The sequence below is a fragment of the Drosophila simulans genome, chromosome X (genome assembly GCF_016746395.2).
Source record: "Drosophila simulans strain w501 chromosome X, Prin_Dsim_3.1, whole genome shotgun sequence".
NCBI lineage: Eukaryota > Metazoa > Arthropoda > Insecta > Diptera > Drosophilidae > Drosophila > Drosophila simulans.
In genome coordinates this window covers 2,796,451-2,918,346 of record NC_052525.2, presented here as the reverse complement: position 1 = coordinate 2,918,346, position 121,896 = coordinate 2,796,451, and the positions used below count along the sequence as shown (strand labels likewise).

General features: G+C 43.0%; 7 protein-coding genes and 1 non-coding gene across 8 annotated transcripts; 4 read left to right on the top strand and 4 right to left on the bottom strand.

Moving 5' to 3' along the window:
• Positions 1 to 4,240: 4,240 nt before the first annotated feature.
• LOC6725003 (thioredoxin domain-containing protein 17) lies at positions 4,241 to 5,406 on the bottom strand. Its single transcript, XM_002106001.4, has 2 exons — positions 4,809 to 5,406; positions 4,241 to 4,531 (listed from the first exon to the last, which is right to left on the bottom strand). Exons 1-2 carry the CDS (start codon positions 4,951 to 4,953, stop codon positions 4,269 to 4,271), a joined length of 408 nt encoding a protein of 135 aa, XP_002106037.1. The 5' UTR covers positions 4,954 to 5,406; the 3' UTR covers positions 4,241 to 4,268.
• A 607-nt stretch (positions 5,407 to 6,013) lies between these two features.
• Positions 6,014 to 7,027, top strand: LOC6725002 (follicle cell protein 3C-1). The gene is given in 4 exon segments (XM_002106000.4): positions 6,014 to 6,062; positions 6,065 to 6,079; positions 6,138 to 6,730; positions 6,798 to 7,027. Coding segments are annotated over 4 exon segments (840 nt in total). The 5' UTR covers positions 6,014 to 6,016; the 3' UTR covers positions 6,984 to 7,027.
• Positions 7,028 to 7,155: 128 nt separating this feature from the next.
• LOC6725001 (UPF0729 protein GD16342) lies at positions 7,156 to 7,830 on the top strand. Its single transcript, XM_016173028.3, has 2 exons — positions 7,156 to 7,308; positions 7,379 to 7,830. Exon 2 carries the CDS (start codon positions 7,383 to 7,385, stop codon positions 7,674 to 7,676), a length of 294 nt encoding a protein of 97 aa, XP_016037953.1. The 5' UTR covers positions 7,156 to 7,308; positions 7,379 to 7,382; the 3' UTR covers positions 7,677 to 7,830.
• Positions 7,831 to 7,963: 133 nt separating this feature from the next.
• On the bottom strand, positions 7,964 to 43,548 carry LOC6725000 (neurogenic locus Notch protein). The gene is made up of 9 exons (XM_039298055.2): positions 43,345 to 43,548; positions 31,532 to 31,622; positions 23,599 to 23,861; positions 23,338 to 23,542; positions 20,717 to 20,847; positions 10,500 to 16,645; positions 10,124 to 10,433; positions 9,614 to 10,048; positions 7,964 to 9,534 (listed from the first exon to the last, which is right to left on the bottom strand). Exons 1-9 carry the CDS (start codon positions 43,502 to 43,504, stop codon positions 9,188 to 9,190), a joined length of 8,088 nt encoding a protein of 2,695 aa, XP_039153989.1. The 5' UTR covers positions 43,505 to 43,548; the 3' UTR covers positions 7,964 to 9,187.
• A 988-nt stretch (positions 43,549 to 44,536) lies between these two features.
• On the bottom strand, positions 44,537 to 79,153 carry LOC6724999 (irregular chiasm C-roughest protein). The gene is made up of 6 exons (XM_016173339.2): positions 78,375 to 79,153; positions 48,598 to 49,651; positions 48,431 to 48,533; positions 48,238 to 48,365; positions 47,077 to 48,169; positions 44,537 to 47,012 (listed from the first exon to the last, which is right to left on the bottom strand). Exons 2-6 carry the CDS (start codon positions 49,624 to 49,626, stop codon positions 46,522 to 46,524), a joined length of 2,844 nt encoding a protein of 947 aa, XP_016037951.1. The 5' UTR covers positions 49,627 to 49,651; positions 78,375 to 79,153; the 3' UTR covers positions 44,537 to 46,521.
• On the top strand, positions 73,042 to 73,554 carry LOC120285390. Its single transcript, XM_039298075.2, has 2 exons — positions 73,042 to 73,263; positions 73,328 to 73,554. The coding sequence occupies exons 1-2, from the start codon at positions 73,114 to 73,116 to the stop codon at positions 73,490 to 73,492; spliced, it is 315 nt and encodes a 104-aa protein (XP_039154009.1). The 5' UTR covers positions 73,042 to 73,113; the 3' UTR covers positions 73,493 to 73,554.
• Positions 79,154 to 98,285: 19,132 nt separating the features above from the next.
• Positions 98,286 to 98,350, bottom strand: LOC120285412. Its single transcript, XR_005544710.1, has one exon. It is a non-coding gene; the product is annotated as a U7 small nuclear RNA (small nuclear RNA).
• A 5,059-nt stretch (positions 98,351 to 103,409) lies between these two features.
• On the top strand, positions 103,410 to 104,545 carry LOC6724998 (cell wall protein IFF6). The gene has a single exon (XM_016173031.3). It carries the CDS (start codon positions 103,455 to 103,457, stop codon positions 104,253 to 104,255), a length of 801 nt encoding a protein of 266 aa, XP_016037949.1. The 5' UTR covers positions 103,410 to 103,454; the 3' UTR covers positions 104,256 to 104,545.
• Positions 104,546 to 121,896: the final 17,351 nt, after the last annotated feature.

Here is a 121,896-nt window from a genome sequence, read left to right as displayed (position 1 = left end):
TATTTCAGTGTTCGAAAATTAGATTTAGATTCGCAGAATCCATTGAATTGAAAATACCAATTGATCAACTAGTTGTCACATGCTGCACTTAAATCTGAAATTGCAGAAACAGGGCAAAAATTGCACGACGACGACGCTCAATCTTGATTGTTGTTGGATGTTCGCTAATGATCACAATCACAATCACAATCACAATCACAATCACGATCACGAGCTTCTTTCTTATTTGATTTTATTGCTCGGCTGCCGATCTTCGTTGTGACAAATCAATTTGTTTATTGCTGGCGCTGCTGTTGTGCTGTCGTTCGTTATTGTTATTTTTATTATTATTATGATGGTTATGGCCATTGCTGCTGGCACTGCGTACTGTAATTGCAATTAAACAAACACCAAATGGAACTGTATGTGCCTAGGTGCCTCCAGTGAGAGTCCAATTGGCATCGGAATCGAATCGGAAACCGAGTTCCGAGCAGCAGAACACAACCGCTCTGACAACGCAGCCCGACTGATTCTGAGTTTCGAGCGCCGTTGCCATCGAACCGCATCGAAAAAAAGGTCGGAAAGTGTTAAGCCAACGTCAACAAAAACGAGGAGGGGGTGGGCGGTGTAGGGTTAAGAGGGGGCTGCGATGAAAGCCAAAAGAAATTGAAATGAAGACCACCGGCTAACGGAAGCTTTCCAAAACAAATAGTACCCGAAATAATTTAGAATTATTAATAAAAGATATTCGATATCCCTTGTGCACATATACATACGGAAAATAAAAAAAAAAGGAATCCTTAAAATTGGCAAAATATGGGTTAATATATACAAACAGAAGTTGGAATAGCTAATCGTAATCAAAGAAATGCATTTATTGCTTCAAATATTCAGTAAAAATATATGTAATTTTAATTACCGAGTGCCCTTTTCATTGATATGAAATAAATAAATTATTCTTTATATCTTATCAATTTTCTAAACATATCATTCGAAGCACCTGCTATCAGACTGCTATTAAGTGGAATTAACTGAAATGCTATAAAGTGATAAACAAATAAATTAAAGTAATTATTTTCGCACTTGTTTGTTTAGCTTGCACATAACTTTGGAAAATCGGAAAAATAAAATAATAAAACATTACGATTTTTATAGAATACAACTAATGAGCGCATAAGAATACTATCTTATTTTTCCCCAAGTGCAGCTTCAGAAAATGTGCTGCACTTTTGTTGCCATTGACGTTGTTAACGATTTTCAAATAGCGCGCGGCAGTTGACACCCCTCGCCCACCTCGGCCCCGCCCCCTTCTCAACGCCCTTTTTTCAGTGTCGTCATTAGCAACGTTGCCGGCAAAAAATTGTTATTTCTGTTGTTTGTTTGACTTTCGCCTCGTTCGGTCTCGTTTTAGGTTTTGTTTGCCCCGAACGCTCTATCAGTTGGAACTTCTGCACATTCTGATAAGAATACCCTCCCCCCTCCCCTACCCCCTTCACATATTTAGGTAGTACACGTTAATTTATCGCATTCATTTGGGGAAATCGGTCAGTAAATGCCCAGGGGCTGACCACATGGCTCATTACCAAATTGGGGCAAATGCTGCCGAAAAAGTGAAGGCAGCGGGGGCACTATAGGGTTAAATGCGCGTTGATAAGGTTCATCGTTTTTTTTTTCTAGGCCACACGATCGGAATTCAAACACTGGAAGGGTCAGTTTTCGAAAAAGAAATCCATATACTAATTATGTAATGTCTTTATTTTTCAGTTCTAAACATCTTTCTTCGAATTTGTTCATACTATTGAATTGAATTATCTGAATCCTACCTCTAGTTGTTTGATATATATATATATAATATATGTATATATTTTGTTTTCCCTCACCTTTCAAAAAAAATTCACTCTTTGCTCTTCAAATCCAACCGAGTGTGACATTTGATTGGATTTTTGCGTATATTTCATTTTTTTCCTGTTATTTTTGATTTCGATCCGCTTATGAAAATTCAATATATATAGACCGATAAATATATATGTATATATATATATGTATGTATGTGCAGAGGTCTGCGCAGCAAATATAAAATATGTGCACACTGGCACATGTATCAGCTATATCATCATTATAGATATAACTTTTCCACATATCGTTCCTATATGCACCACACGTTTGCTTTTGCTGTTCCTATGGACTAAATGCGTCAATTAAATATAAAGAGCAATAATAAATGAAGTATACAACGATGCAGATCCTAAGAATCTCGTCTCGCATATAGAGATTATAAATAAAATATGATTTTCAATGACACTATAAATCGAAACACTTGCAGGTGCATGCGGTTGGCAAAACCAAAATAAATACAAGTATCCGTTGCGTTAAAAGATTTAGAACCCAAGAAAAGAATTTGTGGATCCTACCGATCCGCCAATCCGCATGGACGTTATGTATATAATATAATAATAATATGTATATGCATTCGGTTTCGTATTCTGCGTATGTTTAATTTATTTGCAATTTGGATTGCGGATTTTTACGAGCTTCTTTAATGACATTTCGCTGAATTTGGATCGTCAGGGGTGCGATCTTTGTAGAGGGGGTGGGGGTGCAAACGATCAGCTGTCTAGCTTGTTACGTGCCTCATTAAGAATTTTCTGGCCTTAATTGACAGAACAACGAAGTCCGCACAGAAATAAGACATCGAAATCAGAATTTGATTTCGTTTATTATAAATTTCCAATGTTTTCTGACTGCTCATTAAATTCAATTTTTCGCCACATTAAATATGCCAAGGTCAAGTCATGGCGAAAATGTACATACATTATTTTCTTCAACTTTCTATAGATGAAATTTCGGCACAGGAATTTGGAATATACATACATATATATCTAATATATCTAAATCAACTAAACCAGTAACTCACTTTATGTAAGCGGAAAAAAATGAACGCATATTTTTGGGCTGAGCCATTAAAACCATAAGCGCATGTTTCCATTAAAAAGAGAACAAATTTACATATAATATGTGATATTTTTTGAAAGTGCCAATAAATAATATAGAACGAATGGTGTGGCAAACGAAATTTGTAGCGCCTGCGAGGCGATAAAATCATATATTTTTGCAACCTTCAGCATTTTCCTCGCTGTCTCCCAGTTCGATCGCTGCCAATTTAATTTAATTTATTTGTTTTTTACTTTCCCATTTAACCATTCGCCGCGACTCGTTCGAACGATTTTGTTGTCATCTTCGCGTTTTTAATAATTTAGCACCATGCCGCCAAGTGGATCACGGTGCATGTTGCTGTCTCTGGCTACTGATTTATTTATTCATTGATTTGTCAATGATCTAACGTAAAAGTTACCAAGCAAATCATAGACGAGAAGCAACAGTCTTGCCACACAATTAATATGCAACGCGGCTGAAGCAACAGGGTTTTTGGCTAAGAAATTACGGTAAATGCGTTTGCCTGGTTTTTAAATTTGCTAAATATTGAACATATACTCATTTTATACCTTTACCTTTAGTTTATTTTTAATGTTACTTTACTTACGAAACTTTTAATATAAGTATAATTTAATATTTATTTTACTTTCAAACCGTTAGAGAAAAACGCAACAGCGTTTACCGTTGCCAGCCCATTCTTGATTTATATATAACCTTACAAGTTGATAGCATTCACTTTCCTGCAGGATCTATCACGTTTTTCTCCATTGTTTATGTTCAGCATGTTTACAGTTAATCCAGCTTGCCCAACTGTGCGGTCGTGTGCTGCAAACTCAACGGTACTTTGCGCTTCTCCGTTATGTTTAGCTATTTTCCATTGCATTTACCTATTTCTTGAGAACTGTTTCGGGTTTTGTGTTTTGTTAGGCTTTTTAGTTTGGAACACTTGCAAAAAATAAAACAAAACTTAAATCGCGGCATACGCGCGTGCGAGCGAGATGGCGCGTTGGCACGCGTGTTTACCGTTGGACGCGTGTGCCGCTATTACCGTTACAGCCCCGTTTGCGATTCCTTTTTCAGCCGCGCTCTGCCAAACGATTCGTCCTGGTCGACGACATGCGTGCAAATAAACGAGCAAGTGCCGAGCGGCGCGCTGTCAGCCAAAAGTGCTCGACTCATTCTGTTCTCCCCCGTTTCTCCATTCCCCCATTTTCGCACCACCCCTCCCACGACAATTCCACTCGTTCTCCACCGAGTTGAGCGCACAGCAAAGAGAGAGCCGCAGCGGAAGAGAGAGTGATTGAGAGAGAGAGAGAGAGAGTGGGAGTGAGTTTAAGCCAAAGCCAAATCGCGTTTTATTGGGCGACAAAATTGGACTTCTTCGGATCGGTCTCCTCGAAAAAGAGCTCCAGGAGACTGGACTTGAGCAGCTGATCCCCATCCAGGCGCTCCACGCCCTTCCAGCGTATAAGGGTCGGTATGCCCTCCACCGAGTATGGCGGCTTTCGGAACATGTTGTCCTTGCCAATCCAGAACTCCCGGCTGCCCACGTCCACCACCAGGATCAAGCAATCCGCCGGCGCGTGGTTGCGGAAGGCACTCATGATAGTTTCCTCGGCTGGAAAATATCAGCGATAATGGGGTTAACTGGGTTGGGGTTATAACTCTGCGATGAAATGAAGCGAAATGATGAAGACAATGTACAATGCAGATGGAACTCTCAATGGAGAGCGAAAATCAAACCAAAAGCAACTCAAGTAACATAGCTACGTGAAGCGTTCCTGGGTGGAAACTAACTAACCGAAAACCACAAGTGAGAAGCGTGATAAGCAGAAGTGGACTAGTAACGAGTTACTGTCGGTTGCCCCGGTGGGCGAGGAGAATTCGTCACCTACCCGCCACGCAGTCCGGACACCAGCTGCGCCCTTCCTTGTCCTTCTCGCCGTAGAAGTAGATGTAGATGGGGCTGCGCTGGTTCTCGTACAGCTTGATCAGGTTCTCCATCTCCTTGAAGCCCCGTGCCGGCACGTATTCGGGCATCTTGGCAGTGTATGGGTGTGTGTGCGGATTTCTGGATCAAAACTGGGACGTCTTGGACGGCGCGGTGGCTGGTGGGCAAGTGAATTCCGATAGCGGCGATTTCGATGCGGATGCCAAACCCAAATTTAACTCCAATCTTATCTGGATCTTATCGCTGGGTGTTACGGGTCACTTAGCCGCTGCTTATCGGCCATCGGTAAGTTTATCGGGCAATTAATGGCGTATAATTTTGCTGTTTGCTGTGTTTTTCGATCTGTTTTGTTTTCTTTTTTGCGGCAAGCTTCAGCAACTAGTATATTCACCGCACCGCCTGTCCAGCGAACCCACCACAGCCGGCTGCGTGTGCTGTTGGGCGCACCGTGGTGAGTACGGCACTGTTAGCCGTTTATCGAAACTCGAATTTTGTACTTAAATCATTTGAAGCAACGATAATTTTGACATTTTTATGGCATAAATCTATGGGATTGTTGAGCTTAACAAATAACATACATTTAAAACTTCGGTCAAGATGCATATCGATAATCTGTATATATTTTCAAATGTTGCCCGCCCAACATTGGTATTTCTGTTAAGTTTCGCAAACAGCACAAAAAATACTAACTTAACGAAAAACAAACCAAACAAGAAAATTAAATTAAATCTATATATAATGAGGTTAAAAACCAAAGCTTTGCTTATGTTGAAACGATTGTTACTATTATCATATTATAACTTGTATAATTTGGATAATAATTGCTGTTTGAGCGGTCGTTTATGTTATCCATCTGTTATTATAATCATAACAGTTTTATTTTAGTTTGGCGGGATGTTTAAAAAGATTTTGGAAAGTAGTTTCGAAAGCAATCCAATCAATTGAGAATCTTTGTGCAGCTGAAACACAACTTTTGGGTAATCAATAAGCATAATTTTCGGAAGTAATCTTCTACTTTCTTCTTACTTTCCTCTAAATGAATGAATTTCACCAGCGGTGTGAAAATTCTGCTTAATCAGACATAACCCTGACACAATTTGTCGGTTCTCACAACTTGAACTTCGTCTTGAAAAACTGCAAGCCACGTAAGAAATGGCTTATAAAATGGATGGCGCAAAGGCAGAAGTATTCAGTGTTTCAGAGATACCAAGATGGGTAAGCTTTGAAAGTAATATTAGCTAAAGATCACTTCTCATATCATATCATATATCAGGCGCCTTTAAGAATTCCCTGCTGCTGCTGACGCTTCTGCTGGCCATCCATCTGGAGGCCTCCAAGATAGTCTACAAGAAGCCGCTCTACGGCAATGGCAACCTCATCAAGGACAAGCGTGTGAAGACGAAGCCTGTCAAACTGGAAACCAGCACCATGAGCAGCACCACCAGCAGCAGCACAGCAGCCGCAGAGGATTGGCCCACGGCCGTTGAGTTTGTGATCATGACAACGCCCGCCAGCGAGTTGGAAGCCAGCTCGGAATCCATTGCTAACAATGCCACCACAGAATCGACCGTTGGCGAGGCCCCGCTCACCGGAACGTCGGAAGGATCCACACGATCGATAGAGCCAACCACGAGTCCGCTGAGCACAACCCCCAGTCTGGTTAGCACCATTCCCTTGCCACCGACACCGGGACTACCTGCAGCTCCCCAGGATAATCAGCCAGTGCCGTGCACCTGCGGCGTGTTCCTCTCCTCGCAAATCCCCAATGGCCTGCCGACGAAGCCACTAATCCACCAGGAGCTGGATCACATGTTCCCCTGCAACGCCATCGGTCGCAAGCAGTGTCAAACCAAATGCCTAGAGACGGTGAGTACATGAGAAGGAGGAGGAACATGAGGAGGAGCGCTCTATAAAACTCACCCGTTCATTTCAGATCGTGCAACACCTGCCGAATTCCGCAAATATAGTGTGCTCCGCACTGGGTCACGATTGCCACAAGGAGCGGGCCTATTTGTTCATCAAGAACTGTCACAACCAATGGGTTAATACGAACCTGCAGGCGGGCAGGGAGTACTGTTGTCGCTCTGGCGTTCCCTACCGCTGCCCTTTGATGGGTTAAGCACTCTGCAAGTGAAATAAATATTTGATATGACAAAATTTCAACTGTTTTGTAAAAAGCTAAGGTGTGCACATAAGGGTTAATATTTCAAAAGGTTTTTGCTAGCTGGTTCGAGTCCGGACTATATTAGTGCAACCGGTTGCGATCTTTGCTAGAGAGTACGTATATTTTCCAGATAACAGTAAATGCGTCACGTTTTCAGGCTTAATACCAAACGCCAGTGAACTGGCTACACTGGCATTTTTGACAATAAATAAATAGTTGAATTAAGGAAATCAAAGCGAGAAAAACGATTTTCCGGAGCCAGTAAGCTAACTTTAAGAAGGTACGCTCCGCAATAGTCGTAATCACTGCCACACCAATAACCAGCCCCTTTTTGACCCGCTTCTAAGCAGAACAATGGTTTGCGTGCCCTGTTTCATCATTCCACTGCTTCTGTACATTTGGCACAAATTTGTGCAGCCGATAATCCTGCGCTACTGGAATCCATGGGAGAAGAAGGACGCCCAGGGCAATGTGATCAAGAAGGGACCCGACTTCCCCTTCGAGTGCAAGGGCGGCGTTTGCCCCTTCGTTCCGGGGGCCAAGAAACCGGAGAAGGCCAGTGTTGGCCCTGCCGAGGAATCCCAAAATCCGCCATTGAATGCAATTGCAGCGGAAACGGAAGTGGACGAGTCCAAGAAGGAGATCTAGTCGAAATGTTCCAAATATTAATAGTCCATTTTTTTTTTGACATAAGAACACAGCGCACACAACACAAGAACACTAATCCAATCGTGGTGAGCGTGGTGAGAAGTTTTAAAGTATAGTTAACATTAAATACATGTACACATTGACACACGAAAAACGGTTCTTTTTCTGCGTGTGGGGGTCAAAGGTTAAATGTGGAAATGTTATACTTTGTTCCAGCTGAAGAATTGCAGCCTTTCTTCTGCGTTTTTAGCACAATCTACACACATAATATGAAATAAACACACGGCTTTTAAAATAATTATTTAATATTTATTATTTATCTCAAAAAGGTTGCAGTTTCGTTTTGCTGTCTGGCTGTTTAAGTTAGGAAAACAAGTAATTTTACAATTTACACATTAAAAACTTACACACAAAATATAGACGAAAGAAAGCAATACCGTTTCAAATTAAAATTAGTGCAAATCGAACGAGAAAATCGCACTTGCAGTTCTCTAAGTGTGTTCTTTCTGTTGTATATTTTTTGAAAATATCTGTTCATCAACTTAGATCGTAGAGGGGCCTTATATATATAGTAAACTTGGCTGGTTACTGTCATTTCGGGGTTTTTCCTTTTCTTTTTCATCTTTCAATTAGACTTATACGTTTCCATTGGTGATTTTTGTGTAATTTTTGCAAATCCTTTTGTATTTGTATGTGTCAACTTAAATCGAACAGTTATGAGAATCTTTTTACAGTTTAGCTTAGTCAGTATGTAATAATACATAATAGTCATAATAATAATAATAAAAAAAAACTCGGTGTAAAAAAAAAGGTTCGATGCGGTGTACGGTCTAACAATTTTGTTTATATAAGCACTTCAGTTTCAAAGCCTACAGAACTACGAAATTTATGTATTCATATAGCATGTGGGCCACAATTAAGTGTAGAATTCGATAAAAACTTAGCGTAGTCTTATGGCCTAGTGATATAATGGTCGCTTACAACTACAAATGTCCCACAAACGTATAATCGATCAATCAGAATTTGCGCTAAGTTTAGTTCCTCATCTCATTATGTTGATTCTTTTGTTTTTTTGTTCTTTTTTTTACTGGAAGCTACGATGACGTTACGACAATAAAATAAAATGCGCCACAAAACGAGCTCTTAACTGGTATATCTATGAGCAGATATACATATATCTATATCAATATCTATATATATATATATATGCGATCGGCGCGCACTGTACAACAAGCATTAAAATAATTTAAGTTACTACAATTTATGACGCTTCTTCCGCTAGAATTGCGTATTTCGAACTAACAACTAAAACTTATAGACACACAAAAAAAAAAAAGTCGCGTGAAAAAATACATAATCGTAGGGATTAGAGAATTACAATATATAGCATTTTAGATCGAACGTAGCCGCGGACTCTTTAAGAGTCCCTCTGCTGTTATCCTTGGCGAACCATCCAATTATCCTGGCGCGATGTCCATCATCCGATCATCCAGATCACCTCGCGCTCACGGTCAAATGTAGATGGCCTCGGATCCCTTGTTGGCCTGATGGCCACCGGAAATGTAGAGATTATTTGCCGCCGGCGACTGGACGCCCTCGCTCCAATCGGAATTCGATCGCGGCGAGGATGAGGACCAGTGGCCAGGTGACTCCGGCGAGGGCGTCGGGTAGCTGTCCAGCGTTTGGACCAAGTGCTGCGGCGTATGGCCGCCGGAATGCTGGCTCGGAGGCGTTAGGTACTGGTAGAAGGCCTGCTGGTTGTGCTGCGACGACGGCGACAGCATGTTGGTCGACGGCGACGAGCCGGACATCGAACTTTGTATCGAGGGCGGATTCATTTGACCCGAGTGAAATGAGTCTGCAAGTTGAGATGGTAGAACGATTAGTCAGCTAGTGATAGAGCACACAAACATCTAAGGTCATGAGTGACCACCTACCCGGAGATCCACAAAATCCATTCAGGTCCAAGCCCGCTGAACCGAACTCCAGGCCTCCGAGTTGCTGCTGTTGCTGCTGCTGCTGCTGCTGTTGCTGCTGCTGATGTTGCTGCTGTTGCTGCTGCTGCTGCTGTTGCTGGGGTGATATCGTCTGCATTATTGCACTGTTCTTCGAGGATTGGGGCGGGGCGAGCATGATGCCCATGTCGCTGCCCGTCGGCGAGATGATTCCCAAGCTCACGGGCGAGTTCTGTGGCCCCTGGCCACCTGCACCACCTCCTCCTCCGCCGACCACGCCCCCTCCATTGGCACCGCCCAGCAGGCTATTCAGATTGCTGCCACCGAACTGCTTCTGCTGTGTGGCATGCCTCATCGCCTGGATGTGGGTGGGCGAGGTGGGTAGACTGGGTCGCGACTTGGCCGGCGATGGCGAGCCTGCAACGTGTGAATGGAAAGATTAATACATAAACACTAGCACCCAATTGCAATGTGTGTTGACTTGAAACTCACCCAAGTACGCGTGCGGCGAAAGCGCCAGGCTGCTCTGCACCGAATGCGGCGGCGACTGGTTCGAGTACGGCGGACTGAGTCCCTGCTCGTGGCTATTTCCGTTGCCGGCTCCAGTCAGGCCGCCCATTCCGCAGAGGCCGCCGGGCAGGACGCCGGGCCCGACTCCGTTCCGCTGGCCGTTCCCATTCATCCCGAGTCCTTGGCCGTTGAGCAGCTCCTGCTGAAATGGCGAGCCCATCGAGTAGCCGTAGTTCTCCAGCTTGATCATGTCCAGACCGTTGCCCTGCAGCGATTGCATCGACTGCGCATTCTGCAATAGATATATGAGTGTGTTTCCACTTCCAGCGTCACTGATCTCACAGCCCACTCCACTTACCTTGATGCAATCCTCATAGCTCGGCGGCTGCTTGGCGCCTGTGTTCGGATTGCCGTTCGCCAGCGGTGCGGCCATCGCGTTCGAGTACATCGAGCTGGTGTCGTACGGACTGGGCAGATTCCCGCCCATGCCCACGCCCACCGGCGATCCCTCCAGTTCGTGGGACATGGCCGCCACGGCTGCCGCTGCCGCTGCAGCTGCTTGTGCCGCTGAATTCGAGGGCGGTACACCCGGCACGCCCGACACGCCCGTCAGCTGGCCCGGATTCAGGCCATTCAGGTTGGCGGCCTTTTTTGAGGCCGCACTTGTCTTTTTTGAACTGGCCTTGCGTCGCAAGCTGCCCGTGGCGTCCAGTCCGTTGTCGGGACTGCCCTCGATCAGCTTGGCCTTCTTGGCCGCCTTCTGCTTGGCCGTCTGGCTGCTCTGCTTTCCGCTGGCGTTGCCGTTGCCATTGTTGCCGCCGTTTCCGGCGGAAATGACCGTCGGCTGTGTGATCAGCTGCGGCTGCTGCTGACCCGGCGGCGGGGATCCGATCATGGCCTGCGGCGTCATGCTCAGCATTTGCGGAGATCGCGGCACATGCTCGTCCAGCAGCCTGACGATATCGTGATGCAGTCGCTCGCTGGCCACGTCGCGCGGCAGTCGGTCCATGTGATCGGTAATCTCGCGATTGGCAAAGTTGTCCAGCAGCGCCTTGCACGCCTCGTAGCTGCCCTCGCGCGCGGCCAGGAACAGCGGTGTCTCGTCCTTGTCGTCCTGGGCGTCGCGATTGGCGTGGTGCATTAGCAGAATGTTCACCGCCTCGGTGTTGTTAACCGCCGCTGCCCAGTGGAGAGCGGTCTTGCCGGAGTTGTCCGCCGCATTGATATCCGCATCGGCGGTGATCAGATCCTCCACCATGCCCTCGATGGCCAGACGAGCTGCCAGTATCAGTGGCGTTGTGCCGTCGTGCATTCGGGCGTTGAGATTGGTAGCCCTGTTCCTAAGCAGTATCTGGAATACACCCATGGCGTCGGCGGCCACAGCAGCGTGCAGTGGTGTCCTGCCCGTGTTATCCTGGCAATTGGCATCCGCTCCGGCGTCCAGTAATCTCTTGGCGGCATCTGCTCGAGCGAAACGAGCTGCCAAATGCAGTGATGTCTCGCCCGTTTTGTCCATTGTGGCATTCAGCTCGGCTCCCTGTGCCAGTAAATCCGAAATCACCTGGGCCGTACTGTCCTCGTTGTTCTCGATGTCCTCGCCCGTGTCCAGGCCTCCGCCTCGCACGGCTGCAATCATTAGGGGTGTCAGTCCGCAAGGTCCGCGTGCATCCACGTCGTGCTTTCCGCCATCCTGGTGCGCCGGCGGCGTCATTATGGCCCGCACATCGACCACATCCAGGTGGGCCTGCGACCAGACCCTCTGATCCGCCTCCTCGTACTCGCTGACCATGGTGTGATCACTGGCGTAGCCACCATTGTTGCCCAGACCCACACCGGAAACGGGATCGCTGCGCTGGCGCTTGGGCAACGGCATATCCGATTCATCGTCGGACCAATGAGCACCCGGCTGGCCAACACCCTGCGACTGCAGGGCCACCTGCTTGTTGAGGTTCCGCATCTCTTGGCCGTGGGGATCACGTCGACGCCGCGACATAACCGCCGCCGGTGCTCGGAATCCCTCCGGGAACCAGGTGACGCCATGCGCCCGCTTCCTTTGCGTGCTCAAGACCATGCCAAAGAAGGCCAATGCAATGATGACCAGTATGATGCCGGTAATCACGTACTTCACATTCGCCGGCGGCTCGCCATTGTCCTCATCGCCGGGATTCTTAATGCCCCGCACACTGTGTATCTGGAAGTCGTTCCTCAGCTGATGTTTGGCCGCCGTGGCAGCCAGGAACTCGGCCGCCTCCACGGCGTGGGTGAAGCACTCGGTGCACTTGCGATTGTCAATCTCCAAATAGATTTGAATGCCCGTCTGGTGGACTTGTTGCGTGTACAGGATCTTGTTTTTCCTCGCAAAGTCCGTGTCCTCGATCTCCGGCACGCGCACATTGTCCTTCCAGTTGATGATGATGTCGTGGCCCAGGGCGTCCTTCTTCAGCCGCACCGTTGTGCGCAGCATGTGGCTCATATTCCTGAGGAACTGGGCCTGAATCTCGCGGAACGCCTCCACATTCATCAGCATCACCACGGACATGGCGCCCTCGGCCAGCACCGGTGACTGGGTCTTGTTCTCGCAGTCGAGGCCGTCCCAGCTGCACTCCGCATTGTTGCATCCGTAGTCGCAGAAGCCGTCGCCGTAGTGCTTCTGGCAGTAGGCGTCGAACAGGCTGTCGCAGCTCTTCAGTTTCCGCTCGCAGTCGTGACCATCGTAGTGGCAGGCGGCATTGTTGCACTCCTCGTTGCACTTGCCGTTCTTGAACTTGTTCCAGCACTCGTTGGCCGTGCAATTGGCCCACGGGTTGATGCCCAGGGAGCAATCGTTCCCATCGAAGTTGCAGGCGTACGTATTGCAATCGGAATCGCAGATGCCGTTGCCCTGCTTTTCGGTGCAGCCCCGCTTGTCGCACATGGCCCGTTGCTGCTCCAGATCAGCGGCGTAGCGATCATTTCCGGATCCCGAACCGCCATTCCATCCCGGGTAGTTGGCATCGTAGATATCGCAGCGTTTGCCCTTCCATTTGCTCGGGCAGAGGCACTCGAAGTCGCCCAGGAGGTCCTCGCAAGCAGCTCCCTGGGCACAGGGATTCGGCGAACATTCGTCCAGGGTATCGATCTCGCAGTGCTCACCCAGTGTGCCCCTCGGACAATCGCATCTGTAGCCGAATCCCTCGTCCGCGACGACACAGTTGCCCACCCGGCAGGGATTCGAATCACAGTCCTGGCCACTCAGCTCACAGTTCTTCCCGTAGAATCCATTATTGCAGATGCAGTGGTGGCCACTCTGTCGGATGTTGCAGTTGCCGCCATTCTGGCACGGGCTCTGGGCACAGAAGTCCACCTTGTGCTCGCAGTGCCGACCCATGTGTCCAGGTCGGCAGTTGCAGTGGTAGTTATTGACCAGCTGGACGCAGTCCAGGGTGCCGGCATTCGAGCAGGGATTGCTCAGGCACTCGTTGATGTCGCCCTCGCAGCGGGCACCCACGAAACCGGGTTGGCAGACGCACTCGAAGCCTCCGACGCGATCGATGCAGCTGCCGTTGTTGTGGCAGGCTCCCGGTTTGCAGTCGTCCTTGTTGATCTCGCATATGATACCCATCGTTCCCGGTGGACAGCTGCAGCTGAAGTTCATCACCCGGTCGTGGCAGGTGCCGCCATTCTGGCAGGGATTCGGGGCACAGTCATCGATGTTCAGTTCGCAGTTCTGACCCTGGAAGCCCTGGCGACACTGGCACTCGTAGGCTCCAATGAGATCTCGGCAGGTTCCTCCATTCTGGCACGGTTGCGACTGGCACTCGTCGATCTCCTTCTGGCAATAGCTACCCGCGTAGCCCTGGGAGCAGTAGCACACGTGACTATTTCCGTAATCCTTGCACGTGCCATTGTTGCACAACTGCCGGAGGCTCAGACCCTTCCGATCCGCCGCATCCTGGCAGGATATGGTCTGAACATCGCACAGCTTACCCGTCCATCCCGCCGAGCACTTGCAGCTAAACTGATGCTTCATCTGGCTACAGGTCGCCCCATTCTCGCACGGCGATTGGCCACACCAGTCCACATACTCGGAGCACTGCTTGCCCGTGAAGCCACTGGGACAATGGCAGGTGTACTCGTTGTTCTGCTCGTGGCAGGTGGCTCCGTTCAGGCAGGGATTCGAATCGCACTTGTTCAGCTTGTACTGACAATTGGCACCGGAGTACCCAGCCAGGCAGCTGCAGTTGTAGCCATTGATGCCGTCGATGCAGCTGCCACCGTTTAAGCAGGAGCTCTCCGTGCAGTCCTCGTCGTTCGTCTGGCAATTGATGCCGGAGAATCCGAGTGGACAGGTGCAGGTGTAGCTGTTCACGTACTGACTGCACGTGGCTCCATTCTGGCACGGCTGACTCAGGCACTCATTGATGTCCGTCTCGCAGTGCTTGCCATCGAAGCCATCCACGCACAGGCAGCTGTAGTCACCGATCCCGTCCAGACAGGTTCCGCCGTTCTGGCACGGAAACGAGGCGCAGTCGTCCGTATTGATGGCGCAGTCCCTGCCCTCGTAGCCCTTGGTGCAGAGGCACCTGTACGACCCGGGAACATTCAGGCAGCTAGCTCCATTCCGGCAGGGTGAGCTCAGCGAGCACTCGTCTATGTCCTCATCGCAATACCGGCCCGTGTAGCCCAGCTTGCAGGTGCAGGAGAAGTCCAGGAAGTTCGAGCTCGGCGTGCACTTGGCCTCGTTCTTGCACCGATTGCTGGCGCAGGGATCCATCTTGCTCTCGCAGTCCCTGCCCGTGAAGGGCACTTTGCAGACGCACTTGTAACCGTTGACCTTGTCGATGCAGGTGCCTCCGTTTCCGCAGGGATTGGTCACACAGTCGTCAATATTCGTTTCGCACTTCTGGCCCGTATAGCCCGGCATGCACTGGCAGCTGAAGGCGTTGAGCTTGTCGTAGCAGGTGCCTCCATGCTGGCAGGGATTGCTGCTGCACTCGTCGATGTCCAGCTCGCACCGCTTGCCCGTGTATCCCGGCGGGCAGTGGCAGATGAACTCGTTGATTCCGTCCTCGCAGCGTCCCTCGTTCACGCACGGATTCGAGGCGCACTCGTCCACGTCGCTCAGGCAGTGGGCGTCGTAGAATCCACGGGGACACTCGCACTTGTAGCCGTTCACCTGGTCTATGCAGACCCCATTGTTGGCGCACGGACTGCTGATGCACTCGTCCACGTTCTTCTCGCAGTGCTGGCCCGTGAAGCCGGGCACGCACTGGCACTTGTACGAGTTGATGCCGTCGATGCAGGTGGCTCCATTGTTGCAGGGATTGCTGTGGCACTCGTTCACGTTGACCTCGCAGTTCTTGCCACTGGTTCCCGCCTGGCACTGGCAGTAGTAGCTGCCCACGCGGTCCTGGCAGTGGCCGTCGAACTGGCAGGGATTCGATTCGCACTCGTTGATCTGCTTCTGGCATATGTAGCCCGTGTAGCCGGGGTCACAGAGGCACTTGAAGCTGTTCACGTCGTCGATGCACTTGCCCCGATGGCAGGGATTCGAGTCGCAGTCGTTGATGTTGATCTCGCAACTGGTGCCCGTGTAGCCCGGCGGACACTCGCAGCTGTAGCCCGCTATGGAGTCGTGGCAGATGCCCCGATTCCTGCACGGCTGCGACTGGCAGTCGTCTATGTTGATCTGACATCGTGCGCCCGTGAAGCCCAGGGCACAACTGCATTTAAAGCCGTTGATCTTGTCGTGGCAGGTTCCGTCGTTCAGGCAGGGATTCGACTGGCATTCGTCGATGTCGATCTCGCACTGGGTGCCCGTGAATCCTGGCATGCAGACGCACCGGAAGGTTCCCGGATCGTCCAGGCAGGATCCCTCGTTCTGGCAGGGATGCGATTCGCACTCGTTGATGTTCGTCTCGCAGCGCGGACCCGTGAAGCCCTGGGAGCAGTTGCATCTGTAGCTGCCCGGCGTGTTCACGCATATGCCGTTGTGTTCGCACGGGGATCCCTGGTCGCACTCATCTATGTCCTCCGAGCAGTCCACGCCCTTGTAGCCGGTGGCACAGGAGCAGGCGTAGGAGCCGTTTATCGGGCTCGTGTCGCAAATGGCGTCCGCGTGGCAGGGATTCGAGGTGCAGGCGTCGTCCAGGTGGCACAGCAGCCCCGTCTTGCCCTTCGTGCACTGGCAGTAGAAGCTGCCAACGCCATCGATGCACGTGGCTCCGTAGAAACAGGCCGCCTGCTTGCAGTCGTCCGTGTTGTTGCTGCAGTCCAAGCCCGCCCAGCCATTCACGCAGATGCAGCTGTACGATCCGTGGGTGTTCGTGCAGGTGGCTCCGTTCTGGCACACCGGGTGATCCCGCTGGGCGCACTCGTCCACGTCGTCCTGGCAGAATCTGCCCGTGAAGTTCGGCGGACAGCGGCAGGTGTAGTCCGAGATGCCATCGATGCAGGTTCCTCCGTTCTGGCAAAGATGTCCCAGGCAGTCGTCGTAGTTCTGCTCGCAGTTCTTGCCCTCGAAACCTTGGGTGTAAATCACAAAGTCACCATTAGTACTGAAGATCTTTCGTTTTAAAGCTATGATATCCACTTCAATTAGTTTAGAACTATCAAATTTTTAAGGGGCGGCCGAACGTGTAGGAAAATCCACTTACAAGTTTCTATTTCATTTGGGTGATCAATATTTTCATATTTAAGGTAAGTTTTCCAATAAAATAGGTAATTCCGAAAATAATTAAAGTTTTGTTAGAACATAATAGTTTTCTGGGTAAAACGGTCACACTGACGTGCATCTGTTCTACTTCCACCCCACCCCCCTCGCTGACTAAGCCCTTCTCACTCGCACCCACAGTGCAATGAAGTGCATAAACAGATTTATGGCAACATCATAAAAATACTTCAATAATAAACGTTTAAAGCAACAAAAAGTGGTTGAGAGACCAGCAGCAATAATAACAACAATGCAAACAAGGGGAAGAGCGGGCAAGCGAAGGAATCGAACAAAAGGAACGGGCCGCTTAAAGCTGTAGTTGCTCTGCAGCTGTGCTGCACATGTTGGTTTCTCAGAGAGCATGGGCGCGAAGGAGATCAAGACAAATGCGCTCTCTCTCTCCTCCGTTGCGTCTGCGCTTCGCATTTAAACGGCTGCGCGCTGGCGCTGCCTCTTTGGCTTTTTTCCCGCCAACTCCAGCCGCAATTATGAGCCCTAGAGTCAGCTACATTTTTCTTTGCTCCGCTTCGGCTACTTTTCGAACCTTTCGCTGGCAGCACTGCTGCGCATGCGGAGCGAATGGGCAAACAAAGTGTAACGTGAAAACAGACAAGGCAAGGCAAACAGCGCGCAGACGCACACACACAGCCGTCAGCGTTCGAGCAAGCAAACACACTCGCACACCCGCGGGCAGCATAAAAGAAAGTTTGCTGTTTGCAAACAGTTGTAATATAAATTTAAGCGGCATTTTAGTTCAAATTCAGTTAACATTGTATTCTATTCGATATGTTTGCATTGTAAAATTTTAAGGTACACTACTTTTGTGCCCGCTGCTGTGGCAGCATATATGCGGCCACTCACAAATACACAGCAACGTCATGTCTTTCGTTGTTCTTTCCCACGGTCTCATATCTTGCCCCAAGCCTCTGCCGCAGTCGACGGCTGCGTCGCTGCCGCGGTCAAATGCGCGCCAAGCCATCTGCCCTCTCGCTCGCACTGCCGCCCTCCCTCTCGCACAACAATGGAAAAATGCCGTTTATGCTTCATTTTTTCGCTCTCTTCTTGCTCTCTCGATCGAGTTTTTGGACTTCGTTCATTGCGCCTTATTTTTCTTGGTGTATGTGTGTGTTGGAGGAATTAAATCGCATTTTATGTGCCTGCAGTGGTATTTTTTTTTTATATTTTTTAGAAAGATCGCTCTCTCGCTCTCGCCCACGAGATTTGTTTCTTTTAATGGATTTTCTTGCTTGGTCGGTTTTTTTTGTCCATGCCACAAAAGAAGGGCTTCAAATACATAAGCACACACACACAGGCTTATGCATGCGTGTGCGGCATTTATTATTATTTTTATTATTTGCAATTGCAACTTGTTGCTGCATCGTAGGGGGAAAGGAAAAGGAAAACAGGAAAAAACCAAAAAAAAAAAAAAGTGATGAAAGTGACATTTTAAGTGTACCCCACACCATTAACCATTTTTCCCTACATTTAAAAATATACCCAGCAGAGAGGGATGGAGCATAACATAACAACATTACAACAACACATGTTTCATATTTGCTGCGATTTTGTTCAAGTCACCCAGTCACTTAGTGACCGCACTTTGAACTCTGAAAACTGTTTGAAAACCAATAACCCAATCGAAGTAACCTTACTTCCGCTATCGCAAAATGTTCGGTTACTTGGAAATCTTGAAAAGTTTTCAGGATTTCTTGAAGGTTTTGATTTCTACGAGGTTTTCAAATGTGGCATGTACATATATCTTAGATCCTCAAGGGTCCGATGGTCTTATCCCTCCGTTTTCTACGTCAGCTCTTTAACCTTCTGTCGCAAATTGTCACCCATTCAGGGTTTTTCTTATTGTAATTTCGTATTCATCATGTAAATTGCTCGCATTGCATTTAAGCACACATGTGTGAGTGTGTGTGTGTTTGTGTGCAATTTTCAATTAATTCATTTCAATTGATGCGAATTGCACACGACAATTTACAGGCTGCACAAACTGCAGCGAGGGGAGCAAAAACAATTTGATAAGCTTCGCTCTGTATCTTCGTCTGGCCTTTTAATTGCGACCAATCAAAAATTCTAATGAGCCAGAAAGCGCATATGAATAGTGCAAAATAGATCGGATCAGCCGGAGATCGTGTGAAAAATAGGAATCCAAGCAGGAATTGACAATATTTGTGGCGGAAAATGGACTCGTATTAATTGGTTTCGGTGGGAATGGGTATGGGAGTATCCAGGGATGGACCTTTGGAGCTCCAACCAATTATAACGCGGACTGCCTAGAAGCTTGCTTTTGATTTGAGCCAACGATCGTGTGAAAGTGTGACCAAAGTAGGAATTTGCAATATTTATTGCTCTGGGAAATGTTATAACGCCTTTTTCGCACTCTGCCTTTGTTGTTGTTTTTTAAGCTTAGGCTGTTGGCCAATGTTGAGCAATTCCAACCGAATTACAACAGCCAGTGAACAACCAAACAACGAACAACGTACAACGAAACCGACACGACACGAATCGCCCTGTGGACATCACGTTGCAATAAGAGTGCAAAAAACATAATGGGAGGGGTAAGACAGGGGGGAGGGGCAGGTCGGAGTTGCACTCATTATGCAAAATAAAGAAAAAATAAAAGCACAGCAGCGGGCGGCAACTCACTAAAATTGTTCGCTGGGAAAACAAGTTGAGGGCACCGAAAAAGTAACAAGGAAAACGTTAAAAATAATTTAACACAAACACAAAGAGGAAAAAGATTGAAGCGGCCCTTTGAAGAAAAATTAAAACTTCATAAAATGTGAGTATAAACAATTAGACTAGCTAAAAAAAAAAGTATCATCTCAAAGCGATACTATTCCGTGGGTAACCTATCGTAACTTCGATTATATAGCGAATTCTTCTGCTATTTTTGGTACCCAGCATTCTTCTTTCATTCATTTTTGAACAGTTTCATGCCCAGGCGGTTAAACATCAGAAAAGCTTATTCAAGTGAGCAAATCTCGTCGAAAATTGCGCTAATTCCGGGGGCTATCATTTCCCCGTCTTCTTGGTCCATCCACTCGCATCTCCGACCAATTCTTCTACCAATGATCTGCGGGGCGGATTGGATGCTTAAGCACAGTTACGCCCTAAGGAGGTCATGCAACACAAGCGGCCAAGGAAGCCGAAGAAGCCAAAGAAGCCCGACCGCCAGAAGAGAGGAAGCTGCAGAAGAAACAGAAGAAAGACGCGGTGATGGGGCCACGATCTTTAAATTTGTAAAGCGCCCGGAACGGCGGAATGGAACGAAATGCACTGGGAATGGGCTGCGATGTAAAAGTTGCAGTCAAAAACTGATGAATGATGCTGGGCCGGTCGAAAAAAAGGAGTCGGCAAAGGGGTTTTTAGCTGACAAACGAGTTTGCCCCTTGTGGCAGCTACTTCAGATACTTCGGCGTGGGCGACTATTCCATTCTCCCCTCCCCACTTGGCTCGTGGCCAGTCATGAGTCATGACTCACCATCATCGATAACTGGTTATCGATAGGCGCTAAGAAACGTTCTCATCGGAAAGCGGCGAAACGTTCTCCTGATTGCTGAGAACCCAAAGCCTCGGGTGGACTTTGCTCAAAGGAATAATCAACGAATATCCAAATTGCAAGCCCATCGTAACTCAGCTGTGTTGCAGATCAGGAATATGAAATCTGGTATGTGAGTAGTCCGCGACAAGAGGTTATATTATAATATAATTTGGTGCCCAATATTTTTGGTTTAAGGTGGTTAAAGGGGAATCTGTATTACCTTTGATGCCCACTGTTTGATAATAATTTAAAATCTTCTTAACTCCAATAACCTGGCTCCTACTGAAGCAGTAGATATCGAATTTAGCTTAGCTTATTAACTAGCACTCACCTTTGGGGCACTTGCACTCGTAGGACAGACCGTTGGAGCGGCAAACTCCGCCATTCTGGCAGGGCGATGGCGAGCAGGGCTTGTACTTGGTGTCGCAATCCTTTCCCGTGTAGCCCGTGGGACACAGGCACCTAGAACAGAAGCGAGAAGAGCAATTAAACGCGGGTTAACACCAATTAAGCTGCCATGCCAGGGAAACCATAAAATCTGTCCCTGGCCTCAACTTCCGTTTTGCAGTTCGAATTCAGATTCGGATCTGGATTTGTATCTCAATCCGAGGGGTTTAATGCGAGCGGGTGTGTGTGTGTGTGCTTGTATATTGCTTAGAGGAGTTTCGACCGGTTTTTCGGTTACCACAAAACAAAAAACAACAAAAAAAAACAATGATATATTATAAAAAAAAACTCCAGTGGAGTATCTCTCTCTGGGACTCTCTTTTATGGCCGGGTTTCTGTTCACTTTGATTTCGTACTGCCGCTTCTTCTTTCATTCTTATGCTGTTCGTTTTTTTGTTTTTTGTATTTTTTTTTATAATGTGATTTAAACTTAATTTGCTTGTGCCTTGTAAGCCGAACCGAAACTCCAACTGCACTGGGATTCTTGAGAAATGTTTTTCAGCCATTAAAACGGGTTTGGTTTTGTGTTTTGGCCGCCTCGGGAGCACCTTAAAAGGCCAATGGACAAGACCACGCCCCTCCCAGCGCTAATTAAGACCATTAAAGAGCATTTAATTAAATTAAACAATTAAAAGGCACCAACGAGCAGCTCTGGAAATAGCCAGCATGGCCAAAACAGAACTCTTTGGGGATCTCAATTCTTCGGAGAAACCCCGCATCTTGCTAAGTTCGCCATCTCCCCAAAAGGTTTTCGAGTAAATTACATTGGATTGAAAATTGCCGGTGCCTAACAAAGAAAACAAAACAGAAAAGCATTCCGAAAAAATTGATTTTTGATTGACATGTGAAATTCAGCAGGCCAATAGCCCAAGGGCCTCTCTCAAATTTTTTATCTTTCAAATGAAGATTGGATTTCGGTATCTTTTCTTTTTTTTGACTTGTTGTTGGGCGTGGGGCCCTTAATGAGTGAAATCTGCGCAAATTTCAATTATTGGTGCTACAAGCTATGAATCACCACATTGTTGGACTTTATTTACCAAAAAGCTAATATTTTACCTAGCATTTACTGCACTCGAAAAAATGCAGTTCACCTTTGACCAACTCTCGTGAAAAATTATTCATGCATTAAACCGCTCAATATTCAATGGTTCCATTCCAATTGCCATGAATATCGAATCACGAATACCTTAGCTATTCACTTAATTATTCGCTTGTGTTCGACAGTTTGTTTCCATTAATAAATTCCCACCAACTGACAGTTGACAAATAAAATCGCTGTCTTGCCAAAATGGAAACGAAACAGAAAACCTAAAACCTCATAAACTAAAGCATGACTAAGCTTTGGCCGCAGCTTTTAGCATAGAAACATCATAAAGTCCCCAAATCGAATATGAAATTTATGCTAATTGCCCTGCCAGCCATTCAACAGTGGCAGAAGATCATTTAGGCCCCCCATTCGCATCGCAATCTTAACGATTTATCTTGGCTTTTGTAAATTTTGAAGACACAAAGGATCCAAAATGAAGCGTATCTCAATTGAAGTGCAACTTTGGAAAAGATTCAGAGATTCAAATTCAATTACATGACGTTTTCAAGAAATTGTTTCGAGTGTATGCTAATTGCTTCGAAAACATCCGCAGTCAAACTAAACTAAAACAAACAGCAAACACATGTTCACATCGCACTTTTCTGCTCAAATGGTTTTTAGTAAAGATATATATTTAAATGCCCCCCACACACACCCCCTCCCTCCACGCACCCTTTGGATAATTTGTGTGTTTCAAATTAAGAATGCAAATGATTTCGAGCTGACACAAAACCCAAAATAAAAGAAAAATGAAACGTAAACGAAGTAATTTAATTTACGTGCCTGAACCAGTTCCCAAAAAGAGTAAAACGCCGTGTGTTTCTAGACAAAAGATCGCCGGAAATTTGAGATCTTTTGTTCGACGACTCATTTTCTATAGGTCGATCGCGTTTTGTGTGTTTTAATTAGAGTGGAAATGTTGTTGGGCCGATTGGCAATTTGTTGTTGGCCTAAACGAAAATCAATAAGCTATGCAAATCGCGCCGAAATAAAATGAGATTTTTTAAATTATTACTCTTAAATTGCCATTAATTAAAGGAAGCCAGCCAGCGGCCAAGCTTTAGATAAATATGCTAATCGTTTCGCAACGATGATTTGTTATCGATTTCGGGGACTTGCGGTTTGTGGCGGGGGCACCAAAGAAAACGCTGCAGAATCAGACGTGTTTGATCTTTTGTCGAACAGAGAAAACAATTTGCACTTGTCACCGGGAAGTTGAGTTATCACATCCGCTGACAATTCGATTTATTGACAATCGGCAATTCGATTGATAATCAACAAGGCGGATTCGAATGCGATGTCCACCGATTTGTTTTGTTCGAAAAACGATGTTTTCGATGTGTAATCGATGGGTTAAACGACAATATATCAACACAAGTTGCTCGGTTGTCAAGTTTTTTTCGAGGAGCGGTACTCACTGGTAAGATCCGTGGGTGTTGACGCATGTGCCGCCGTACTTGCAGGGATTCGACTGGCACTCCTCGATGTCGTAGGAACAGGTGTCGCCCGTGAAGCCCGGCGGACAGGAGCAGGTGAAGCTGCTGCTTCCGGCCAGGGCGGTGCAGGTGGCTCCATTCCGGCAGGGAGAACTGGCGCACAGATTCTTCGTTTCGCATCGTTCACCTGTGGACAGAGAGGGTTAGTTTCCTGGTGCTACATTCTCCTGGCAGACAATTCACCTGTGTAGCCATTGGCACACGCACACGTGTACTCCTCCAGTGTCTTCAGCTGACAGGTGCCGCCATTGAGGCAGGTCACATGGTCGCAGGCGTTCGGCACCGCGATTTCGCACAGGGACTCGTCGAAGCCCAAAGGACACTTGCAGGAGATGCCCGGGCGGCCGTTGCGAAAGGTCACCTGACAGGTGCCGCCATTCTGGCAACGCATCGAGTTGCACGGATTGCGGTGTTCACAGTAGTCGCCGACATAGTGCGAATCGCATCTGGAAAAGATACAGATAGACGCGGATTAGCGGGTTTGCCATTAAAATGGGTTGCAGCTGGCGATTTGAATGGGAGCAATGAGCCAGGCAGCAGCAGACTCATATTATATGCACTTAGAGAAAAACTGGAGAGTGGCGCCGTTGCAGGAACATCACCGTGCACCACATTCCCACTGGATTATGCTTTTTGCCGCAGTGATTTCACACATATCCATATCGTTGGCTAGTTTATCGACTTGTCGACTTAGTGGACCAAAGTCAGGAGCCAGATCTGCGCCGCCTGATAAATCCCAGCCCCAAACGACTGCAAAGTGTTAAAGCTGACAAAGTAGCCTCATTTCCGCCCGAGCTCTGCTCCTCGGACCACTTTCACAGGCTTGGACTTGGACAAGTTGGCTACTAAACCCATTGAACTGGACGCATGTGTATATTTAATTACTTTTCTAATCAAATCCCTGTTCTTTTGATATAGAAAAGCAATAAGCAATATTTTCTGGCATAAACCGAAATAAAAAATACTACAAATTGGTTGAGTAATGACCATGATGGAACAATATCTGCTCTCCTCCCATTGGAAACTCTCTTTTTACGCGACGTTGTTGCTGCTGCTCGACGACAACATTATGCCCGCTTGTTGTTACTTTTCCCTTGAGAAAACAATTTTTATGTACGGTAATTTGTGCGCGATCTTGATTGCATATTAAATTTTTTTGCCGCCGCTGCTGCTTCTTCATCGGCTGCAATGAGAAAATTACACGCATTGCTGCTGTTGCAGTTGCAGTTGCAGTGGCAACACCAACAGCAACAGCAACATGCCGAACAAGCAGCGGCAACAAGCAATGAATAATCATTAAGGCGGCTGCTGACCAACCTGAAAAGCGATGGAGGCGAGGAGAAGCTGCTGGGATGATGCTGCTTGGTCCGGCCAGCAGGCGAGGAAAAACCGCTTTTCTTTTTCGAATCACTTCTTTTTTTGCCGATGCTACAGCGGCAGCTTCCCGTTACAAGTGTGTGAAAATGCTTTAGATTTAGCATTAATTTGTAGCAATCCCCTTTGGAGGCCCTGCCTAACCTCAAAGTCTGTCGATCGCAATCGAGGACAGCTTGCAAATTTTTAAGCGAGAATTTAGAGAGTGGCTGAAAAGCATACACAGATACACTTGGAAAAATTACCAAAAATAATACCAAAAGTGAGATAATCTGAGCTTAACTTGTTCTTTTGCAGTGAAATCTTCGTATAGGTATTTAGCCGATATTAGCCCACTGATAAGACCTGGCCAAAACTGAGAAATACAATCGACGCTGGTTAGTTGGCAGAAGGCGAAGGAAAGGTGTGGGGAAGGCCCATTCAAATGAGGTGTCAGCCTTTTTTGCTGCTGCCCGAGGAGGAGGAGGGGGTGGGGTGTAAATGTTGGATGGAAAAATTAATGTAATATAAATTATACACAGGCCAAGCCGAGTTTTCAGTTCGAGCTGAAGCAGCCAAGTGGCTGCTTGCTAACTTGTTTTGAGAGGGCGAAAGAGAAGGCTGGCAGAAAACGTGACTCGCATTGGCAAATAAACCAAGGCAGCCACTGGGTGTGTTGTTGTGTGTGTGTGTTGCTGGCTTTATCTCCTGTTCCCCAATTCCAAACCCCCCATACCCCTTGCTCTGTTTCAAGCCTCCTTTGTAAAGTTGGCCAAAAAGGGAATGAGTCACCCCTTCTGTCACGTGAAGGAAGCGAACTGGAATCAAATCGAATTTTAAACGAACCAGAAATGGATTGTGAAAATATACCTTATGCGAATCTAAAAGTATTCTACTTTGTGAGCAGAAATTACTGGAAATCTATCTCCGATCGGATCGCATCATTGTATCTGCATCTCTGCATCCGTATCTCCGCTGCCAACTCAATTTGCGGTCGGCGATCGGGACAGAAATTGTTCACAATCATAACTACGGCATGAAGTGAATATGAAATATGCATAGATATACATCTATATACATAGATATTTATATTCGCTTCTCACGATCGCTCGACTGAATGGGTAACCACAGCAGCTCGTATCGAATGGATTATGGATTTCTGGGCTAGATGAGGGGCGGCGGTGGTATTGGCCATAGACTCATGGCTTGTAAGCAAATGATTTAATGTCATCGCCCGATGATCATTCATCTTTTTTCTTGTCCACCACTGTATATCGACTGTATATGGCTTCCAGAGATCGAGCGACAACTCCTCTCGACTCTGCGTTTATCTTTTCGAGCGTTTAATTTCCCTGGTGCAATTCACACGCCTCGTGCACTGCTAAAAAAAAACCTAAAAAAAACTCTAAAATATAAGCCCAAATATGATTCCAAAATTCACTAGCATTACACGATTAGTGCTTCGTTTATATCTTTCCTCTGTGAATAAAAGGTAAAAAAGTTTGTGTGTACAGTACACATACGCCAAGAAAAGCCACATTCACATTATATATATGTAATATACCTTTTCATATGTGCACATGCAGCTTTCTGCTGATCTTAGCACATTATCACAGGATCGGTGGAGTAAGTGAAGTGCGGGAATTGCCGGACAGCAAAGAAACTGCTTATCACCGCACAAATAATCCCGAGACACTCTTCAAAGATTCCAAAGTCGTTTGCTGTGTGATGCCATTTGTTTAATTAGCTGATAAGACTACACCAATTAGTTCAACTTGATCAATTTGTACGAATGGATTTGCTGTCGATGAAAGGCTCACTTTGTAAGTGTTCTTATCAAACTGGGTTTTTACTGCCAAGCTTTGATCCCATTAAATCTATTTTTTTTTTGCTTTGGGATTCCCATGATTATGGATTCCCATATCTCGGAAAACTGTATCATTTTACTATATTCATTTCTAGAGTCTTTAAAGTGCGACTTGTGCTTTCCAATCTGATTTCATGGTAGCTTCTTTTTTTGCCGCGCTTCAAACGAAAACTCGACAAAAGTACGATATGATATGATGTGAATTAATATGGAGGGATCTCAGTAGCGAGAAGAGGGCAGAATATTTCGGTACCGAGAGCACACTTCTCACATTACATTTCGGCTTTTGCTGAGCCGTGTTTTTCACGTGAAAATGTGTTCGGTTTTCCATGCGCAGGTGCAACACGCCCGATTACCCGGCCATGTACTCCTCGATTCCCGATTCTCCCTATCCCGGGGCCTTTATCTATTGCTTCCTTTCACCCAGGCATGCTATTTGCTTAGCTGTTCAAGAACAATGGGAAAAGGGAGGACAGAGTGGAAAACGAACTGAAATGAAGTGAAATGCGTGACCCCGGCGGCTCACCAACTCAAATTTTACACCCAACAAATTTTCTTTCCGTTCTGTTTCCATCCATGCACGATACCATTCCATATATCTAACTATCTATCCATCCATCCATCCATCCATTGCCAGCTGTTGTTTGTGGAGAGATTCGAGGTATGCCTCGGATCGGGTTTTGTTTGATTTCCCATTGTCCGCCGAGCAGGTAAAAATGCATTTTCTGACACTGGTCCGTCAAATGATTTCCACAGGTTCCAGTTTCCAGGTAACGAAAGATACCTGACCAAATTCCATTGCACAACGTGGTGATATCTCTTTTGGAAACTTCGTATACAGAACTCTGATTTTATTAAGCTTTTATTGGTTTAATAAAGCGGAATAAACATCTTATCGATATGGACCATAAAAACGGTTTGTAAACTTGTTTGTTTTATGCAAATGAAGTTCTATCTAAACTATCGACCATAAAAAAACGATTTTCATGCACTCAATTTAGTGTTTTTAAATGTAACTATTTGATGATATCATAAGCCCATCAAGACTCACTGAAATTTGAGTTTTGTCTGTGATGCAGTTTCTGCTGTTCTACTGAACGAAGCTCTTAAAAAAGAAAGGCTTTCCCCCAAAAAAAAAAACTTTAAAAAGCATGCAATGTGTTGTAAAGTTACCGAAAACGTAAGCCTAACCAAATTTTGATATGTGGATTGGTCGACTTGTGGATGAATGAGGTGTGTTGAAATGATTTGTCGCCGGCAGTAGAAGAAAAGCCAAAGGTATTTCCATATGTGCATAATTAAGAGCTGCAAGCCTGGGAAAATCTTTCATTTGAGTTATGAGAAGACAAAGCTCAGATTTATGTAATGCATCATTCCACATTCGAATAATTAACATTATGCCTTCTACGCTTCTTCTCTTCGCCATCAACCGACCGACCAGCCAGCCATCCATCCATCCATCCATCCATCCAACCATCATCATCAACTTGGTCTACCATCTTCAGCGTTTCGTGAGAATGCGCAACTTAATTGAGTTTCAATAAAACGTTTTAATTTGACCAAAGAGAGAGGCAACAAGACCTGGCCAAAGGAATTTTGTACGCCAACGCCTCGACTGCTAAAACAAAAATTAAATAAAAATACGAGAAAAACAGAGCATATACGAATAAATAAAAAGGGAGCAAAAGGGTCTCCTCGCGAAGAATGTAAAATGCAAGCGGAATGCACAATAAATATTCGCTACGCTTTTCGGGCAGCCAAGATCTCATGGGATGGGCTCGAGCTGCTCCTCCGTCTCCTCGTCGCGGGACCCTTGTTTCTTTCGAGCTTGTGTAACACAGAAAAGCAATCAGAGCAGGTTGCAAACAAGTTTTTAGCCGAACATCCGAAGGATGTACACCCATACACATATAAAGAGAGATATATATATATACATAACACACGTATATAATAAAAATGGCTGCCCTGGCGCAAGTTAAATGTGTCATCCCAGCAGCACAGATGAAATGTTGGCTTTCCCATTGTCATTTCCAGCACACATAGAGCATAGAGCAGCGAGCATCGAGCCCCATGGCCAATGTGCTTAATGATCAGTTAATTAAAGTAATTGCAGCCTGGAAATGCTTTTTCCCCTTTTTCACTTTTCGAGAAGAAAAGAAAAGAAATGAAAAGACAAGGCGTAAAACGAAAAGGAAAGAAAAGAAAAGAAAGAGAACAAGAACAAGGTAGAAAGCAAAGAACATTTTCAAGTGCAAAGCGTGTGAGCCAAGAGTTCAAATAAAAACGTAAATTATTCCCCTGCGGCGAACGTTTTTGGTGTGTGTGTGTGTGTGTGTGTGTGTGTGTGTGTGTGGGCATTTAGAAACACGCACACACACACATGGCATGTCTGGAAAACAAAAGACTTAGGCAACGAACTTTTCTCACTCGACGGTTAATTCACTTTCTGAAGATTAAATACGTCTGGCCATAATGTTTAATTGCGATTCAATTCAAGTTGCCAGAAATTGTTAGATCCTTTGATTAGATACCCTTTTAAATTAAAGGAAGTTTTCCAATCCAGAGCTATGTATTTCTGCGAAAAGTTTGCATTTCGAGTGTTAATTTAGTCGCTCTTCCTCATTAAATTTACTTCCACAATCAATCGAAGCTGATCTTGTTTGAGTTCTAAAACAGCACAGCGGTTTCAATGGCTGATCAGCTTGCCTTTTTTGATCGGCAAGATCTCGGCGTTCGTTGTTAACAGAGTTTTTCTAGCTTTTCCCCGACAGCCACCTCACCTCTCCCCCCCCCCACAGAGGAGACTACACATGTCAACCGATCCTGGCTGGCTCTTTCTTTAACTATCTTTGGGCAATTACATAAAAGCGCTTGGCTCTTAGCCTAAAACTGCGAGATGCCAGTTTAGTTTTTTTCTTTTTTCTTGTTTCGTTTATATATATATATATATATATATTGTTGTTGTGCAGACTCTTGGATCTCGGGATCCGTGGGTATTTTACTTTGCTCATTCGCTTTTAGCTCTTTCTTTTGGTTGCCTTGCCTTGCCTTGGTTTTGCTTTTGGTTTTGGCTTTGCGATGATCATCAAAGGCACGATCAAGCCAATGGCCATGTGTATATGTGCTGGCCCCTCTTTCTGTAAGCCATTTTTTGGTTTGTTTTTTGATTTGGCGATAAGATCGCTTTGAACTTTTGTCTTGAGCTTGAGCTATTAGAGCTGATTTTTTCGGTCTCGTGGCCCAGGCCAACTGATCCTCGGATCGTTTACGGTTGATCCATGCTGATCCATTTACCACATTTTCTTGATTTGGAATTGCTCTGGTTGGCTTTCCTCTCTGCGTCCGAGAAACCTTAGCTTTTATGTGGCTCTTACGATCGCTTTTCCGCCTGCCAGCTTGTTTGTTTAATTGACTTGATTGCCAAACGGTTTGGTTTTCGTTTTGAGTGGACCGATCGACCACGAAACACAACTATCTATCTAGCCTTTTGCTCATGTCAAATGTCATGTAGTCGGGGTCTCAATTTTGTCTCTGCCATCTCAGAACAATGAGTTTGATTTATATGGCTAAGGAGCCGCAAATGCGGAGAAAAAATCGTTTCTCGCTTGCGGTTTATGACATGTTAATGAGCAGCATCTCTTTAGGTCGAGCCACGCCCCCTCAGCATCCCCCTTTACGGCGGACATTTCTTTTGATGTATGAAACTGTTTTTTTCTGTTTTTTGTGTGTTTTTTTTTTGATGAGTCAGTTGAGCCGAACATTAAATAAAAGGCAACAATAATGGCAAATAAAACTGAGTAGACGCGCAAAACACGAGAGGAGTTTTTGGAGAAATTCGCCGATATTAACTTTTTACATGCTAATGGCTAACAAAAAGAAAAACCCTTTAAAAAGGCATAAAAGCCAACTTTCTGTTGCCATAGCTGCATATATATGTTTCCGTTCTTCCCTCTGGTGACCTAACACAGATACCAGATAAAAATAAAAATAAAATAAAAAAAAATCCAGTTGATCGCTGGAAATAGTCGAAGCATGAGTCTTCGCCTCGAACTGCTTGGAATGCAATTCGATCTTAACTTTTTGTGTGTTCTTGCAATGGGTTTTTTTTTTTTTTTTTTTAATTATGCCATGTAGGTTTCGGCCCGCTTCACAGACTCGTAAAAATCGTTGACGACAGTCTGTCAAAATATATGGATATAGCGATCGTTTCACCGGCTCGACTCTCCGAACGGACTCTCTATTTATAATAACTCAAACGGAGTTATGCGTTGCGTACGTGCCGTTTGTTTTGGCCGCATTTGATTTATTGCAGAGACAACAGCGAAATAGACAAAAGACCAAAAAAAAAAAAAAATAAAAAAAAATGCTGAAATAAATAACAGACAGCACACGGAGGAAACAAAATACGAAAATCGAAATACGAGGCGAGTGAAAATCATGCGAACCGGGCTAAAGGCACGAACCAGAGACTCCCAGACTCTCGTTAAGGTTCAAACCGATTTGCCAGGAATGTCGCTCGACAACGAGCCCGATTTGATTCGATCCGCAGCAGAGAAGACTGCAGGCCGAAGACTGCAGACTGGAGACCGCAGACCGAAGGCTGCAAGACGGAAGATTGTGCGGGCGCTTTTGTCTGGCCGAACAACAACAGCAACAACGTACCTCCTTTTGTCTAGACGAATTTCGAGTTAAATTAAAAAAGAGTACGCAGCACACCAAAATCCCTTGTCCTTGAAAGTGATCTCTTGGTTGACATATGCAAATGCCACAGAGAAATACATAAATGATGTGATCTTTAAAGCCAATATCCGTTGAGCCATTAACTATTTTAACAACTTCTTCATGAGTGGTTCAAATAAAATCTATGCATTAAAATTAATATTAAACTTTACTCACGCGCAGTAGGTTTTGCCATTGAGCTGTGTGACGCAGGTGCCGCCATTCTGGCAACCCACACTTGTGCAGGAAGCGGCCACCAACGCGGTATCTGAAAGGATAAAAAGTGGAAAAGTTTATTGTTAGTTGTAGTCCATTTGTGTTATCCCCACAAATCCCACTACTAGCTAGCTTATTTATGATTCTATGCTTTATAGATGCCAAAAGCTAACCGCCATATCTGTAAGATCATGCTAACTTGTCGCCCATTTATGTCTACTTAACATGCCACATGGTTGCAAGCGAAGGAAGAGACAGACATGCTGCATACAACAGGGCTGGGGATTCTTGTTCTTTTCTGTTTGCAGAAGATCGAGAGAGATCGCACATATATGTATGTTTGCTGCCTTTTAAGGGCAAACGGGCGGCATGTCAAAGTCACTGTCTTCATCGTTATTATCATCATTGTTGCCAATCACAGACAAAAAGTTCACTGCACTTGAACTGCCCAGCGCTGCAGAAAAGTCGTTGGATAAGAAAACTGAAACGTTTGCAATCAAATCAAATTATTATTAAGCATAAATTACACACACACACACACACACAGAAGAAAAGAGCGAAGGAGCACACACGAAATTTATGCTTATTCCATTGAAAAATATCGGGCAACCAAAATTAAACAAACGAAGCCGCAAACAAGCGGCAATCCCCCCAATTTCACTTCACTTCTTCAGGTTCAGTAGTCGTACGAAAAATAATATATATTAGTTATGAACAGATTGGCTCGGAATGCTGGGTACTTTTGACTTTGCACATGATGCAAAAATAATATTTGCCTAATTTCATCTCAAACTAATCAAATTTTGCATGATGGATTTTTCTTTATTTTCATTATTGTTTAAAGCTGCACTCAACGCTCTTCACACCTTCGCTGCTAATATCTTGCGCCCAACTGTGCTATATATGTTTGCTAATTGGGCGTGTGGCGATTTCCTGCGCTGCAAAGAGGTCCGAATAAAAAAAAACTATAAAATCGGTAGAGGGGTTCCTAACTCAGCTGAACACAGTTCCTCCATGCGATTTGGTTCATTTCGAGGCGACGACAATAAGTTTTGATTGCCCCCGTCAGGCGGAGATAAATAAATCGCTTTGTCTGCCGCAAGGGGCGTGGCATAAGGGCGGCAGTGGGGGCGGCGGTATATGTGTGTGGGGGCTGTATTTATACACACACACACAATGAATGAGTGACCACTGTCTTGCAAACACGAGCGCAAATCAAATGCAAAAAAGGCTTAAGCTAAAGCGCCAATTGAGTGCACAAATTGAGCATTTCCAAGAATGAATGGCGGAGACCAAATCAAAGAAACTATATGGAACAAATATTTGGTGATCGACCAAATGAATAATGCATTTTGTAAGCATACACGGTCCCACTAATAACCCACATTTTCGCTCACTGTTCGCTTCTCCTTTAAACATTGATGATCGATGGCTTGTGGACAAGACGTGGCATAAATCGCAAAGATATATATATATATACACATATAAGTGTATATGCCTGATTAACTGGCTAATGACAATGCATAAATAAAGCGGCGAGGAAGCAAAAAAAAAAAAAGAGATAACTTCAAATTGAGTCACAACCAGTGTGTGCACAATGTTGCAGAAATTTATGCAAAAGGAAAAATATTGCAGCATGCTCAGATGTTGCTCTGCATTTGATTTGATTGTCTTCGTTGTCCGCGAGTGTGTGTGTGTGCGCGCGCTTGTTTGTAAACTAATTGACCTCAATTAGTGTAAAAAAAAAAAAAAAAAAAAAAAAAATAGTCAAATGCCACAAATCCAGCAGAGAAATCCAACAGATATAAATATAGTGCACAGAATCAGTGTGTTGTGGGTGTGCAGCCTGCAAATGTGCAAATTTTGCCCAAGCCGAAACATTCTATATCTTGCCAACTTTTGATTAAAAAATCGTATTAAAACTGAAATATATTAGCGCACTAGCTGATAGCCGACAAATGTGTGACAAAAGTGGCCAAGTGGAATGGGCAAATGGGTCTGAAATTGAATTTATACACATTCCAGGTAAAGATCACTCGTTGGGGACAGAGCTTAAGTGGGTTTTTTTTTTTTTTTTTTACCGAGAGGTGTGGCCTGGGCTTATGGCTCTGTTTAATTAATTTGCCGGCAGGGAAGGCGAGAAAGACAGAGAGGGCAAACACATATGTACGCTTCATCGACAGAGCGTGAAAAGATTTTCAGTTTTTCAGTTGGTTTATATTTTTTTTTTTTGTGTTTTGGCTTTTTGTAGATGGGTTTTTATTGCGTGTGATTTACCGCACATGTAAAATCAACGTGGAATCGCTTTTGGCCGGCATTTATGCGCCGCTTAGGCAGATGCTTTTCCGCTTTTCCATCGCCGCCGACAAATGAGCTGTTAATTGCTTGAGTTGGCTCAAACCGAGTTAAGACCTAATTAAACTTGCTCAACGATATGTGTAATAGAGATTGTCGGTTTTTAGTTGGCTTAGTTTGGCGGCCAAGTGCGGGGCTATCTCAAAGTCACGACATTTCACAATCACCGATGAAAGCAGGCGTGACTGTGACTTGCAAATATCCGTGATATTGATCGATGGAAATGACACGGAAACGACAGAAAGAAAATGTTGCACGTTACAAGAGCGAGTTATTTTTCGTTTTTAATATTTAACTAAGATGTTACAAAATGGTCCCTTGCCAACTGAAAAATATTGTCAAGCGATCAATGAACCACTTGTAATTACCCCAAAAAAAAACATTTACATACATCAAACAAACATGAACGACAAAAAAGGAAGCCAAGACAATAATGAAATATCTCCGCTGTTTTTTTTTCTTTACAAATGCTGCTTATCGAATTTAAATTTTTCGCATTACCACATACGAAAAGAAAAAACAACAATGAAAAAGTAGCAAACGCTATCAGCATAATAAGCAACAACAGCTGCGACAACTAAAACAAAAAGCAACCACACCAAACTAAAACAAGAAAAGCACCAACAAACACAAAAAAGCCAAACCACGGCCAAAAATTTCTCACGCTTTTCTCTAAGCACAAAAAAAGAAAAAAAAAAATAATAATAAAAAAAAAATAAAAAACGAAAACATATCAACAAGAATGTCAGCAAGTTGGGATATCTAATAAGACGGCAAAATAAAATTAAAGCTTAAATTAATCATAGATTTTCTCTCTCCACTTCGGAAAAGCTCAAACGTGCCACGTGCAACCAGAAGGATAAGCAATGTATCTATCTACTTGCAACTGAAGTAGGAAACTATAGGACCAGAAGCTTTTTCGGCCTTATCGCGCCCATACAACACCATTCCGCTGGGCCCACTTCCTTATCGAAACTCAGTTTGTTCTCAGGCTGCCTTCGTGTTTATTCACGATTTTTATTCGGCGACAATTTCGCCACGATTCGTAAATGGATTTGAAAAAGTCCGGATGCAACAAGTCATCAGACTCGTGAATTTATGTGTAGGTGATTAAAAAGTAGTTGTGATCTTAACTTATGTGCAATTAACTTGAAATGGAAATACATAATTATATTCATCGAATCGCATGCTACTGTTCTTAACCGTTTCTTGAAAGGAATCTTTTGTTATCTGCCGAAACAAATTTACTTTAATTGCTTATTGATCGTTTAACCCCCGCAACATGTATTTATTTGGCTTCCAATTTGGCACTCTCAAGTGTTTCCATTTGCGATTGATCTCAGGCTTACTCGTCCATTTATGCACATTTATTGTATTCGAAGCGTATGGCGCGAGATGATAAAAGAAATTTTCAAACACAATTTGCGTCGCAAAAACTGCAACTGTGATAAGCTGGCAAAGAAAACGAAGCGATCATCGAGCGATCATTATTTTTATGGGAACTGTCCGGCGAATGATCACAAATTGCTGCGGGGGCCAGCAATAAATAAGTACTTTGCCTACATAAATGTGTAATGGCAAATAGAAAATTGGTCAGAAGCAATACAGTGGCGGGAAAATCAAGAGCAGCTCGAGTAACTCGAATAAATTTCGATCGATGTTATTGAAAGGTGAAGGCAACTCGTCTTTAGTTGCAAGTTGCATCTTTTTTGCATTGGATTTAGTTGCAAGCTATCGAGAGGAGTTCATTGACCTATAATCCTAATTTTTCTTTGGTAAATTGAAAAGCATACATATTATTGTGGACTTGGCTGTAAGTATAGAGGCGAGATGCCGAGGGTCTTTGGAAAATGAACGGCCTGCAGAGGCGTTGTAACAACAGCAGCAGGCAACAAAATGCGGAAAGATTGTAAAGTGTTAATGAAAAAGTAGCCGAGATCGGTGGAGAATCGAGTAGCAAAAGGGGCTCGAGCGGCGGGAAAAAGGGGGAGTGGCACCCAGGGGCGGTGGGGCGTGGAGCGGGGCAAGTCGTAAAACGAATAAACGAGTGTGGGAACCGACGTCAACGAAACACACAACGTCTCGCTCTTTCTTTTCGTCTTTTTGGGTTATGTGGCATGGAATTTTGCCTTGGCTCGTTCCCCCCCTCTCTTTCCAACCGACTCTACCCGTCTCTGTCGCTCCATCTGCCTCCATCTCTTTCGGCCCTCTATCTCTATCTCTGCTAACCCCTTTTGTTTGGTCCGAAGCGTCTGAAGCTTCTGATAGATTAATAGGCCACTGTCGTCGGCGATAGCAAAAAAAAAAAAAAAAGAAAAAAAAAATATAGAAAAAAAAAACTAGGAAAAATCGGACAAACTATAGAAAATACAACTCCAATGCCCCTCCCCACACAACCGCCACTGCCTAAGCCATTCATACGTATAATTTTGGGGCAACATGGGGGAGGAAGTATGTGGTTTTTGCGGTCTACGATATTGCTATTGCAACATATGTTGAAATAGATTTCGGATTAGACGATCGTTGTAAAGGGCGAGTAACCGAAGGGGAAGTGCCTGTGAATGTGGTTTATGGGCACCCTGATTGATGTCTTCATGAGTGGGTTGAGCCCGACTTGTAAATAATATATAATTTGTTAATAGAAAGAAGCAGGAAACTTATTACTGCACTAGCTGTTCAATTGAATCGTCGGATTGTTCAGCGAGTAAGAACGTTGAGTTCATAAATATTATGAACTTCATGATCTTTAATAAAGAAACTAAGTATGGTAAGTAAAAAACCCATTTGCAAGACGCAAAACTTTTCACAGTTGAGCGCTGTTTCCACTTGATGATCATCACTCCGTTTTCCCCCCGTTTTCCACGCCGACTCGCACTTTATTTTCCCACACGAGAAGCTCGGATGATTAGCATAATGCTTAGCCAAATGAAAGATAATATTATGGGAATAATTGACCTACCCGACGATGTAATTGAGTGCATGATAAGAGGGGGTGGAAAACGCTTTGGCAGGGAGGATGAGTGATAAACAGCCCTCCGGAAAGGACACACAGCTGCAGTTGTAAGTAATCTATGTGCATGTACACAAGTATATGGTTTTTTCTTTTTCCTTTTTGGTAATTGAAGTGCACTTGAAAACATATGCGACACTTTGACAAAATCCGCCCTCGCCGGGGCAAAAACATATAAAATGCATGCATAGAACGAGAGAGAGAGAGAGAGCGCGCGAGAGTGAGAGAGCAAGAGCTGGGGTTCAAGAGGTCGAGGCTGAAGGAAATGCGCGCCAAACTGAAAAAAGGCCGCGCAGGCGCACAAACAAAAAGGGTTGTTGCTCGGAAATCCATAAAAATAATGGCATATGAGTGATATTGTATGGAGTCTCGTCTCCCTCCCTCTCTCTCTCTCTCTCTCTCTTACTCCTCTTGTCTATATGTACTTTAAATAAACTGAAGCATTTAACACTTCCGGCAGACAACAAAGCAGCGTGTGAATGTTTAGTTAAAGTTCGGAAAACGACAAAACTGAAATGGACGAAAGCAAGAAAAAAAAGCCAGAGTCTTCAATTCATATTTACTTTCCACCTCTGCTAATTTGTCACCGAAGAAACGCCCGTTCTTCTGGCGCCCTAGCAAATGGCCTTATGCAAATGTCGCGCAGGTTGCCAGCACTAAGGGAAAAGCCAAAGAGAAAGAGTCTGCAGACTCGGAAGATGCATCTGCGAGATATGGCTCCTAATCAATGCTAAGTGAGCGTTCAGATGAAGTGAAACCCAGTTGCTAACGATCATCTTTCTAAATATCTTTAAATTCCAGATATGTACATATACTAAAATATTCCAGTTTGATATCAAAACTTAGTTACTCTATTTATAGTTAAAACTTCAACTTCCAAGCGAAAACAGAGACGTCCTTTTTACATGTTTCCTTCAAGATTCTCATCTTAAGTACTTCAGAGCCAGCGAGTGTCAGACGCTTGAAATTCGAGATACATTTTCAAGTGGCAGCTTGAAGCATGTGTTTATCTCAGTGTTTGTGTATCCTGCAGTTTCAAAGGTGCCTTTTATTTCTTTTAAGGATCTATCAGGGTATCCAGTTACTTTACAATGTATCTACCTTTTAGGTATAAGTGAGCAATAGATTTCCAATTTTAGTTATATATAACCCATATCTGCCACATTTGCAGTTAATTCTTGTATCTTTGCCATTGAATGATGCACAATTCCTTGCTAATGTTTTGAGTGAGGGTATCTGTAATGGTTCTGAGACTCCCAAGACCACCATGAAAAGTATCATTCGGCCATATCATCCCGTATCTTTCTGCATGGCTTCTTCCTTCGACCACCGATCATTACTATTATTATTATGCAAGCCAAAGTATCTATGCATCTCTTCAAGTCAACCACTCACTTGAGCTTGGACCGATCTCTATTCTCCCTCTGCAGATGATTCTCAAACACGCATGTGAAGAGAAACACGGAGACGGAGACCGAAGAAGACAAGGAGAAGGCGGAGGAGAAGAAGGAAGAGACGACAAAGTCGGAGCAATTTCAGTTTCAACTTGAGAAGACGACGAGCACACGATCGGCGACTGTCGTCGATCCGCTCAAGTGTATATAATGATGATTGTCATTTTTCATTGCCTCCTCCAAAACAGGATAGAAGACGGGAAAGAGACGGCTATACAGCGAGCAATAGAGCGAGAAAGGGAGAGGCCACAGAGTCGGCCTGGCCAAGAACATGAAGTTTCTATGCCAACTGATTGCGTTTGCCCAGGAAATCGTAAATTTCTTTAATGACAAGACCAGGGCATCGAAACGAAATTTCTTGCGACTTAGCATACAACAGCAATTTTCAAATTATTTTTGAATTTCTTATTCTTATTCTTGTACTTGAGATAATTATAAAATATTTTCAAGTTTTATATTCTTACTACTAAGTTAATAATACACGAGAAAGAATTGAGGAAAATTAAGTTTTTTCTTTAAGAAACTATAAGTTACTACCATTAAGATCGATATTTTCCTACTGCTTTTCCACATTTCGAAGATGAGAGATCTGTTTGTATAAGAGTATCGGAGCAAATCGCATGGCAACATAGGGGGATTTCTAGGGGGCGTGGCAGGGGCGCAGTCTAAAAGCCCAAAAGCCTGGAAGACAAGAAGAGACCGGGCCAAAAACGAAGGAGAGAAACCAAAACCAAACCAAACCAAACCAAACAAGACACTTTGGGTAATATCTATAAAAATTGCTGTTGGTGTGTGTTTCTTAGAGGGGGGGAAGGGGCGGGGCTGGGTCGAAAGGAGGGGTTCTTCTGAGGTTGTCAGCCTTTTTTGTTTTGTTGTACCTCTCAGATACTTCAAGAACAAGCCACACAAAGGAGAGAAGACCAAAGAGACCAGCGAAGAAAACCCAAGAAGACAGAAGGAAAAAAACTAAAAACTTGTTCGGTCAGTGCGTTCGTCGTCTCTGTTTGTGTGTATCTTGTATCTTGGCTCGAATAGTATCTGTGTGTGAGTACCTGTATCTGCCGACTCGAAACGTACATGTGTTGGCCATAAAGAAAACTCATTAAACTGGCCATGGCAGAAAGAGTAAGTCAGGGCGCACTAATTCGCCTGGCCATCATTAAAAGTCAATAAAAGCCGAGAAGAGAAGAGCAGAGTAGACTGGAGAGCCAAGTCAAGTCAAGCCGAGCTGAGATTTAGAATCCATACAATCCGTGGATTTTTCTAAGCGGATTTAATTGCAGCCGACACATGTGAGGACTGTTTTCATAATTAGTTTGGCCAGCAAAACAGTACATACATATCTGCACATACTTATGTATCTACAGAGAAGAAAACCTCAATTCATTCGTTGGCCATTTGAGGCATTTTCCCAAGACAAAACTTGGAAAGTAGTTGTCAACATATACACTAGAGAGAGAGATGGGCTGGGAAAATGATTTTCATGTTTATGCAATGACTATGGGAACAAATAACAAATATCAGCAAAAACATTGTGGATTTCCGGAGAGCGAAGATACCGAGAAGAAGACTGCACATTGCCAAACGAAATTCTACCTGAAGAGCCTTGCCAATTCTGGTTTCAAAGGTGTGTCCCGAAAAACAGGATCGAGATCGAGCATCGGGATCGGGATCGGGATCGTCTGGAACGGAACGGAACTGCTCTGCCGCACATCCAATGCCATATCAAGTGACCACCAGGCAACAAGATTCCTCAACTCCGCTGCTTCACTTTGTTTTTTTTTTTTTTCTTATTTTTTGAAGTTTACTTTATCACTTACAGGTTTTTTTGATTTTGGCCAGGCGAAAGGCAAGGAGTAACAGCAGATTTAACACTTGAGAAATTAGCCGATTTCGTATACGAGTACCGTTTTTTAATTAAGTCTTCTTAAGTTACTGATGGGAAAGTTATATTTTCAAGTGATACTCCTGTTTTTTTTCGCCATCGTCGGCGGCGTCGATTAATTAATAAATGCGACAGTAAATGGTCGATAAGTGGTTGTCTCAAATTAATTGAGACGCCCAAATAAGAGAGACTTTCACAATAATCTGCGTTTTTAAGTGCCGCGTCCTTGGAAAAGGGTATGCATTCGTGAGAATTGGCCTGGTTTTTGGCTTTAGGTGTTATAAATGCATCTCAGACATACAGTTCGGAGTTATTTATATTGATTAAAGTTGATGTATTGGAATTCGAGTTTCATTTGAGCGGGTTTTTAATGACTGCATGGTTTTTACTCACTAACTGAAGTATCGGCATTCTTAGCAATTGGTTCTCACATCTTTTAATGATCACTTAATGCATTATTTATTCAAATGGTATTTATTAATGATGCCTAGTTATGACTCTATATTCTTAAGTGCGTAGATTTCGCAGCTATAAATCTAGTTAGTCCTACCCTCATCTCCAGTTGATCCTTCAATTTAAGTGCCCGCCCTTCCTTTGCCCCTTAAATTTTATTTCCATTAAATTTGGTTGCAACTTTATGTGGATGATCCATTCCGACCATAAAGTGCACACTTTACGACCCATAACCATGGGCACGTTGGTTATGCATCGCCATACATGCCATACAAACATGCATACATACATACGTGCATATATAGTACTTTATGTAGTATATATTTATATTGACTGAAGTCTAGGCGAGGGCTAATTAGGGATCCGCCGTGTGCGTGACTTACGAAAGTCAAGAAATGTGTTTTGGGTTTTTACTTCTTTGGTTTTGGGGTGCACACAGGATATACAGGAAATAGCTAGGAGAGAGCGCGCAGATACAAAAGTATCTGAAGCGATACTCTACTCTATGCCCGCTCGTTTGCCCTCTCGCTCACACATCATGCCGTGCCATGCCATCGCATATCGTAATTTGATCTTTGAGCAAACAGCAAAAAGGACGCGCATGTGCAATATGCCAGGACTCAGGGGTTGCTCCTGCTCCTGCTTCTCCTGCTGCTTCACTTTTGGCTCCAGGAGCCCAGCTGTCGTTTATTCCTACTACATATACGATGAAATCGAATGCGGTGGTTGGTTCTGGTTCTCGGGTCTCGGGTCTCTGGTCTCGAAACCGTTACGTGCCACATTAAACCTGCAAAAAATAATACCCTAAATTGTTGGCTAAATGCAGGCGTTCGATCGCATAAAGTTGAACAAACTTGGATTGGAGCTAATGGGGCGTAAATTTGTGAGAACTTAATCGGTACGAAAATGCACATGAAGATTCGAGAGATTTTTTTTTTTTGTCTTTTTTACAACTTCCAGTAGCAGAAGAATCGAGTGAACTGAATGAAAAGGTTGCCCAGTTTTTGCAACATTTCTGGCATCAATTTACACTTTTGTTATTACTACTTGCAGCTTTTTTTTTCACCGTGCACAACCCGCTCTACATATGCATAATTATTTGTATATTTTTTTCGCCTGTTTATTTACCTTTTACTACAACGTTGTGCAAAGATCACACGATCGCCCATGGCCAATAAAGCCAGCAAAAAAAAAAAGAGTTTAGGAGGCGGAAACCCGAGCTCAGGAAACGATGCCCAGGTAAAAGTTATAAAAATAATAGTTCAACGCTCCTCGGTTGCAGCTGTTTAAAAAAATAGCAGAGATCATAGAGTTATAATAAAGATACCCAGTGCTCAGGGATCAAACTTCTAGTAGTGATCATTTAACTGCTGTTAAACGATTGATGGATTTCGTTAGATTTTGGAATAGTAAAACAAGTTTGTTCAAATTACTATGATACATCTTCTTCGAGCTGCATTCCCCATACTTTCTCATCGCTGAGCCGAGAATTCCGCCGAAGAGATTTCGAGTTCCGTGGAAAGCTGACATTTTACTGGGGCAATCGAGCCTAAGTACACCTACAACCGATCCGATCCGATCCGATACGATTCGGTGTTTGCTCAGTGATTAGACAACGGCCGCTCCATATGCAAATACCAAGTGAGCCCCATGTGCATGCGGCACCACACGGCGTGTGGAGGAGTTCGCTTCCAAAGCTGGAAAGGAAGTTGGCCACTCACTGGCGAGCAAATAGCGCAGTGAGAAAACACAAAGGAAAGAGTGCTGGGCATGGAAAAACTCGCCTTTTGCCGACGGTAAAAACGGTCTTTCTTGTTTCGAAAAGGTGGGTTTCCAAATCTGAGAGAGCATGCGCAGTTGGCGGAGAGCGAGACAGCGACAGCGAACGAGCGAGAGCGAGAACGAGATCAGCGAGACAACAAGGAGAGAGAGGAAAAAAAAACGACCACCTGTCCGAAAAGCGACAACAAAGCGAGGCGAAGGAAGACAGCGCAAAAGGAAGCCACGAAAAGGAAGGCGAAGAGCAGTAGGAGCTGCCCAAAAGGGAGACGAACGAAGAGGCTCGAAAAGGGAGTGGAGAAACACTGAGAACGCATTTGGAGCTGTTTTCATCGGGATTCCGATGATTCCGTCAAGGTGGGATTTACAACAATCTATGGGCTTATTAAATAGATTAAGTAGCACCTTCTATTTGGATTGCAGTTGCATGGATTGCTTAGTCACTTATTTGTTGCGAATGCATCCGATTTTATAGACCAACATTTCCTAGCTATGCAATGCAGCGAACTATCCAACGGGTTTAAGCGGAACTAGTCCAATTCAAAAGTATATTTTGTAATTGCAATTTCAGCTGATTCGAATGTTCAGAAAATACGAGTATGCTTTATTTAAAAATGACAACTAAGACCAACTAGATATTAGATTTAGTGCTAATAGTTAGGATCCACATCTTTCAGCATCTTATCTCATAGTTTTGGTTCTGTAAAAACCGTTCTTTGGCGAGCGTTTTGGATCGTTTTTGAGCCCTCTGGAATTCCAGTTTGTGCACCCACCCTATTTTCGGGCGACCCCGCCTGTCCCCCCTCGTCGTTCTGATCGGCGTCTCCGCTTTACTCACCAGTTCCGCGGACGGTGTTTGGCAAATTCGCAAACGCCAGCGTCAGCAGCAGCAGAGGCAGCGACGCCGGCAGCGATGCAACGGCGTGCATTTTGTTAATCCAAAAACAAATCCAAGTGCTTGGTGCGCGACTGCGACGTCGGCTGCGCTGCGATTGCATTGTAATCCAGTTTTCCAGTTAACCACTTTTCCAGTTTTTCACCTCTACTCGCTTCGGTTTCTTTAGCGCTCCTCTTTGGTCTCTCTTTGAGGATATGTTTAACAGCGAGTTTGGGTTGAGTTTAGTATGCTAGTCTCAGTAGTTTAGGCAATTATTTGTTTTAGCGCGTTTTCTCTTGTATAGTTTTGAACTTCAGACTTTAAAGCTTTATTTGATAAACTAAGAGGAGGCACTCTCCCGACGACGGCGACATTTTCCGCTTTGAAACATAAAAAAAAAGTGGCAAAAAAAGAACGCTTTTCGTGTATCTTTTGCTTGCTTTTCTCTTCGCGAGGATCGAGCACAAATTCAAATTCAAACCGACGCCGCACGCTTGCGTATTGCGCTTCTTGCACTCGGCTTGCGTCTCACTCTCACACACGCGCGACTCGAGGTAGATACACTTTTCGAAAATCCTTGTTTCTCTCTTCCTCTCTCTCTCTCTCTCGTTGCTATCCCTTCGACAGGCACTCCTTGCTCTTGCTGAACGGCTTTCCCGCTGGGGCCATCCTTTTCATTTCATGGCATTTGCTTGCTGTGATTGATTTGTTTGTATATCCTGTTGGCTGCGCGGTTTGCGTGCGTTGTTGCACTCACTTCCAAAAAAAAAAACGTTGAGAACTGTGCTCTGCGCTTTCCAGGTTCGTCTGCCTTACGCTCGTCCGCTTTCACAACCGTTTCGTCCACTGGAAAAAAGCGATCTGTTTCAAATCGGCGGTGTGACCGCCTCGCTGCGAGAGAAAGATACCGTATGGCGGGCAGCCATCTTGCCAGCGCGCTCTTTCGCAGCGTTTCGAGATCGGTTGGTGAATAAATAACGTTAGCCGGGCTGCGAACCTCTTCGAAGCGTGGTTCTCCCTTTCGCCGAATGGCGCTTTTATGTAGAAAGTACATTATGTAAAATGTGTGTAATTAGACAAAGTAAAATTCGTAGACACTGAAAAAAAACTATGCATTCATTTGTTCCGCTTTCCCGATTGAAAAACGCACTTCTAGCATTTTGAAGTATTTTATTTTCCTTTTGTTCTCGTATCTTTATTTCAACTAATTTGAGTTGTTCTCGACTTAAGTTAGGTTTTTTCGTACTTTGCCTTTTTCCCGCAATACGTTCTTAGTTTTCATTTTCCGAATCTTCGTCGCATTTATCATACTTTACTTGGCTTAATAGGATTTCATTTGAAATTACTTTCGTTTCGTGTAACGTCTATATAATTGAACTCTTAATTGAATCGTTTGACAATTATCCAAAAAATGTAACACCATCCTTATCTCCGATTTTCGGAACGCTATCCCAGTTAAAAAGCTCTGCGCAATTAGCCCGCGGAAATGAGATGAGAATTAGATTCGAGTGTATAAATCAGGATAAACGAAGGACATCTAAAGCGTTTTCAGAATTACTCTAGATACATACATTTGTATATTTGTGTATATGTTCCCAAAAAAGAATAAATTTAAGAAAACGAACGAATAAATTAAATAATTACAGTATTGGCTTAGTGAATTAAGAACCCAACGAGGAATCATAAGGCAGCATTTCGTGTTAAAAATTTAACGCTTTACACTTACTTGCGTTTTTTGGTAGATCGCTCAAATGTTTTACAAATTGTTTCTAAGCTTTTTAGGTTTTTACCTTTAAAATTGTTTACACGTACTCTTCATTTACGTCTATAAATAGGCTTAAACCTAAACTAGGCAGACAAAAAAAAAATACAAACATTCTCTCTAATCTTAGCTAGTCATTTAATTCAAGCGTTGACATACACATTTATGCTCTATATATATATACGATATACAATATTTCATTTGCTTCTTTACATAATTGATTTAAGTTCAAATATCAGTTACTCGCTTAGGGCTAGACAAAAAAATATTCAAGTTTTCACACGGATGCTGGATGCTGGATGCTGTGGCCCTGGAAACCCGATCAGCAAGTTTGGAAAGTGGGAACTATTTATGCTTGGTGGTTCTAATTTTATTTACTTTTTCAGCTATTTGCGGGATTTTCGATTAGATTGCAATAATACTGTAGCATCTCGTAAAAATATAGATTTCAATTCAATTCGAGTGTTTGTGCAAAGTAATGGCGGATTTTCAATACATATATATATTTTAATATATTTTAATATATATATATATATGTACATATATGTAGTTTAATGTTTCTTACTTTTGGCTCTTTTTGATCGGGTCACAGGTGAAACACAGCACTTACTCTAAAAGTTTCTCTCACTGCATTCAGTTTGTTTCGTTTTATGTATACGTATAATTAAGTCTAAAAATTTGATAAATTTTGGCTTAGAAAATTGTTTTGCTTGCTGCTTTTACTGCACTTTTTGCATTTCGTTTGCTTTCCTTTTTTTTTAGTTCCAACTAACTACAGGCTTTTTGTTTTTAATAATGTATATAATTGAATTGATTTTCGGTTTTGTTTAAAATTGTATGCAACTCGCTGTTTAAAATGAACTTTTGAAGTTTTGTAGTTGTTTTTTCTTTTTTTTGTTTCATTTCTGTTCGATACGTTTCGTGTTTAATTGATATACGATTTTTTACTCGATAAGTAGCTTAAGATTTGCACTAGTTGATATAATTTGCCGTTGCGAAACTCATCGAGCTCAGCCATAAAATAATTAACGCTATAAATCACAATACGGTTTTTGTTTTCTTTTGTTTTTTGTTTTTCGTTTTTACACATGGTTAGGTTTTTTTTACTCAAGGGTTGAACTCTTTTTCTTGGGGTCTGCACGTTACAAATTTACAATTTCAGCCATGTCAGATATATCGTAGTCAGTTGCATTCACTTCCCAAGACCTTTTTTCGAAAGTGGTCCACACCGCCTGAACCAGAATTACGCTAATATCGATGGACAAAAAAAAGTTTACACACTAGAAGTTCGGCTTTTAAATACATTTATGAGTTATGCTAGTGCCTTCTATATGTATTTACTATATATATATGCATGTATATATACTTCGCGTAGCTTAAACATGAGTGGCCAGCGGTCCTTTCTGCGTGTGTCCTTTCCCATTGTTGGACAGTATAAACTGGCCGGACGGACTCTGGGCGCACTGGCCGCTGTTGCCGCCGCCACCGCCCGCTAGGGGCGTGGCCGCCAGCGTGTTGCTGCTGGCGGTCAGGTTCGAACTGCTGCCGCTGACGCTGCCGCCCGCTGCCACGCCCCCGCCGCCGCCGCTGGGCGTCGAGCCGCCGCCGCCGCCCCCGTTTACGTTCACATTTCCCACGGGGCTCGTGGTGATCACGGCGCCGCCCACGAAATGCTTGAGTCCGCCGTTGGCGTGGTGGGCGTGGCCGTGGCGAGCGGCATGATAGGGGGGCGGGGCGGGCGTGGCCGCCGGATTGGCGGTGCTCGGCGGCGGGAGTGGCGGCAGGAGCGAGGAGTTCGTCCTTAGGTAGGGATTACCGTAGATGGCGCTAAAGCGGCTATCGATGCCGTTCTGCAGCAGAGGTTGTCCTGCGAAAGTCGAGAGATCACATCAGTTTCAATGCACAAGTGGGTGAATATGTGTGTAACTCACCGAGAAATCCATTTGCCTGCTGCGACTGTTGAATCTCGTGTCGCTGGTTGCGCGGCAAACTGGCCCCGCCCCCGTTGCCAGCGCCGCCCCCGTTCACGGAGGCAGCCGCCGAGTGGGGCAGCGTGGCCGAGTTCATGCCACCGTTCTTCACCTTGCCGCCGCCCACCACCACGGCAGCCCCCTCGCCCGGCGGACTGTAGTCGAGGGCGTATTCGAAGTAGTGGGCATAGCCGTTGGCCTGTGGACTGCCCTTGTAGGCGGTCTCCTGCTGGTTCTTCAGATTCTTGATGTGGCACTGTCGATTGTAGCGATCGCCGCCAAAGTCGCCCGAGAAGCGCTCGTCGAACTTGACTGGCCCGGCTAGTGGCACGCCCAGTGTGGCGCCCTTCATCTGGACATCGGGCATCGGGGACTGGGTGAGATTTATGGCCAGGCCATCGCCGCCCGCCTCCGAGTACTCCACGTCGTAGGCCTTCGAGCGCAGCTCGCTCTTCAGTTCGTTCAGCTTATCGCCGCCGCGCGACGCCTCCGGTATCACGTCCGCCGGCATGGGCTTCTTGCGACTGCGCCGCTTGCGGTACACGATGATGATCATCACGATCATCAGGATGATGGCCACGCAGAACATGGAGCCCATAACGACCAGCAGGACGGGTATGTTTCCCGGTTCGCGGAGCAGCGTTATGACCAGCGAGTCACCGCCATACGAATTCATCACCGTGCAATTGTATTTGCCAAAGTGTGTGGCCTTGCTATCGCGGATAATCAGCGCCGCTCGCACGCCCTCCGGCAAATGGTGCTCCTCGAAAATGTATATATCCGGATCGGCGCTGCTCATGTTGATGATCTTGCCCTCGAACGACCAGAGAATGTGCTCCGCCTTCGGTATGCTGAAGGCCAGGCAATCGATCTTCACGCGACCACCAACTCCGCCAAACTGCACCTTGTGCGATGTGATGATCGGCGCCCTCTTCACGTAGAGCGTTGCCTCGGCTCCGATTTCGGGAAACCCATTGACCACCGCCTTGCAGAAGTAGCGCCCGGCCGTTTCGCTGCTCACCTTCAACTTCAGTTCCGCCGCAACGCCAACAACCTGCGCAAGATTAGGGGATAAAGTGTTAAAAACCACATTGACTTAAGTAAATCGAAGGTTTGACGCACCTGGTCGGAGTTCTCGCTGATCCACTCGATTTCGGGCTCCGGATTGCCAGCCACATCGCATCGCATGCTCACGGTGGCGCCCAGATCGGCCTCCACGCTAACGGGACGCTGGCGGAAAACTGGGCCAACTAGGGTGGTGGAAAAAGGGATGGATTAGCTGGCGTGCCAGCACTAATGGCCATGAAGTACTTACAACTGATGTCCAGTTTCTTGCTCTGCTCGCTCTTGCCCACCGCATTGACCACCTCGCACTTGACTATGGCATCGTGGTATTGCCTCGAAACATTGTGAATGATCTGGAAGGGAATCGAGGGAGTTGTAGAATATGTTTTTTCCACGGAAATTGGCTGCTGCACTTACCATCTTGGTGGTAAAGTCCCCAGTCATTAGCTCATCGTTGATGAACCAGCGGTAGCTGAGCTCGTGCGGATTGGCGTCGGCCTGGCAGCTTAGGATCACCTCGGCGCCCTCGGGAATCTTGCCACCCGCCAGGGCGCCACCCACCACCGAAACGGTGACCTTGGGCGCGTACTTCACCTCCAGCAGCAGTTTGGCGGATCTGTACGTCCGATCGGCGGTGTTTTGCGCCTGGCACGTGAACGTTGTGTTGTGATGCTCCTTCTTGGGCGCCAGCTTCAGTATCGATCTGGCCGTGATTCGGCGCGAATCGGCCAGGGGTTCCTTCACATACTCGATGCCCTTGGTGAGAACATTGCCCAGTCCGTCGATCCAGGTGATTTCGGCGGCGGGCTTGCCGCCCTGCGACACGCACTCCAGCTCGATCTCGCGATCTTCGGTGGTCACCAGGTAGTCTCCTTGCGTGATCTTCGGCGCCTCGGGCGGAACGAGAACGGTTAGCTTGGCGAACCGCGAACGAATGCCCTGCTCGCCCTGCGGACCTGGACCCACTTGGCACTGATACTTGGCGTCGTCGTCCAGCATCAGCGGATAGATGTCCAGCGAGAAGTCGCCCTCCTCATCACTGCCGACCATCGAGTAGCGTTCGAAGCCGCTGAGATTGCGATGCTGCCCCAGGCCAAAGTCATCTTTGGTCCACTGCAGTGCACCCACTTTCTCCATGACCCGACACGGCAACGTCACTCGAGAACCAACGACGGCCGTCTGGTCCTGCGGCTCCATGGCAAAGTGCTGACCCCCATTGTCGCCGCCCTTCGGCTTGCTCTCATCATTCGCGGACGACGCTGCCGCCGATGAGGAGCCACTCGACGAGGAGGAGGAGGATGAGGATGAGTCACTGTGGTGCGAGCTCTGGCTGGACTTGTTCTTCTTTGACTTGGCGTGGACGGCAATCGGTTGGAGGAGCAGCGTCAGGATCAGCACAAGGATCAGTGGCAGCACCAGGAGGCGACTGCTGCGCATTCTTCTCATTTTCAGCGGCAAATTGTTAACTCAGCTGAAAGAAAGTGAAGATAGAAATGGAAAGTTAATAATATAATAATAATCAAATCATGAATATAAAAAACATGAATATAGTACATATAGTGCATTTTTGAAAAAGTTAGCAACTTATGTAAAATTCTGGGAAAATGCATTTCCTTGGTAATCCCCACCCTGTTTGTTCAAGTTTTTTCGCTATTTATGGTTTTCGCCTTAATTGAATTACAGCTCGCAGTTTCGCAATGAATGAAATCGGGATGCAAGCTGATGCCATAAAAAATAATTACAAGCCAGGCAAAGGACATCCGACTGTTTAAAATCCCCTTTCCTTTTCGTCTTTTCCACCTTTCACTTTTTTTTTTTTACTTCTCGCATGGCAAACGAATGCAATAAAATTCGTTTTGTGGGTCAAGTTTAAACCAAATGAAAGGCCAGCGTGGAGTGGAGTGTGCATTGCGAGGGGGGGTGGGTAAAAAAACGCTGGTATTACGGAGCGGAATATGTGGGGTTGTCAGTTGTCTGGATTTGTGCCATCAACTGCAGCAGACTGCAACTGCAACTGCAACGGCTGCTAAGCCGTAAATGTAACTGCATTTGTGCACCGAAAGAAACAAACAAATGAGCCAAAAACACCAAGAAATATCACACTACAAAATAATACTTTTCAAATATGCCACAAACTTTGAGTTCCTTCTACTCACAATCCAAAAACTAAAATTCGCTGCAAAATTTGCACGCATTTTGCAGCCTTATGCAGTTTTTTTTTGTTTTTTCCAGCGATTTTGTAACGCGTTTTTTCACACATTCTGTCGTCTATTTTTTTGTACTTTCCGTTGGGTTTGTGTACATTTCCTCGACTGAATGGGGACCCCCATAAACAAACAGGCCGCCAAACATATGTATGACATATGGGATGGGACCACCCCCTAGTTTTCCTTTTCATCCCCTTGTCAGTGGGTGTTTGGCCTTGGCATTTGCGGCTTTTGTTTGCCTTTCGCATTTTTCTTCGCTTCATTTTTTTTTGGGTGAGAAAAATTGGTACATTGGTACTATTCGCAGAATATTTAAAGCAGAAGTACAAATAAGTTACACACTTATGAACATAAATAAGTTAAATTGCATATATACGAAATAGGTTTCTGGCTAAACATTTTTAACTCCTTATCGTGAGCTTGTTTTGGGTTTTTCCTTATCCTTAAAACAGTGAAAAGGACTCCAGTTTTTCCACCCATTTTCCACCTTTCGACATCTAACCATGGGTAATGCTAACGATTTCATCAAATTGGCACCACCTTCGCAGGGCCAAAAAACAAAACCAACACGTTTAAAAGAGGAAACAATGGAACGGAAAACGAAAAAGCGGCGAAAAAAACAGAACAAAAAAACGAAGCTCAGAACGCGATCAAAACGCGCTTAAAACGCTAACGAAACGCGCCGAAAGACGGCATATACATATATCCGAACAATCCGTATCACTATCGCTTTAGCTGCGGCTATAGCTATATACGGCTATCCTTTTGCTATTTTCTGTGCTTTTTCTTCATGATGATGATACCCTGGTAATATAATGGCAGGGGTATATTAGACTAGGCGTATGAGTTGTAAGGAAATTTGATATGCCACTTTTTCTATTTAACTTGAAACTCTTTATGATCAAAGTTACAATAAATGGGTAAAGTAAAAAACGAGTGCCTATAGCTTGGACTAGTTTTCCAGGATATTTGCCAGTGCTGTATAACTTCTTGATTGTTTTCGCCCCGTTTTCTGTGTGGTGCTCTGCTGCCTCTGTTGCTTGTTTACCAGCGCCATGATTTACGGCATTTGCACTTTGACTGCGACTACTGTGCTCCACTGTCCGTAGCCGTGTCCGTCCGTATTTTGTCCGTTGCCCAGAAGAGTCGGGGCATATATAGAGCCGGAAATGCCCGGCGTGCGTATATGCCAGGTGATAAAAAGGTAGGAGCAGGGGGCGGGGGGAACAGGGCGCTGACAAAAGGCAAAGGAAAACTGTGGAAAAACTTTGGATAGCTACTGGTTCGCTGCGCTGGCAGCAATATGCTTGCCTAAATTATTAAAAATTATAATAAAATTTTTATGGCCATAAAAGGCCAGCGAATGAAAGCGGCTTGGCTTGAGTGGAGAGGGGGGGGAGGAGGTTGTAGGCCCCCCAATCCCCACCCCCCTCTCCAGCTGTGTGTGGCAGGACCCCATGGGTCCTTCGGCCAAAGTTGTACAGGAAATGACTGGACATGATTTTTCGTGCACACATAACTTTTGTTTTTAGTTGCGGTAGATTCTCGTTGGATAGTAAAAACCACTTCCCCGATAGTCTCCAGACCCCCCGCCCCCTCCCCACTTTCAGCATTTTCTTTTGCGTGCTTGGGACCCGGAGGATTGGAACTTTCTTCTTCCCGTAGCCCCCCGACTTCGGCTTTTATGTACTTCCAGGCGAGACATTAAAATTACTTTCGGTCTGCCATCGCTGTGTCACTTGGTTTTTATTGTCCCTAAGATCATGAATTACTATAATCACTACGATTGTCCAGAGCTATGTGAAGTGGAGCAGGGAAAATATGAAGGTTTATTAACCTGCAGCTAAAATCCGAATGTTTTGGATTGAGTAAAATGTGTGTCCTTTTTATAAGCATTGCATAATTCTTCCTTTTATTTTTAGCCGCTCAGTGTTCCATAATCGTTGGATTCGTTAAATTCAGTGTTAGAGAATCGCTTTTAATGCGCATATTATGCGTTAATTGCCTGCTGACTGTACTTTTTCGAAATATAACCATAATCGGGGCATCGTACATTTTTCGAGACCCCCCCACCTCGTCGTTTCCCCTGCACGAGTAACCCATTTCCTTTCCGTTTCTGTGTCTTTTTCTCACACCCCCCCTCCCCTCCCTTCATCCCACCGTTTCCTTCATTTTCCAGAATTCGCTGCGTTTTGTTTTGTTTATTGTAATTGCCGACTGTCGGCGTTCTTGTTGCCTTTGTAGTTACTTGAGTTTGGTTTAGTTTAGGTACTACTGTTTTTGTTGCTATTGTTGAGAACGCACGTGCTGAAAATGCCACCAGAAAAGGAAAAGCGAGAGAGACAGGTATACTGACGACAGAAAAAGACGGGCTCAAAAAAAAGAAAAGCGAGAGAAGTAAGTAGTTTAGGAATTCGGTGAAAACTGTAATGTTTTTCCAGAGTTAATAGAAAAAGGATACAATGCAATCAATAAGTGATAAAAAAAATGATTTATAATAATTGCAATTAAATTAATAATACTTGCTCAAAGATTTTTAACACAAAAAACCTGCATATATTGCATGTTATTAGTTATTTAGCGCACAGTTTTTCTTTGTGTAATACGGCAACTTAAACCGGAGACAGGAAAAGCGGAAAAACACATGCCATGAAAACGCTAATGACACACACAAGCAAATACACAGACACACCTACACCCACACAAGTGCAGTGTCATAGAGACGGTTGGAAAAAAGGAAAACAGGAGTGGGGGTGTTCCCAACATTATGTTAATTAGATCCCTCACGAAGGAATTTTCGCTGGAAATATCTTTCATTTCCAGCATTAGCATTGGGTAAACAAAAGTTTTTCCTCCTCTTTGGAAAACTACGCCACTCACACACACACACTGGCAAGTTGGAGCAAATTAACACACACACACACACTCGCACGCGTACTTGCTGGATTGTCATGTGTTTATTATCCTTTTTTATTTGAGTTGGCGGAAGTTTACTTTCACAAAGCGACTAACTTAAAGATGTGGTGTAAAAAATATTTCAACAAAATGCAGTTGAATTCCCGCACTTTTTTTTTGAAATTTATCAACTATTTATAATTTAAGTTGGAATTTTTGTGTTGAAAAAAGCAGGAACTGGGAACAGTTTAGGGACACGTGACTGTTCCCACTGTCGGGAAAGGAGCAACAAAATAGGGAAAAATCGTAATCAAATTTATGTTGCTCAGCTGGTGCCACTTGGTCCTCTGCTTGCCGCTCATCAGTAGCAGCTATAAATTAGTCGTGGGCGTCGGGGAGGAGGGGGCGTGGCTCGGCCAATAAATTCATCAATTTTTTTCCTTTTTTTTTGGGGGGGTTTGTCGAAGGGAAAACGAAAACGAAGGAGGAAAAAGCATCGGCGAGCTAAGCAAAACTTTTCGCGCCGCCTTCGCATTTGCCAACGACCACGCCCACCGCCCGCTTTAGACGACGACGCCAGCTGAAGCCTTTTAATTGAATATTAATAACAAAATCCTGCATATTAAGCGAAGGCCACCGGAAACAAAGGAGCAGCACAGGCGGCTGCAGAAAGGACGAAAACCTTTTGTTAATGTATGCACACATCTGTGTGGCATCGTCACTGAAAGCAATCCGGAAAGCTTGCTCCAGAGTGGCTACATCGATTTAAAATGCGCCACAAGGGCACAAGGATTTCTCGCAGTGTCGCCGTGTGTTGGGCCCTTTGTATTTTGGCACGTCTGCACCATCGTGACCAAAAGTCCTGTGCTCCTGTGCGATGTCAAATGTTAATGCAATCAAATTGGAACCTCATTCAGTTCGAATGGGAATGAGACCGAGCGGTACACTAAATTCAATTATGCATGTAGTGTGGAGAGTTCCAGGGGCGTGGCATTGGTATTCGGCGGATCTGGAGCGGATTAATCCGCGCCTGAAACGTGTCCTTCTTCAATGCGCCGCGGGCAGCCAAACTACCAGAATATTGTGCTTAAAGTAGTTTCAAAAATGATTTCTTTTCAAAATTGTATAAATTATAAATCTTCGAATGACTGGTATTCAAATCGTTGAAATCGTTCATTAACGTCTTTCGAAGGCTTGCGTGTCGCATTCGCTTTTCTTTCAATCCGCCGTGGCCACATTATCCACCTTGTTGTTGTGAATACCTCATGCATATATGCTGAGCCCCCTTAACCCCTGGCGGGCCATCTTAACCCCCCATCGGCGAGCGGTCGCAATTAAATCGATATTACGCGAGCCTGAGCCTGAAGCCTGCCTAATTGCGGATGACACGAAATTGTTTGCGCTATAACAATAAAGCAAAGCGCACCGCCCCCACCACACCCGCCGCCCACCGCTCCCTTTTGGCACCTCTAATACGCGATAGATCAGTGGCGCACCAGGGATATTATTAATGGGGGGGTTTTATTATTATTTATTTTTTTTTGGCAGCAAGCGAAAGGGGGTGGTTTTCCTTGCATATTCTCCATATTTTTTTGTAATTTTTTATTATTATTTTTGTGTAACAACGAAAAGTGGACCCCCTTCTACGCCCCTGCTAAGTATTGCCGAGCAAAGTTCAAATGTTGGACTCTCTTGACCCGCGGTGCAAGTGCTTCACAATATTTACACTAGATGGCGCTGCGTTGGCGAAGTGATTGAGCACCGTGAAATTCTAATTGGAAATTGATTCAATTGGAATCCGGCGAATTCCGGCGAGCGAACGAGTTAACTGTGTGTAATTAACTGCAGGCGAAATATTTCATTACTGGCCATCAGCTGCTTGTTGGCTTAAATGGTTACGTGAAGTGCGTTAATTAATAACGAAATTTTGCATAAAGTTCGCTGGCCAGCCGCGCACTTTGTTGCATTTTCAATTATGAAACTGTAAACTATTTCCGCAAGCGATTGAATGTTGCGATAGAAGTGCCTTTGGTTAAGCTTTTAATTGTTATTTTTTTTATTATTATTATTTTTACTTAACATAAACGTACATATTATTGCATGCTCTTTGGAAAATTGCTACTTGGGCCCTGGATAAACATATCTTTGGCTCACTCAGTGTATTCCCTTAATGGGAATTCAGGAAAAGGGACGAGGTCCTGGGCGATTTACGAAAAGGCTCACGAAATGAGTTTAAATTCCCCAAATGCGCTTAGCTACAAATTTTCCTTGCCCCAAAACAACAACGAACAAAAAAAGAAGAAAAAAAAGAAGGACAGACGGAAAATGGAAAACAATTTAAAGCGTTTAAGCAAAGTACTGAAAAATAAGGAAAAAACGAGAAGGTGAGGGGGGAGTAGGTGGGTGCTGGTAATTGCACGTGTGTGCGTGTCTATTCATGTGCAACAAGGCGCCTGTTGTCCTGGGAATTTAGAGGGGTGCGGGGCGTTAAGACAAGGCGCCCAAGCGGACATGTGTTTCTCGTTGTTGTTGTGCTCCCTTTGTATTTTTTGTGTTATTGTTGCAAGAAGGAGGCGAATGCGCCGCTGCCTTCCGCCGTCTGCTGTATAATAAACAATCTCTCTTTTTTAAACACACACGGCACACAGATGCACCGCACACACACACACACACACGAGCAGAACTTTTACATGGGAATAGCTGCAACTGCAGCGACTATCGAATGAATCATTCACGCAGTAATGAATACGAGTACACTGTAACAACTTTCATTGAATAATTGAAATAATATATGCAGTTAAATGAGCCAAAAGTGCAGAATATGGTACGAAATCGTAGCATTGCTTTTTAATTTGTTGTGCAGCACTGCCATTTCCCCATTTCGCACAGTGTCAACATGTGGAAGTGGCACAGCTAAAAGGTGCACGATCCAAGCAAAATAAAAACATATTAAAGAAATTGTAAAGCTTATGCTGAGTGCACATTGAAAAGTGCAAGAAGTCGCTGCATTTTGAGGGCGAACTTAAGTGAATGAAAGCGACTGCTAAATTAATGCACTATTTTCACTAGTCACATAAATATAAACTATATTCAAGGCGACCTAATGCAAGGTATAAACAACGCTTTGCTCCATTTATTTTTATTTTTTTTGAGTACACAACGCTATATCCGCCTTTAAAGAAGCCCATCCTGCTCGCCCTTTGTGGCATTTGATGTTTTTCCTATCTCTCGCACAGTCTATTTGCTCGTATTATTATTATGAATATTAAGTTGTTGCTCCTGCGGTTGTTGTTCCTTCGGCTTCATCCCTTTTGTGTGGGGTGGCAGCACAAAATGGCATTAAATTAAATAAAGACCCGTATTAGGCATTCCCCTGGGCGGAGGGGGGGGGTGGTGAGGGGCTCCGAAAGGGCAGGGGTCGAGAGTTGAGCGAGGTTACGCCCCTCTGTTAAGGTGGAATAGTCTCTCCTATATGCAGTGGATCAATAATGGGCACAAAGTTCCCCAACCAGTAGGACGAAATAAAAAAGGGTTAGACCAAGGAGGGATTTTCTAATGCTTTTGTGCACATGGAAAAATCCTGTGACTAAAAATATGCTAGAATATGCTGGGATCATCATAAAGTGTGCAGTGTGCCCTTGCTTGTTGGGGGATAGCCAGCAGTGTGACCTTGCACAACTAGTAAGCTTTCAATGACTACAAACGTGAATTGAGTTTTGTGCCGTGCTGTTATTTCCAGTGTAGGTCAGGGGTGGCTGAGGGGTCGGGGGTTGCTATTATTGCTGTTGCAGTACAGTTAAGTCAATTTTACAGCGGCAATAACAACAATAAATGGCAACAATGTGCACTAAATTGTGCAAAACTTCGTTGCGTTTTCCGTTTTTTTTTTCTTTTTTGGTTTCGGTTTTAGCTTTTGTTTTGCTTAGTTTCGATTTCCCCCCCTTTGTTGTTATTGGCTCCACTACTTCTCCTATTTCTTTGCTTTGGCCCATGTTTGCCCTGTCATCAATTAGGACATGCATTTGGTTTCTCTGCTTTTTTTGCACTGCCTGCTGCATTTTTTTTTTCCCAAAATAATTTGGTGCAGTTGAATAACAGAAAATGTTGCATACATTCCTGCGCCCTGCGGTTGGAAGCGAAAACGAAGAATCGGCGAGAGATTCGTAGATAAAATGTGAAATATGAAAAATGTGGCATGGAATTTCATATTTTGCGCTACCATCGAATAGTTAAGTACATTTTTCCGGCCATCAAAAATGTATTTTTGTTTAATTTCATGTGGAATTTCATTAAAAAAGAAAATAAGTGTTAAATTGTTCTTGGTTCTGCCTGCGTAGATAAATTTTGATAGATTTTGGCATAATATTACAATAATGTATTGATTAGTTATCTAGCCGAAGCGCGCCTTCAATCAATTTGGAAAAGCATTTTGTCCTTGCGCATGAGTGGAGCTGTGCTGCGGGGGTGCGGGGGAGTTGCAGGGGGGTGGGAAATAGTGGCAGTGGGTGGCTGGGTGCAAGTGCAACGACGACGATATTGGAAATGCAGTAAATAATAAAGTGCAATGGGTGCTGGATGTGTTATATATAAACCATATAGCCAATATGCACGGCCAAAAAAGTCAGCTATAAATCGTTGAATTTGGCTATAATGCACATTTTATTTACTAGACAGATCACTTGAAGGATTTTCCCTGTCTTTAGTACTATATAAAGTACTACAACTTCTCCGTTTTGCGATCAAACGAAGGACTTTTCATTTTCCAGTGCACACTCAACATGGATCAGCAGGGCGGGGTGGGCGTGGCTCTATGCGGGCTTATGCAAATGTCGCGCAACGATATCCACCAACAAAAAATCGCGAAGAAAACAAAAGGAATCGCGAGCAGAGAGGCGACGTGTGGGAAAAGGAAATGAAAGAGAATTGTGCACTTGAAAAGCGGCCAAATCGATGTCAGCAGCAGAAATGCAAATCAAAAGGAGTAAAAAAAGAAAAAAAAAAAAATGAAAATCTGCTGGATAAAGGCGAAAATAAAGGGAGCAAAATCACGCTCCTTGGCAGTTTGTGAATGGCTCGCAGAAACTAAAATGGGAACAGCTCAGAAAGGGATATGGCGAGCAGCAGGAATTGATGAAGTGCCGGACACACAAGGATCTTTGTCCTGCGAATCCTCCGAAGGATGCCAGCGGGAAATACGGCGGCGAAATCCGGCAAACGAAAGTTATACGAGGTCAGCGAAAGCGAATTGTGGCCGATTTTCGCAGGATCTCTTCTAAGAAAAGCAGAGCTAGTAGAGTAGCCACTCCTTTCTTGCACTCACAGTTACTGCTGCCTTCAATTTAAGCCACTAAATATTGCATTTAAGAAAAAATAGCATAAAGTATTTCCGGTTTTGTTCTGGTACTAAAACAAAATTCATGGGCGTTGCTGGGTTGGTGCGTTGTTGCCAACGTTAATTGCGGCAATTAAGGACTCGCTCCCCTTGAATGTCCTTGCCCGTGTATTGTTCCCGTGCTGGCGAACCAACGACCCCCCCCCCCCCCTCCCGTTCGTTCCTCTTCATTCCGTTTGTTCTATAAATGTTTTAAACATTTTAATTAGTTTTAATAAACGGCCTCGGGAGGTCGTTGGGTGGGCGAAAACTGTTTGAAGTGGCCCGACTTCGTCAACAGTTTCGTGTCAGGTGCAGGTCCACTCGCTCTCCCTCTCATTCGCGCCCCGGCATTTCCCCCATTTCCCCCCATTTTCCCTCATTTTTCTCGGCACACACGGCTTGACAATGAATTTTCGTGAAAAGGTCGTCGCCCACTTTTTTCTTTATTTCCTTCCGCTTTGTTTGCTTCTTTTGTGAGAGCTTTTCCAGCTGCCGCTGGTCCGCCGAATGGTCAGACGTCCATACACTCGCGGTCAAAACAATACAACCCAGTCTAGCGATCTATGTACAAACCACTATTCATGTTCAAGATGGATTTTTGGCCAGCTATTTCGTTGCGACCTTTAGGATCTTCATAATATAATAATGTAATAATATCTAGTTTATAATATCTAGATATATGCTTTAAAATGCATATGAAAACTACTGTTTAATGCTATTATGTGAGCCCCATCTGTGGGTCAAGTGTGTGTAGGTGTGCAGACAACGAGGCGTATGCGTAATGTTTAGTTGGCAGCCGCTCTTAACCCCCTAACGCCCCCGTTAACCCCACGCCGGCTTCTCGGTGTGTTGGTTGGCTTTGGTTTTCGGTTCTGTTTTCTGGTCGCTGCGGTCGCTGCGAAATTTCCGCCTCTGAACTTTAGTTCACTTTTTGGATTGCGTGTTGCCAGTGCATTGTTTTCCCGCGCCATATACCCTACGTATGTATGTATGGCTGTCCCTCTCTCTCCATATGCCTCGTCTCACTCTCTAGCTAATATTCCCCATCTTGTTCGTATGTTTGTGATTGGGTCTTGCGGCCGAGCACTAAATAAGTTGACAAGACTGCGGTGCCCGGACATTTTGGTGGGTTGAAGGGGTTATTTGGCGGGTTGAAAGGTCGCCAAACCTCAAAACGCTTGAATTTCGCAAATTTACCAATTTGGAAAAGGTTGTCCCGGGTTCATTTTGGGTTCAATCGAGCCCTGCCAGTGGGCGTTGCGGCTTAAATCAAAGTCGAGTACTTTTGGGCGACATTTGAAGGGGAAGGGGAAGGGGTTGAGGGACCCTAATACGAATATTTCCCATTACTCTCAAGGTGAATGGCTTTATTTAAATCAGTCTTATCTCCAACTTGGCTGCCGAGCTCCTACATTACATTCAGACCAATAAAGTTGCTTTTTGAATAATACTTTAAGCCCAAACTGTTGCTTAAAGTCTGACTTTAATGGTGCCCCTATTTTGTGGCAGCTAGCCAGAAAAAAGAAAAGAAAAAATGAAAGCCCGGAAAACCCGGAAAACTTGCAGATAAGAATGTTTCGAGCTGTCCTATAAGGCGCAAGAAACGGGGCATAAATATAACGCAAATGCACAAGCAATGCTAAATAAATAAATAAATAATGAAAAATAACGATAAAAAATACAGCACCGAAAAACAGAATAAAAAAAAATGAAAAACCATTTGCTGTCAACGCGGCGGTCGCGACAGGAAGACGATTTGCAGCCATTTGTCATGTTGAGGGCCATCGAGAGGGGGGGTGGCTGCAGGATTCGCCGCTCGGGATGCCCCTGTAGAAGGGGGGGTGGGGGGTTTACTGGAGGTTTGGCTGACTGCCACGGAAGTGCTGCCGAAAAATAAAATATATATTGAAGCCCGCTCCAATACCGCCGACCAGGCCGAGGGAAATCGTTTGTTGTTGTTATTCGGTTTCATTTCTCGCACTGCGCGGGGGGAGGGGTGAACTTCGAGGGGGAGGTGGAACTTCATGGGGTGGGGGGGTAGGTGGGGGCGTTGTCAGGGGAAGCTGTGCCAGTTTTCGGGGGCACGGGGAGTGTTAAAATATATAAGCAGTAAATAAGCTTAAAAGCCGCGTGGGCAGCTACAGTGAACGCACGCTAAGAGCAAAGTTTCACTTTTCTTATTGCAAAGAAAACTTTCACTCCAAGCCAAACTAATTGTCTTTCATTTTAATAGAATTTTTAGCTGCTGCTGTCGTTCTTTTGCAAGCCGCACTGTACTTTTTTTTTTTTCTAATGTATGCGCCTTGATTCTTCACACATGGAAAAACCTCTACCATCGCCACTTTACTTTCCCAACTGTTGGCAATTGCAATGCCCAACGATTGGGGGAAAAATCAAACGGCAAAAAGGAAAAGTACTCGCTGCCAATCCGTAAACTTCGCTTTAAAGTCGCCGCGCGAAAAGTTTGGCGATGTTGTGAAGGACGCGGGAGGGGCGGATGGAAAGCAAATCACTGCCCCCATTTCGCAGGTCCTCTGGCCCGCAGGACTTAACCCTCATCTTAGCCTTCATTTTTATGGCTTTGCTCCTTCTGTTTGAGTTTTGTTCGAGTGTATTACGCTTTTATTTACATTTGCGGCGCGTGTGCCCACCCTTTTTTTCCCGGTGCATATATGCTTGAGTTTTGTTTCAACAATTTATTCAAATTGAGTTCCGCAGACAGCCGGCCATAACTCAAAGCCAAGTTTCTCTGCCAGCGAAATAAATATTTCGCGCTTTGGTCCCTTCACTCTCGCTTCCCACCCCCCAGAATTTCCACCCAGTTTTCCCTCTAAGCAGGTGTTGATGGCTCCATTTTGATGGAGCAGCAGCTCCAAGCGGAAGCCGCAAAAGTGCGTGAGTCATAAAAATAAATTCTAGGGCCAAGTTCGCAAAAGCCAAAAAAAAAAAAAAAATCAAGGGCGAAAGCGAGCCGAAAAAATAAACAAGAGAGCATAAAAGAAAGGAAAAGAAATGGCAGGAACAAAAGGGAAAGTTTGTCAGGAACTTTGAATTATTCGCTTTTGGCAGTCAATCAGTGATGGGAAATTTGCTCACTGGCGGGGGGCATTTGGCTTAAAGTTGCTTTTGGCCTGGCTTAAAGAGAACTTCTGGTGTGTCGTAAATATCGTGTAAAATACAAGTATTAATCTTGTTTCTTGGTATTTAATTTAGTTGGGTATATGCGCCCAAAATATGAAAATCTAAATTGTAAATGGACGAACGTGAATTGGATGCTAGCTCTCTGATCAAATATTGATACCACAATGCTATAATGCATTCCCATGGCATTCCCCCACTGCCCCCCTTCTTCCGCCAAACTGCAAACTGCTTTTTATCTACAAATTTCTTTCTTTCCGCACTCTTGAATCCTGGCTGCTGGCTCATTTGTCACATGAACTCACATGCAACCAGAGTTCCGGATATAACCATAACCCCTGGCCAACTTACCCCCCAAAAAGTTCAGACTTATCATTAGGACTACACTGCAAGAAACCATCTCAAAAAAATTAGAATTAAATATAGTTATATTCAGTTTAACTGAGCTACTGTATGTTGAACCTGTGCAACTTAGCTAGGTTACACATTTTTTTTCTCAGTGCAACTGGGCAAACGTAGACTCCAGCTGAGATCTGAATTGGAGTTGCAGTTGGGAGTTTGGAGGAAGGACACGTTCTGGGCTCAGCTGGCATAGCGATTCTTTCACATCACGTGCAGGTTAAGCAGACCAGGGCGGTGCTCTCATGGGTTAAGAGGGGGCGTGGCCATAAAACGTGGCCAAGTCTAGCGGCGAACAAAGGGAAAAACTCCTCCTGCTCCTTTTTGTGCCCGTATCAATGCGATTTATGCAGGAATTCCAAGCCCCCCAAACACTTTCCCCTTGAAAAAAAAAACCCTCGCACATGCAGCAAAACGTCGCGATAAAAACGAGAAGAAACCGGGCCAGAACCAAAAAAAAAAAATAATAAAAAAAATGCCAAAGAATCACACAACGAATATGAAATAATAGAGTACCAATGCTCTGCGTTAAATTTTTAATTCGTCAAAGAACTGAGCTGGTTGAATTTTCGTTAAATAAAAGTTAAGTTCCATCAGAGATTTAACAAAATGATTTTTTTTTTTTATTTTTCTTTTTCTTTTTTTTTATTTTTTTCTTTTATCTTTTTGGAAAGAGTATAAAGCAAAAGGGATGGCCAATATCAGCCAAGAAAATGCAAAATAAATTGGCAGCTACCTTTGGCATGCCCAGGCATCTCTCCCCAACCCATTTTCACCATTTTTCCTGCTTTTCCGCCGCTTTGCTGTTGCATATTTGAATGCCGCAGGGCATGGAAAATAAGAAGAAATCCAGAAGAAAGAGAAAAATCTGCGACAATTTTGTCTCATTGTCGCTTGTCTCTGGCCGGGCCGCAAAAATTCTTGGCAACATTTTTAGCCCTATTTCTATTGTCGTGGCTCCTCTTTTTTTTTTGCTCCTCTTCCTACAAACAACAAATTCCTGTCAATTGCCGGAGAGCCATTAATCAAAGAGGCGTGATTAAAGGAAAGAACGTCTCTGGAATCGCCGCTCGGAAAAGTAATAAAAAAGAAAAAAAGTGGCGGGCCTAACTGTATTCAAATTGGGCGGAAAACGATTTTGAATAATTATGACAATTTGAAAAGTTTTCGATTTCTGTTGACTTAGCGGCGCGTAAAGTTGAGGCCGCACTTGCCCCACAATTAATTTGTTAATTAATCGAATAAAACCAAACAGAAGTGTTAAACAAACTAAATCAACCCTTTGGCGAAGTGCTAATAAAATGCGATGGAAAATGACTAGATGAAATTAATAAATGTTACATTTTTATCATTTATTTATCCATTTTTTTTTATAATGGAGACGCTTTTAAAAGTGCTGAGCTGGAAATCAAATGGCGCGATTTTAACCATATTAACTGATTATAATTCTTGGCTAGTGTTACCTCCGGCTGATTGACATAATAAATTACGAAATTCCGTTTTATTTGCGTAATTTGGATTTCTATTTGCCAGTTAATGGAATTATTTGGAGCCTTGGGGCTCCGCTTATTTGCCATTTGACTGTTGGCAAATTAATGAGAGAGGAAAATTGCAATAAATTATTTATGGCCAGCGGGAAAGCTGCTGTGCAAAATGTTCGGCAAGGTCACGCGTGTTTTGACCTACACCCTTTTATGTATTTATTTATCTGCCTGTTATTCGTTATTCGGCCCTCAATTTGGCAATCAATTTGGATGCGGATTTGGATTTGGACTTCGATTTGGATTGCGATATTCGTTTTGTTTGTCGTTCGCCTTCGGTAGCCGCCGATTATAATCAATTGCCACGCCCGCTTAATTAAATGGCCCCACGACTAATGGGCACTTGCCAATTGGAATGGGTTAAGCGCCTGCCCGGGGGCGTTTGCAGGTTAAGATGGGTGTCAGTGGGCGCTGACCCGATCTGATTGAGAACGCGATGCCAATGCATTTGCCAGCAGATAAGCTGCTTAGCCTACCTCAACAGCCGGCGGGCACAGTCAAGGTCAGTGCATTAGTGTCACTTGGCTGCGCAAAGAAAAGTAAAAAAAATTATATCTTTTTAAATAAAAAAAAATGGATTAATTAATATATGCACATATCTAATGGGCTTTAAATTCATAGCGATTTTCGAACTAAATAAGCAGGGATTGTTTTTATTTATTATTTTTTTTTTTTTATGGAAAAGAAATATATATCCTATGCAAATGTACAAATCTACAGAAAGACTTTTCCCGCATTTCTTTTCATAATATCCCTTGGTTTTATCTTTTGCAGCGGCGTTTTCTTTCTGCGTTCTTTTGGGCGCTGCTGTAGAATTTTTGTAGTCAATAGCTCGACATTTTCCACCCGTTTCCACTCGTTTTTCACTCCTCTCGTTGCGCGCTTTGTTCCCAGCAGGCGCTTTTCCTACTCCTTCTTGTTATTATTTGCGGTTTGCTGGGCAAAAACTTTCCGCCGTCTCTTTCACCTGTAATTTTTGCAACTTTCAATTAGGAAGGCATTAAGCCAGAAAGTGCTTCATTGGGATGCTGGGAAATGGAAATGGAAATGGCAATGGAACGGGGTTTTCCACGGCCAAATGAAAAGCTGTCGCAGGAAAAAGTATAAAAATATAGAAGAAAACTGGCAAAAAAAAGAAAAAAAAAACTGAACACAGCTAACATTTTTCTACCCGAAATGAATTTGACTGAAGATGGCAAAAAAATAAAATAAATAAAAGGGGGGCCTGTGGTTTTTAGGTATATATATATGTACATAGTACATATGAACTATATATTTGTGTATATTCTATCCCTAGTTGTTATGTTTCGCAATTTTTTTGCGTGCTTTACTTTTTGCGGTGGGCGTGGCTTGTTTTTAATTAAAAATGAATTCACCTCTTGCCGCATCTGTCTTCGAAACAAGCTGCAAAAAATTATTTGAGGGGGCTGAAATAAATTGGAAAATAGATGGAAACTTGCGGAAAATGTGAATAAATTTATTGGAGGAGAATGGCGTTTTGTTATTTTTTTCCCGTATTTCCTCGCTTCTTTTTAAATAAATGAGGATTTTCTTGGGTTTATTTGTTTTACCTTCGCAGTGAAAATAACTTAATTACCAAAGTACACTCACTTATCAAGTTTACACAGCCCATTGAAAGCACTCGAAATCTCTGTTTGCCAACTCACCTGAAAATAGCGGACAAAAAAAGAGAAAAAACAGGTAAACAGGTTGAAAATCAATGTTTATAACGATTTTGTCAGCAATATTTTTCTTTAGTTTATGTCAATTTTGTATATTTCTGCTCCTCCACTCGGCCATTGTGTGTGTGGCATTGCACTTTATTTGCTTAACCGAAAACAGACGGAAAATAGAATAACGAATCGTGTGGCAACAACATCAAAGCAATTGACAAGCTCCAATTACAAAAACAAAATTGATTTAATTTGAATTTCTCGCCAATTGCAGGCACACAAATCGAACAAAAGAACATTTTTCGGCTAAACTAAACTATAAAACGTAAAAAAAAAATAAAAAGAAGTAAGAAAACAAATAAACACACAGGGGAAATATTTGAAAAGTGCGGCATGGGAATGAAGCGGTGCTACTAAATAGAGTAAATAAAGTGGACAATAGTGTACATATGTATGTACATGGGGATTTGGTGGGCGCAGTGCCAATGATGGCTGCTGATTTTTCGCATAGCCCAATTATCCAATACTCTGGCTCTATGAGTGGATTTCCAGCGGAGTGGGCGGCAGTGGGCGTGTCGTGTCTGATTTGACCTCGTTGTGTGCGGCGAAGTTAGCGGCAATAAGCGAAAAACTGATTACACTGCCAGCGGCAGTAAACGCAATTGAAATTGATAGAGGCCCCCGGCCATGGGCGTAGTTAAAGGGGGGCGTTATTGGGGGGATGCATATCTTTGATGGGAGCGGGGGCGGTGAAGGAGTAGGCGGGGCAGGCAAGGCCGCAAAATGCTGAAAAGCTGTTCAATTTTGGAGCAACATTTTTCCTTTTTTTTTTTGGCCGCAAAAAATTGTTCACATAAAAATCTCGTTAGGCCCTTTAAAGCGTATTTATTCAAAGTGCAAAATAATTTAATTTTATTGTTATAACTACGCTGGCGTATGCGTAATTTGGAAATACTTTTTCGCATTATTAAATAAATGTATAAATAAATGTACCCAAAGTTTAGATGTTTCTCGTGTTTTTAAAGGACTTTTTGGTTTAGCGCTTTAATTGCCACATAAAACGCACACACACAAGCGCACATTCTCACTAATGCCCAACACATTAACAACTCACCGACACACACACACCCACACACACACCCACACACACACACGTGCAACGCATATGGATGAGCTGTGAATTATTACACGACACCGGGCGCATCTAATTAATAACAAAATTTTAATCGCCCAACGATAGCCGAGCATTAGCTGCCACTCCCACTTGGGCAAACGCCCACTCAACTCCCCCCCTCCCCCCTTCACACGAAACAAAATACTCCGTAATGTCGCTGATTATTATTGTTATTGTTATTAGCGCTTGGGAATTTATGTGCAAAAATTTATTTGCTGCGTCGGCACTCAAATTGAGCATAATTTTTCATTTAAGTGGAAATTAATATTTTTACGCCCTAATGCCACAGGCCACGCCCCCCCACCACGCCCCTTCCCTTGCTAATTATGTCACGTCGTTTCGCAGGACGATGGAAAAAACAATATTCGTTCGAAGGAAAAGCGCGCAAGGAAACGATTTTGATAAATATATTAATGTGCCAGGCAAATGGCTGTTTTTGCTCCCTCTGCTTCTTCCTCTTTCTTCTCCAGCTTGGTTATGCAATATTAATTTTGATAGATATATATCTATAAATACTTTGATATAATGTAGGAAAAGGCCGGAATTTGTAGCACACTTTTCGGGCTGATTAAAGGATATTGAACAGGAAATTGAATGGGAATTTAACGGCAATGATGAGCTGCTGGTCAGGTAAATGAATTTCAAGTGATTTAAGCATGCTTTTTTACGTTAATTTAAGATTGCCTGATTAATTAATTTAATTGCCTGATTTTTTTTTTATTTTTTTTAAATTTTATTAATTGGAATTGAACAAGTTTACTGCTACAACTAAACACAGCACTTTTGGCATCGACTTTGAGTTCTGGGCAGCATATGCCTACTGCAGCCACGCCCATTATATCTCTCGATTTAGCAGCTCCTTAGCCCGCTTTTCCATGGCGATTTTCCCCGAAAACCCATTGCTCATTGCCAGGGAGGGGCATAAATTTTCCTAAAAGTGCGGCTGCACAACCAACCAACCCCCCTGCCCATCCGCCAGCCATGTTGCTCTATTTGTCAGCTCGTGAAACAATCATAACACCAACCGCCTCACAATCCCCCTCACCCCCTTGGAAGCCACTAGGAACCCCCCTTTGTCCCGGCTCTGCTCTTGGGTTGCAATGTTTTTTGGCTTCGCATGTAACAAGCGATCTCCCTTTTCGTCCTTTGGAGCCTCGCTCCTGCCGAGTTGCATACATTTGTCATGCTATTTGGCCAGGACATTGTCACACTGAGAAAAAATATTCCAGTATCTGATTTGCTACGTTCATTGTTAGATTGGAATATTCTTTTGAATTTTATGATACATTTTTATAAATTTTTGGAAAATGCTTTCCCTATTGCAGCATAGATAAGAAGAACAGCGTGTGCTTTCTCTCAGTGCATACCCACAATGAACCCCCCTTGCTGCCGAGCTGTGTGAAAAATTCATTGAATCATATGACAAGACAGAAAACGCATTGCCTTTCTTGTGGGCAAAAATATGAGACACGGGGGAGGGGTGGGGGTTGGGTAATGATAACCAGGCCTAAAACAGATAGCAGCCCAAACATTTCAGCTCGCACAGACCGTCCTATGCGTTTTCTGCATTACGTCGGTGGGGGGCTGGCACTGAAATATTGCGTATACGCACTGGGGTATGCCGGCTAGTGTGCATATACATATATACCACTGGCTGGGCGACAAATGGCGTACGTACGGTGAACTAACGACGCCCCAGCCACGACTTTAAACATCCTTATCGGCTGCAGCAGCAAAATTGAGGGGCAACTGAGGAGATGGAAAATATAGAAAGGGGGTGGGTCGGCGGAGATAGTTTTGAATTTCATGAGTCCTTCGGGAGGATGAGGCGACCACGCACTAATGGCTACAGTCTGCTCTATTTTTGCCAAAACTGCAATTATTAATGAGCATTCAGATACGTGGGGGCATGGCGATATACTCCGCTTTACACGAGAACGAACGACGAGCATTTTGAAAACAAGCCAAGCCGAATAATGCAATTTGCAAAAACACTAACTAGTGCTAATAAATTAAATACAATAAGTTTTACACCAAGAAAGTGTGTGTTAAGTCCTAGTTTAATATCAAGAAAAAGCAAAAAGAAACTGTTTATCTAACCAGCAGTGTAAAAAATGCTTTTATCTCAAAAATTTGCCTTGGCTTCTTGATGGCCTTGCAGGTGGCTTTAATTTGAATAATCGGAAAATGCCACAATAGCAACGCCCACACATGTCAAAAATCAAAAGTATCCGCTCGACGTATTTAACTTTTCCAGCTTGGCAGCTTTTGATGTGAAATCAAGCAGACAAAGAAGCCCACGCAGAAAAACACACAAGTAAGCTTTTGATTAGCCAAGTTAAGATGAGGGCCACAGTATCAAAATTCAGTAGATGGAAACTGCAAATAGATAGGAAAAACAACGGCAATATTTGCAACAATTGCCGGAAACTTAAATAACTTAAAGAAATATCACAGCTATAGGATTAATGCTATTTTGCTCATTTTAAAGGGTTTGGTTCATCAATTGTTGCGCCACAAACAACTTAATCTTTGCAAGCGCAAAAATACTGCGCATGCATTGCGATTTTTTAATACCCTGTAACTGCTACAGCGGCAACAGCAACAAAGAAGACAGGCTGGGGCGTCAATAATACGCACTTTGTTTCCACTGCCCCACTTGCCACCCACTTTTTTGTTGCCTACTTTTAGGAGGGCGAGTAAAATAAAAGGAAAGCCAGCAATAAAGGCACTGCGCGAAAAATGTGCCAAAAAATAAGAAAAATTAAAAAAAAAAATAATAAAAATAACAATTGAAATAAGACAAACCACAAATTTATCAAATATATTAATTGATTTAAAGCAATTCATATTTTATATGCTTTGCTAACTATACGTCATATAACTACAGCATTCGTAGCACATTTTTTCTGAGTGTATGGTAAAAAAAAAATCAACATTTCGCGACATGGTACGCTGATAAAAACGACAATTGATGGGCGTACGTGGGCTCATTGGAGCATGGGCAATTGCTGAGTTATGTTTTATGACAAATGGGATGCTGGGGCGTAGGCCGCCGGGGGGCGTGGCCACCCAATACGCCCACTAATTGCCGCAGTTTCGGGAATTCGGCGATGGGAACAAACAAGATGCTAGCGGAAAAGTAACATAAGTTCAAGGTGAGCGCATCTTTAAGTTTGAGTAACTGAAAACCAATGGCATTTGACTAAATTTCGCATCTGAGAAATACAGAGTTGCATTTCACATTTTGCTAATCGCTTGTGTTTTCTTTTCTTTTCCTAATCCCGAATCTCGGTCAAGAGGAAATTTGGCCCAATCAGCGTTTTCCGCCTCGTGAAAACGCACAATTTTCTTGAGGGTTTTTATTTTATTTTTTTTTTGTTTTTTTTTTTTTGCCGCTTTCCCGATTGCCCTAAAATTTTTGATTTGCTTACGTTTTTATTTGCCCATTTTTCTGTTGTCTCTTTTCGCGCATTTTGTATTCCGCTTGTCATTCATATTCGAGTGTTTTTTTTTTACGCCGCTTGTTGTTGTCACTTTTGCTGTGGTAAGCGTTACGTGTCCTGTTTAACTAATCAGCTGTATATATAATACATACACATACACACACACATGTACATATACCACACACACTCGCACGCCCAGGAGAAAAAGCCCGAAAAAAAGGAAGAGCTCCGTGAAATGGAATAAAATGAGTGTGTTCGGCATAAAATGACACGGAATGCCAAATATTCTAGTTATTTTAAGTCACAATAATACATTTTGCAAATAAATACAAAACTATCGAGTTTGTTTGCTCGATTTTCTATATAGTATAATGCCTAAAACTAGCATAGCGATTAAGTTAGCTTTTCTTCGAGTGCATCTGCGCTCAATTGTGCGGATTGTCAATCGTATGCAATTTAAATAAATTGAGTGTTTTATTGGGTTTTCAATTTGCTGCCCACCGCACAGAATTTCGCCGCTTTCCCCCATTGTTCCGTATTAATCATCGCAAATTGTGCGGCGGTGGTTTTGCAACACTCGCAATCGGCGGCAAATCGCAATAAAAGCCAAGTTAGAATATTTTTCGGCGCGCAAATATTTATAATCAGCATGCCGATGTACAGATTATGGCTTGCTAGCAATTAATATCCATGCGCCCATTAAAGTTAATTTTTGTTATTTTTTTTTTTTTTTGAAATTAATTAATTGTTGTTTCGGCATTCGGCGGAATGCTGCGACACTCGCAAAAAAGTTACAGGGAATGCAATTAGCGGGGAAAAGTTTTGAGGGATTGCTAATCGATTCAATTGTGGTGAAATCAAATCGGCATGCAAATCAATTGATTTTCGGCGGTAATGAAAGTGATGTTACTATTTTGGCTTTTACTTGTTTTCTACTTTTCATCGTGTTGCATGTTTTCATGAGTCTATTGCCTTTGCAATGCTCTAAGTAAAATAAACAAATAATTTGTATAACAGCGCGTATTTGTTATTCTGCCAAATAATGGTAATTTTCTTAAAATGCAACCTGTTTGTGCTGCTAACTCGTTCCGTTTTTTCCGTTTTTTCCCGCCACTCCGTCTCATTATCATTCGCCGTTTTTCTGTTGTCTTTTTGTTACCATTTTCTGTTTTATGTTCTCTTTGCCATTATTTTGTGGCACCGAAATGTGTTTAACATATACATATACAAATTCATTAAAACGAAACAGCAAAGCGAATTAAAGGAAAGACGGCGGGTGTTGTTGTTGACACAGTGCGACTGTAAAAATTGCATTTGTATTTAATTTTCGCACAAAAAATAGTGCTCGCGTTTTTGTTGCATATATGTTTATGTATGTATGTATGTATGTATGTACATAATGCGGAGTGAATAAATGTTTTCACAAATTTGTTAGTGCGGGCTGCCTTAATATTTTACACGAGTGCCCAGACGGACATAAAAAGTTCGTAGTATCATTATAAATTTTTAACAATTGTGACAATTGTTGTTGCCAGGACAACGCACACAGCCATTGTGTCCTGCATCCTGTTTCGCGTCCCTACACAGCTGCAATTTTCACACGCTTGTTTGGGTTTAACAAAAGTAGCGGTGCCAGGAAAAATAATAATAATCATCACTGCCGCCGCCGTTTGCTGCCACAGCACAAAAAATCATTTTAAATCGGTTAAGCACCAGAATTTAAGTTGCCATTTGCTTACTAAAGATCATTACAAAATTCTACGCTTTTCCAACATTTTTTCTTTTTTTTTTTTTGATATGTTGAAACGATTTAAGCAACCTTTTAGCTGCATAATTTTCGTGCGCCAAGTGTTGTTAGGTCTTTGAATTTCCTAGCCACATTCGACGACCCAGTGAACTGCTTGTTTTGCTTTCCAATACGAACCCTGCAAGTGGAGACGCAAGTTTTCACATATTTTTCTGCGAATTGGGCAAAAATAAATAAAATTCGAGTTATAAACAAAAGCAAAAACAAAAGGGGATAGTATCCGGAACGTACGTAGGAATACGAATGCAAAGAATTGATGCAGAATTCGAATAATTTTATGGCATATTTAAGTGTCTGCATAATTTGCTACCCATCTCTTTCTTGCTCTGCACAGGCATCGCTTCTTAGAGATGAGCACGTGATGAGCTTACGAAATGCGAATCGATGAATATCGCAGTGCAACCGTTGCATAACAATCAGCAACCCTACCCATACCATTTGATCGGGAATTATGGGCCGTGAACTTCAGATTCACATAGCTGTAGGTATTTCTTTTATTGAATATCTACTGTAAGAATGTTGGAAATTCAATAAAAATTTTCTTATTATTAGCTGGGAAATGTTCGAAAACAAAAATACCGCTCGTAACCGTTCTGTTTTGGGGATTTTCTATTTCTTCAAGCCATCTCTATTTTTGCGGTCGACTTTGCTGTGCAGTTTGGAAGCCACCGTTCACTTTCCCACCTCCACCTCCCCCATTTTCCATTTCATTTTTCCGTTTCTATGCCTGTGGGTTTTCCTGTGTGCGGGTGTTTGTGTGTGTGTGTGTGTGTGTGTGTGTCGGTGTGCACATGACATGAAGCACAAAAGGTTCAACTGACTGTAAAACGCTTAAATTGATTTAAATGCAAAGTCGACCCGAGAGTCCGAGTTTGAGTCCGAAATGAATGAATGAGCGAATGAATGAATGAGTGGAGTAAGTGATTGGATAGTCAACGGGTTGGCCTAGCACCATTTTCCATTTTCCTGACCATTTTCCAGCTTTTGACTGGTCCTCAAGGCTGTTTTCCTTTTGGGCCCCCTAACTTGCATACCTTGCATCATGAGCACGGGTGAAACTCCGAATTTTTCGCACCACTTATTTGAAATCGCGACATGGTTATTGGTGGAGTGGTCGCATTAATTAGTATTGCCCCCTAGCCCATCCCACAGCTATATATCTGGTATTAAATGTTGCATTATGCGTTATGGTCATACTGTAAGCAGGATAAATTGGCGCGTCGGTGGCGAGTCACACTGACAATTGTGGCGTGCTTCATAGAGTTAACACCTAGACGAAATGACCTCCTGGCGCAATAAGAAACGTGTGTGGAAGAAAATTTTGGCAAGATTGGCCCGTCAATTGCCGGCAACACCATCCGAGTCAAATGAAGTATTAAAAAGGTCAAATTTGAGCTGGAAAGACAAGTACTTCAATCAGGTTAGAGCTGTAAGTAATCTTTTTTTTTTTTTTTTTTGATTTCTATCTTTTTTAACCCAATTTTCTCAAACAGGCCGCTGTACGCGCCAAGACACGTGCTGCTCAAGAGGCAACAAAGAAAACCACCGTAGATGCCAATGCTGCGGCCGTGAACGTTCCGAAGCCCGAAGAAACACCCAGAAGAGTAACCAGGAGCATGACCAAAAAGCAATCTCTCGACAAGCCCAAACATGTATAACATGATGTGAAATGTTCGTTTACCTTTATGCGTAAAATAAAGAACCCACACACATACACACATACATAGTTGCTTTTTTTTTGCGCACAACATTTCGAGGAAGCTCAATGAGCTAAAAAATCTCTTTTTAATACTTGGAGCATAACTAAATTAACAAAGCGTAAGTACAAACTGAGCTGTGTATGTGTGCGCCTGAAGTTTGGCTTCATTTAACAATTTTAGGCAAATTAAATTTCGGCCAGCCTGCAAGCCAAAGCAATTTCCCAGCTACAAATGAGCAAGCATTTTCCGGGGGCGCATACCCCCCTCATCCACCAGCGAAGAAGTTTGTCTGGCACACACAAACATAGACATACATATACATACATAAGTCACATAAGTCAGCCATGTAGTGGGCCTAAAAAATATGAGTTTAGAGCCAGCCAAATAAAAGAAACATCTTAAAATAAGTTGAAATATTTAAATAGAAAGTTTCTTAACACATTTAGGCAATCTTCTATAAACTTGGCTCACTTAAATGCCAGGTGATTTCTCAATTTATATTATTTCGATATCTGATAGAGTTGTTGTTTCGATACCTGATATTCCTCAGGATGCTCGTGATCGAAGAGTGTGTTTTTGAAACGATTTTCCATGTTTTGCAACCTTTCGGTTATTTTTTCGCCATTTGGAGCATAAGATGGACAGGGACATGGTCGGGATGTCGGCAAATAAACGCTTGTAGCTGGTTGGATAAAAATTGTATATGCAAATGAAGGCAAACAGCAGAAACAGACAGCGGCAGGAAGTGAAATAATTTTTTTGTTTCCCATTTTGTTTGCCTCTAATGTGGAGGGCAGGACGGGTCGGCCAGCTCCTGGACGGTGTCACTCTGTTTAAGGATGCCATGGCCCTTCAGGGATAACGAAGGATGAGTGGCCAACTTCTTTCAGTGCCGGCCTTTTGCCTTTTGCCTTTCTTTTGTTTTGTTTCTCCTGTACCATTATGTGCCCAGAGATACAGATACATATATATATATATACATATATAAATATATATAGGTATGTTTGTACTATATGTTTTGTATTCCGTGACTCCTTCTCGTGACTGGGCCTATGAATTGAATTATTAAGCATGCTCTCTCGCTGCCAGGTCATTCAAATGCAGAAAGCGCCGGCAGCAAGCGACGCGATTTTCTGCTCAAATGGAGGCACAAACTTCGGGCAAAAAAAAAAAAAGAAAAAAGTAACATAAAAAACATGCCAAAAATCAGGAAAGAAAGAAAGCCCTGCCGGAAAAAAACAGTGGAACATTTGCACAACGGCAAAGCGAAATGAAAATGCCACCCCTGCAAATAAATGAAAATTAACCAAAGTGAGACGAACTCAACTCAATCGCAGCTCAATTGGAGTCCTCTTTCGCCAGGCGAATAAAAATTAATAAAAAATTTAATAAAAATTAAGTTGGTTGCTTATTTGACAATGTTTTTTGGTTGCAGAGACATGTGAAAATGTTGTGGCTTTAAAATTGTAATTTAATACGTTTATTTACAGAAATTGAAAGTGTGCTTGTGCAAAAATCGTGTAAAATACATTTAAGTTCAATAGAATTCGATCTATTTCAGCAAAATATTCGGCCAGTCGGGAAAATGCGAAGAAATGGGGGAAAACTGCAGTTTTGTCCACTTTAAAAACTCAAGAGCTGACCGAAAACTTTGCCCTTTTCACAGCTTGGCCTGCATAGGCGTAGGAAAACAAGAAAAAGAGCAACGTAAATGTATACATAAAATAAAAATAAAAATTACAAACAAGGACGCAAACTTTTCTAATCTAAAAAAGCACAAAGGCAAACACCAGGCGTTCGTGGGCGGTGGGCGGTAGGCGGTTGGTAGGTGGGCGTGGAGTGTAGGCCAAGTGCAAAATAAAATTATGGTATTAAATTTTCATGTCAATTACAAACGGCGACAGCCAGCAACAGCAAAAAAAAGTGTGAGAGAGCCGAAGGAAAAATGGGCGGGTGGGAGTGGTAGTGGGTTTTCGTTAAAGCCAAGAAGCTGGCCATAATAAATGACCCCCGCCCCCCGCCGGCAAAGCCACCCAATGAAAAGCAGGTGTCAAAAGCAAGTGGCGCACTTGCAATTACAACAAAAAGCATCAGGAGCCGCAAAAAGGCACGCAAATTTAAATGAAAATTCAAGAAAATGCTGAAATTATGGCGCACTTTTTTCGAGCTGCTGGAAAAACCAGAAGTTAAGCACATCATTTCGTTGTTTCTTCATAAGTCCTAGGCATTTAACAACTTTTGTAAAGAAGGGAACAACTTTATGCACAGTTTAGTTGTGGCACTTTTACTAAATATTTAGTTATCCTACTTAATATACCTTTTAGTGGTAAGACAGCACTTTCTTATTGGCCAGTTGGCATCATAAATATAAATACCCATCGATAGTTAAAAGCTGCATTTTTCAAGGTTGATTTGGAGCAATCGTACTTTGGCAGCAAAGTTTGGCACTAGTTTCTTGTTTATGTATATGTATTATGTATTTATATAAGTACCTATGCTCGTGAGTATTTTTCACTTTTGCCAAGCTTCTTCCCGCTTCTCAAAGTAGGTAAAAAAACTTTTCCGTTTCCTTCTCCATTTTGGCCACCTACTTTTGGCCAAAACCAAGGGCTTCCAGCATTTTTTCGCATTGCCGTTTATTTCCCTTTTATTTTGTTGGCCAATTTCCGGTAATTCAGTTTTATGCAGCAAACTTTTCTATTTTTTCCCGCTCCGCTTTTCGCATCGTATTTATAAATAAATATGTTTTTTTTTTGACGCTGGGTGTGGGTGTTGTTGGGTATATTTTTTTTTCCTGGTACCCAAGGTCATTGAGATGTGTAAACTTTTGCCCATTTGCAGTTGGGCGAAGCAACAAATGATGATGAACATTTTTATGGGGCAGCACAGTGCGTTTCACGTCGTTAAATCACTGGCAAGGGATCAGAGTTGAGAAGTCTGTGAAGTTGTGTGCACTTTTACGGATACGGATTCCATTTGCTACGGCGCTGGATTTATTGTTCCACATTTCAGTTTCGTATATTTTTTTATTGCCGATTATTAAAGTCAACTGTGTGTATTTGTCCATTTTTGAAGAACTACTACTACTACATGGTTGTCTAATCTAAATATCTAATATAAAGTTATTATACTTTGTATATTTAACTTATTTTAAAATTTATTATTTGATAACTAGGCCAAAGTTGATGAACAGCACTGTACTCTAAATATCTCGCTGGACTTTAAATTGGCTTAGATAATTTTCACTTTCACAGCATCACACTGCCACGCCCTCGCCGCCCACAGCCAACTCCCACATTTGCCTTACTCTTAATTTGATTAGAAAAGTTTCGACTTGAAAAAAAATCTGAAATTTTATGACTCAAAGAACGAAAAAAGAACACCAAAAAAAAAAAACAGGAGAAGAGAGAAATATTTTTGGTCTGGTTTGTTGAGGTTTTCCACCCACATTTTTCCGAATACTCCGCCCCCCGCCCCCTCTCGCCGACCGCCCCTTTTTTGTTGTCGCTATTACCCGTTCTTCCTCGCCAGTTGCTTTGTTGTGGTCTTCACTTGAAAAATTTGATTGGCAAACAAGAATTTTGTTTGTTGCTGTTGTCTTTTGTCATTTTTTGGCAATTGGCTAAAAGTTAATGGAGTGGGAAACGCGCAGGGGTTTTCCACCGACTTTCAAGCGAGTCGCTCGCGAACTACAATTAAATTGCACGGGAATCTAAGCCAAATCAAATCAAATCTGTCACAGGTCAAGCCACAAAGAGTTTGTCTTCGCAAAAGCGAGGAGCTCGGGTTTATCTTGTGTTGTTTTTCTTAACCATCCAGCTTGGAACTCTTTAAGTTGCATACAAATAACTATGGTTAGTAGGAAAATGGTTGGAAATTATCATGGATAGTACTAATATGTCATATTACAAGTAAAATAGTTAGGCAAAAAAGCTCACAGTGTACTCAAAAGAGAGAGAGAGAAGGTCAAACTATTTAATTAACTTGTGCAGACTCAGCGTTAAATGAAAAAATAAAGCCACTAAATAATTATGCATATTAAGTCAACATAAATAGCCCTTGTAAGCCAGCACAGCCAAGTGAGTTTGCTCAGCTGTGGAAGTCTGGCAGTTCTGGTCATTCCATTAGCGCAGTCCGGAAGCGGAATCCGACCTCTGACCCCCGGGCAAAGCGTCCAACCTCCACCCACGTACCCACCTACCTTTTTCATTTCTTTTTAACACACTTATGACGTGGGCGCCTTGCCTAATTGACTTGAAACATTTTCGCCATGTACATACCACGGCCACATGACATAAAAAAAAAGAAAACAAAGTTCCAAGTCATTTTGCATTGATTGATTGATTGATGGCTGGATTGACTGATGATTGGCCCGGCTTGGATTTCACTTGCACTCAAGCAACAGCCCCCCAAATGCAAGTTAAACAAAAGGAAAAGCTCGCAGGGAAAATGGGCGAAATAAAGCATAGCATACTTAGCTGCATCAAATATGAAGGAGAAACATTTTTCGGGCTTGAGTAAAAGTCCTCGAGCCCAGCTCAGACCTCTTAACCCTTGCCAGCCCCTCTGGGCTTTTTTAAGTTTACCCATCGCACATAAAACAAACATTGTGAGAGCTCCTTCAAGGAATTGCAATACGTAAAAACTAAAAATGTTTCAAGCGAGTCACAGGTTTTCAGGCATTTATGTGTGTGCGTGCTTTAAAATTTAAATTTAAATAATGTGCTTAAAAATATTAGATAAAATATTAATTGTGTTAGCTAAAGCTTAGTGCGAATTGAATTTAGCTTGGATTATTTAACAAGTTGCATACCACTTAAGTGCTTTAAACGCGACTTACCATAAAGGAAAATGCCCAGGAAAAATGTGGAAAGTTGCTCGCTGCTGTTTTTTTTGCTCAGCTTTTTTGTTTTCTGCGGTCCTGCGAGTTGGCTTTTGTTGTTGTTGTTGTTGTTGTTGTGACCAAGTGGATATCGTGTTTGGCCTTGGAGGCGCTGCTGTTTCCCCCACTCAAAAAACGGGTTTATGTCGCCAACTTCTACTTCTAGAAAACGCTTCTCTTTCCTTTTTTAGTTGTGTTGCGTATTTTTTTTATTTTTTTCTTTTTCGTTGCAGGTGCAACTAGCGTCGGATGCTGAATGAATGGGCTGGATATTTCTCTTTTGCAGACCGGTTGCACAGGAAGTTGGCCAACACACACAATAACACAGGCACACACAATAACAAAAAAAAAGTAATTAATTTTTTTTTTGTTATGTTGAGATTTATTGGGGATTTTTTAGTGATTTTATTTTTTTTTGTAGAATTTTCGTAGATTTTTTTGAGAATTTTATTTTCGATTTTTCGGCATGGTTTCTCGCGACTTATATTATAGACTTGATTAATTCTAGGAACAAACACAGATTGCACTTTCAAAAAATTTGGTTGCTGGCATTATGCGATAGTTGCTTATTTCATTGCGATGCAGTATTTGTGGTTGTGGGGCTGTTTTATTATTTAAATTTATGTTGTGCTTGCTGCTGTTGTTGTTGTATTTGTGGCTTGTTGTTGCTGCGAGCGTCACGCAACCGAATTACTCGACATCGGAACACGTACTAAAAACTTGTTATAGGAAAATCGCTCTTTGGCCGTCGCTGCCGTGGCGTCGCGGCCGGCGTCGACGTCGGCGTTAACAGAGGCACACGCGCATGCAAAAACAATGTGAAATGCTTGGGGGGGAAAACTGTTCCCGTTTGGGACCCCCTCCCGCAGCCGCACGGCATGGAAAAGTGTTCCCAAAAAGTGGAGTTCGCGTGCCGTACTGCCTGCTAAAAATAAAATACCCGAGCGTTGCTCCCTCTCTTTCGCTCCGCGGCCTGTCCCTCTCGCTCTCGCTCTCTCTGTCCGTTGCCCCGCTAGCATTTTGTACTAAATTTAAACGAAGTGAACCGAAGGCAGCTTCGTGCTTTTAAAACCAGGTCGTTGGCTGTCGGCTCCCCTGTTAAGGATATAACAGTTCTGCTTTCGGTAACAGCCCAGCGTTTTTTGGAGCCTCCTACATATGTACATGCGAAGATATCGGGGGGCTTAAGTGATATTATAGCCCGGCATAAATTAGCCATCGGGCCCGACGCATTAAAATCTTGATTGGTGGCCGGCAGATGCAGCTACGAAAAAAGAAAAAAAAAAAATAAGCGGAAGTGCCACACAAAAGTGACAGCGCCAACAGCATGCCCCACATCGCAATGTGTGTAAAACTATAAATATAAATACATACAGAAGTTTAAAACTATAACTCCATCCAAAGCGCTAGCAAATTACGATTAATATAAATTATAACTAGCATTGCAAATCGTAAGAATTTAAAGTTAAAACTAGGTCAACTGTTATTCAAGATTGATTTAATTGATATACTAGTTTTTTCATTATTATGCTAATAGCTTGAACTCGACTGTACCTAGGTGGAGTCATATATTGGAGGCGACATCCCCGCGGGGGAAAAGTGTTATATGGGAAGGCGAACTCTTGACATTGATAAGACAAACTGGCATAAAGAGTCCCACTGCCACTTCCACTTCCACCGGAGAATGGGTCACCCGAATGCTGCGAAAACACAGTGGGCATCGCCAGGTTGCTATGCCTAAAGTATATTACAATAAAATAATATATGCTAATTATTAAGATTTAAAAATTATGTAAAGAATTTAATTAAATTGTAAACCTTTCAGCAAGCAGGGCTTTAATATATACATAGTTTCATTTGCTGCATAAAATATGATTTAATTTAAATAAAAATGTTTCACGAATCAATTTGAATTAAAAAAAAATTATTTTTAAAATTTTTTAAAGCTTGTTATTCATATTTTTGCAGTTCTGCCTGGCAGCATCCCAGTTCCCACTGTGATCTCGTGACAAAGCACTTGAAAAGCGCTTTTCCCCCCTTTCTCCAGTTTTTCCAGTTCGAAGAACTATTGACAATTCACGCTGCTGCTGCTCTCTTATTTTCCCCTGCGATTGGGAATGGGGTTAAAAATTTAAATAAAATGCGCATGCAAAAAAGAACATGAGTGGAAAAGGAGGTAATGGGAAGAAGACACAACAGATGTTTACAACAAAGGCCAGGCCCATAATTAAAAGCTGGCCCAGAATGCAACTGAGAACTTTCCATCCCAATCCAATCCCACCCACGAACCGCCCACTAGCCACCCACCGCCCACTTCTTTACAAACCATCACACACTCTACTTTTATTTTCTTAAGTTCAGATTTTAAGTACTGAAAGAATTTAAGAATTTTGGTCACTGCAACGTAGCCACATTTTTGTTCAGTGCGCTGCGTTTTTATCTTCGCTAGTGCGAAATGTTTTTATACCAAAATTTACGAGTAACGCCTCCCAAAAAAAAAAAAAAAAAGGAAAAAGAAAAAAATGCCTGCACCAGAACCGAAAAAACAACAAAAAAAAGGGGCGTCTTTGGGAAATTTTTGGGGCCTGGGATCTCGTTTCGCTTTTCATTTTTTTTCCCCCCAATTTTGATTTCTGGGTTGTGACAGACGAATGTCAATAGAACGAGACAGCCGATGTCCCGGTCCATCGCCCCATCGCCCCGTCGCACTCGCACAGCTCAGCAGCCGTCGCATGCCCATCAACAACAAATCAATGACGACGACACATGTTGGACATCCCAACTTGAAACCGAAAACTGGAAGTCGGAAGAGATAGTGCTGAGTGGGGACGACACCAAGAAATCAGAGTGCACTGCGAGAAAAACCACGAAAATGCATTCTAAACTTTTTTGCATAAGAAGATTTAGTAAACATAAGATTAGGTTTACATGAGTTGCATCAATGCAATTTGGGAGTGAAAAATGTTAGTATTAGTTGATGGAGCTAGTTGATTTTCGCTCAGTGCATCGGGGGACAACAACAATGCGAGCGTTTAAGCATTTGGAAGCAATTACCGCAGCAATGAAGCGTTGAATGAATGGGAATGAATGGCCGAGAACGGCAGATGAGGTAGTTGAGCGGTATGCCGAGGTGCGGACGGAGCGAGAGGGCCATACGGTGTCCTGGGCGGGGCGACAGGGACGGGTAGAGGGTGCTGCGATGCCGAGCGGGACACACGTGTCCATGTGGATCAGTTTGGGGAGCCCCCTCCCCTCCCCCCCTCTTGCAAACGAATTTATGTACATTTTTGTGCATATTTCCTGGGATTTTGGATGCTCGTTTGGCGCTCGGTCGCCTCTTCCTCTTATTTATCGGGATTACTTACTTAGTGGAAACGACAAACGACTTTAGACGGAGAAAGAGAGGGGGCTAAATGCGGAGTGAGAGAGATGGGCGACGGAAACACGAGACGCTTCAAATGCCAATGAGCCGCAGATGAATGGTACAGTGAACTAGGAATACTAGGCGATCCATATATGTACACAAATCTGTAGCATAGTCAAGGGATTATAAAGAATATTATAAAAAAAAATTGCTTAATATTAAAAACATATAACAGTGAACTTGAAGATTTAAATAGTATTTAACAAATTGAAACAAATTGCATTCGTGCAATCTTCACTGTAGTTGAGCCTTTCGAGTTGTTTCCGCATAATCGAGGGCGGAACAACGGAAGCTGTCTGCCGAAAGAGAGGGCTATACACGGCGTGAAAGAGACAGTGCTATGCGATCCGCAGAAGGTAAGGCTTTCGTGGGTGAACGAGCGAGAGGAAGGAGCTTTAATCTAATTGCTGCACTCCGGAAAATCTAGAATACGAGCAGTTTTAGTTTTGACTTTGAATTTTTTATCTTTCTTCCCTAAGTTCTCCGCCCCCATTTCATTCTTTCTGACATTCTTCTGGTAGTTTCTTTTTTCATTTCGGTTGCCCTTTTACGACGTTGTTGCCGCTTTTGTTTGTGTTCTGCCTCTTTAGTGTTGTTATGATTGCAGTTGTTCGAGTCGTTCTTGTTTTTGTTATTTTGTGGCCGATGACAGCTGAAAATTGGAAGGAAGCGCCGCCTCAAGCACAGTGGTATAAACGAGTTGAAAACCCAGAAGATGTATTTAATTTTATTGAAATCAACTGAATTGAAAACTATTTCTAACAATCGTTTTTAGTCAGTAATCGGATTTATACAAAAATTCGATTTCTACGAGTGTTAAATTTGTCATAACTTGGCTAAAATGCGTCACAATGCCATAATTTTAACTGCTTTGTGCAGCTAATGATCCAATTAAACAACCATAATCAAATTCTCGCTGATTTCGAAAAATATATTTTTGACCATTTTTTGCATTTTTTATAAGGGGTAACATCATGATTTTTTGCAAAAAACGGAAAAAAATTAAAATGTTGTTTTTTGAATGCCAATCGATTGGCAATATAATTACGAGTCTAACGAGGTATGACACTCCACATTTGGTCGATTATTTTCAAAGTTGTGACCAAAATACATATAATTTTGGTACAAAATCTCTTGAAAAGAGTTTCCTTTTCAGTAACATAGTTTAACAAATAAAATGTATATATTTTTTTGTTATTTTGTCCACTGTATCTCAGCCTCGAATCGTGGCCTACAAAATCTGTAATGCTTGGCACTTCCGTTGGTCTATGCATTTTTTGTACATTTCTGAGATTTGTTTTGTTGCCTGCCGCTCGTTTTCGTATTTGACTGTTTGCTCGGGCATTTCAATAGAAAATTTTAAATATTAAAGTTTTGTGTGCTTAGCGCCTGATGCCCGTGTTATTGTATTTGCGTTTGATATATTTGTGTACAGCCACACCGCTTGTTGTTGTTTGGAAATTGAGTTTCGGCGTTGATACTTCTATTTAGTCAGGCCGAAAATTTTGTTTTTACGCTCGCCTCAAGTGGGTGCGAACGAGAGCGAAGATGTGGAGGGGGGATGCGTGATGAGCGCTTCCGTTTCCGCCGCTAGTAGGGCAATTATTATGCTACTCAAGCCGTTCGAGCGCAAATAATACCAACTGAAGAAACGAGGGAGGAGAAAAGCGAGAAACGCGTAGCAGACGCTGTGCTATCCATTAGTATTTAGTATCGATTCTAAGCCAGTAGAATGAATGCACTGAAATAACGTTTCTAGTTTTACAATAATTCATTTCGCAGTAACTAGCACATTTATCAAAAAGCCGGGCATAGTCAACTGTTTAAAGGAAAAGGGTAGGCAAACTGCTTAAGTATCAATGGAGTTGTAATGGAAAATAAGCACCGTGACTGTTGTAAGTCGCTCATTGTTGGCGTTTTATTTTTTATTTTCGCTTTTCTTTTTTTCTTTTTCCAAGGGGCACACGTCAATAATTGCGCTCGAAAAGAAGTTAAGGAAACACAATCAAGCGAGGGTCCTGCCAAGATCTTAACCCCTGTCGGCCCCCGACGTTCCACGTTCTTGCTGCGAGTATAATGTGAAAATCATGCAATGAACCAAATTCGAACGGAAATGATTCACACTCCAACTGAAATGCGATTCGAGTGGCTCGGGGGACCAGAACGAAAATACAAAAATACAAAAGTGAGGGGCAGCCCCAGTGATGATGATGATGAAGACGAGGAACAAGCAGGAGTAGGGCGACCCGAATCGAAATTGCGTTTTCAACAATTGCTGCTGCAACGCCAGTGACGCCATTTGGAACAACAATGGCAAATGTTTTCCTTACCCCTACATGTTTGTGAGATGAGCCACTGTCATCGCTGCAGAGCATCGAAGGGGCTGCCTACACTGGCCAACAAAATCTAGAGGTCTAAAGTACAAGTATAGAGTCTGATATATATCGTAAGCTAGCACCCTTTTCGCTCAGTGCACGGCGTGCAGACAAACACTGTCAAAGCAATGCCAACGCAAATATTTCACTTCCTGTTCTTTCGATTTGCCCCCGCTGGCTGGAGGTCTTCCCGAGCCACCCGACAAAAGGTTCAAAGGTCAAGGATTTTCACGTTTAATTAGACATGAGACGTTGCCACAGCAGCGCTACGTGGGCGGCAGGGGGCGTGCCAGCATCAGTGGGCGCTGGAGCGGCATTTAAATTTCCAATTAGCCACCCACTGGCGGCGAAAGCTCCAGGTTAAATACCAGAGTGACACAAAGAAGTGTTTTCAAAGCTTAAGACGTCGCTCGGACCGAGCAGAAATGGGTGTGGAAATGTGGGCGGGCTGAACCGCCGGCGAACGACGACGAGACAGCATTGTCCTCGCAATTGTTGCTCTTTAATTATGCGCCAATTTATAATTAAACGATCTTGGCAATATTTCAATACTTCATTTTGTAACCTTGCCGTCCAGTGGAATAATTTTCAATTTGTCCGTTTGATTGATGTCCTTTGTGCGATATTAATAAGCTCTGCACGAATAATAGATTGAGTGCGGCAAACTACTGGGAAATATTAGACTTAAGTTCCTGGGCGCTTAGCTGCTAATAAATTATAAACAATTAATCAATGAAGCCAAATGCCTTCCTTTGTTGAGCGGCAATAGTGTATATTCATCTATTACAAGAACAGCCCACATTTTATTAAAATTCGACTTGTATCAAGCTTATGAATGCAAAAAAATGAAGTGAAAATCGATTTGTTGATTCGATTTCCTAGTCATCCTTTTGCTTAAATTATTCTGTGAAAATGAAACACGTTTCCACATTTGTGTCCTACTGAGCGGCGAGTTATCGCTCAAAAGGAAACGTATGTGCAATATTATATCAGACATTATATTTAATAATATAATTGCATTTAGAGTAAAGCATTTCTGAGTTATTTGCCTCAGTTTGGCTCAGTATTCTCGGGATGTTTGCGACATCTTTGCATCGAGTGCAGAATGCAGAATGCAGAATACCGAATGCTTGTTGCATTTCCCTCACATTTTCCACCCATCAGAGTTTCAAGCCGTTTTCTCGACAACCGACGCATGCCATTTGCCATATTTCAATTGCATTTTAATTCATTTGAGTGTGTGTGCCTTTTCAGTTTCTTTGCCATTTAACCCCACCGAGGCTGACACTTTTCCCGCTTCCCCCGCTTTCCCCGCTTTTCCCGCTTTTCCGGCTTTTCCCGGCAAAGCCCAACGCGCTGCGTCAGCGCCGAAGCCTCGAGGAGTCTGGCACTACTTTAGCATTTAATTATTCTGAAAGAGATATGTGCTGGCACATATTTACGTTCACACTCCATGGGGTTAATGTAAATTTTTGGTGGCAATTTCATGGGAAACTTTGCGTTTCGGCTCCAAGGGATTTGCCAACTGGATTTGGAGCAGTATGTTAGTCAAATATTTGTCTCTATTTAATCGAATGCATTTACAGTTTTATCGGATCTACTCATTCAGAGCTTATCAACACTAATGATATACGAATTTTGACTTAAATTTATGCCTTCAATCTATTCGCAATTAAGTCTTAAATATATAAATTGCGAATTTCCATTTGTTGCCATTGTTTCGTCTTTGTCTTTGCCCATTTAATATTGTCACTCGCCAGTTGTTTTTCCGGCTTAAGGCGCGCTTTTTTATGGGTTTTTAATTTTACTTTGATTTGATTTGATTCCCATTCCCATTTCCGTCCGCCGCTCAAATATGTTTCTTCTCGGCTTTTTGCTCCTTGAGGTCCTTGCAGTTTCTTATTTATTTATTCGGTTCCGTTTCGGTTGTTGTTCGCTTTAATAGCTTCATAAAAATTTCTTCATTTGATTTCATGTCAATTTGGCTTACTGCCCCTCGCCCCACTCCACTCCTCTCCCCCTCCCCGCAACCGACAGCATGATCAAAATAAAATAATAAAATTCAAGTAAATGAAAATGAAAGGCAAATAAAATTTTATTAACTTAAAGTTGGGGCCATTTTGCGGTTTGGGGGGTGGCTTTTAGGGCGCGTTAAATGTTAACACGAAATATGGCCTAAACGAACGAGTCGTAAAAGCTTTTCCTTGGCCACCCATTAATTGGTAATTAAGAGCTTTGCATTTTTTGCAACGTTTTCATGTTGGAATTGATTCTAAAATATATTTGACATCCAAATAAATATACATTTTAGTGTAGAAAACATCTATAATATCTTAGTGCCTCATTTCAGAAATTCTTTTTCCAAATAATACTAACGATCATAATTTTATAGAAATTGTTTTAAGCCGCAAATATTGACTGCAAACTGGAAATGCACTTTCCAAGTAGAGCCCATTAAACACGCGAATTCCACGCTCGTCGCGATCTGAAGCGTAATTCCAGATTCCGCAATTCTTTTTTATAGCCGCCACTTAAGGCGAACGTTCGCCTTTAAATAGATTCTAAGTTTGGGGAGCGAAAGACAGAGCCCTTTCCACTGCATTTCCCCACTTGCCCACATCGCAGGACCTCAATGTACAGTATTTCCGGTCGGGGGGATCCCCCGCTTTTCTGGCGGCCATGGTCCGTTTAGTTGTACAAAATATTTCCGCTTTTTCTTGGCTTTTTTTCTTCGCCAGCTTGCTGCGCGCTTGATAAAATTAAATTTATTCATATAATTTTTCCAAACGAAGGGAATTTATTTTGCTTGCGTTTTTTTGTGTTCTACTATTTTTTCTTTTTTGCTCTCCTTGGAGTGTGCAGCTCACTCAATTTCCTGGAACGATTTGCAAGCACATTAAGAGTGGCCACGGCACGGGGGCTTTAGGGGGTTAAGGCGGAGCTGGCACCTTGACCAAACGGCTTGACAAATATTGACGAATTGTTTGGCCACCATTCAAATAGAAACGCTAAACAAGCAGCGCACATAAATGGAAAAATAAAACTGAAAATTGGAAAGGTACAGTGAAAAGTCGAACGAGTTGACTAGCTATACAAAATTACTAAATAAAATGGTGCTAAGAATGTTTAGAGGGGTTACAAGATTTAAAATTAAAAGGCTTAGCTGGCTTATTTTGAAACCTTGAATAACGCATTAAGAAAAATCCTGCTGAAATAATGATCTTAAATAAAAACCGCACACTTTAGATAGTTGACTTAGTGAATTCCTTGGATTAGTTTCCAACACTGCGATTGCCTACTGTGAATGCGGGCAAAGCAAATAACAGTTAGCAGGAAAAGCGGGAAAAGCAAATGAAAACCGGCGAGAAGCGGGCAAGAAAGGGAAGTGTTGTGAGCGAGGGAGACCGCAGCACAATAATGGGGAAAAAGGAAAGCAAAGTAGGAAATTATGATATCATCTTTATGACGCCATTATGGTCGCTGTCGCTGTCTTGCTTTTCCACCCATAGTCTCACCCCTTTTCGCTCGCTCGCTCGTGTGTGTGTGTGTGTTTTTCGCCCACCACCCACTCTGTAAACATGCTATGACTAACTGTCATGACCCTGCCCCTCCCCTTCGCCGCCTGCCGGGAAAAACTGTTGTGAATGTCAAAGACCGGAAAGGCAAGATGGGCGGAAATGCAACAGTTTGGCCTTCGGCTGCCATTGGGTTAAGCCAGAAAGGGTTAAGAGTGCCCGAAGCAGCAGATTCTTCATAATTATATGTTTAAATCCCAGTGTCTTGCTAGTGAACTATATTGAATTGACCCGTTAAAAACAAAGGTCATTCTGCGCAGAATGTTCGCCAAATCACAGCCATGCACATAAAACATTTCTTCAATGAATTTCTTCTCGCCTTTCTAAACTTTCGCTTGCGCTAAATTCCGGAAAACCACTGAGATGTTTAGTTTTTGGCCTAAGAACCACCTGGGATAATTATGCCAAAGTTGAGGTCCCCTATCGGGATATATATACATATATGCATATATATCCCCACAACCCCAAAGCTGCTTTGTTTCGAGCTGTTTTACGTGTTTTGCCAGGCCGAAGTCTCTCATAAATTTAATGATGTTTTTTGCCCCGGCTTGGCTTTCCTTCTTGCCTTCGCACAATTTCCTTCTTTTCCCTCTGTTTTTCGGTTTGTGCGTATTTTTCAGGCTTCGGTTTTTGTGTTTTCCATGGTGCCCCTAATGAACGCGCATAAAACTCGACTTGCAACTCAGCTTCCAGCGAACGCGCGGTGTCTAACGTTCTAGAAATAACATTTGTAGGTAATAAATTCAAAAGATAATACACCCAACCACCCACAAGGTCGGGGTGTTCGGGGTTCCATTCTGGTTTTCTTTCCAGCCTGTTTTCTAGGCTGCACATAACTCCTCCTTGCGATTTGCGATGCCTGCACTGCGAGAAAATTGGCAAGGAATTCAGTTTCAACGAGCTATGAGCTATGCAAATGTGCTGTATTTCGCTCAGTGTATTTGTTGCAGCGCAAAGCCCAGTCGGCGTATAAATTTAGCTGGGGCAGTTGGGGGTTAAAGGCCCACGCACATTGAAATATTACACCTGCAATTGGCGATGTTGGGACGCGTTTTTGTTTTCCACACTTTTCCGTGTGTTAATGAGCTTGTGTCCTGTCTGCAAAGGAATACGCTAGGCACTCGAATTCGGGCCGAGGTCAGAGGTCACTGCGTATAACGATTCGTCGTCAATGTCAGTCAGCGTTCACAACTAATTTTTATTTCACTTGTAAATTCCACTTAAGCTGCTTGAAAATTTTAAAGCTGGAAAATTATTTAATCATGCGGTGTCACTGCTCTGTTTTAATTCGCTTAATGCTGTACTATTTCTGAGTAATGTGAAATTTAAAGTAAAACCCCGTGGCATCATCCTTCGCATAAAAATCCAGCAATGATATACTCCTACCTCGCACTTTCCTGCATTTCCCTCGCAATTTTTTTGTTGTACAACATTTTCCACTTAAGCCACAAGAAGAACCCAAAAAAAGAGAGAGATTCCCTTCCTTCGAAGGTGGGTACACATATATACTTATATATATATCTGACGCAGATTTGGAGTGGGTGGGCCAAAGGCAGCGGCGTGTCATTAGGTTACATGCTTGTAATTACAATTCACGGGGAGTTGGTGCTGGGTAAAAACAAGAGTCCAAGGCAACCGCCTCCATTCCGGAATCCCAACCTGCAGACTCCTGCCGGGTCATCGAAGTTACGTGGGGGAGTTTTTCGGGGGCACGGCGCAATCCCTAAATCCCCGTACCCACATATGCAGATTGTCTGGCGGTGGCTCACCTTTTTTGTTGGGTGCCCCCGTGCCACCTTTTGCTGTTCTCTGCTGGTGAACAACACAAAAATTATGTCATAAAAATGTTGCTGCTAATGTTGAGCACATGTACACGCAGCGAAATGTAGTTTCTTAATCAATCAAGCGAGTCATTGTGCTAAAAGAAGTGGCTCCTTTTTCTTCTTTTCCAACTTTTTCACAGGGAAATGAGGCGGAGCAACAAAGAGGATTTTTCACCCAACACACGCACACTTTTTCGCTGAGTGCACGTGTAAAAAACACACACTTACACTTACACAGTGAAAGCCGCAGCCACAAAATGCCGCATTAAAATCACAAAATATAAATACAATATGCAGGGGCTTTGTGGCAACACCCCTGCCAAAAGTTGCACGCCCCTCCTCCCCCCTTTCGCCGCCCCTCTGTTCGGCGGAAGGAAGCAGGCAACTTTTATGTTTATGGCGAACAACGTGAAAGGTTGCCGGGGGTCCAGGTGGTGGGGCGACGCGCAGGTAAGTGACTAACTTTCAAAACTTTGCCAGCGATAAAAGGCGCTGCAATGATTCCTTTTCGATATGGAATATTTCCCGTTATTACATTAAGGTTGCATGAAAAATTACAAAGCGTTCAAAAATGGCGGGGGGAGTGGAAAACAGCAGTGTTACTAAGCTGGACAGCTGTTCATCCTTAGTTCTAATTACTAACTAGTATCTGTGAAACTGTGATTTCATATTTTCCGTAGCTGGGCCATAAAAAATTCCAATTCTTTCACAGGCCGTTTTCCTTGAAAATGCGATTACAATAAAATGCAGTTACTCTTAAGCCGCGCCAATTAAAATTCAATCTCTGGGCCCCCATAATTCCACGAACTATGAACTTTGCGCACCGCGAGCACAGCCGTTTATGATCTTTTAAGCCCGCTGCCAGCAATCCCCATTAAAGTGCCAGATGTGTGTGGGTCGTAAAATATGAGTGATTCCGTGTACTTTCATATTGCCAGCCTCTGCCGCATATATCTTCCTGTAGCCCATGTACCCCATGTATCTTTGTATCTCTGTATCTTTGTATCTTTGCATCTCGCGATTCATTATTCTTTCCCATTGTCATCTATTCCCCCGCAAACACTTTTTGCTTGGCTGGTCTTTAATGTGTCACCGTAGACATCTATTAAAACTTCATTCATATTGCGGTTTGCAGGATACACGCGATGAGCAGGATCCATCCACGAGCAGCGCATTCGAATCTGATTTCGGAAATGGAATATGCGGTAGCAGGGGGGTTGGGGGTTGGGGGGTTTGAGGGGGGGTTTGGGAACCCCCGTCAGCGGCAGCGAGAACAAATACCAAAAATTAGATGAGCTCGGCTTCAGCTAGCAAGTCCATCTGTCAAACATTGTGCCTGGTGACAGTTTCTGTGGCTTTTTATTGTAGCCGGGGAAGCTCCATAAAGGTGGGGCATGCAGCACTCGAAACAATCTTTTCATGCGTTTCAAAATTCTGAATTTAATATATATTATATTTATGCTTGCATTGCAAGTATCTAAAAGTAAGAACATCAACTTCAAAACTCCAAACATTCACGTTGTATGCGAAATGAGGGGTAATTTCTTCGAGTGTTTTGGGGATGCTGCTTATGATGATGTTGTTGCCTTTTTGATGGCTCGCTTTACTTTTTCCTGCGTTGCTTTTGGGGGTTGGGAATGCTAAAATATGAGCACATTTCACTCGCTTCGAGTGTGTGTGTGGATGGCACATGTGGCCAACTCCCCGCCAGCTTTTACCTATCCCTGGCTGACCCCCTAGCTGCGTACCCCAGCTATCGCTACCTGGCAACCATATGTGGCCTTTTATTACGATTATGATTACGTGTAAGTGCAGGAGTTGGGGTCCTGCGACTCCGGCTTCTGTCCCCGGGCTCCATTAAAGAAATCAGAAGCCGGCAACAGCTGACAAAATCGATGTATATATCTATATATGCATGTATGTATGTACATCGCCCTCCGCGACAACATCATTATGCTAATCACAATGATTAGAGCTGGTAGAAACCCTGCGACCGTAGCACAAAAACCAATCTGAAACCTGCGTCCCAGCAATTTGTCACGCCGCCTGGGAAGCAGCCAAACGCTTTTATCAACCGCACCAGATCTCGAAACCGAGATCCCAGATCTTTGAAATCATCGGAGAACGAGTTACAAAGCCCCAAAAACGAAACTAAGGCGAAAATTAAAACGAGCGATGGCGACAGCGGGATTCAAGTGAATTTATAATACCCTAAAGTATACAAAAAGTAAGGAAATTCGAACTTTAAGTTAACAAAAATGTCACTTAATAGCAAAGTATTTGATCTTTCAAATAAAACCATTATACTCTTTTACATAAGTTACTTGTAGATAGTTTTCTTAATTATAGGAAGATATTTCCGTTGCTTAATTCAAGGCACAGCCAATGGACTCCTTCTCGTGGCAAGCGATTAATTTGTGAAATAAGTTCAGCGGTCAGTTGAGCAAGTCCAAGTCCAAAGACAAAGCCAAGTTAAAAGCCCGGGAAAGAGCCCTGGCTCCAGTTTCAGTTCCAGTTTTCAGACAAAGACAAGTTCTTGTGTTATTTAATGTGGCACGGCGACGGCGTTGGCGATGTGCTCATTGATAATCATAATCAAGCTAATGACGCGGCAGCCGATAAGCTGCACTGCGAGAAAAGGTGACCTCGAAACTAACTTGAAACTATCTTGTAAGTGAAGTTGCGTTTGAAGAAAGCGTTCTTTTTTTTCGAGTGCAGTGCGCCGTGTTCGCTGTCCCGTTTTTAAGAGCAGGGAGCGGCTTTAATGATGATATAGCTTCAGCATCGCAGGCTGATCGCTCCGCCGGCTAGTGACGATATCTCCAATTGGCCCGAAAACATTCCTCAATCCTGGCCACTTGCTACTTATCCGGGCCAATTATCTCTGGGAGAAAAACCGATTGGCCGGCTGGCTCATCGAAGACTGGAGTGCCGGACGGCCGGACTAATGAGTGCAATTTGCTTCTTGTCTTGGCCACTAAATGCTCGCATTAGTTTAGATAAATAGCTTAATTAATACGTTTAGTCTGGCTGGCAGCTAGAGAGCCTCCAATGCCGACAATTACAACAATAACGAGCGGCAATTATTAGCCTAATGGCATTGTTTGATTTCCGCACTGCACTTTTGGGCGCCGTACAGTTCGAGTTCCGCTAAGTGGCCGCTTGGAGTGGGGGGTGGACTGTATATTGTGTGTGGACCGGGCTATTTGGCCTGGCCAAATAGATAGATGGCCGTATTCAGTGGCCCGATTAGGGCATTCCTGCACGCCGCTCCATTATACCAATTCGCACAAATGGGTGCGAGTAATTCACGGGCTTTCATCGGGAGGCACTTTCACTGATGGAAGCCCCCATTTTTTGGTGCTTTCGATGAGACCTTGACAAAATGAGTTGCAAACTCCTTGGCAGTTTCTTTTTTTTCTATTTTTTTTTTATTTTTTTTATGGTGTCCATGACTGCACGCCACTTAAAAGCTCATATATCCCAAAACGCAACCTGCATGTGATTGTGAGCCACACCTAAGAGACGGGCTTCCGGCGATTCACTCACTCACCGCCAGCATATCGAAATCAATTTCTCACGTTTTCAGTTTCATCTGGCGGTTCGATTTTGGTGCGGTTTCCCTGTGTGTCTAATGACTGCCCCCGAGTTCGAAACGGCGGGAAGTGCGGCGCAAAGACAAAGGGGTAACGCCGATCCACGACCCATAAAGCCTATTGCCCATAACCCATAACCGAATGCCAAGAAACGCCCCCGTTTCGGCTGAAGACAATAAGCGTGACTAATGCAAAATATCCGAGATACCTGGCCGCGCTCATAAACACCTCATCAGCGGTCATTACGATGCCTTCTCTGAACGAAATTAGAAATAAATAAGCCGCAAAAGCGTACGCAATATGTCTCAATATATAATCCGGGGTCATAAATCGCGGCGCGGATCACTCGGCTCGTTAAAGAATTAAATTAATAAAACTTAATTTGCACACAGGGCGAATCAAGGCGAACGAAACGGACGCCAAATGACCAAAAATCAGGGCTCCAAATGAGCTGCCCACCACTTTCCACAGATCGCTCGCTCCTTTTTTGGTGATTTTTGAATAATCATACCCTAACAAAGAGGGTACATCAGTTCAGATATAAATATGGCAAGTTCACATAAATAGCCTAAGTGAGATATGATTGCTTTTCAATCAACTTTCAGCTAAATTTCTTACAGCACACATTAGTTTTACAATAAAAAAATAACTTTTAAAGGGTATACCGATACATATATACACATCTATATTGTTTTTTTTTTTTTTTTTTGTGGGGCGTTTGCGACGACGGCATTCGCTGATAATGATCGATTTGGCGCTCGAGAAATGTGTCAAAGGCAACACCAAAGTCACTCGAATGAGTCGGCGAATTTGATTGGGCGGATGATTGATGAAACGGTTCGGATTCGTGGCTTATAGGGGGGTATTACTGTAGTGGAGTGGCCGCCGGAAGGACCCTTATAATGGATTGTTCACCATCGAGGGGGCTGGAGCAAGCAATAATTGGATTATAATTTGTTGGGGCACTTTCATGTCGAATGCGATTCCAAATCGATGCTTAGATGGGCTTTCGAAGAAGTATCACAAGTTCATAGCTGCGAATTTGTGTACTATCTGTTTGTTTTCCAATCAAATGTCACTCTAAAATATTACCCAATATTTTAACCAGTTTAATACACATTTTTGCAATGGTCACCCGCCGATTTTGAAACCTGGACTTCCCCTCGACTTTCCCGATTTTCACTGATTTGCCTCCCAAATTTTGCCCCCTCAAAAAACACCGAAACTCACCGCTCAACCGCTGCAAATCCAATTTGTTTGCTTAGGATGCATGAACCACAAATCAATTACGCGCCCTCTTCAAAAACAACAACCACAAAAACTACAATAATAACAACAACACCAATTACAACAACGATAACAACAGCATCAAAAAAAGCAGCGGGAAGGAAAAACTACACGGCTCAAATTAATGAAAATCCAATGAAAAGCGCCACATGCAGAGAGAGTTCACTCCACACATTTTGGGCAGCGACAGTCGTGTTCAGAAAAATAGCACCACTTGTGAATAGTGATGTGAGTCGAGAAGAAATGAGTGTGTGTAATAATCTTACAAAGTTAGTTAGTTACAAAGAAGTGAACAAAATAGTTATCTTATGAAACTTTAGATAAATTAACATTTTAAAGTTAACTGAAATATAATTAATATCTATAATAATTACTATCGAATTAAGCACAAGTGTGTATGACACAACACGGCAGTTTCTCGGTTAAAACAAATTCATTACGCAACTAGAATGAAAATGAAAATGAAAATGAAAATAGGATGAAATAACCCGGCGAGCATGACAAATTGAGGGCCCTTTGCCGGGGGCTCAGCGGGCATACAAACGCGTACATATATGTACATACCAGAGAACTGCAAGGGTGGCATTTTTAGCCACTCGACTCACACCCAACAATTTTGTGTGCGGGTGCTACCCGCCACGCACATCGCGGGTACTTACAAACACACAGTATACGTCTGCACATGCAGACAAGACACCCCGTTGTGCCCGCACCCGAATCAATACGGTGACCTGCGTCTCGGGTGCCGATCATACTCGGCACCCATAACGGAGGGTAGAGAAGACAAACAGTCAGAAAAAGACAAATGCCTAAGAAGGGATGAGTGACAAAAACACTTGTGGGTTTACCGTTAAACACATGGGTGTTTCCAAAAATACTCGGGTGTTTCTAAAAATACTCGGGTTATAGTCTCTATCAGTCTATCTACTCTTGTAGATAGTCGAGTCACAGACAAGATGCGTAACTCCATGCGTTTTACACTCCATACGTTTACACACTATTCTTTCGGCGTGGCTCTAGACTTTGTCGAATACTTTGTAAAATATGCCCTTCATCTTCATTATATATTATTATAGTTATATATATTATATTATATTTTATTATATTATATTTTATTATATTATATATTATTATATATATATATATGTAATTTAATTATTATATATATATATATATATTATATTATATATTATTATATATTATATATATTATTAACGTTTTTATTATTTAAATGTAAATTATAGTAAAAATAATAGTAATAGTAATAATGCTAATAGCCGAATCTATGTACATAATGTCACAAAATTCATTTCAAAAATGAATTTATGTAAGAATATTTGTCATTAGAGTATTCAGCTAGCGACTTGTGAAAAATTAGTAAGGCAATGATTCGAAACGGGTGGCACCCGACATGAGCACGAAATTTTTCTTGGGTATTCCCTTTTACCCTTCATTTCTTATACCCGTCGCGCTTCCACCCATACAAATTTTAGGCGTACAAAAAATGACCTGCGGCCGATCGTTGACTGTGCGTCCACTCACCCATACGGCTCTTGCGCAGCAGGCCTCGGGTGGTTTTTTTACTCGTAACAAAAACACAACGTTGGTAAAACACCCGAATATTTTCTGTTGCCGCAAGTAGGGTGTCAAAAAAGACGGGGTGCCTAGAGACCGAGTGTTTATCGGGTGGACGTAGAGTGCCAGTGGCGGGCTGCAGTTCTCTGGTACATACCATATTTTTTAAGGCCAATAAAGAGCCGATCGCTTAGCGTGAAAAATGCGTGTGAGCAAAGCCACACAAGTCGACGGACAGACGGACGGATGGATCTCCGTTTGATTGAGTTGCATTTCCTGATTTTCCAAAACGAAATGAAACGAATACGAAACTTGCTACGAAACCCAAGACGACTTCTAAAAAATAGAGATCCCGAAATGTTGACAAAACAAATAAACAAAAGTTTGCGGCGCAAATTCAAAGGAAAAACGCTAACAAGAACGACGAGGCGAATGAGAAGGAGAAGTTGCGTCTCGCATTACAAAGGCTGTCATTATCCTGGCTCGGGTGTCCAAGAGCCTTTAATTATTTTTTAGAGTCTTTTTCGAGAGAGCGAGCGAGAGTTGGAGTGCAACTGCAGGCGGTTCCATGCTGTCCCCGTCTGATTTATCCTGGGGCGCAAGTCCTTGCAGGACCCGCCCACAGGCGCCTGCGGCCCCGGCAATCCGATACTTTCGAGTGGTCAGGCCAATACATACATACATCCATACGTACATCGCATGTGCATCTGTGCGCTGGCCCATCGAAATTTGATTTCCATGTTTTGGATGTTTGGGTTACGCCCGCGCGTCCACATAATTTACGATGGTCATCTGGAAGCACTTGTGCCGCTCCTAATTGCAGTCGGTACCGCCTGCAGCTGTCAGCCCGATCTCCATATCCTCGAGAAGTCCCCTCAAGTGGGTGTGGACCCTCGGGCCACGAGTTGACTTGAGTGGAGTTGCCATTCCGAACTTAGTTGGAGTGCTCCGTTGGCAGGGACGCTGCCAAGGACCAGGACCCCCTTGAGATTGGATTGGATGTCGCTAATGACCGGCGACGAAAGTTGCCGGCCGCTGATGGCTGGCATTTCATTTGGATCCTTGAATTATCTCGCTCAAAGGATTGCGTTTATCACACATTTGCATAAGACACGATTGTGGTTCCCGCTGGAAACCAGCAATAATCTGGTTTTCCATGAACCTCTTGGAATAGCATGGGAAGTACTCAGAGCAAGGGGGGTGAAATAAATAAAACTTATCTCAAGGTGTATTCATGTGAGAAACTAAACACTTAAAATATGTAAATATGTATGTATGTATTTTTAATAGTATTACATATTTACATACCACGTGGTCCGTTGTGCAGAGTACAAACCAACAGTAATGTACCGCAATTTCTTTGGCCAGAGAGCGCAGCTCAGAGAAGCGATCAAAGAGAGGAGCTCAGTCGCGAAAATGAAGGGCTTCCGTTAGACTCGCTCTTTTTTGCTCCCCCTCCTTCACCCACACTTTCTTTTTTCGCGAGCATTGCCAGCGAACGCGCGTCACTGCTGTGCAAAAGTATTAATTTAACCAAATTAACGCAGGTAATCGGGCTTAAAAATATGGTAAGCGCGGTCAAAATGTTCGTAATAAGTGATCGTCGCCCGTTGAAGTTACTTCCACTCGAAATTTACCGTTTATTATATTCAATTCGCGGTTTTTGCATATACATATGTATGTATGTACATACTTATGTATGTGTGCAAATGCACGTGCACTTCTGCGGGAAATTGTGTTTTTTGTTTCTTTTTTGTTGTTGTGATTCCTTCTAATACGTATATTAAATTGAGTTTTTTGTTTCTTTTTTGTTGCTGTGATTCTTTATATTACGTATATTTAAAGTCTGCGTCCAAGTGTTTTAAGTAATAAAAGGAGAGAAAATGAAGGAAAGTGGCCACCACTTACCGTTAGAATCGCTCTTCTCACTCGGTTTTCTCATTCGGTTTTTGGTTCTTATTAAGCGCAACACAAGTCGAGCATATGTATTTTAACTGCGCAATAGTTTCAATTTAATCAATTTATTTTTTTTGACCGCACTTAAAATATGTAACACGCGTTAAAAGTAAAAGCTTAACAATAGATCGCAGCTTAGTGAATCAATTTCCTATCGATATTTGGCGATATTTCGATTCTATTGGCGCGTTTTACTTCGCATTTACTCGCAGGTGTACTTACGAACTCATGTGTACATACATTTTTTTTTTTTTTTTAACGGGAACTCTCAATGCCTAGACAAAGGGTCCCACCAAGACAAATTTCAAAGAGAATAAAAATTTTCAATGCATGTATTTTCAGTGTATGTGTACATATATGTATGTATAAGTGCGCGTACGCATAAAAGTGCATGCAATTTGAAATGTAAATGTGTTTTTTTGTTCTTTTTTTGTTGTTGTGATCATTTCTTAAATATTTAAAGTGTGTGTTGAAGTGTTTGAAGTAAATCAAAGATAAAATAAAGAAGCAAAGGAAAAAATGCGAAAGTGGCCATCAGCTACCGTTACAATCGCTCTTTTCACTCTCCCTCTTTCCGTTTTCCGTTCTTATTTTGTGCGCATCGGTCGAATTTTAACTGCGCAATAGTTTTGGCGCGCCGAAAAATAATGATCATTAAGAGAAGCTGAGAGAATATGAAGGAAAAGCGAAAGCAGTCACCATCTACCGTTGGAATTGCTCTTTTCGCTCCACTTTTTCGGTTATCCGTTGTTTGACGCGCAGAGCGAGCGAGCGAATTTCTACTGCGCAATTTCTACTACTTTATTCGATTGCAACGGCGAATTCACAAATGGCGAAAAGTGAGTTTTGGTACAATCGCGTGTGTTAGTGTATGCGTGTGTGTGTGTGTGCACTTAAGAGTGCGTGCAATTTCAAGTAAAATTGCGTTTTTTGTTTTCTTTTTGTTTTTGTGATCAATTTGAAGAATGCATAAATGAAATTAATTATCAAATTCAGTTAATAATAAAAAAATTGAGTGAAAAGTCAATATTCGTACCACCATCTTGAAAATTAAATTTTACAAAAAAAATTGAAAGTGAGGTAAGTAATATATGATTTTATATTTAACAATTTTACAGTTTGAATATCAAATATTATGTTTTATTATTAAAAAAAGGGGTAATGGGTATTGAGGAATTTTAATTTTCATATTCGTATTTCCAACATCTTGAAAAATAAATTAAATAAAAAATTTTAAAGTGAGGTAAGTGATGATTGATTATATTTCACAATTTTACAGTTTGAATTTCAAATATTTTGTTTTATTATTAAAAAAAAGTGGTAAATGGGTATTGAGGAGGTAATTTTACTTTTCATATTGTACTTAGCTGTTATTTTAATTTCCGCCATGATATATCAGATCTGAAAAAAGAAATTGCTCCTCAAGTTTCTCCCGTTTTTCTCCGTAAGCTAGTGCTTAAAAGTGCCCTAAAATGCACGCTGTCACTCCCCAAATACTCACAACGACCGAACTTCCTCTAACTCTTCCCGATCTTCAAAGGAGCACCGGGGCCCACCCCGAATAATGGGCTCCCCCAGTGGAGGATCTGGAAATCAGATTGTCAACATGGCCTCGCACGTGATATCAATGCATTAACGGAAGTGTTTCAATTGTGTATTCCCCGGGTGCCCCAAAATAGCCACGGAAATGTAGCAAACTTCTGGCTAAAGATCAATAATCGTCGCGCCCCTCCGCAAAGGTAAAGCCCAAAGCCCCGCCCCCTCACCCTCCCCCTAGAAAACATTGAGAAATGTTGCCTCGCGCTCGGCCATAAAAAAAGTGTCCAACTTCCCCATTTCTCTTTGTTTGGTCGCAACCCTCTGAAGATCCCACTACCAAATACCGAAAATGACAAACAGACGCGGCAAATAAATAACGAGAAATGCCATCGTGTTGGGGGCGTATTACGTGGTCGGGGGCATTATCCCCGGGATCCCGGGGTTTTCCTACCCACTTACGGTGGAAAAGCCGGGACAAATTAACACGCCAGGCGAAAGTCCGGAAAATGCGAGATCCGGGGTATATGGGCGCTTCGGGGGGATAGATGTGTTGATCTATTTTAAGACTCCGGGCAGACAACTCGGTCGCCTGATCCAGTCATTCCATTCCATTTACATCCCCAGTCGCGTCCATGTAGCACCTTTATTAATTGCAGCCGACGAGACGAGCGTTTGACATGTTTAATGCGAAAATCTCGAGGGGAGCAGGGATTCAAGCGGCATGGGATGCTGCACAGCGAGAAAATGCGTGAATTATCTAAGGTTTTAGATTTGCAGCATGCATGCATGAAATAATCACTCAGTGAAAACTACAAAAGATATCAATATCTTCTAGGAATTTATAGTTAATAAGCAATTTAGAGTAAGAGATTTCGTTGTCTTGGTTAAAATGTTTTAAATCACATATGTATTTATTTAAAAATTTAATGCGCATGATTGTCACGATTTTCTCTCACTGCACAACGCCTTAAAGTCCCGTTTTCGGATTGGGGAACATTTGTCGGTCTATTTTGGTAAACAGAATGCCAGAACGTCTCTCCCCATCGCGAGCAACGTTGACATAGGCTGGAAATTCTTTTGACTCCGTCTATTTCGGTGGCCTCGCCAGACGAGCCAGCGATAGCGCATTGCAATCTGCAGACAGAGGATTGCAGACCGAAGACTGCAGACTGCAGACTGCAGACTGAAGGCTGAAGTCAGAAGACAGAAGACTGAGGAAAAGACAGCTGACGCCAGACACGAGGGCAAAGTCGAATCGTGATGCCATGTGGGGATCTACGGATCTGAAGGGACTCTGTTCGCATGTCTGGTCCGAACTACAGCCCAGTTTATCCCTTTGTGTGAAGTTTTCTTTTAAGGGGGGAATGTACGCCGGGAAATTTCATTAAAACGCGTTCTGAATGAATGCATTTTTTAAATTTCCATTCAAGAGTTAGGCCACTGATATCCATGTATAAGCCCCAATTCAACTAGTTTTTTAGTCTCTTTTTTAAGGATTCAAAAAACGAACAATATACATTTGAGTTTGCTGTGCTATTTTATCCTTATTTTTTTGGCACTGCTTTACGCTTGCTAAGTGCCAAGATATCCCTAAGTTTGGCATCAATTATGCAACTCTGTAATTCCCCTCCGATGGTCTGTGCAGTTTTCCAAGCCACTAAGTACACCTACCTCCAAGTCCCCTCACCAACGAACTTCATCATTCATTTGCAATTTCCATTAAAATGTCATTGAAATTTCACTTACAAAAATTTCCCTTCAAAAACCAAACCGAAGTGGAGCAAAAATAAAAATTGAGTAGACGAAAGAACGGAACTGAGTTTTGTATTGTGGTGGAGAAAGCAGTCTGGGTAAAAGCGGGAATTCGAGTTGGTTTGGGGAAAACTTTAGCTGGCAATTCTATTGCCAAACGCATTTTGCACTTCAATTGCACGTGCAAATGAAAATGGAAGGGGTGGGGCTGTTGGTGTGTTGGTGTGTTGGTGTGTTGGTGTGTTGGTGTGTTGCTGGAAAAGTCTGCGAAAAACTGAAAAATTCAAGCCTGTTAATATGCGTAAGTGTGTGGGGCAGGTGGGTGTTGCCTGCTGGCTGTTGGATGTTGGATGTTGTGCGGTGGGTGTGGGTTGTGGGTGGAATCTCCTGCGAGGAGTCCTGGCGTGAAGTTGTCTCTTTATTTTTCTTCTCGGGCTTCTGGCGCTGTCATTGATATGGCATTTTCCCCAACCACCCAAAGTATCTCCTCTGAATTTTCCCAACCTCCATCCCGTTTTTAGCCTCACCTTCGTTCGTTGTCGTTTTGTCGCCTGTTGTTAATTGTCATTGCGTCGCTTTAAGCCGCTCAGTGGCAGGAAAATGGGAAATGGAAGCCTCACCTTGCCCGGGGGTTGGGGTGGGGAAAATCAGGGGGTGGTGCCGGATAAAGTGAATCAAGAGGAAGGCCAAGGAGCAGGAAAGTCTATCGGACATACTCTTGCCTTGCCGAATGTCACTGCAAATCGCTGAGCAAATTGACAAACAAACTATTATGTATGATATTTATCAATATATTTTTATATATATCTGATATTATACTATCTATATACTATCTAATATTAGCTTCGAAACTTGTTTAGCCCGCGCATTATAATTCGCGAGGACAGTCCGGTTTAAAGATGATTTTAGGAGCATATGCTTCCCTTCGGTGTGGATAGTTTCTCCCTCAGCCGTTGTTGTTATTGCCGCTGTTGCTGTTTTCACGCGCGGTTAGCGCCTGTAATTGCATTGCCAAGTAAAGGACGAACCGCGAACAGTGAGCGACATTCGTATGTGTCTCTCCGTTCATGTGGCGCTCCATGTGTGCGCTGCACTCGCAGAAAACTACTAGTAGCTACTACTAGTTACTACTACTACTAGTGACACACTATCATACTATCACAAATCGCTGAAATTCAAAATACTAGCTTAACTTGGCTGGTTTCTATCGGCCGTTACTATTGCCCTTTTATTTTTTTTAGTTTGAGAGGAAGCACTTGTGTTTTTGGCCAGTGTAGTTTCAGTGCGTGTGTGTGAGCGTTGGCGTAAGTGAAATTTATTTCAACAGCCCCCGCCAGGCATTCAGCCCCAAAACTGTCGGTTGGCCAACTTAGGCGAAAAATTGAGAAGCAAGGCACCAGCAAGGCAGCATCGCATCAACGGCAATAGAATGAAATGAGGCTGGCGAGGGGGGTTCCGGGGGTTAAATGCGCCCCAATAGGGGGCGCCATCTGCGGCACACTGGCGCCAAAGTGATGGAAACCATTCCGAATGCACAATCTCACAGCGGTTGATCCCAAAAAAAAGAAAAATAGAGTGAATGAAAATATGCAATTTTCAGATAGAGAGAGAGAGAAAGCGTTAAGAGGGTGCATAAAAGGGCAACAGCGGTTTATGGGTTCAACTTTGTATCGTGCAGAGTATATATCCTCGATGCTAATAGAACCCTTAAAAGGTACATACATACTTATGTATAAGCCAATACGATTTGGATTTCAAATTCCCATTTATATTACTACCCACTGTGCCCGAAAAAACCCCCCAACTGAAGCTGCAAGCAGACGTGTTTCTGTTGCTGATTTTAAATTTTAATTAAAGTGTGGCTCCTTGGTTTTTGGTTTCGGTTTTGGCTTTGGTTTTGCTTTTCGGTTTCGGCTGCGACCACTTGAGGTTCACGATCCGCGGCAAAGCAAACAATGGCCTACAAGTAGGGGCACTTCTTGACACGCTCTTGCCACTCGAAAAGCCCAACTATTTGGCCTCGGGGGCCAGCAAAAATGGTGCGCGAAGAAAGAAGAAAGGCTTTCTAAAACCTATAACCCATATATACATATATATTGGCACGCAGAATTCCGGGCATCATGGCATCCATGACCGATGAAAGTCGATTTCCGTCAACTCATGGTGGGCTATAAAAGTGCCAAAGATCTGCCCAATGGCACACACAGTTCGATGGTCCATCGTCCAGAAATGATCTACGCAATTCTAGTGCTCTGTCTGCTGGGCAGTTGTGGCCGAGCAATGGCCCAGAAGGTGGAAAAGGATCCGCTGGCCAAGGATCAAAACAGCCGTTTGGCCGGCATCTATGTGAAGGATGGCAACGAAAATGGCCAGCTGAGATTCCTGGCATCGGGCTTGAACAGTGGCAGCAGCAGCAGCACCGGCTCTTCAAACACCGGCATCAACTCGGCCCTGAATCAGTACATAACCAATAAGCAGGATATGCTGGAGCAACTGCGTCCCACCTCGGGCGCCACATCAACGGGAACGGGAGGTGTTACGGGCACAACGACGGGAACCACGTCAGGAACGACTTCGGGAACGGGAACTGGCCTGGTCACCACGACTACCAATGGAGCTATCTATGTGAACCTGGGCAACTCGGGATCCTCATCATCTTCGTCTTCCTCCTCGTCGGCCACCAATGCGGCCATCAATCAGGTCATCTATGGATCCTCTCCCGTTGCCGGTCTCTTGCCGCAGATCGTGGGCCAGGCGGTGTCCAGTCGAGTGCGTCCCGGTGGCCAGAATAACAGGAGGCGCGTTCCCGCCCGTAGGCGCCGGGTCAACAAGAGGCGTGGCAGCATCAACAACAACAACCAGCGACGTCGCCGGCGTGGCAACAAGCGGGGCAAGAACAAGGCCCAGGTGATGGTGGTGCGACCAAATCGCGGTTGAGAAGAGGATCCACCTCCTTTCTTAGTTAAGCGAATAACTTTTTTTTTCCCCCATCGAAGAGATTTTTTTTTTAATGATTACTATTAGTATGCGAGAAGGCAACCTTATTTATTTATTTAAATGATTGAAAGCAATTACACTCTGCAACCAAGTTGGTTTTATTCGCGGTCATTATGGCGAAGGCTTGAAGTGGATAATTAAATTTTAGCTTTGGAATAACATGCATATTTCATGGGCATCGTTGCTCTCTCACCTTTTGTATGTTTTCCAATCGAGCAAACCTGCGATTGCAAAGCCTCAAATTTGTGTAGGCCAGTGGCTTTGGCGTAGTTGCACTAATTTATGGGCCAACTGGTGTTCATGTTCGAAGGGCCGTCTGTCGGTGTGTCTACGAGGTGCGCTGGCCCGGTAAGAACCCCCCTGGGTGAGCCCCTGGTCAAGTGCAAGACAAACGGTCTTCGGTCGGCTCTGCATGCGGCGGTCAATGTCTTGATAAATGTCTGCAGGATGGCGCCCGGGGAGTTCCCGTGGCTGCTCGTCCTGGTCAGCAGGACGACCCCTCCGTGCGGCGCCGCTGTTCCATTTCGCGAACCTCTAAATCACCGTCACGTGTCCTGGCTGTGTATTATGTGCTCATGACTGTAATGAGCCTGTAAGTGGACCTAATCAGTGTCATAATAATAGAAATTAATCACTGCAAGGCCACAGTGGCATGGGTGGTGAAAAATGGCGGGAGGGGGGCGGGAAGGGCAGGAGGCCGGGTGGAGGAGGCGTGGGCGCCCACCTGCAGCTGCTGGCAAAAGTCAAAGTTGAACTTGCTGGCATTTGGCTCTTGTGCGGTTTTGTGCAGCGCTTTGGCGCACATACTTTGTAAATGTTTTGCAATGATTTGATTTGAAATTCATTTGAATTATTGCTTGCTTCCGGTTTCCGGTGCCTTCAAAATACTTTCCTGTTTCCTTTCCACCAGCAACGCCACCGCCCCCATAGCCTCTCCCCCATGGCGAGGATATGGAAAAGGACCCTATGATGTACGACCAACTTGGTTGGCCTTCTCTTTTGCGTCTCTTCCTGGGGAGTTTATTAAGTACTGCTGCCACCAAGCATACACTGAAACGCGCAGACAAGTGAGATTTGAATGTAATGAAATAGTGTAATGGGTATTTGCTGTTTTAACAGAATAAACTGCTGCTGCCAAAACTGCTGCTTATTTCTCGCAGTGCATTTGCATAGACCAAATAGCAACTGGTGTGTGAGTGTGCGGAACTTTGTTAATATGCAAGTGAATGGACATTTCCGGTACGGACAAAACGTGCCATGTGCCAGGCCAAAAACCGAGAGCCAAGGTCCTGGGCAAGCCCGCGAAACCTTTTGAGGGAAACTGAGTAGCGGGCAGGGGTAGCCAGGGGTGGGGTCGGTACACAGGTTCACACAGCCCAAGGACATGTGCTGTGCTAAAAGTCGAAATCACCATCCACTGCCCTTGGAAGCACTCGCCGGTTCCCTTTGGTCTAGCACATTTCGCTGCCCTACAAAGACGAACTTCCCAGCCTCGAAACTGAAAAGCTTGGGCTTTAAAATTAGCTAGTTTTCTATTATATACTATATACTATATTAATGTTAAAGAATATATACAGACATACTATGGAGCCAAAGAAGTTAGAGGGCATTCCGAAAGTCGCCTACTTGTGATTAAAAGTTTACTTTTCCTCGGCTCCGCTCATGTGTAATTTTCAATTAAAATGATTTGAGTAGACAACTTTGAACGCTTCTGGCAGTGACTCTGCCACTGACTTGGCTTCTGATTTGGACTCGGATACGGATACGGGATACGGGATGCGGATTTTGGACCTCAAGGAAAGGGCCACAAATGCGGGGGAAAATGGAATGCCACAAATACTTTTCGAGGCAGAAATCATAAATCATGCAGCAGGCAAAGACACGAACCGCATTGGAAATCGACGTCGGAGACCCAAACTGCGGCGTTGACACACGGACATCGGGCGGGATATCCGAAAATATATACATAAATACATTTAGCCGTGTGTGTGTGTGTATATGGACATGGACGGACGACTAAGTGGGCCACAAGTTTCGCTTCACTTTTGAAATAGTTGCAAAGTGGAAAAGTTTGGCATGCAGAGTGTCCACGTCTGTGGTCAGGAAAGGGCATAATTGTGGGGCATCCTGCCCCTGTCGGGTCCAGGAAACCAAGGAACCAAGGATCCAAGGGATCCGGGGAATGTGGGAGTCGAGGAATGGGTGCGTGAGTCACGTGCCAGGAAGCACCGGGATTGCCAGCGATAATCATGACACTTTGTGTGGCAAATTTCTAGTAAATAGCATGGCAAGGTCAGAAATGTATACATTTTTCCCATTTTCTTCTTAAGATATTTTATTTATATTTAATATATTTGTACAATGGGTCACGCTGCCATCACTTGTGGCTGTTGGTCTTAACACTTTATTTTTTGTCCAAGTGGCAATGCAGGCAAGATGTAGAAACCGATGAAATTCTGCGGCTCCTCTCCTTTTTATCCATTCTTCACCGTTGTCTGTCGATATTTCTCGAATTCTTCGTGGCTTTTTGCTTGTTTTTTATATTTTTTTTTTTTTTGAATCCCTCAAAGCAATGGTCAATTGACATGGCAGCAACAACAATTGTGGCTTAGTTGGCTGGCCCCCTCCCCCGCTCTCTTGAAATCGATTTTTGTTGTTCTGTAAATTTCTTGTATTCCGTTGGCTTTTAATTGCCGTGACGTGTTTGTTCTACCGGTTTTTTCTACCAACTTTTTTCGGCCTTATTGTTTTTTGTCTGTTTGGTTTTTGGGTGCTTTGGCCACTTGACGTTTGATTTACTTAGTACTTTTGTGGTTGCTCTACAAGACCAATTGTAAGCCAATTTTCGATGGGGTGAGCAGGGGAGGCGGAGGCGAGCAGGGTGGTAAGGCCTTCACAAGTGGACAACGACCTTGTCTTTTTTTCCTTTTTTTTTTTTTTTGCCTTTTTGGCACACTTGTCAAGTGCGCTTGTTCACTGCCTTTTTTCGTATGGTTTTGAAAAGTCTATTTTTCGTTGGTTTTGCCTGAAACATTACCGCTGATTGATTGATAAATGACTTGGCGAATTAATTGCACAAAAAAAAAAAACAAACACACACTTATAAAAGCCATGCACATGTCCTTCGAGCGTTTGATAAATGTCGCTCCACAAAATATTTAGTGAAGATAAAAAAATGTCCAGCAAATATAGCATTAGAGGAATTTGGATTAATCGCAGTTAAAATCATGAGAATGCATTTCACGGCAAACAGCTTAAAGTGACCCACATTTATTCGTTTAAATGTGATAATCATGAGCATAATTTAATTAGGCAAACTATCTTAAGTGGCTTTCGCAATTTATCAACAGAATTTACATTTTCCGAAATCAAAAGTCCTAATTCTGTTGCCAATTAAGAGTCTTAAATCGCACAAACTGCTGCTAATTTAAAGCCGAATTCTCTCATTTCATCTGTGAAAACTAAGCCCATCCGCCGCATTTCGTAACTTAAATCCATGTGTGCTGATAAGAAAATTAATTGATTAATTCCGAGTGTCTTCATAATTACATCTATTGTAATAGATACAAGCGGAAAGAAACCAGTTGCAAACTAACCAATCAGCTCCTGCTCATTCTGACCAGCTCATGCACTGATTATGCCCGCCCATTTTCCGACCCAATGGCCCGCCCATTTTCCCACGCCCTTCAAGTCCTGATTTGGCTTTGATGGATGATTGAAAATTTGCAGAGCGCGTACAAAACTTCAAGCACAGTTAATTAGGCTCAATCAATATACAAGGACAACAAGAAGGTGATTGGAGTGGGGCCAATAATTAAATCTAATTAATTTGCAGCTGTCAAAGCGTAGAAGCAGAAAGTGAGAAAAAAGTATTGGAGGTGGGGAAAAGGGGTTCTTGGGGTTACACCTTATCGATTTGTAGCCCCGTCATCCATGAACACCCCATTTCATTGCACTTTTGTGCGAAAGTCAGTTTCCCAGTTTTCCACAGAAAAAGACGGAATTTTTCGTCCTAATGATGCCTTGCCTCGGAAATCCCCAAAATCCCATCCTTTTTCAATTATGGGGTTAACGAGGGGGGTCGGGTGAAGGGGCTGTTTGTTGTTGCCTGTCTTACATGTGACGTAAATCTGAGTTTTAAGTGTTTTCATTTTTTTTGTTGCCTTTTTTGCTGATTTTGGTACGACCTGTCAACGGAAACTTGGTTGCTTCCCAAAAAAAAGGGGTAAGAAATCAGTTAAAGTAAATTTCCCAACTATAGTTCATATTCAAAGTGAAATATTATTTGGCTCAAGAAGACATTTCAAATAATTGGTAAAGTTGTTAAATAGGTTTTATGAACTTACCATTTACACAATTTGTTGTATTGTTATTTGTTTGATGATATGCTGTATAAAAAACCCGTGTTCTTTCTAAATGTAGATATCATAATACAAACTCTATTCGACTTTACTTCACATTTACAAAAAAAAGAGAAGAAGTTTGCCAAGAGTATCTAACAAGTCGAAAAAGTTCAGTTCTGTGTGAAAAGTCGACTGAAAAGGAAAAACAGAGCAAACTTGAGGCAAAACACTTGAACATCTAAATCAAATTAATCCCTAGAAAAGACTTGCTTCCTTATGCGCTACGTGCACTGGAAAAAAATTATAAAATTTGTCTGAATGTCTGAAACATATTTTAATCGATTTCATGGGTAGCTTAAATAAATATGCTAATATTATTAGCTATTAATAAAACTGTTAGCTTTTCCAAGACCAAGTTTTTTTTAACTTACCAACTGGTTTTCTGTGTGCCGTTCTGACCCATTCTTCGTCTAGTTAGCCCACTTCCTTTTCCTCTATTTTTTTTTTGCCTTTTGGCAGGCGTAGTTTTTGTGCTTCACTTTGCTTTCGGCTCAAGTGCGAACTTGTTAAATTTACGCAAGGATCTAGAAGCCTCAGCACACGCATACGCAATTAGGAAAAAAGGGGGTTTTGGCAGGTTTTCCCAGATTTCGCCAGATTTCCCCAGGATTAGAGGGGTCCGAGGGGAAGTTGTAGCTCAGTTACGCAAACAAGCAAATCAAAAAACCATTTGACGCACTTTCATCATCAACGGGTATTAGGAGCGGGCTTAGGGGCGTGGCACCTGCTGTTGCTGACACATTCGAAACTGCCAATAAGTCGAAAGCATATAGCAAACACACATCTGCCCACCCTGGAAACCATTCCCTTTTGGGAAAACTCTTTCCCTTAAGAAGCTGGAAATGCAAGGCGAAACAACAACAATAACAAGCTGCAGCGAGTGAACAGGGGGCTGTGGAATTAGTGTGGGGAGGTGGGAGATTCTGATTCAGATATTTTTGGATGGTAAGGGGGCATTTCCGTTCCCCCACACTGCACTCTAATGAGCATTTAAGTCTGGGCCAAAGCTTTTTGCATAAGCTTGCAATCGGTGAAGAGTGTTAAAGGAAAAACGATAGATAAGAAGATTACCGATAGTCACGTAGCGCCAAAAGATATGCTCTGAAAGATACGAAGTCTATAAAAGTACGAAGCAATTAAAAATGGAAATGAAGCAATTGAAGTAAACTGTATCGATTGAACTGAATTTTGAATAACATTTATTGAGCTCTGTCCACTTCGCAGGCAGATCAACCAACCCCTATAGAATCACATAATGTAACGCAATTCATTAATCGCGATAATTTCGATGAATTCTCACGCTGTCATCGCCGTTATCGACTGACCCTTCCATCACTTTCCGCCCTGACTTTTGCTTGCTTGCAAACATTTTTCGGTCAAACAACAAGAACAAATTTTCGGCTTTCCTTTATGCTACTCTCTTAGTTTTTTTTCTTTTTTTTTTTTTGCACTTTTGTGGGTCAAGTGCTGCTTTTGATGCTGACGTAGCCATCGCTTTTATGCTGCTGCTTCTTCTCCTTTTTGGAGTAGGAATTAAATATCAAGTGTGCGAGTGTGTGAGTGAGTGGCCGGCACATGTGTGCTGCCCCGCCCCCACTCAGCCCCCCACATCTATCCATCTCACTTGCACCCAGGGCATGGCCTTTTTTGCATATCATCATACACGTAAAGTTTGCTTTTGCTTTTTGCCTGCTTGGCGTTGTTGTTGCTGTTTGTTTGTTTGTTTGCACGCCCCGTGTTCCTTATGCTACCCATTAGCAGGCCTAGGGTATATTCTATACGCAAGCATCGCAGAAGATGTTACAAAATCTCTTAGATCTCAGATAATACATGTTTTTATTGCTATCATATTTGGTGACAAACGTGTGTAGTCTCATAATAAATGGGTCCAATGATTAACGAGGCCAATCGAAAATAATGAAAATCAAATATAAACAATAGCCTATATAGTTCGATTGATCAAGTGCAGGATAGTATCGTGATGGGCAGTATGAAATCGATCTCTCTCTTTTTTTTTTGCTCGTTTCTGCTGGTGTTCAAAAGCCCACACATCACTTTTGCCCTCACACTCTTTCTTTCTTCTGCCCGCAGAAGAGTGCTTTGAGCCCCGGTCCGACCGACATCCTCTTCGCAACCCCCTTCCCGTCCCTTCCCTTCGCTGCTCTGCTCAACTTGAAGTTCTTGTGTTTGGGTTAAGTGAAAAGTGATTGAGCAGATTTTTGTTGCGAATCTTTCGGCATGCTCCTTGTTGGTGTGGTGTTGCTATTGTTGTTGTTTTTGGTGCTGATGCTGCCCGCATCTTGTTCACTATTTCAGCTGCTTTTGTTTTTCGCCAGCTTTTAATTGTTGCCTTCGCCAGCCGGCTTCCTCAGCGTTTTCTGCTGATAAAAGCAACACCAAAAACTACAGTGCAGGGAAAAAAACGGAATATATTGAGAAATTGCTTTGGTTTTTGTCTAAATTTGATTGACAGCTGCTCAAGATGCGGTGACCCATGATTGATGAGTGCGGTGAATCAATCAATCAGTTGATTTGAGTGCACCAGTGGTTGCTTAATCAACAGTTCAATCGAGAGGCATGTGGATAACAATTTGGGGCACGAAAAGTGCATCAATCGAAGGTTACTTTTTCAGATAGATTCTATTCGTTCATATGTAAATATGTGTGTTGTAAAATCCACAATAATTGATCAATAAATGGGTTGCAGTTGCAAAAAGTAAATGCCATATGCACTTAAGCACACTACAAAGGCGTACTGTCCCCTTGCCTTCAATCGTGCCATCGCCATCGCCATTGCCATCAATCTCAATCATCGTAATTTGACTTCGTTTCCGTTTTGGAAACACTTTTAGGGTTGCCGCTTTCGAGAACATAACTGTAATTTCGCAATTATTGTTTGCACAATCGCGCATCATCAATCAAACGAACTGAGGGAAACCCCCAGCACAATCAGCACCTGGTACAGTTCCCGTTGCTCCCCACTTACCCCACACGAAAAGAAAATGTTTAGACTGAAATCACAGAATACACAAGTAATATACATTAGATTAAAATTGAGAAATTCATATGGTACATGGATTATTCTTGCTGCTCTTATGTCAATCTTAATAAGCACATTCATTTAATTAAATTTATCATTCCTGCAATTAGTATCCTTTCCAATCAGCAATATTGTCTAGGATGGAGTCGTAGCATCATACTTTTGATATCGATTTTATTCGCAGTCTACCGCATTATCATTGTCGCACTTTGGCGATTTTCTGTGAAGCATAAATCAAAAGCGGAAATGAGCACGGCATGTGCATTCATGAGATTGACTTCATTAGCAGCTGCTGGAGCAAGATCTGATTGTTTTTTGGTTTCAATCAAATCAGCAGCAGTTGGCAAATGGAATAGGAATACGAACTCGAATGGGAATGTGCGGAAAGAAAAACGGTTCCAGCCGGAGGACAATTAGTGCGAATGCTAATGAAAACGAGGCACCAGGAGGAGAACTTCCAACTTAACAACCGAGCGTACTTCATTAGGTTCCGCATCGGATTCGGACTCGGACTCGGAATCAAAAGCGCCCCGTTCCGCAGTTCAGCAATCCCCCAATCCTGCAGACAGTCCCCACAGAGCAATGGGTAGCCACTCATAAATGCTGGCCCTGGGTCCAATCAGAATCGAAATGAACTCATAAAGCAAGCGGCACAGTGGGCAGCAAACTAAGGAGTTGTTGTCGAAACTCAAATGTCATTATAAATTCCAATATCCAAACTTATAACCTAGACTGCGGTGCTAACTTATAATAATAAAGTATAATCAATGCAAAATATTTAAAAGTTAAACAATAAAACCACAATTTTTATAAAATTTGAAATCTCTGCAGCATGCATTTGTTTTTGACCCACTGTTCCTTGGTTGGCTAATTAAATTTCATTTAAATTTCGGAGAGCGAGCTGGGGCGCCTCTATGCGTCTTCCATCTTGGGATATATTGTTATATCTTAATGCCGCGATGCCGTATTTATCATCGGCTCATTTGGTTTTTTGTGTATCAGTGTCGTTTGTCGCTCTCGTGATAATCAAGATTTATGCCTGGGTGCACCAAGAAATTTCAGGAGTCCGATTATCGAAAGAGTTTGTGATTATTTTAAGTTTCGAAAGAGATGAATGGATTTTTAATTGGGCCTGCCCCTGCCCTTGGTTCGATTCTCAGCCCTGTAATTTTCCGAGTTAACTTTAAGTGCCTTAAGATTTCTTTGTAAATCCTGCACGGGAACCCTAAGATTAGGGCCTGCATTTTTGATACAATTTGCAGGAAAAGGAGAGTGTAATCTAATCGCAACTTGGCCAGCAACTGTTGTAAATTATGACACACTCACGGCGTAAAAGGAAGAAAACAACCGTCACACCAGACTAGGCCCATAAAATATTACCCAAAGCACTTGCAATAATTCACTGGGCTCTCGGCATAGTGGGTTAGTTTTCAGCCTTTTCCCCGACTTTTCTTTTCTCACTTGCCTGGCACCAAAAGTATTTCCATTTCCATGAAAAAAGTGAGGAGGAAAAGGGAATGAAAAATAGTCGACAAATGATAATTTTGAAATATGCCCATTGATGAGGATCGCTTTTCTGTGAGTCGGCTTTGGTTTTAATTGGGAAACACGAAATTGGAGACCAGAGTAGGGGGGTTTTCCTCCAAAAAGTGTATGATAATATATCAACAGATAAAAATAAATAAATAAATAAAATGCAACGAATGCGTAATTTCATATACTTTTAGATGTAAATAAGAGCAAAAAACGTTGAAATATTCTATCGATCTATTTTGCATTTATCTTCATTAGCAAACCGTGGTCAAAAGTTGTTGAATCTCAGAGAGTCCATGCCAAATGGGAATAAAATGTTTCAATTGTCATTTGTTGCTGTTTCTAATTCGGTTTCTGTTTTCCGCTTCTGTTGTTGCAATTGCCTGCATTGCAGCAGGTCGTAAATTTATTGCAAATAAATTTATTGCACAGCCAGGGGGTCAACCCCCCTCCCCTCCAAAGAACCCCCCTAATTCCCCCCAAAACACAACAGTTCAGTCCAGTCTGTCAGCTGGAGAACATGCGACAGGGAACTGGCTCAAAAAATTGAAATCCCCAAAAAGTTTGGGCATTTCCTGGCTGCTGTGGCCTGTGAAATGAAAGGAACCATCCCCTTTTGGCCATCCCATGCATATTAAGTTGTTCTTGTTGGCCTTTTGCACCACAATTATTCCAGCTTGTCACAAAAGTCAGGGGCGGACTTAGAGTACGGATGTACGCAAAGGGGGTTATGCAGCTGGCAACGACTGGCGAACTTTACAAATTGAAATTAATTACTTTGCATTTGGATTGGAAAAAAAAAACAACTTGGCCAATATGCCAGCAATGGCAAAAATCAATTGTTGAAACTTATTAGATGTATAATTAGTTGGCAGACGTCAGCGATATTGAAATGAATATTCCACCTCAGCTTATGCTCATTAGCTGCTGCAAATTATTAGCCATTTATCAGTAATCCAATTTGACATATTTGTATTGCCAAATTTCCAATTATTCGTCATATTTGGGGTTACAATTTGTTTAAGCCTCTGTGCAATTCTTGGGTTTCAATAATTGCATCGCTTCGTAGTCTGATAGGTTTCATTAAAACTCTGCTTTCACTTAATATGTATTTACTTCTTCAAAAGGCCTTTGTTTCCATTGACTCAAACTGAAGAGTTTTTACAGCCTTGAGAAATGCATAGGAAAATGCTTTCGGCAAAAAGGGGATATCATATAATTTTGGAAGTTCAAACAATATATAAGTTGGTTGGTATTTTGTGCTATTTGCTTTATGTTTCAGTTTGTTGTTATTATGAACTGAAACAATTTACAATCGGCTAGCAATTTTCCGCAGTGTGCTTGCTTTCTCTCCCCGGCAGATTTCAGTCTTAATCACCACATGACGTGGCATCATCGACATCGGCTTCGAAACCTGGTGGATCGGGGAGACCGGGCGATATAGTGGGCTATTGGGGAGGGAGAGTGCGTGTTGCTTATCAATGGAAACTGCTGATGACATGGAGGGAATATATGTATGTATATATGGGCGAAAGCAGGACGAAGAATCCGAATCCGTATCGGAATCAGGAACCCAACCCCAACCCCAACCCGAATTGGAAGCAGGAGCCTGTTTATACGCGTACATACTCGTAGTTCCCCGGCCGAGAGCAACTAAATTAAAATTATTTCAACTCGAGTGGATAGCGAGCGAAAAGAGTCTTCGGCAAATAACGGAGCCATTAAAACCAGTTGCCAGAGAGGGTTAACCGATGGAAAAAGGGGGCGGGGGGCAGGTCTGGGGAGCATCCCTGATTTTGATTGCTGTTTTGCAGCCGCCTGACGACGATGTTGTTGTCGTATCAAATTATAAATACTTATATACCACGGACGGCAGATGCGATGCACTGAACGGACTCAAAAAAAAAAAAAACGGGAAGATGCCGATGCAAATAAACTGGCTATTTGGTGGGTTAAAGGACCGCAGTATATATATGGTACAGTCTACCACCGATAATTGAAACTGACCATAGTTTTCACTGACTTATACTCTCCACTCGAAAGTAAAGATCTCTTGAAAATCTTATGACCAATTTGAAGCGCATCTCTCGGATGCAAAGTTATTTCGGGTAAAAAAGGAAGTCAACAAGTGAAAAGTCAAACAATTAAAAACTCAATTAGCGCCATATTGAAAAGCTGCCAATCATTTGTCACCTCGACCCCCAACACACAAAAACCAAAAAAAAAAAAAAAAAAAACGACAATAATAATAAAAATGAAAAAAAGATACGACCGACGAGCTGCAGATACATTTGTATCTATGTGCTGGACTATAGACTGTGTTTGTTTGCATTGTGCGCCGCAAATTGGTCAAAAGTACAAAAATATCAAAGATTCGACCCAAAACAAAGGCGCAAAATCAACAGCAGGGGAAAACCCAAAACAAAAATGAAAAAAAAAAAAAATCAAAAAACAGAAGGAGCGAATGGCGAACCAAATCAAACAAAAAGCAAAGGCAAATAGCAAACCTCACAAATAGAGCGTGAAATTGACAAACAAAACACCGAAAAAAAAAAACATGCACACACAAACTGTAAAAGCTGCACAAAAACTGCATAAAGAAACTAAAATAAAAGACTGTCAAATCCGAAAAGCAAAAAACCAAAAGAATAAAAACAATACTAACTGAACAAAAAAGTGCCACAAATGCAAAATAGTTTGACCAAGCCAAAAAAAAAAAAAAAAAATAGGGGAAGTTGAGGAAGAAACGCCAAAAGATACATTTGTATCTACGGGTGAAACATATGACAAAAGCCCTTGTTCAGCAATTGAAAGGACCAAATGAATGGGAAAGCAGATGGTAAATTAAACTTTAAGCTCCGAAATAAACAAATGAACGCAAAACTGCAAAATCAACAAATGATTATATTGAATAAATGTTTCAATAATATTAGTTTTTGTCTGCCTTTATGTGGATATTTGTTTAAAATTCGATTCGATTATTCCATACCCAGATGCATTCACTCCGCCCAGCGCATCTGAAATTTGCCAAGTGACAACTTTGCACGTCTAGACTGCAAAACTCATGAAAACATAAAAAACATAAACGTGAATAAAGCGCGTAGTGCGGTGCATTCAAACATAATGTCTTTAATGTTCTTGCATTTTCTCAGTTACCCATTTCAGTTTTTTCGTTTTTTTTTTTATTATTATTATCTCAAACGGAAAGCGCCAAGACACAAGTGCAATTATGGAAATTCATTTGATTTGTGTTTACGATTTTTGCCAACGTCCGCTGAGTGTTAAGCATCAGACAGAAAAAAACCCATATAAAAAGATTTAATTCACAATTGCCAGAGTTGAGAGCTTTGGGCTACCCGTTAACACATGGCCGCAAAACGCAAATCATGCGCCTAAAGATCTGCGAGACACAGTAGTGGCCCCTCTTTGCTCGCAGTTGTAGTCGCTTTTACCAACTCATTGCCTCGTAATTAGTGGAAATTACCTGTACAAAATAAAAAAAATTACACTTTGGGCAACTACGGGGCGAGAGAGAGATAGCCAACAGAGTGAGAGAGGGACGGGATGATGCGTGGATATTCGCCGCTTGTAATTACAATGCTCAAGGGGCAGGCGGGGAGATCGTTCCTTGATCACACCTCTCCTTTCTCTGATGCCACGGCAAGAGGTGAAAAACGCAGACGGATAAAGAAGGGAGAAACAAAAACGGTTGACACGTAAGTGAAGCCGAATATGGAATGCCCTTACAGGTGCTAGAAACTAAAGAAGCGTGAATTCTTGAGCTAGTTCACACTCAATGAGCTATAATTTAATAAATTATCGAGTGATGATGGCAACCCACGAAATGAACATGAAAATCCGTATGCCTCATCTGCGACGATTGTTTCCGCACAATCTCACTGCACCTTCTTAAGGGCGTTCGCAAAAGTTAAAAAAAGAGATAACTCAACTCTGGACATGACACGGCAATTTGTGTCGCCGGCGACGGCTTGCAAAATTAATTTGTGTCCGCTGTTATTATAAACTTTTCCCCCCCGCATGCGGCTGTTATTGTTGCAGTTGTTCGTTTGTTTGCTTGTTGTCTTTTTTCGTTTGTCTTCTTATTGAATTAAGCGTTGTTTTTTGTGGCTCACTTTCAATTTGTGTCGAAAATGGCGCCCAGCTCAAAAGCCAGCGGCAAGGTGAGCTGACCACCAGGGTTGCCAAGCCCATTAAAGAAATTTTTGTGAGAAAATGTTCTTTCCTCACGAATTTTGTCACTAAAATAAGATGTTCCTTTCGCTTTCGTGAAAATGGTATATTAGTGACATGAATATTTTTGTAATATTGTTTATAAGCTGTTGATTTTTGCAGCCCTAAACTTTGGTCTTTCTGCGTGGGCGGTTTGGCTGTCTGATTTTTAAGTTACGCGCCTAGCCATCAAGTCCGTCTTAATTCTCGGTGGCAATCGAAGTCATCGCCGCCGCCTCTTCTGTGCACTTGACATTGACGTCCCGCTCTCGAGCGGGCCAAAACCCAGTTAAAGCCCTGTTAAAGGCGAAAGCCCCCTTCCAAAGGCCGGCCAAAACCCGGCATCTGCGGTGACTGCGTCTTCTTGGGCCAACACTTCATGCTTCATTTGAGGCCGCTGCCTGTCCAACGAGCCGGAAAGGTAAACACAACCAGGCGACTGGCCATGTCCAGAGCGTCCTCCTCCTCCTTCGCAGGACGAAAATTGGGACGAGGACAAGGACAAGGAGCTGAGAAATGGCTAAACCCTCTCCTTTATAACAGGCAAAGTTTTGGCGAAACTTTGAGTGTAAGGCAGCTACAAATGCAAGTGGAGATTCAAGGATTAATTGAATAACTAAAAGGCAGCTTATCGTTTGCAACTTAATGATGGAGCTCAACAAAAAAAAAAAGAAACGAGTATTTTGTACCCCTTAACCATTATGCTCTAATTACCTATACTAATAATACAATAGTAAGAAGTTTCTTTCATATTACTTAGTTTCCAGAATACTTTAAATGCTGCTTCCTAAATATCTCTCACTCAATCTATATTATACTCATTTTCACAATTTTCCTTTTGCGTGCGATGTTGCCATTTTGCAGTGGATTTTCGTAGCCACGGATCCGCCCCAATCAATTAGCCAAATTGTGCATAAATTTGTGGACGCTTATCAATGTCAATATTATCATTACAACAAATATTTATGCTGTATATACATCTATGTGTGTGTGTGTATGTGGAGTTGGGTGTGACTGCTTCCCTTTTTTCCGCTTTTCCATTTATCTATGGCAAAAATTAACACATATTTCACTTTATAGCCAACGAATATCATCGGAACTTCGTAGGGGGGGATATTGGTGATATTTGCTTCAGGTCTTCCACCCCCCTTTGGCCATGTTTTTCTCCAGCTTTTCCCGCTTTTCCTATTGCTCCGCTTACCCCCTTTTTTCATCCTGCCCCTTGCCGTTCGGTCGTTTGCGGGCTAATACAATAAATTGCAATATCGATAAAATACACGAACGTCACGCTTCGCTCACGGCTCACGCCCCCCGCTTTTACTGCCCCCTTTTTTTCCACCCATACCCCCAACCCTGCCCCCGTTCCACTCATTCACTCATTAGATGTCCTCGTTTTATGGGCTCTGCTTCTTTCGTGTTTAGTCCTAGACTTCTAGGACTTGGCGGGGGGCAGGGGATGATCCTGGGCTACACCGAAAGGAATTGATTGACTCATGCGAAGTTTTAATCTGAATCGTTATTTGATATTTATTAAGACTGCATATCCCATAACATTTTTTGTACCCATTTAACTTATATGTGTATGTAAATATATTTATTGTGTGTGAAACATGATATATATTTTTTCGGGTGAAATGCAGTTTGAATTTGGGGTCCGTCGCGCCCCTTGGAGCGCCACAGCGAAAAAAGAAGGAAATCGGCTCACTGCTCAGATACCTCCGTTGTTGTTGACTGTCTGCGCAAATGGCGCAGCAAATTGAATTTCATTTATTGATTATCCTGGCGTTTTATTTTATTTTTTTTCCTGCGTCTTTTGGAAGCCGCCCAAGGACCTCGAGCGGAGAGGAAAGCCAAAACAAAAACACCACGGTAGGCAGCAAGAACACATCGCAGAATGTAACTTGGTTTCACTGATTTGGTTTGTGTTGCCCGTGGGAGGTGGCGAGGGAAGGGAGGGGGGCTGGATGGGCGGAAAGGTGGGAAAATCGGAGGAAAAGCGGGCGGGGCCGGCCGGCAATTTATGGCCCAGCGGAAGGTGAATTCAATTTCTGTTGCAGGCCTAACGAAAGTTTTGATTCAGAGAGCGAAATCTAGTTGCCAGATGATTGGTTTGGGGGATTATCTGATTTATATTATATTTATTCCGCACAAAATACCCGTGCTTACATGAATTTCTGCACATAATTGAATAACTAAATAAAGAAACAATATGCTTGTTCAAGTAAATCGAGGTGTTGGGCAAAATATATTTAAAAATCTATGAAAGCAAGCTGCATCTGAGAACCAATTAAATTGTATCTGTATCTTCAGTCTTTGTAAGTCATGTTTAGGTTAAGTAAAATCCGGTTAAATCCGTTCTTTGAGGGCCACTTGAGGTACCCATTCATTCAAAAGAGAAATACAGATACACCTGCTTAATTTATGCTCGACCAGCTAGCTACTGCAGCATAAATTATCTTTATCATTCCCATAATATTATAATCTCTCGGGTCTTGTCTGCTGCCCTTTTTCTTCTTTAAGGCCCCTCATTCAGCCAGTTTTTGATGTATGACCCACTGGCTACATAGATACTCGTCGCTGAGAGTGTGTGCGTTAAGTTGTCATTATGATTGACAACGAAGACGACGTGCCTTGGTTTTCTAATAGGCCACATCGATTAATTCAATTGTGCGGAGATGGTTAATGCAGTGCCACTTTTTAGAGGTTTGCCAAGAACTTCTTCTACACGAAGCAGAAAAAACTTTTAGGGCACTGAAAAATGCGTTTTTTTTTAATAAATGTTGGCAAAATTGATTTTTGAGCCATTTAGTAGATAATAAGCTTGTTTGTCAAACCTCCATAAGATGTATGCTTTTAAGTTTAAATTATTTTATTTTCAAAAAATCTATATCTAGTATTAATGTTACCATTTTTGTGAGCCGTGTGGTTGAAAGTTCATATGCTAATTTGAAACCCTTAAGCCCCCGATAAAAAAAAAAACCCAAAAAACACGCAGCCCACACGCATTGGATTCATCATACCTAAACTTATATATTTCGTTTCGGTTTTCGGTTCGCTTTCGGCTTACAACTTCATTTAAATGCAGAAGTCGCTGCACGAAAAAATAAAAAATAAAAGAAATAAAAGAGAGCGAACGCTCTCGAATATGAAATTTTTAGTTATTTGATCCGAAAGCATTTTGACAGCCAAAAAGTTCTTTTTCATTTCGAGTCTTTGCATTTAGATGGTAATGCCAGCCAGAGGCGTGGGGAATTCAGGGGCGTGCCACACGCCAGCTGCATAATTGATAAGGGGTCGGGGAAAATCGAGGGGGTAGGGAGGGGGTAGGATGAATGCAAATCGCAACGAATGCAGATAACCTTGTTAAGATGCCAATTACGAAAATTAACTTGGCCCTCTTGCACCGACGAACTTATTGATTTTGCACTGGGTTCGAAGCCAAAAGCGATGGTTTCCCAACCCCCACCTCACCGTGAATATTTTCCACCTCTTTTTCGTTTGGCCAAACACCGATGATGTTATTGATTTGATTGGTTTTAAAGTTTCTTTATATTGAAAATTGTGATACATTAGCAATATATTATTTATAAATAAATCAAAGATATCTTTCCATCTAAGCGAATAATATCCATATTTTAAACCATTTATTTCTGACGACGATAACACCATCTCTAATGCCCCAACTGCATATTTTCTCCACTTGAATGTTTTTTTACCACTCTGACCCAGTCTTCTTGGCAACCTCATTGCTCAATTGGCAAATGTGTGTGCCTCCCCTCGGAAAATGCACCGCGCCATTTTCCCCCGAGGAAAACTTTATGCCAAAAGGAAATGACAAAAGGTGAGAGCGAGCGGAGCGGGAAAAATGTGAGGAAATTCACTCGACGGAAGCAGAGACAGTTTGAAATAATTACATTGCACAAATCGAAGAGTAGGGGGTATCCAAATCAGGGGGGGGGGGTGAGTTGGCTGCTGGGCAATATACTTATATATATATATATATATATATATATGTACACACCCATCGAACAATTGGGGCCGGGGAAAAGCATTTTCCATTTTCCATTTTGCGAACCACAGAAGTTGCTGCCAGACGGCAGCCATGGGCTCAAATGCAGCAAAAGTACAAATAATTTCATTATAATGCAGGGAGAATGCGGTTTAGGGCCGGGGTGCGGCTTATAAAGGGGGGGCACTTGGGGGGATTTTAAAGGGGGGCTCCAACAGGTTAAGCAGGCACTGGAATGAAGGGAAAAACGACAGAGCGACAGAACGACAGAGCGCAGAATGCTAAATGCCAAGAAAAGCAGAGTGGGACGAAAGACAACAGCAGCAGAACTGCAAGTGCAGCAACATCGAGAGGCAGCAGCAGCAG

Excerpts from the sequence above, each read along its gene's own strand:
- LOC6725003 (XM_002106001.4), bottom strand. The coding sequence starts at position 4,953 with ATGCCCGAATACGTGCCGGCACGGGGCTTCAAGGAGATGGAGAACCTG. Across the intron at positions 4,532-4,808 it reads GTGTCCGGACTGCGTGGCGG|CCGAGGAAACTATCATGAGT; the intron begins GTAGGTGACGAA and ends GATATTTTCCAG.
- LOC6725000 (XM_039298055.2), bottom strand. The coding sequence starts at position 43,504 with ATGCAATCGCAGCGCAGCCGACGTCGCAGTCGCGCACCAAGCACTTGG. Across the intron at positions 23,862-31,531 it reads AATGGCAAAACCTACTGCGC|ATGCGATTCGCACTATGTCG; the intron begins GTGAGTAAAGTT and ends TATCTTTTCCAG. Across the intron at positions 10,434-10,499 it reads GCTATGAGGATTGCATCAAG|AATGCGCAGTCGATGCAATC; the intron begins GTAAGTGGAGTG and ends TATCTATTGCAG.
- LOC6724998 (XM_016173031.3), top strand. The coding sequence starts at position 103,455 with ATGAAAGTCGATTTCCGTCAACTCATGGTGGGCTATAAAAGTGCCAAA.
- LOC6725001 (XM_016173028.3), top strand. The coding sequence starts at position 7,383 with ATGGTTTGCGTGCCCTGTTTCATCATTCCACTGCTTCTGTACATTTGG.
- LOC6724999 (XM_016173339.2), bottom strand. The coding sequence starts at position 49,626 with ATGAGAAGAATGCGCAGCAGTCGCCTCCTGGTGCTGCCACTGATCCTT. Across the intron at positions 48,534-48,597 it reads GGGACTTTACCACCAAGATG|ATCATTCACAATGTTTCGAG; the intron begins GTAAGTGCAGCA and ends ATTCCCTTCCAG. Across the intron at positions 47,013-47,076 it reads GCAGGCAAATGGATTTCTCG|GACAACCTCTGCTGCAGAAC; the intron begins GTGAGTTACACA and ends CGACTTTCGCAG.
- LOC120285390 (XM_039298075.2), top strand. The coding sequence starts at position 73,114 with ATGACCTCCTGGCGCAATAAGAAACGTGTGTGGAAGAAAATTTTGGCA. Across the intron at positions 73,264-73,327 it reads ACTTCAATCAGGTTAGAGCT|GCCGCTGTACGCGCCAAGAC; the intron begins GTAAGTAATCTT and ends TTTCTCAAACAG.